Genomic DNA, 111,535 nt, shown 5'->3' with positions numbered 1-111,535 from the left:
AATTTACTTTTTTTTTTCATCCATTTTACACTTACATAATATCTCCATTCTTAGACCTGACAGAGGTGCACTGCTCTTTTGAATTTACTCTACGTCATGAGAAAAGTTTTAGCCTCTCACCCTTTTGCCTTTTACAAGTCACTAACACTAGACAGGGTTTTTGTCTAGTGACTCTGAAGAGCAGGGACTTTCACCCGATTGACTGTTTACAACTAGTTACAACTAAATGAATTTCACCCACTGACAGCCCTTGAATGACTGTTAAGTACATTATAAGAACATAAAAATTTGGGTTCAGTCCAGTTAGGTTTAATACTTTTCACCAGTACCCAATCACCAGGGTTAATTAGGTCTTTCAAAGTTGTGTCAGGTCAGGTCCCCAGGTTCAGGACTTGTTGGAAAAGAACTAGCCTTAAGTTAGTCTGTGTTTTTGTGCTGTTTAATGCCAAAATATTAACACACTTTTGTCATATGTTTGGTATATTTTAGAAATGTGCACCCTTGTCAGATCAAATTGTATGGGGTAAACCATACCTAGGAACAAACTCTTGTCAGCCACTTGATGACTGAATGTCTCTCTCTTCACTGGAGAAACTTCAACCCATCTTGAGAAAGAGTGTACACATACCAGCAGGTATCTCAAACCATCACATGTATTTGAAGGACCCACAATGTGTTTGCATGGGCCGGCAGGAAATAGGAAATTCTCCCTTGACAGCTTGGCACATTCATATACAGTAAGAGATATAATATCTGCCATATATGGATGCCACCACGTTTGCTTAAGCAAAGAAATAGTTTGGTCTTTGAAATATGTCCTGGCTTGTGAGCTTCTGTAGCTAAGATGTTTAACAGACTGCTGGGTGCCACTAAGCATGATAGCGCCAACTGATTGAGCCAGCTGATTAACTGATCTAGTATTTGACTGATTTTCTCTTTGTGTCGCCCTGAGAGTATAAATGCTACAGATTGTAAGTAGGCTGCCACTCCATGCTGTGTATGTATGATTAGAGCAGTGGTTCTCAAATAGTGGGGCGCGCCCCCCTGGGGGGGCGCGTTGAGATGCCGTGGGGGGGCGCGTATGACTCCGCGTATGACACTGTAGTACTGTACGCAGCGCGCGCACAGCAAAGAGCAGGAGAGAGCGAACAGATCGTGACACAGGGCAGTGAACAAGAAACACTTTTGCTAAAGAGACACTATGGAAAACATTTTAACAGGGATGAAAAGAAAGGCGGATATAGACGGAGGTAAAGTCATCCGAAAAATAAGACGAGGAGGAGTCTGATGAAGCGTATTTAGCACTTGGCTTCACCGTGACTCCGGTGGGACACGAGGACAGACCGGTGTCTGCTGTGTCTGAAAATGTTGGCAGCGGACAGTATGAAGCCAAATAAGTTAAGACCCCACCTCATTACACCTCAGTCACGCTGATAAGACGCTGGAGTTTTTTCAGCGTAAACGTGCCAAATATTGCGAAAATTTTTCTTCTTTATAGGGGGGGCATGATAGAAAATAATTGAGAAGCACTGGATTAGAGTGACTCAAGCAATGCAAAGCAAAGCAATTCAAGCAAAGAATTTTGGAAACCTGTCAAGTCTAAAAATGACAACATGTCTTTCACTTATTTAGGTTTTGGGTGGTGGGGAATGGTAGAATGACGTTAGTTTAAAACTGAGGAAGAAGAGCCTGAGATTGATCTGCCAAGAAATACAACCCTCTGTCTTCCACATTGCACTTTTGATTTGATAGCTTTGTAACCTCTCAACCAATCTTGTGAAAGTGGAGTGCATCGCAGTAAGAATGTCATGTTCATTAGGAGAGGCGATGAGAATGTTATCTACACACTGTACATACCTTATGAGAACTGTATCAGAATTGTACTAGTTGGAAATGAAAAGTCAGCAAGGTCTCTTTTTAAAGCCTGATTAAAAAACCCAAGAGAGTGCACAAAACCTTGTGGGACATACTGTATGTATAAGTATACTGTCTTCCCCTGTAGGTGAAAGCAAACATATTAATGCTCTCTGGATGTAGTGGTACACAGAAAAATGTATTAGCCAGATCTATTACTGTAAAAAAAAATGCGGTCAGCTTAGACACTGGCAATGGTAGTGTTTTGACTACTACATTAATATGCCTGAGATCCTGCACCATGCGATAGTCATCATGGTCAGCTATGGAGACCTGGTCTCCAACAGCACACCTGAATTTTTTAGTCCGGTGATAGTATATGGAATACCATCAACTTTTTTCCTGTGACAGCGGCTAGTTGGGTCTCCAGATTGTGAGAGTACCAGGTAATAGGGGAATTTATCTTGGGTCTGTTTGGACCAGACCACCCAGTTGAGCCAGTTGACCATAGGGTTGCTGGGAGAGACCCCATAATTTCAATGGTTTTGGGTCATCTGTGTTTTCCCTCCCATAAAATCTGTCTGCATGTTTGATTGTGGTGTGGTTTGACATGTAGACCTGAGGGAGATTCTTTAAAATTTTGTAGATGGTGAATAGTGTGGTAATTTGTACTGTGTAATCCAATCAGTCACGGATAATGCTTTTTTACCATAGGACCAAGTGATTTAGATTCATGACATGCGCCTATAGCTAAGGTAATATGTGGTGTACACTCAGAAGAGAGTGCATGGACATGTGTTTGTGTAGAAGAGAGTTCAGCAGCAGCAGCTTTGCCCAACAAAAATGTCCCTACACACTAAGACTTGGTGTGGCATATGTTGTGTTCAAATCATCATAAAGTACATCATCATCACAGAGGTCATTGATACAATGTATCAAGTCAGTTGGTGAACAACAGAGTATCCAACTCTGTTAGCAAAGCTGGAGGAACAGAGTGATCATTCAAGAGTAACCAATACACTGTAGCCCAGAATCAGGTTCACGTTGGATCATTAACATTTGTCTGGCAGAAAGTGGGCCATTAGAACAGTTCATTGTGAAGCCACCAGGAAAAGAAACATTCCCTTCATCTGAACACATGGTTTCCCTTCATCTGCACATTTAATCAAAATGTCTCTTTAAAGTAAAGTGGGCTTTGTGGAGAATAAATAAATTGATAATAAGACATTTCCCACATAAATTGGTAGAAGTTATCTTAGATGCCCACTACTGAGGTGGTGTTTGTTGAGAGAGGAACTGGTGTAGCTGTTGATAAGTACCTTGCACCAGGAGCCTGATGGTTATCGTGCCACCCTTTGAGGTTGTTGCATTTGCTGTTGAGGTGGAACAGCCCAATACTGTGTATTCAGGTAGTTGGAATTACTATTGCTAGTTTCGGCATTGTAATTTCTCATATGACAAATAATATTTGATTCCCTCAGAGTCCAACTCTGGCCGACAATTGTCAATCGATCAGGCCTAGGGCCACCTGGTCCAACCAGGACCAGTTTCACACAGGTGAAATAAACAATGAAGCAACAGACTCTATAGGAAGGATAGAATGAGAGCCCTGAGATGTGTATGTTTACAGTTTTTATAGTGTGTGTGAAGAAGGATCTTCTGGTCAGCACAGCATTATTTTTAAGAGTTCTCAAGCAACGGCAGGACCACAGTAACTCACAGTTCTGTCCTTGAGTCTGACGAACAATGTATTCTATTGTATTCTAAATGTAGTTACTTTGTAAAGGTTAGTAACAGAATAGATTAAATATAATCCTACCAAAGACAGGGTATCGACATTGGTCACATAACAAATCTATGGCAACAAATCAGCAACATATTTTGCTGGTTAAAAACACCAAGTTATTTCATCCATAAAACTGTAGACTAAAGAATACCTTTTACCCCACATGGATTAATAGGCCACTACAGTTAGTCATATTTACAGTCATTTTTTTTTCTTTTTCAACAGTTTTTTTGTTTATTTGTTTGTTTGTTTTCAGTATAAACTCAATGCCAAGAGAATAGGTCTGCTAAATTACATGCAAACGCTAGATGCCGCTGTTACACACTGGAAATGACCGTTTTCCTTTGATGAGATAATATTTTGATAGGCTAAGTGACTATTATCTTGCCCTTCATTCCTTGCTCCCGGTCAGTGTTTACAGAACACAAATAACGTGAAGTTCTGATTTTATCTTCAAATAAAACATTCCGAGGCCATGGAAACAAAACAGCATATAAAATGGGCTTGGAGCGCTCTGTCATGTATTCACAAGAATGGCACTACAGCTGAGTGTGTTCAGTGTGGGAGCTCTGTTTTTACTGGTATTTTTTCTGATTGCACTAATTTCTATTTTTAATGAGAGACAAAAACCTAACAATGCCGAACACAAACAGGGTAAGTATTAGTAATGACATTTTACAAGTGTATAGGAGATTCTCTGTATTTCCATCATCTGTTTCCTTGCAGCTAAATCAAGCTTACTTCAATATGTTACCCAGCTAGTGTGTGGTACACCATCCCTTTCTCTCCCTGGACCTCCAAGCTACTTTATTATTGGGAATATGATGGAGTTAGGTAGTGATCACCTGCCTATTCACCTGACCAACCTGGCACAGCGCTATGGAAGCATCTACCGTCTCATATGTGGAAACACCAGTAATAAAAGCTTACAATTTGCCATTTTGAGTATTCATTACTAGATGGAGATAAAGGGCTGTTTCTGTCTCTTGTAGCCATTGTAGTTCTGAGCAGCAGTGAAGTAATCAGAGAGGCACTGGTAAAGAAATGGTCAGATTTTGCAGGAAGACCAGACTCTTTTACAGGTGGGTCATTCTTTATTGCCAGAACCTCAAATAAACATTTTAGATTTACTTGATCTAACATCTGCTTTTTTGAAAATGATTATCAAGTAGATGTAAGATGTAATAATAGCAGTTGCAGTGGTTAGTGTTACTTTAGTTTTATTTACTTACTCAAATAATACACCTTTCGACTTTTGTCAGGGGTTTAAAATTTTGAAAGTCAAGTTTATGTGATGTGCATTGTGAATGATGTTATTGTATATTTGTCACAGGAAGCATAGTGTCTGCAGGGTGCTCCATCTCCCTGGGTGACTACACTGAGGTGTGGAGGGCACATCGGCGCATGGTTCACAGCGCACTGCAGAGATGCTGTCAAAAATCCCTGCACGAAGTGATAGAGAGACATGCACTGCGGATGAGAAGGGTACAATCAAAAAAATATTTCAATTAACAATCAGCAGTACAACAAAACATGCAGTTTATTCATTACTGAAGGTATTAATGGACTATAAAGGCACAGCGGTGGATCTGTCAGAGGATTTCACTGTGGCTGCAAGTAATGTCATCACTACTCTGGCTTTTGGAAAAGAAGTAAGCCACCGAGTATTTTTCTCTGGATGATTTGCATAATAAATTACATATAACACAGTAATCTTCTCAACATGTACTTAGTTTTTAAAGATTATCTGACATCGCCCTTCTGCTTGTGTCCAGTATGATAAAAGTTCCCTCGAGCTGCAGCAGTTGCACAGTTGTCTGAATGAGATTGTGGCTCTATGGGGCTCGTCCTGGATCTCTGCCTTAGATTCCTTCCCACTGCTCAGAGTAAACAGTAATTCTTTCAAATATTCACAGTTGTATATGCTCACAATTCGAGGGAAATTTGTTCTTTGTTGTTTTTGTTGTTTTTTGTTTTTTTTACAGAAACTACCAAATCCTGTGTTTGCACGCCTTTTGAAAGAGGTAGTGCGGAGAGATGACATCATACAAAAACATCTCAGTGATTATAAAGTAGGTATGAAAACAATGATTTTAAAAGTGGTTATGTCAGTGCTTGATCAGTGTAATTTTTGGTCATTTTGTGTAGTCCCTAGAAAATAAAACAGAAGATGCTATAACTGGCTCATTACTGCATGGTCTTGAAGAGAACACGGTAAGCACCATGTTGGAGAGCATTAACAATATTTTGTAAATGAATTATTTTAGTTATTGTTGTAGACATGGGCTTTTGATGCTGTAATGCATGTTTTCGAGGGTTAGCCCAATGCTCTTGCCCATTTCCTCCTATGTTATAGCTTGTTTTTTTGTTCGGAAAAGCAACTTTGCATTTATGCATTGCAAAATTGTCGTATTGTGAGCCATGTATTGTCTAGCCTTTTTTTTTTTTTTTAATGAAATTAGAATCTTTTAAATGTTATAATAACATAGATACACTTTCCATGTTACTGAATAATTATTATGCTTATGATTCAAGTGTTACTTTCTGTGTCCTCAGATGCTCACACACACTCACGTCCACATGGCCACTGTAGACCTTCTTATTGGAGGGACTGAGACCACTGCCGCCTGGCTAAACTGGACCATAGCCTTTCTTTTGCACAGACCAGAGGCACATCCAAACCACAAATGAAATACACTCAGATAGAGACACATCTCAATAAAAGTGTGTTCTTCAGGTGCAGAGCAGAGTGTATGAAGAGCTGTGCACGGTGCTGGATGGACAATATCCCAAATACAGCGACAGACACCGACTGCCCGTCCTCAACGCTCTGATCCACGAGGTGCTCAGGCTGCGGCCAGTCGCTCCTTTAGCAGTGCCTCACAGGGCCATCAGGGACAGCAGGTACTCCACCGCTCACTCATACACGCATCTGGTACAACACATATGTAGAAAGCTAACTGAGGCCAAATGGTGAATATAGTTCAAAGATGAAGTAGACTTGTTGTTTTGGAAATAAGCAAAATTACAATAGAAAGTATGTTGTCACAATGTGAACAATAAAAAAGTATAGACAGTGTAATGTTCCAGGGGCTTGAGGTATTGATTTAGCACTTTAGTGGTTCACGCACAGTCCATTCATGTTTTGTGCACTACTTTAATCTGAACCTCGATATTTAAAGGCATGTAATAACACATTTCTGATAGACTATCAAAAATATTGTCTGAATAGTTTTAAAAAGCTTTACATTTTTGCCAATATTGTCCACCTTCAGTTGAAAGTCTAATGAGCTGATGCATTTTCTAATCCATACACCCATGTTCTCAATGTCTGAAACGCAACCATTAAACCAGTTAAATGAGTGCACCAATAATTGGAAAATACAAGTTTTATAACATGCAATCCCACCTCCCTCTATTGTTTAAAATCTTGACTTGCTACACTAACATATATTCTCTGTTTTAGCATTGCCGGTTATTTCATCCCAAAAAACACAGTGATCATTCCAAACCTTTTTGGTGCTCACCATGACCCTGCAGTTTGGCCTGACCCATACAGCTTCAGACCAGGTAAATCATTCTTTCATAGTCTTAACTGTTCCTAACCTAAACCAAACACTAACCTTAGTCATCTTCCTATCTTTAACCATAATAACCCACCCAAAATTATGACCATGTTCCTACACTTCATCACAGCAGAATGTCTCTCCAAAGCACAGTAGTATCTAGTATCTACCAACAACCAAATATTTTCTGTTTCAGAGCGCTTCCTGGAGGGAGGGGGCTCCACTCGGGCCCTGTTCCCATTTGGAGGGGGGGCTCGTCTCTGCTTGGGGGAATCTGTGGCCAAAATGGAACTGTTCCTCTTTACTGCGTACCTGCTGAGAGACTTTGAGTTTGTTCTTCCTGACAAGGTCCCTGCACCAGACCTGAAGGGTGTGGCTAGTGTTGTGTTAAAAGTCAAACCGTTTAAAGTCATAGCACTGCCAAGACTGGGACATTGCAGCTAAAACTGAATTATTTAGGTCTCCCAAGTGATATGCATGGTGATTAACTATGGAAACTTTTATACATGTTAAAGAGAAGAGGAATGTCTGGAAAAATATAAAATATAAGCTAGCTATATATATTTTTTTAAATACATTTTCTATCAATTGTATGTCCATCTTACTGTGGCCTGCCCTTTGAGATGGCAGTTTGTATCTCCGTCTAGTGTGAATAATGTTGGTCTACCAAGTGATGAGCATGTTGAATAACTACAAAAACCTCTTATACATGTTAAAGAGAAGAGGAATGTCTGGAAAAACATAAAATATAAGCTAGCTATATATCTTTTATACATTTTCTATCAAAAGTATGTCAATCTTACTGTGGCCTGCTCTTTGAGATGGCAGTTTATATCTCCATCTAGTGTGCACATTTTGCATTGCAGAAGTAGGAAGCTTGGTAAAGATGCACTATGTAACATGTCTAGTCAAAGAAATTAACTACTACCCTACTAAAATAAATATCATTTTGCACTTTATTTTTGTTGTCAATTAATCAGAGGTAATAGTTTCAGTTTGCTGTGGTGAGAGAACATACAGTGAGTCCTGGGCTGATTTGTGTCGTTTCCTGAAATAGCCTAAATTTAAACAGTTTATGGTCACTCACTCTTGTCTTTAGCAGGACTGAAACAACTGGTAAGTGTGTTAAGTGCATGTAATAGATTATAAATAAGCAGGGAGCATAGATGATGAGTGTAGATTGTGATATTAACATCCAGAAGCTGGGTCAGAGGTGGGGGGTATATAAAGCTGTATAAGTAGTATTACAGTTACCTCTAATAATAGGCTAATAAACAAAATGGTAAAACATCTGCATTTTATGTGTGTGGTTAAGTGGTCGGTTGGGTAATAATTTTCAACTTGCTTTTTAACTAACTGTAACAAAATATAATTGCTTTACACCACGCCACCAGGGCCTTCACTTGAGACATGCAAATCTGTTGTTGAGTCGACAGAGGCAAGGTTTCAGTTTTTCCATGACAGAATTTATTTAAATAACTTACCTTGAAGTAATTTTTAACAGTTCCATTGTTGTACTTTATTTCTTCTGTTCAGCACCACAGTTAATACAAGTCTGAACTGTATGAACTCAACCCTACACATCCCATCAACCCAGTGTTACGCATCTGTCAACTGGAGGATCTGCATTGTTTGGAGGCAAGACAAACTGTGTAAAATGTGTGTGTAAAATAGACAAATCTTGCTGTCACTGCTTCTTGGTGCGGATGAGCACATAAATCCACATATCTACTTCAGGCAGGACAAAAAGGAAGTCACATAAGAACATATACATTTTATTTTGACGGCGCCCATCTTGAGGCTCTGGGGTCGATGGCTGCACAGATGCCTGGTTGTCTGTCTGCAGAGGCCTAGAGCAAAAGAAATATTCTATTCTGTCAACTGGACAAAAGTTTTAGAGTGAAGACATTTCGCTGCTCATCGGCTTCTTCAGTTCTGGTCAGATTGCTGATGGACATTGATTTTTTCTTTGTTTCTGGAGGATTTTAATGTGTTCCAGTTGGCAACAGTGGGCTTACAATGTAAAGGGTCCTTGCACCGGTGTAAATACATAGCTGCCCTCACCTCTGCCCGACTCAAAAACAAATGTGGGCAGCAGTAGCTACTATAGGTATAAAACAATTGCAACTGGTTTAGGGTAATTGTTTAGGCTGCTGCAATCCAACAAGCCCCGTGTCCAATAAAACCTGATTTTTTTTCAATATAAATGTATGGGGTCTTGGGGGCCCCCTGCTGGCTTTGGGGCCCTAAGCAGTTGCAATCAAAAATGTATACCCTTTGATGTGGCTGAAATAAAATGCAGTTAAACAAAATGAGGTAGAATTATTTGAATTATTACACAAAGCTAAAAGTTGAATTATCATCAAAAATAGGCCTAAAAATTATAAATTAGCAGTTTAAAATTACCCCAAAAAACAAAAATTAAGCTAGCTGAGGCCTCCTGTGGTGAGCAGACTATTGAGGGTGTGCCCAGGGGTGCTGCCACATACTCACCTCAGTGGACACAACAGGCGGCACAAAAACTAAACTTGTGATCCCTAAATCACATGCAAAGGTGGGGGAACCTCACCAACGTGCCTAGCCCAACCACGAGGAGGCACCCACTGTCACTGAAACAAAAAGGTTAATTGCACGACTTGGTTTAAAACCTGCTTACAAATGGACAAAAAAATAAAACAGTAAAAGTTTTGTTTTACTAAACAGCAGGTTTAGCCACCCTTTAGTGACAACCAGGAACTACACAACCTGCCCTCTGTGGCAGGTCTACCCAGGGTTTGACTCTCACAGACCAACAGCGGCACAGAACAGAACCACTTGCAATTAAGCTAAAAAAGTAAAGGCACAGCAGCAAAGAAGCTGCCATACTAGGAGCAGGTGGCTTAAATAGTCTCTAACTAGGAGGGCAGGATCAAGGGTGAAGCCCACAGGGGTGCTTTCAAGGGCAGCAGGGGAAAACTGTCAACCCCACTATAATAACTTATTCAATTAGTTTGGTGACGTTTATCAGCTTAATAAAGCAAATGGACCAATTCATTTAGTTAATTGTTTTAATTTAATACATGTATTTAATGTCACTTATAAAAGTACATATCTGTGAAATCCCTCAGTCGTCCCAGTCTGACCCATAGCAAAAGAAGAAATTTAAATCTGCCAATTTGACAAATCGTTGTAAGAGTGAAGACGTTTCGCTGCTCATCCAAGCCGCTTCTTCAGTTCTGGTCAGGTTGCTGGTGGCCACTCCCCCTAGGCGCTCACCACACTGAAACTGTAAACATCTATTGTCTTCAGCTGAAACTACCCTATTCAATCCTTGACAACCCTGCTATTGTTCTCATTGTTCTGGGTCTGAGGATGGAGTTGTAGATGGGGGAGAGATTATATCTCAGGCCCCCGTACCTGTTTAAGGAAAGATTCTCTTTCCTAACAAAAATAGCTTCCTTAACTCCTCTCTCAAACTATTTCTTTTCTCTGGCTAAGATCTGAACCTCACTATCTTCAAAGGAGTGGTTAGTGGCTTTGAGATGGAGATGCACAGTGACTGGGATCCAGAGGAGCTTTTGCACCATTGTTGGTACATTGTCTTGTGGAGTGGCTGTTTAGTTTCTCCAATGTAACGGTCACTGCACTCTTCACTACACTGAATGGAGTAGACTCCATTACTTGGCTCAGGGTTTTGTCCTTAGGGTGGACCAGTTTTTGTTTTGTGGGTTTACTCTTATCTCTTCACTCTTACAACAAATTGTCCAGTTGACATATAACAGTACAGTTTATGTTACTACATGTGCAAAGTAATGGTGTGTAAAATGATTTTAAGTTTTAAAATAGCATTTAATAAGCTAAAGTACAAGTGTAACAAAAAATAATGTGTCATCATACTCATTCAGTATTAAGTATTACTTAACATCCCATTTTAATATCAAACGTCTAAGTGAATGGTGACATGGTGAATCCTCTTCTGGGAGCCACTGATCATGGCTTTTTTTCCTCAGCTAAACTCAAAGTGAACATGACAGATCAAACAATTTTTCCATTATATGTGATGCTACACCAGATGTCTACAGTTTAGACCAAAATTGTACTGTTACTAAGGTATGGATATGGGTGGAGCCCATGCTGCCAGAAATAAATATTTTCTATATTAATAGAAATATTTAATATAATATTTTCTAAACTTTTTAGCAGCACAGATTGTCAGATACACACTGGAGGCACGATTAGAGGCAGTGCGCCCTGTGGCATTTATCAGATGTCCTCAAAGCTTCAGACATGCTTATGACCTAAAATAACGTCACTAGTGAAGCTAAGGCTCAGGCCCAGTGTTTGAATACCTTCTGTCTTTTAATGCAGTAGTGCTCTTCATATTTTGGGTGAAGGTTTCAGAGTGCATTGAAGAAAGAAATATTACCAGCCAGCCCTCTTCCTTGTCCTTGGACATTCAGAATGCCAGTGTAAAAGAAGTTGAGAAAGAGATGGCATGTATCCGTGTTTCCTGGGACAGGTTGTTGTTAGAGACCACCAGAATTGCCTCTGTAATGGGCTTTAACCCAACACTGATAATAAAACAGAGGAGAAATAAATGTTTCAGTCAGCCAGAAGAAGGAATAGAGGGGGAAAAAACTCACTTCAAAGACTAACTGTTTTAAGTCGCCATAGCCAGTGTATGGCTCAGTTAGGTTAGGATTTAAATCAGTGAAGCAGATTTGTGATTAAAGCATTAGGGATTCATGCAGAAAACTGTCAGAGAAATACAAAGATGATTTCTCTGATTCACTCCAAGTTGAAAAAAATATACACTGCAACATTTAAAAATTAACTTAGTCCATTTGACTCACTGAACACAATAATATGGACTGCAAAGCATTTATGTTCACATGTGTATCCTGCTTCGGATTTTCTTGGCATTGCCTGTTACTGCAGCTGGAGAGGAGTGAGCATATTTTTTCAGTTTGTGAAATGGTAAAATTGTCTTTTTTGCATTGATTCATTCTTTGTAATCTAAGGAAGAATATATGAAAAAGGATTGCTTTATTTCACTGAATGAGTTGGGTGCATGGTGGGTGGTTGGGGTGAGGCTCCATGTGAGATCTTCTTGTCCTGGGTCCCAGCAAGTTTGTCAACTGGCCTGTAAAATGCCACATTCACGCAAAAGCTATCAAAAGATACCTCTGACTCCTTATCTTCCTTCCATGCACTGTAGGCTAACTGTTGTAAATGAACTCCATGTTCATCTTTCTGGAAAAAGACCTTTCAGGCTCTGTGACTGGATGAGCTAAAGTGACTCTCAGTGAGTGTCACTCCAGTTGAAAGAAAGACAACTTTTGCACTGTCTACTACGCTCACCACATTCGGTGTGTAGGGGCCTTCAAAAGTGCTGACCCTGTGGCTGTATAGCTGTATGGGATTCAACATCCTGTTTATAGGCAACATTTAAGAACTTTTGACCATTCACAGACAGCTGCTAGCTGCAGTATCTTACAGATGTGGACACACATGTTGCTTTACAAGGCAGATAGTGTTGTGCTAAATCTCACAATGTTAGAGAGATGTAGTAGATCTTTAAACAAAATACACCTTTTAAATGGGGAAGAAACTCAAAATCTTACATAACTACAGAGTCCCGCAAGGGGCATAAGTGATGAACAAAGTGGTAAGCTGTAGATAGTGAGCAAAGTGAAGCAGATGTGCGTGCACTACGCACTAGGGCTGGTGCTGTGTTAAGAATAGAAAGTTTGTTACAAACTAATAGTGATGTGATGTATAGAATATTAATAGTAACTTATTATTGTCCATTTTGCTGAGGGTCTCACACAGCCCTGTGCAGCTCTCACATGTGATCTCTCACTCTTTATTTAAAAGGCCCATATTACATTATTTTCTGATCTATCTTATAATGTGTTGAATTGTGTTTTGTTTTCACTCACACATGTTTAACACACAGAGTTATTCTCTCAAACTCTCAAACTCTGCCAAATGTCAAATGTCAGTCTTTAGTTGACCTGCTGTGGGAGATGGCAGTTAACCTAATAAATACATAACATTTTGCATTGCATTTTTGTTGAGGATATTGAGGAGCAATAGTTTCAGTTTGCTGTTGTCAGAGGACAGTGAGTGATATGTGTCATTTCCTGATTTGAAAACATATATTTTTTGCCTCTAGTAAAGTGAAGCAGCTAACCACAAGGTTGCCACGATGATTTCATTGTTGTTGATTGGACTTTTATTTGCTACTTTGAAAGGAACACTTCTTCATTCAGGTAAGTACTTTAGCTAGAGTAACTATAGGCAGACAGCACAGATATAGTCTAGGTTATAGTAACTTGTGATATTGATATCCATATATTAAGGAGCTGGGTCAGAAATGGGGGAAATATAAAGCTGCTTGAAAAATTAAAGTAACTTCTTTACATAAAAAGTAAACATATCAGTTTGCATGTCAGATGAATTGTTGTCAACAAACCACAGTTTAACCTGTAAATGTATCTAAAGCTACGTGGCTCATGAATGAATGTGGGATAAGATGAATCTCGTGTGTAGATGCTCCCTCCCCTTTAGTAGTAGCCTATAAAATCAGCTTTCATTTTAGTTACATTGATACATTAAAAGGCTCTTGGATGGAAGTCAAAACTAAAACCTTATTCAGATGAAAGCTTTTAAAACCTGTTTCTTTTGTCCATGCAATTTATCAAATTCACAAAGGTCTGTGTTTGCTTAGGACAGTATTGTGTAGTGAGACAGATTTGTGCCAGGGAGGCATATCCACAGTTTATTTAAAATATGTTAATTTTATATACTTATAGATAACAACTTCAGATCAACTCATAAGTGAATTCTGTTTAAATTATTTATGTGTTTTGACGCAGCAGATTTGGTTGTGTTTGCCACATTGGGAGACAGCATAACTTTACCATGCGGCGTGAGCTCTGGCTCACCATGCTTCACTGTTTCATGGACCAAAGGCTGGTCCTCTAAGGTTGTAAAAGAGGGACAATATGTGGCTCCAAACATGACTTTGCTCGAAGACTGTTCTCTGCACATAAGTTACATGGAGACCTCTAGCGCCTCCATTTACACATGTGATAATGGCAATGACAATTCAAGTGTTGACCTTCAGTACATCCAAAGTAAGTATACAACAGACCAGAATCATTGTACACAAATATATAGTCTTTTCTAATGTCAGTTATTTTGTATCTTGTCAGTTGCTGAAAATAAGCACACAGGAGAGATTGAGCTCCACTGTTACATAAATAATCATATAGGACTTATAAATCCTTGCAACAAGACTGGGCTGGAAGTGTTTTGGCTCGCACAGGGCAACACACCGCTCAGAGGAGAGCGCTTTCAGATTCAGAACAAAGGTAGCTGCTTTTCAATACTTAAAATTCAACCTAAGAAGACTGACCATAACAGACAGTGGAAATGTCAAGTTTCTCTAAACGGCTTAGCTAAAGCCGTAGCATCTTACCAAACAACAGTGATTGGTAAAGTATATTTATGTACATATGTATATGTGCTAATATATGCATATATAGTACTTTATTGCATAACATGTGCTCTATTTTCAACAGACGGCATAGAGGAAGTGTTCTCAGCAGTGAGTGAATCAGTATCTCTCACTTGTACAAACTCTTCCTCTCTCATTTTGACGGACAAAGGTCAAACATCAACCTCTATTTCCAAGACTGTTTCAACTACAATAATAACAAATGTTAGTGCTTCAAATTCAGGGGAGTACCAGTGTGAAGATAAAGGACAAAACAAAACAATTTGGCTCCATACAGTTGACAGTGAGTGCAAAAATATCAGCCACGCTGTAAATAACCTAAATATAAACAGTAGTTTGACACATTTCTGTACAGTCATTTCAGAGATGGACCTGAAAGGTGAAAACGTCACACTGTCATGTGTGCTAACCTGTGCCAGTACCACATGTGATAAAGACTTCAATCTAACCTGGTCTGTAGATGATGCACCATACATGACAAGTGGTTTATTAAAAGGAAACAGAACTCTTATCAACAAACTGTCAGTCCCAGTGGGTCACCTGGGCTCTGGTGTGTGCTCAGTATTTAGAGACGGTGTTCAAGTGGCAACAAAGAAATGGCATTATAGCAACTGTAAGTAAGATGTGATGGTTTGTTTGTTTTTTAAGATTTTAAAGGCAGTGTGTAGCTTTTTGCAGGAGGGTCTGATACCTGCTGGTCTCCATGGAGATGGTGTTGCTTTGACTGGAATAGATAGATTAGACTTAAACGTATCTACTGCAACAAAGACAAGAAAGTGACGCCATCAGTATGTGTTTTCCAATTTATTTTTGAGCATTAAAAACACCTACATACAGACCAGATAGATGGGTTTAATCACACACTTTGGAATATTACAGGCAAACCAACAACTTCATGAGACAAGCAGGTGGTAAACCCTCTACCAAAAATGTTACATAGTGCACCTTTAATGTGCTAATACAAGTTCCAATGCAGCAATCAAATAAGACTCAGCATTATGACCACCAGCCAACTTTGAATTATGATACTACAGGCCTACATGTTCGGGTCTGTCCAACAAAAATTTGTTATTTGGTGTCAAAATATAAATATTAATAATCAGCAATTTAAAAATGCACTTCCAAGCAGTTAAACTAAAATATGCTTTAAAAATTCATTGTAATTTAATCTAATTGATTGCAGTTCTAATTGATTGCAGTCTCAGTGTTTTGTCTCCATTCATGTGTGAAATAATATGATTGCATAAAATGATTTTTTTAAAACGTTCCTACAGCTCTACATGGCCTTGCATGGATAGCTCTTCCTATAGCCTTCTTGTGCGTTGTGGCTATAGTGGTGTTCTACAGAAAGAGGAAGCACAACAAGAATCAAGGTACAGTTGCTTAGTTATATTTACAACTACAAAAAAAAAAAAAAAAAAAAAAGTATTAACTTGGACTTAACTTTTGTTATTTACAGAAAATCAAAAAGTAAATATTGGTTCGGTAAGAATAAAACATGGACAAAAATTCAGAAATCAAGCATTTGACAAAAAATATTTTTTTTACAGACAGAAAAATATTATGAAAATGTACAAGACTATGAACTCGAGTGCAGAAGAGAAGCCGTCACTTCAAATGATAGTTTCTATGATCTGCTACAGGCTGTGGACTAGCTGCAGCCGTGAAAAATCCAAGCTGTTAAACTGCAGCCAAAAAAGAGATGGAAAAATTATAATTGATTTTTTTTTTTTTTCCTTTTTCTTTTCTTTTTTTTTTTTTTTTTTGCCAGATACTCACAAGTGAAGATCTTGTCCTGGCCTTGTTATTGGAAACTGTGGTGGTTGGTAGACTCTAACATGTCAAAATCATGTACAGTTGGATGTAAATAAACATTACGAATGGAATCATCATTTCAGTGTACTTTATACATTTTGATATTTGTACTGTGTAGATAATTTTATAATTCTCTGTCGCTCACACATTACAAAATAATAACAAAGAGAAAAATGCATAATAATAATAATAATAATAATAATAATAATAATAATAATAATAATAATAATAATAATAATAATAATAAATTAAAGGTAAAAAATAGCAGAAGATATGTGTCAAATGTTTAAAAAAAAAATGTAATAAATAATATGCTCACCATCTAAATGAGGAACATCATACGGCACAACAGCATACTCCACAAACTCTGAAGAGACAAAGACATTGTCAGTAACAGCCATTTTGGTTTAAAATGTGCAATTAACAAGTAAAACTGACCGTCATATTCTGGGGGCTCCTCTGGCACTTTTTTGTTATGTTTCCAGTAAAATATTGCTCCAACGACTAATGCAGCACTAATGATAACAACTCCAACTGAGACTCCAACTGTTTGTCCTGCTGAAAAGCTCTTTCCACTGTCACTATGGGCAACCTCAGCTGTCGGGGTGTCGGGTGGAGCTGTGCAGGATAGAGAAAAGTGTATTATATACCAAAAGATTTAATATTAACACTAAGTTATTGTCAAACTGACCTTGAGTCATTTTAGTTGTGACTTTCTCTGGGGGTTCTGAGGGTTAAATATAAAGAGTAGCTACTAAAGAGACAGTCAATTTTTGCAGTTTGTAGGAAGTGCAAAAGTCTCACCTTGCACCTGAATATTGATGTCCACGCAGCGCTGTTGAGTGTCTTCAAGTCTGTACTCACAGCGATACCATCCACTGTCAGAGGCCAATGCCGATCTGACTGTTAATGTTGACCCATTCACAAACTTGCTGGGGAGGAGGACTGGGTTGCCAAACTTCAGCATAAACCAGGAGTAATTATAGATCTTGGCTTTGTTCTCCACTGAACAGTCTAAAGCAACACTTGATCCAAGTAGTACCTTCATAACGGAGCTTTTGCAATCTGGTAAATGTACATGTTAAATGTTTGATGTAGAGAGAAACTGAGATAAAATAATACAAAAGATGCTCTTTGATAAGATTTAACCTACCTTTTATTTTCAAAGTGAAGTTTTTGGTAAATACACACTCCCAACCACTCCAGATTTCACAGCTGAATACACCTTCATCTGATTTTTGTACTTTAGTCAGTAGGAGAACATTTTGTCTGTCTTTGGGGTCCCATTTTATACGTTTAGCATTAGGAAACCCAGGAGTCTCAGGCCAGGCAAGAATCACCTTTGAACTGAGGCCATTTGAAGAATATTTAATCCATTTTATCCTGGAACAGTTCTGTGTATCCAAAAGTTTTGAATGAAAGCAATCAAAAGATACATCCTCATCTACAGATTTGGAAATGATTGTGTTATCTGGCAAAGAAATCAATACATAGAGTTTGTTAGACACTGCTCTTACAATGGATATTTACCATTTATAAATAACTCAAATGTACTTACCTTTACAGTAACACTGGACTACAAAGATAAAGAACATAAATAGATTGTCAAAATAAGTCATTTCTGCAGCGTGTATGTGTAGTAGTAGTAGTAGTAGTAGTAGTAGTAGTAGTAGTAGTAGTAGTAGTAGTAGTAGTCTATAATCAGCTCCTACACAAACGTACTCTGAATTTTTATTAAGCTATTGTTGTCTGCCTCCCTTTTCTCAGTTCTCTCAACTTTACTCTTGAATGGTATTTTACTACTTGTGCATTTGCGCCCCCGTGTGGCAGCATGATGTATGTGTTGATTGCCCTGGTTGATAATTGTTTTTGTTTTTTTTAATTATAATAAAATAAATAAACTAAATTCTGCACTTTTATTGACAAAAATACATGTCATATTGCAAACATGTCAAAGCCCGTGTAAAGCAAAATGAAAAGACTTATGCAAAATAAAGAATAAAGACTAAAACGACAAAAGAATGATGCAGATATATTTATATTTGAAGTGTTTATGCATTTAGTCTGCAATAATAACAACTCTGATTTACAGATGAAAACCAAAATTGTGTATTCTATTTAAAAAGACATGGAATTAAAAAAAAAAAATAAGTTGGGAAATGTTCATTTACTGAGTCCTGTATTTATCACACATTGAGAAACCGTTTTATTTCAGTCTATTCTAATAAACTGTAAGAGCTTGTAGACCTGAATTTATGTAACAATAGACTGCTGTATTTGACCATTTATGTATACATTTTAGTGTGGGTATGTGTTACTGAATGAGAACTGTGAACTGTTGCTGATGTATGTCACAGGGACCACTTTCTTTAACTCACTTCCTCTTCTGCTTAATTTTAACACTCTCTGGGCGGTTCACACTGCACGGCTTTCGCAGCACCACAGCTCAGCATAAAATGGACACACTTCAAGGTCAGTTTCTCCTTTATTTTTATTTTTAATTTTATTTTTTAATTAGATTCTTTTATCTGTCCAGGTGGCAAAGCATATGGACTGCTCAAATCTCAACAAGAAGAAAAACTTAACTCTATCAATGAAGTGAGTGGCATTTGTAATTATGGACAAATATCATGACTTATAAATATTGCACAAATGTAAACAAATCTACGCAGCATTATGTTTATCTCTATGTATTCAAGGCTTTTCTATCTGATGAAAAGTATGCAGAAGAGGAAGAACTCGCTTCAAAACTGGAATTGTTTAAAAGTTTGTCAAATACATCTTTTTGTTAAAAATCGTGATAATATAGAATTTTAATGTATCACTTTTTATATTACAGAGAAATATATGGAGTTTGACCTAAATGACAAAGGCGAAATAGGTAAAACATAGTAAGTAAGTAAAAGAATATTACTTCTCATTGGTGACTAAGTTTCCTTTATTGCCCAATTTTTGCAGACCTAATGGGTTTAAAGCAGATGCTTGAGAAACTTGGATTGGCCAAGACACACTTAGAACTGAAGAAGATGATGTCAGAGGTGGTTGGAGGGTCATCAAAGGACACCATTTGCTACCATGACTTCCTCAACATGATGCTGGGGAAGAGGAATGCTATTTTAAAGTTGTGAGTTAATATCCAAAACATATGTACAACCTACAAGCAATGTATTACTCAAATGAATTTGCTAGTGGTAAATATTAGGCAATGGAATATAATTAAAACCATATTATTTATTTAATTATCATCTTTTGCCTTAGTAGTCAATTAATCTGTTCTGGCCATAGACTGTACTGGCCATAGACTGTATGCTTCTATCTTGATGAGTTGTGTTGTGCAGCCTCTCATAGGCCTATTCACTTAGTTAACCACCTTGAAATCCTTGATACCACAATAATTTCAGCTGTTGTTTGCAGGATCTTGATGTTTGAAGGCATGGGAAAGGAGCAGGAGGCAAAACAATCAGGTCCACCGTGTCGGAAAACCTTCTCAGATTTGCCTTGAAAAAGTCAGCAGTATCATTTAAAATATGGCTCTGTTGCGAAGCTACTACTCAAACATTTACCAACAAACATAACTGAACAAACCAGAGAAATGTTGCAAGTGCTTAGTGTACTCCTTTTCATTATAAAAGTAAGTTAGTAAGTCACTCTGTACTCTTACCCTAAACAACTGTTTGTTTTATTCCAGTGAGCCTTTATGTCTATAGCATTCTGAAATAAATAATAAACTGTATTTATATTGACTGAGTGATGACATTATTGAGTGATGAGTTGGAACAAAATACCCAATAAAATAAAATAAAAAATAAATACATAAATACAGATAAATTATTGTACTTACTGATACAGACTTATTTTCTTTAGGCTACTGATATTTTATATTTTATTTAAACTTTGTTAACTTTAATTTCAGAGGTCTATTCTTCTGCTGGTCGGCTGCATGTCTGTAACGAAAATAATTTCTCCTTGGGCATAAATAAAAATACAATACGGATGAAACATGTGCAAATCTTATTTTGAAACAACCGGAAATGGCCGGAAACGCTGCTGTTCATCGTTTGGTTCAGGAAGCGAAGCTAGTTGAAGTTGATATATGACCTGATTAGAACATTTAAGGTAATAAATTGTCATTGTCGCGCGCTGACATATAGCACAATGTGTTGCGTTTAAGAGGGGGCTTCAGTCAGATAATAAAATTAACTTTTGGCTTATACAATGCGTTAAGATCAAGATCCACTGCTAGCAGCACAGTTAGCATATTAGCCAGCATTTTAGCCTAAAAGGCTTGCCCAACCTGCTAATCCAGTAGTGTGCAGTGAATGTTAACGAACATATATAGCCTTAAAAGGTATCATCTGCATGTAGCTCAAAAACTCTGAATTTACGGCGTTTGCTGTTTTATCAGGATGAGCAGCTCAGAGGAGGTGTCCTGGATCTCCTGGTTCTGTGGACTGAGGGGCAATGAGTTCTTCTGCGAGGTTCGGTCCTTTCTTTTCTATTCAAACACACCATTCCATACACTTTAATAATATGACTGTAATATACATGTAATACAAGTTATTGCCTGTGTTTAACTACATCAGAAATGTGCATGAGCTAGCTAACATCGGAGTCCCAACTAAAGTCATTCACTTATATTGTTTTACCTTTAGGTCGATGAGGACTACATCCAGGACAAGTTTAACCTGACAGGTCTGAATGAGCAGGTGCCACACTATCGACAGGCTCTGGACATGATACTTGACTTAGAACCAGGTGGGAAGTCAGATAGTAACTTGACATATGCTGTTATAATAGTGTTGTTAATTAAACAATGTGTTTATTGTGCAGATGAGGAACTTGAAGACAACCCCAACCAGAGTGATTTGATAGAGCAAGCAGCAGAAATGCTATATGGTCTTATACATGCACGGTACATCCTCACAAATAGAGGCATCGCACAAATGGTAGGTCATAACAGGATTAAACCCTTTATTTATTTATTTATTTATTTGAATTTACCTAACCACTTTTTCCACAGTTAGAAAAGTATCAACAAGGTGATTTTGGACATTGCCCAAGAGTCTATTGTGAAAATCAAACTATGTTACCCATTGGTATGTTTATCTCTCCACAAGCATGAACACTTTCAGGAAATTAGGCCAACAGATTTTTATTTTTTTTTTATCCAGGATTGTCAGACATTCCTGGCGAAGCAATGGTAAAGCTTTACTGTCCAAAATGCATGGATGTGTACACACCCAAGTCCTCCAAACACCACCACACAGACGGAGCCTACTTTGGCACCGGGTTCCCCCACATGCTGTATATGGTGCACCCAGAGTATCGCCCTAAGCGACCAGCCAACCAGTTTGTGCCAAGGTGTGTTTAATTTTGTTCATAGCATAATTATACAGTGTTAGGTGTTCTAAAATGAGCCATTTTAACTGTTCTGTATTTTGCTTTCTTCCAGGCTATATGGTTTCAAAATTCACCCAATGGCCTATCAGCTTCAACTCCAGGCTGCCTCAAGTTTTAAAAGCCCAGTCAAAAGCAACCGCTAGGTGTCAGTGTTGTCAATGGACACTTATGTTGTTTACTTCTTGTTGAAACAAATTATACTGTATTATAATAAAGCCTGTACAGTTTGGTGCTGTGTGTCTACGCCTAAATTTGCTATTGCTCTAACAAAACCAGCAGCTTATACTTGGTTCCATATGTCATTTCCATATATTTTCTGATAAAGAAAATTAATGTTTTTAATCAGTTATATTCATTCAGGTAAATGCAAAACGCACATTTTATTTTATTTTTCTTCATAAAAAGACAGGGATAAATCACAACCCAACAATATTTTTTTCATAGTCTAAAAACATTTTCAAGTGGAAACTACTGATCAAATTTCCAAGTAGCTACAATACCAATGGCTTATTTGAGGAATAAAAATGAGCTAACATTCTATTACAAAGGATTGATATTTTATAAGCGTAAGTTACCTTCTACAGCAGAAGCACAGAAAACAGTGAGTGACATGTGATCTACGTAGACTGTGGTAAAAGGCTTTACAAAGTTGATTGAGAATTAAATACATTTAACATGGTGTCCAGTGACAAGAGCCTTCAAACGTGCTTCTGTTGAAAAATGCATTACATTAAACCACACAGTTCCTGCTAAAATCACATAGTAATGTGTTTCTAGGAAAAAGCCACACACACTGTAAAAATCTTCCTCCACTTTGAATGTGCATGTTGTCAAAGATACACATGTAGAGCATGGATGGCCACACAAACACATTCTTCATACAATCGTGAAGGTCTGTTACAAAACCTGAGATAGAAATTCCAATGACAATAAATTAAACCAGATGTACTTTTGTCAGCAGGAGCCCTCTGCGCCAGGGGCGGTGGTCAGTTGTGGCTGCTCGGGCCAGTCCCGTGGGGTCCTGGTTGAGGGTTGGTGTTTGGGCCTTATGTCTCCCCTGGGCCCTGTATCAGTGCCCTGTTGGCTGCGGGCAGTTCTCTGCTCCTGGCGCAGACAGCTCCTCTGATAATTCTTCCTCAGTTGGTTGTCTATACCCAGCCTCATCTATCTGTACCTAGCCTTATACATTTTAGCCTGTGTGTTTGTGCGCATGTGGGTGAGACTGTATGTGACTGTGAGCTGTATGAGTGTGTGGGGTCGGGCAGTTGTGGGGTAGGGTGGTTGGGTGGTTGGGTGGAAGGGCATGTGGGACTATTTTTTAATGACTGTAAAGCACTTTGTGTTACATAGTTGTATGAAAAGCGCTTTATAAATAAAGTTTAATTTGATACCAATGTAAGATATGTTTACTAAAAGACAGGATATGTATGAGGGTTTACAGAGCAAAGACTAATTCAAATCAAGACAATATTAAAAAATGAATGATGGCAAATAATACTTACACAACACAACAGAAACCCACAGTTTATGAGAAAATGGATACGTATAACTTAAAAACCTTAATTTGTACAAACACTATAAAAGCATTAATTCTATAAAATAGAGAAATATTTCAAAATAGAACAATTTTTAATTTAAACTTTACAATAATGAGTAAGCTACCGGTTCTTGGCTGGTCAGGGAAGAAATCAATTAGATCTGCTTTTGTACCTGAGCTGGAACAAAGCCCACCTTTGGGCACAGAATATATTTGTTCACATTTTGTTTCGAGGTATGTCACTTAAAATGTATTTTTGAAAACCTAAGCTATTACACATGTAAACAACACAAATTCCCTTGAAAGTTTAACAAGGAAATAGATTCTTGTAAAGTGGTCTAAAACTACAAACGAAATGGTTTGTTTTTAAAAAAAAGTATGTAAAAACAACTACATAAAATCCCGTAAAAGCAAAAAAATGACCACTGGAAATGCTCCTGAATTAAGAAAACATTAAATGTTTTCTAGTATAAATGTACCAAAACAAAAACATCTACAACTTGTCTACAACAATAATTATGGGAGATAGTTGATGTGTGGGCACAGCTGGCCACAGTGTTGTGGCATGCACTGAAGAAAACGATGGAAGTAAATATAAGAAATGTGACCCAGTTACAATGCAGAGGCTCCAGATCCTTTTCCCTGAAGAACAATGCATATATTTTAAAATCAGTGCACATTGTGTTTCATTTATACTTTTAAACAATGTGTAAATACCTTTTCTTGATCAATGTCAGAGTCTGCAGTTATGATGATTCTTTTCTCAACACGAGTCTCAGATGAGCCGCTTTTCACCACCTGGGGGGCAGTAAAGTTCATGTTAATACAAAACTTAATTATGACTCAAACCAATGCTGGCATTTTGGGCACATGCCTTTGAGATATGAGTGGTGGTGACTGTGGTGCCGCTGGTTGTTTCTGACGTCACGGTTTTGGAGCTGGACTCAGATGAAACCTCTTTGTCTTCATCTGTCCCATCCACCTGCGAGAAAGGTAACAGTACATTACAATCATTACAATGAGCTTTCCTCTTCCTAACAGTGAACCACGACCTGGATACAATTAACATGAGCAGGTGCCTGCGCTGGTACAGAGCTGGGCTGAGCGGGTGCTGTAGCCCCTACCTTTGAAGACTCATAGGTGATGGAATGGGTTGGGACGATAGGGACCTCTGTGGTGGAGATGTCACTGGAAAAGGAGGACTCTGCTGTGATGGTGACTGTCTGCGTCTGCACCAATGGGGGCTGTGGATGGGAGCAAAGCCCATTGAGTGGCTGTTTAACAGACCTCTCAGCAAATTGGATCACACCATGCAAGCCACTCCCTCTGATCAATATTGTAATGTATCCTTTCACCAGAGCATTTTTCCAAATACAGGCAATTCAAGAGTATTAACAAAGAGGACAGGAAATTATATAGTCTTCAGCATTCAGTGATTTAGAATAGGACAGGAAGGTCAAAGTTAGTGCATCAAAATAGAGGTGCCCATCACCAAATATTTTGCACACACTTGTGCAGCATCTTTTGGGAATACTATCAAAACCATGTGTACTATGTTGTTTGCACTGAAAGAGCTGCTGCAAAGGTGTGTTTAGGAGTGGAATCCATTATTAATGAAGGACAAAGCAGAGACAGAGTCACTCAGAGACTAAAGGCTACCTGGAAGCAGCGCATGACCTTGGGACCAACACTCCTGAAATAGGAGACAGCAGACGATCCAACTATTGTCCCAGAGCTGTCCCCCTCTGCAGGATGTGACTCTTGGAGCTCCTTCGTCTGTGCTGCATCTAACTCTTTACAAGGGGACTCGTGAAGGGGGCTTGACAGCTGGGCCATTTCCACCTCCACAACAGGTACCAGAGATGTCTCAAAAACTACAACCACGTCTTGATCGCAAAACTCGACTGCTGAGTCCTGCGGTCCATCAAGCTCACTAGTGTGGCTTACTGTGGGACTGGATGTGCCCGAAAAGCTCAACGCACTTCTGGTTTCCTCCTGTGTAGTGTTCGTTTTAGACTCATTGCACTCAGGGCTATCACAAACACTCTAAAACAAGACATAATACAGAAACAATGAAAACTGCCTATAATGGCAACACATTCATACACAAAAGGTTTGAAAACATAACAACTCTTCTGATGTGTAGGCCTGATGTATTCAGATTGACGTTAATGTAGGGATGTAATGCAAATGTGAAAGAGAATGATATTTTTGAGCCATGACAATGACCAAAAGAAAGTTGCTGTAAGCATCAGTCTAGTGTATATGGAATGTCTTTTATTATTTGGTCATTGATTGATTGTCATGCAACAGAGTACAAATATTATAAGAAGCTGCCCTAAGATATTAAGACACTTATTACTACACTATCACAATATTTTAAATACAAACCATTCAGTACCACATATGCTACACTTTAGGAATCAGAATTTTAAGAGTTGACAAATTGTGTAAAAAATGACACCAAAATGTAAAAAAAGTCCAGATGAGTTTGATTTTAGTCCCGTACACACTAGAATTTCAGTCCAACAGGTGTTTGTGGTATGAGGAAAAAGTGAAATAGCAGAAGAGAGAGAAACTTAGTGAAAGTCTATCCAGGTAAAGGCAGCTTCTGCAGGTGAGCAGAGGATGAGTGGAGGTGAGGATGCAACAGTGATGCTGAAGCGCGAAGGAGGGACAGAGGAGGAAGAAGCGAGTGGTTGATGGGTAGAAGACAAGGAGAGGAGGTCCACAGCTCACACCTGAGTGGGGTCTCCGCGACTGTCGGCCCCTCAGCTGCGCTTGGAGTAGAAGTCCAGCAGGGGGCCGCGAGGGAGGCGGGTGACAAACTGAGGCGGGGAGAGAGATGACAGGGAGGACTTTTGAAATGGCTGACAGTGAACTACAACTCTTCAACAATAACTGCTTTATAATTAACAGGCTTGAGCATGGACACGATCATATCAATGAGTTACTTGCTGTACAAAGCATGGAAAGGGTTTTAGACATGCATTTTACCATGCAGTCCTTCAGATGACCGTAGCTGTTGTGAGAAGACAGAAGTTCATCCACAGGTGTTAACGATTTGTCCGTTAGACATACTATACATACCGAAAGGAGAGATCAATGCATGAGCTAAACAAAACTTAGGCAATATGATGGGCTTCGAGGTCACCATTTTTAAAATAGTTTTCTTCTTGGGTTAATAACATATTATACCATAGGGCGATTAAGTTATTCTTAGTAGTTAAATTTAAAGCATGTGGACTAACTGCTGCCAAGTAAAATAGCAGTAGGAAATATTTGCTGTGAATGAGGTCTTGTCTCTTTATTGTTATTCCAAAGAGGAAATGCAGAACAGGAAGTATGGAAGGATAAGAGAGAGGAGGAGAAGCAGAGGAGAAGCAGAGAAGTAAGAGGAAGGATGCTCAGTCTGACCATGCAGAGGTCCAAATATCCCTGCGTGTCATGCAGCAGGTGTTCTGGTCTGGTCCAGTCTGGTGCAGTTCAATCAGTCATGCAGTGTGTACAGGGCTCAGAGACATCTGACACATGATGTCCCACACAGACAGCAGTGTGGTCAGTACTGTTTAGGTCCAGATGCATCTTTATTCATGCATGCTTTGCATACCACGACTTTATGCTTTGTACATGCACACACATTATTAATTTGCAACAGCCTAATTATTATAAATACATTTTGGAAACAATACATGTCATTCAAATATGACATGTGTACTGCCAACATAAAAACTAGAATAATTGACAAAAAAATCTAGACAATGATTAAAGAAGCTGTAAAATATCCCAATATTAAGTAGAAACCGCAGACTAAAATATAGTGAAAGCCACTAGTGACACTTACCCCATCAGTTCCAGGCAGAGGCTGTCCGTTAACCCCTAGCGTGCGGAAAGGGGAGTGTGTGGACAGGCGCTTGTCCCATTCACTGGGTCGTGACTCGGGCAGCGCCTCCATGAAGTTCCTCTTGAGCTCACTGATGCTGGCATGGTGTCTGAGCAGGTCCTCCTGGGGTTTGTCAAACTCCTGTGATCCATGTGTGAAGGGGTTAAGAGAGATCAGGATGTGACGAGGGGGAGGCAAAGTAAAAGGGAAAAATAGAGAAGATGAAAATATATTAGTTATGAAAGTGTTCTGGTAATGTTGTCAGATGTTTTAAGCTGAAGCAGGTTATTAGCAACTTTTTAGGAAGTGATGGCAGTGCAGTTCTGATCGTCAGAATCTTTTTCCAGAATGACATTTACAAAGTGACTATTATTGCAGTCTGTAATCATGTATTACATAAAATTATTCCAAAATGATTTGTGCACAGGCTGTAAATTCAAGAGCAGGTAATGATTGCAGAGACAGACAAAGCATATGGCAAAAAATAAACACAATTATATAAAAAACAAAAACAGCAATGTGATATATAAAGAAGAATAGATTTATAAATTACTGAATTAAAATCCTCCATCAATCATCGGTTCATATCAAATCAACCACAGAGCGAAACATTTGCATTTGGGTGAGAGAGCAAAAGCAGAGACAGGAGAATACTGGTGATCTATTAATAACATTCAGTGAACAAGAGAGTGATCAATATTCACCTGATACATCTGTAAAACTTTACTCACTCCAATATGTAAACTCAAACACCTAATTTACCCATGATCCAACAGGAGTCTCCTGACACACAACTGACATGTTATTTACAAAGCAATGGAGTCATACAAGTACAACTGTAGATCATGCAACATGCAAAAGCGTGATATTATAGAGCGGCCAGTGAGCAAGAAGCAAAATTAACTCCAAACAGCTACAGACATTTCCAGAAGAGATACAAACCTCCAACATTAAAATGCTATGTCTGATATAAATTGAGTCACCCTCAATTCTCTTTGCCCTTTTCTGTGAAAATGAAAAGAAAAAAAATGTGTGGGTTTGGTTCACTTAGCATCAAAGTGCCCTAACTTAAACATGCAATCTAAAAACAAGGCTACAATGAACAGTTATGAAGAACATGCAATGAGTAGACAGTTCTAACCAATGTTCTAAGCAAATGATTCAGAGGTGTACTGAACTAGCTAAAATATTTTAAGTCATAATAAGAAAGGAAATGGTGACATGACAGAAACTAGAAACATGCCCAGAGTGAGTCTTGTGTGGTGGATCATGCTTGTACATTCCAGGTTTTACAACAACAGCAAGCAATGAGGAGACACCTTTTGCTTTGTAATAAAAATAAATAAATAAATACTTCTATTACAGCAACTATTCCTGTCATAACTATTCTTGTCAAAACATCATATTTTCTAACAAATATACCGTAGATAGTGTAATTCAAGTTTTAGTCGTATGGAAGCACATTAAAAAAAATAAATAAATAAATAAAAGAGTTACTTAGTTGATCTAAGAGTTTAAAGTGCACTAATGTCTCATTTTTCTGTTGGAGGACAGTTATGTGCTTGTCTCTATGGAGACGTTATTGCTTTTGAATGCTCCACAGCACAGCATTAAGCATGTCAATCTCTATGGTGACAAGAAGATGACTCCTCTAGCATGTTAGATAAGTTTAATACCATACTGTGGAACATTCCCAGCAAAGCAATCCCCCCACCCCACCCACCTGAAAAGTTACAAAGTGGCCTTTTAAAAACTCAAAATGTAAGTGGGATCATGGACCACAAAAGGTGCCACACATCTCAGCCTCTGACCTGTCTCAATCGCACCATCTCCGAGCTCGCCACTTCCCTCTCGTGCTACCGCGGGAGGAGAGAGGGACACGTGTTAGAATCCCCTGCATTTGGCTTTGATATTGTAGTGACACAGCAAAGCCAAAGTCTACACAACCATGCACCAGGCCACACTCAAACTGACCTTCAGGTCCCCATTGATGCTGGTTATCAAGGTTGACTTTACTTCTCTACGGTCCTTCCATATTGGCTACAGAGTACACACACAGTTCACATTCTCGGGTAGAAATGAGATATTTTAAAGCTATATCACAATACTGATTATGCTATATGGATCCATGAGGAAAATTACGTGGGCTTAGTAGGTAAAAAATACAATATTAAGACTATACTAATAGCATAGTCACAATAAACTTGTTTTCAAACAAAAACAGCTCCAAACTGATTTTTTTTCAGTATTGTTCAAATAAAAATGTTCTAATTAACTTTAGTATCAGTAAGTACTTGAGTATGGACTTTCTGACAACCTTAAAACTTAACCATAAACAGCAAACCAAAGCGTAAAAACACAAAAAATGAAAAAGAGTTTTATGCATTGTTTAAATTAACCTGTAAAAATGACGTATAAATATAATTGAGAAAGTTCATACCTTCACCTCAGACAGCGTCTCCATTTTAGTGATCTCCTCTGTCTCCACGGTAACCTCCAGTCGCCTCTCGTCCTGCCGGCTGCCCTTGATAGGGGTGGAGGTTTGGGGCTGGTCCAGAGGGGCCATGGGGATCCCCGCCTCAGCCAGAGCAGCCTGGGAGAACACCGGAGCACTGACGGGACGTGTGCCTCTCTGCGTGCTCACCACTGCAAACAAGACAAATACATTTATACACTGGACTAGGGCAGCAGGACATTACATTCACAGAAACATTTAACACAACCAAGAGCCACACAGTTTTTAAAGAGGACTTCCATACTTACTGCGGGATGGCTGGAATGAATACTGTACCTGATATCGGTCCTTCAGCAGGTTTAATGAACAATCAAGCAGAAATAAGAGCGAGCAATGTGCCACAAATGAGTACCCTAACAACAGGTTTGAGGTAAAAGCAAAACAGTCGGCTGCAAAAAGCAAAAAGATCTCTTAAAAAGCTTTCACAAAAGTACAAATATGATTTTAAGTGTTAAACGTACAAAGCACTAGCCATGATGACTGAAGTTACTGCCATAGCCACAAAGTTGTCACTCCATGTCATGATGTTAGATGTTTTCCACTCTGGCTCAAAGCGTCAAAGTGTTAGAGGCGCAGTTACAAACCCGTTAGTGATCAGATACCTGACTTCTTGAGGCCACGTTCAAACAGAACAAACCAATCGTCACTTCTACGAGAGGAGGGACGTCTTTCCTTAAGAACCCGTTTCTCAAACCGCGGGCGAGACTCAGAAATGGTGACCCTTGTTTTAGTGGCAATTTTACTTTCCTTGGTGGTAAACCGAACACGAGCAGGTGCAGATACTACAGCATACATATTTGAATGAATTAGAAAGAACAGAAATGGACAATATTGTCACTACAGTGTGATAACCGGAAAATACCTGGTGCTTTAGCGATCCTGTCCAGGAGTATGTACCAATTATCATCCACCTTTCGCACTGTAGCAGGAAGTCTTTTCTGTTCCACACCTGCTCTCTGCCACCTCTTCTCAGTTACTGTTACGGTCTGCTGTGCTCTTTGTACTTTGGTCACTACTGTTTTGGTAGTTTTTATTTCAGAAGACGCTCGGACTGGTTTAGCCACAGCTGTAGGCCACATATACAGAAACCTCATCATTTTTTTCTTAGCTAGCTAATCATAACAACTCAATCACAATTATAAACTACCTTTTATTTTAGGTGTAGCATCCAGTTGGACATACCAATCATCATCAATCTTTCGTGGTAGTATTTTTTTTATCCTTGTTACTGTCACAAATGGCTTTGTGTCATCATAAATTCGTTTGGACATTGACAAAACAGTTTCTTCGTCTGTGATGGCAACTAACACAAAGAATACATTTTAACACCAATGATCAAGTATAAATTAACTTTGAGAAAATTAGTAATACCTTTTGTTCCTTGTACTTTGGTCACATCATCATATATTAGCTTGGGTTTTGACACAACAGCAGCACTTTCTCTCAAAACAGCTAACACAAAGAAGCTATTTTAATGACACATGGTAGCTAATAGTCAAGTTAAAACTGACTTTCACAAAATGAGCAATACCTTTTGGCTTGGCGACAGGCTTGTAACGGATGATGTCAAAAAATACAAACCAATCATCTGCTATTTCTCTTTCAGACTTGGCTCTGATTGGACGAGGTCTTCTCTCAAACAAACTTGTTTCATCTCGTCTTTTGTCCACACCAATTATCAACTTCTGTGCTTGGGTCCCTGTGGTTTCTATTTTTGAATCCAAAGTTTTTCTTATACCAAGCAGAGGTTTAACAGGAAGCACTAGCACCCATAGATTGGATATTATCAGTGACACTTGTGCAAGCAGTGAAACCTATACTTGTATTAGAGATGCAACAATACCCCAGACATTGTGAAATGTTAAGTAACGCATTCAATTGAAAGATACCAAAGAACTGTGTTTGCAGCAGCACTCAAAAAAATATTAAGGGGGCTACATAGCATTTAAAAAGATGCACTATGCAATTTTCGTGAGTGTCCTCCACTCTATAGAGATAAGGTTAATATCCATACTGTGAAACATTCCCAACAAAGCAGCATCTCCTTAGAGACAAGCAGGTGAAGCCACCAGGTCAAGTTATCCGTACATGTGGAAGTTGGGATCCTGCTCACAGCAAGAGTGCAACCTTTCCAGTGTATTTCTGTAAGTTTAATGCCATATTGTGTAAGATTCCAGGAAAATCAATGACATACTCATAAAGATAAGCAGAGGGCAGGTCACCTACCAGAAAAGTTATAGTGTACCTTAAAGGCTGAGCAAGGGATTTTAGAATCCAAGTAGGAAAAATACAATTAACCTCTCCACAGCATCAAAATAAATAGTTTTGAGGCGAGTACCATGATCACATTGGACCATGAGGCTTGGGTATCGTTACATCCCTAATGGTAATTGTAATGACCATACACATGTACCTGTTGGGAGGATTAACCTTGATCTGGGCTCAAGCAGAACAAACCAGTCGTCCTCTCTCTGTGGCAGTGGCTGAGAAGGCCTTGGTTTTATCTGCACTGCATCAGCCTTCCTCTCTGTCACTTTAACTTCAACTTTAGGCTCAGATTTTGGAATTATTTGAGCAGCAGGCACCACTAGTGGAACCAAAAATGATTGGTTACACATATGATGAAAATATGGGTAAGTTATCATAAGCATACAGCACTGTGGAAAGTTTTTAAGGCTATAAATGAAACAGAAGGGTGCCAAATTGAACCAAAATAGTTAGACCGCAATGACATGTTAATATTTTTTATAGTGCATACAGCTGCAATCAAATGTACTTAATCCTCTTGGTAAATGTCCTTTCCCATTAGCCACAAATCATTTATATTATTTATCTAATATTATGTAATCTACCAGCAAGGGCTAAATATAGTACAAAATCCCCCCAAAAACGGCATTGGTAATATCCCTTTCTATCCCTTTATAACCTTCACACAGTACTGCATTTGTGCCTGAAAATGGAAGGTGAATAATTATACCTGTAGGCTTAAAGGAAGTTTCTTTGGGTGCAGCAAAGAACAGGACAAACCAATCATCATCAATCTTTCTCAAAGTTGGTGAAATCTTCTCTTTTCTAACTGGGCGAACAATGACCTCTTTCTCCTCAGTCATTTCTTTAACAGAAATCCTTGTCATCTGTTTAACTGTAGTTGTTTCTTCAACATAGGCCTGACCATAAGAAGCCACTGCTACCACTGAGAAACAAAGCAGCATTAGAACCATACTTGCTATGTATAAAGCAAAGAAAATAGTGCCATTCAAAAAGGGCTACCTGGTGGTCTGTGTGGAGTTGTTTTGACAGCCACATCAAACAAGAGAAGTGAGTCATCCCCTCTTTGTTGGGCTGGTTGGGTGATTTTCTGCTCATTTGTTTTAATCTTGGACAACTCCTTTTTTATAATTATACTCGTGTCCATTACAACCTTCTCTGAGGTTGTCTCAGAAGAAATTATCTCTTCTTTGTGGTAGTCATCAACAGCAGGCTTGTCTATTTCAATTACTGGTTAATAATAAATTAATATAATTAGGATAACAAATTAAGATCAAAGGAAAGATTTGTAGAGGAAACTCTGCAATACCTGGTTGCATGTATAGCATGACCTTTGGAGAAGGATCAAACAAAACAAACCAATCATCTTCAACTTTATTCACAGCTGCTGGCAAAACTATGGCTTCGTTTTGAGCTTTCATTTTGCCACTTTCAACCACTACTACTTCTTCAATCATTTTAACTGTTGGCACTTCAGGAAAAACATCTTTCTTTTCAGTCTCCACCTCCACAACAGGCATTAGAGTAGTAGCTAGTGCAAGAAAACATCCAGGCCATTAAAAATAATGCTTTGCCAAAAATGTATGCAAATGCTAATGATTGAAAGCTAAGCAGATGTTTATGAGCAAAGCAAATGTTATAACCCAAGTCTGTACCTGGTTGTTTATGGGGCACAATTCTTGGAACAACATCAAACAAGACAAACCAGTCATCAGCTCTCAGCACAGAGGGCAAAGGAGCCTGAGGGGTCCGCTCAACCCACCCCTCATCTTCAATTTTCAGCTCTTCGGCTAAAACTTCACCTTTTTCCAAAACAAGTGGCTTTGATGAAACAATATCTGCATTGGTTTGCACAGTTTCCACAGAGGCAATCACTACAAAAACAATTTACATGTCGGAAAGATTACCAGAGAATGTGTGGTGTGTGTTATAGCGGATCAACAATGGTATACTGTACCTGGCTTGTATACAGCCTTATATGGAAGACGATCAAAAAGCTTAAACCAGACATCTTTATCTTCAGACTGGCTTGGAATTATAAATCTGCTTGCCCTCTCTTCAAGCAATTCTGTTCTGCTTAATATGGACTTTGTCTCAACTCCCCCTTTTGGTATCCCTTTAATTTCAGTCATTTCATCCACAATTGTTAGTATTTTCTCCATCCTCCTCTCAACCTGGTATGTTACAACACCAGTGGTGCCAACATCTGACAGCCTAAGCTCCTTCTCCACATCCTCTCTCCACTCGTTTTCTATCTGACCAAGTTTTTCTCTCAAACTTTCCATCACAAAACTCTTGTCTGTAGATTCCATTAGATTCTGCTGCAGCCTGGCCTCCTCTTCTTCAGATAGCAAACCTTTGAGAAACACCCTTTTAATTTCATCTTCCAGCTCATCCACTTCCCCCACTGTGGTTTTTGATGCTCGTATACTGGTTTTTACTTGTGTTTCCCTGTCTTCCTCATCCTTGAGCCTAGCCACCTCCTCCTTTCCTAGCTCTTCCTCAATAACTTCCTGAAGTCTCTCCTGAAGCTCATCCACTTGTTGGAGTCGTTCTTCTAAATCCCTCACTTCTTTCAGGCGTCTTTCTAAAACATCCACTTCTTTCAGTGTATCCACCAAAGTGATGAATTCCTGTCTCCGCTCAACCACTTCCTCAGTGGTCATTTCTACAGAGAGCTTTTCCCTCTGCTGGAGCTGGTCTAGAAGAAGCAAAGTTGTAGGTAGAACATTATAATGTGCTGTTTGTAATGAACTAAAATGCAATCCCATACACTTACATGAAATACTGTCCCCTTTTAACACACTACTGCGGTCAAAGTACAAAAACCAGTCATCTGTTTGCTTTGGCACAGGTTGAAACAGCCTTTCTAGAGAGTTCATCTTTGTCAAGTTAAGTTCCCCTGACAAATCAAGGTAAGGGAATGAATAATAAAAAAAATATATCAATGCAATATGGTTGAGATTCCAGAATAGTGACAGAACCAGCTGCCAATGAAAGATACCTGGCTGTTTAACCATAGTAAATGATGGTGTAAGAGGGAAAGGAGGGTGTCGGTGGAGCAGAGTAGTCCACTCGTCTTTTGCTGGTTCTGGCTGCAGCAGCTCAGGCCATGGCCGACTGACTCCGAGGTCAGTCTGGACACTCTGCTCTGTGACTGTGGACAAATCATGTCATTAAGACATTATGTAATCCAGCTGCTGGAGCAGGAAAGCCCAGATGGTGTTTAAAGCGCGTTTACCAGATTTCAATCTAGTAAAAGTCTGTTAAAGCAGTACTTGCAAAATGCATACAATTTTTCAACACACAACACAAGCAGAGCAGTTATAAAAGCATCAAGATAATATTTGAGAGACTCCTGGGCTCACATGAGATAGCTGCATGACAAAAGCATGCAGGTTATGCAAAACACAACTTCATAACCAGCAAAGAGGTTTAAAGTGGCAGTGCAAACACAAAGTTGAAATAATGTCAGGTTTGCACTCAGTCCACAGGACTAGAAGATCAAGTCATGATAATGTTGCCCACAAATAAGGAGCACAAGCATTAAAGACAATGAAGCAGCTCAGTGACAAATGTTATAAGACCAAACAAAGCAGAGGATGGTGGGGTAAGTTTGTTATGCAGCTCCACACAGCCTGAGTACCTGAGAGCCCAGGGAGATATTGGACTCTGGTGGACTGCAGATAATCGGCCCAGTCATCCACCTCACACCTGCCTGATGCACAGAGCAAGCAAATGTGACAGGGTGTACATCACACATGGACCTCTCCGCATTCTAAACATCACAGAAGAGGCACTTGTATCCACACAGGGTACATACCTCCATCCAGGTTGCGGGACAGCCTCTTGCTGGCAGAGCGTGTAAAGCGAGGAGCGGGCCGGTCGATCATGGAGCTGGCCTGACGGGTCTGAGTCTGAGTGCGTCCACTGTAACGAAACTTTGAACCCAAGACGAGGAAGCGCCGAGAGGAAGGAGGCTCCACTGATGGAACTCTGAGAAAATAAAATATAAATATAATGTATTTACTTTAACACACAACTAATGCTACAGTGAACATCAGCAAACCAGTACTCACTACAGTATAGAGTATAGTTAAGCTTTAGGAGCCAATTATTTTAACCTCAGGTCAGATTAGCTGTGGTGTAAGGGTTAGGGTAATGAGCTACAGAAGTGACAGAGAGAGGAGGGCTTTACCTGAAGAAGGTGTGGTGCTCCACACAAACTTTCCACAGTTTCTTTGAGGCTTTGTAGTTTGGCAATTTGAAACCAATGGTGCTCTCGTACTGTTCTTGCTGCAAGAAAACAAACCAAGTGAGGGGGAAAGGGTTAATTGTGCAAAGAAACAAAAGAATATTGGTTCAGGTTGATAACTGATAACTCAATATAAAAAAATATAAGATTAAATATTAAACCAGCAGAAAGTTCATTTACCTCTGATGCCCTGATCTTGATGAAGAAGCTGCTTCGTTTGTAGGAGATCTTGAGCACTTTGGGCCAAGGGAAACGATTGATCCTGAGTTTGTCCTTGTAAACCATGAGTCCGCTGGCACAAACACCTAATGTGATGTCAACACCTTCAAGATCCTGAAACGAGACGAGGAGAATTTACTCTGTTACACAGAATCTATCTACCATCAATACAATAACAGAATATAGCCACCAGGGGGCAGACATTATTCTTTGTATTTGTGTGTGTGTATATATATATATATATATATATATATATATATATATATATATATATTATTATTATTATTATATATTTATTATGTAAATAAATAATCAATCTGCATAATGCACCTAGTCTGCAAAAAACACAACACATTACCCTTAATCAAAGACTAGGTTACCTTAGCTTGGTGAAGGTCCACTCCATACATGGCAAGTTTCTTGGCATTTTCTAGAAACAGCATGTCTGCTTGGGCTGGACTCATTGACCTGCAATAGTTATATTAATTACAACTGTGTCATATATGATAATAATTACACCTTGTATTCAGAGGTCTCACCTGTATGTGCGGTGTAGCTCGATGACCTTCTCTTCCAGCTCTTTGGTCTGTCCAGGAGCCAGGTTCAAATCCTTCACATAGTCTGTACCATGTACTTCGGGGTCATACTCTCCGAGTTCGGACTGAGCTGTGTAGGACCCCAGTAAAGACAGGGTCACAAAGGAGCATGGAAGGACCCCACGCAGGATGTCTTTCCTCAGCTGGAGACACAGACAGTACCTGCACAAAGAACAAAACCCATCAGCATGTATTTAGATAGAAGACTGCAGTGTAGAAACATTTACCTGGTGAGATCCTCAGTGAGCTGGGCTGGGTCTGGGGGGTAAAACTTAACATTGAATGTAAACTCATAAATGCCTCCTGGAGCCTGTTTTCGAAGCTCTTTTGTAAGGTCAACCCACGTCTAAATAAAAACAAGAGAAAGTAGACATAATATACTTGTAATAAAAGATAATTCAACAAATATATTAAAACAAGCACTTTACCTTACTAGATGAGGATTCCCAGTGTGCAAGGCCAAAGTAATCTTTCTCCAATAGATTGAGGTGGTCACACACCTTAGTGAATAGTTCCTGACCTTTAGCATGTTTCTGTACAAACAAGAATAAATGTTAAGTGGACAGACAATAGAATAAACACATATACAGTAATGTCGCAGTTCAATCCTTACATCAAGCTCACACTCAAAGAGAGCGTCATCCAGTAACGTGACTTTGCACTGCATGGTCTTCTGCCTTTGGCCTTTGGAGCCTTTTACCTCCTCGGTTTTCTTCTCTTTACCAGTTTTTTTTGCCTGTGATTTAGACTTTTTCTCTCCCTTCAATGTTTTCTCTTCAGCTTTTGGTGACTCTTTGTTTTCACCGTCCTCCTTAACTTCTTCTATCTCTGCCGCTTCCTTTACTTCAGGATCCTCTTTGTCTTCCCCTGGAGCTTGCTAAAGAAATAGTTAGATCATAGTTTATAAGGTAAAAAAAAAAACATGTCTATTTCACACAAAATCTACAACATTGTTTGTGTTAGTAAAAGTTTAAGATGTTTAATATGTGTTTTAATAACTCTTACCCGAGCCGAGTGTATATAGTACAATGTATACAATGTGTCTCACCTCTGCACTGCCGACGGAGCGCTGGTCCGGAGCCGGTTCGATGTCTGGTTCAGTTTTGAGCTCCGGTTCTGGATCTGCAATGGGCGCTTTGACCTGTTCTACAGACCCCTTTTTACCCTTTTTGCCCTTGTCCTTTTTCTTCCCTTTTTCTTCTTCTTTCTTTGGCTTGTCCGTTTTCTGTTCTTCTTTCTTCACCTCCTCTTTTGACTTCTCCTCTTTTTTTGCTGTCTCTTCTTTTGGTTTTTCCTCTGGCTTCTTTTTCACCTCCTCCTCTTCTTTTTTAGTTTCCTCTTTTGTTTCCTCCTCTTTCTTCTTCTCCTCCTTTATCTTTTCCTCTTTTTTCTCCTCCTTTACTTTTTCCTCTTTCTTCTTTTCCTCTTTTGCTTTTTCCTCTTTCTTTTTGGCCTCCTTTGCCTTCTCCTCCTCCTTTTTTTTGTTTTTCTCCTGTTCTTTCTTTTTAGCCTTCTCTGCCTCCCGTGCCTTCTCTTCCTCTTTTTTCTTCGCCTTCTCCTCTTCCCTCTTCTTTTCTCTTTCCTCCTTTTTTTTCTTTGCTTCTTTTTTGTCAATTTTTACCTCCTTTTTTATCTCACTCTTCTTTGTTTCATCTTTAGCAGGTGCTTCTTCTTTAGCTTCAGCTTTTGGCTCTACCTTTTCTTCTACTTTTTCAGCAACTGTCTCCTCCTTCACTTCTTCCTTCTTCTCCTCCTGTCTCACTTTTACCTCCACTGGTTTTACCTTTTCATCCTCTATTTTCACTTTTTCATCCTCCTTTTTTATTTTTTCATCTCGTTTTACTTTAGCATCTTCTGTTTTTACCTTATCCTCTGCTTTTTTTGTCTTGTCTTCACCTTTTTTCTTGACCTCTTTTTTCTTTTTTTTGCTGCCTTTCTTTTCAGTCTTTTCTTCCTCTTTCTTCTTCTCTTCTGTGGGTTCTACCTTTTCCTCCTTTTTCTCCTCTTTCACCTCAACCACTGCCTCTTGTGTTTTGCTCTCCTTCTCTTCGTTTTTCTCTTCTGTCTCCTCTACTTTTTCGGCTTTTGCCTCTTTGTCAGCCTTGTCATCCTTGGCTTTCTCCACCTCAAAGCCGTCTCCCTCTGAACACTGTGAGCGCCGCTTGAGAAAATTGGAGAATAGTTTGGATAGGCCTTTGCCGGCGGAGGTCCTGGTGCGAGGTTTCAGCTGCTCCTCTTCGGGGGTGACTGCTGCCTCTGCATGCCCAGGATCAGAGGTCTGCTCCTGGGCAGCGGAGGACTGCCCTTCCTCTGGCTCTGGGTTCTGCTTGTTCTCTGGTTCAGGTTCGGTGGGACTGGCCGTCTGCTTACCCTCAGTGTCTGCTTCACTCAGAGCACTCGCCTCTGTCGTCATGGCAGCCACTGGAGGAGACAGAGACAGAGAAAGGTCAAACAAGCTACCACATAAAAACAGGCAACGGTGGTAAGAAATCATAATACAGTGAATTAATTTATTGACCTTTATTTAACAAGGAAATATGTCTATATGTGGTATAACCAGGGCTCACAAAAAAATCAATATACTAGTAATGGAGGTCTACATTCTAAGGTTTCATTTAATTGATAAATTGAGGAGTTAGTCTTTTAAATGACAAATGCTTAGCTTAACGGTTAACCACAGGCTTGACTTCATTGTGCCCAAGCAGTTTTTTTTTTCATTAATAATCATTAATCATCAAAAAGTGGCTTTAACTTCAGACAAATTATAAGCATCTGGGTAAATTTTATTTGCCCTTGTTTCTACATGTTTTCAGATGGTACTTTACATTACAGCATAATAATACATTATATGTAATGTTAGTAGTATTTTTGTGTTATTTATCCAATTATTCATGTTATATTAATGATGAAATAACAGTACATATTGACTTTTGAATTCTGTTAAATTCTCCTAAATATTCTATCAAATAAAAGAGGCATCAAACTTAAAACGGCTCATACACAAACATTGCCAGAGTAATAACAATAGTGACTCTGTCTGCACTGACATATGACAGCAAACCCACCACACTGTCAATGAGAGACTCATTAAAGTCCATGCACACAAAGGGGGTATTCTCCTCCTGAGGTACCCATTAGCACTGCTCAGACCCACATCTCCCAGCATGCCTCGCTGCTCAGCTCACACCCCAACCTTCACAGGTCATCTGAGGCACCCAAAACCTCGAGAGGCAGTACAGGAGAGTGGTGTCAAGTTATTACACTGCTACAACATAAATGCAACTATGGGTTAGGAGGCAATAGTCGAGTAAAGAGATCCTTTGTTGACTAAAGACATGCTTTGTGCATCGATTAACTGACTAAAAGGGGAGTGGTCTTTCCCTGGCAAGAGCTCTCAAATTTGCTAGGATCTCACAAAAAATGACTATGTCTGTAAGTGAAAATGCAGCTTATACTGTTCAGCCACTTCCATACATTCTCCTTTCTTCTGTTGCCCATATAAATCCTTAAAATCATAATATAAATGACTAGTTGACGAGTTCATCAACTAAAGGCCTTTTAAATAACCATTTATCAAAGACACTACTTTAGCTGAATTGATGCAATGCATCAGTTGGACCACTTAAGTAAAGCTTTCTTCTTATATAGTAGCATGCTAATGAATGAGACCTGATTTAATTGGTGATTAATATGGCTGCATTTGCCTTTCCATAAGTAGTTCAAGTCTCCTGGCTGACATAGGGTGGGGGAGGGGCCAGAACCACAGACAGTCCAATCTTCCAGATGTACAGGGCCGTCCCAAAGGGTGAAGCTTGGCCTCCTCACTCCACACTTCCCACTGGTGGTACGGGACAGCAGGAGGAGGGGTGGGGGGTACCCTCACAAACCAAATCCTCTTTAGCCCTCCCATTGTTTGTGTCCAGTGACCAATAACTGTGCGACTCTCTCGACCTAATCCAGCACACCCTTCCCCCCATAGACCCCCCATAGGTCTGTTGCCTGGGTCAGCACACACACAGGCGTATGCCTCAGTGCCCATGGGCTCCTCTGGGCTGTTTAATGCTCCGTCATCTCAATTGTGATTGTCAGAAAACAGACATGCCCCTAATGGACCATCTGAGGTTGGGTCTGCTGCCTCCTCCATTTTGTGTTTCCATGGAACATCTTTGCTATCTGCCAGCTGAGCAGGGTCGGCCCAGATCATTAGTAAATATGGCAGAGAAATTATAACCAAGCAAAATTAACAAATGCATTACAGGCTTATTTTAAAATAAACATTTTATTTAAATAGTTTACTCTCTCTGAGGTTGTGATGCTGCCTTGTTTGAAAGCACTGAGTAATTCCGTTGATGGCAAATAAGACTCTGAGTGATGCTGTTGTGTGGCATCTAAAATGTAGTGATGGAGGAGTGAATGAGCCAGCACAGAACACAGTGAGGAGGTGTGGTATAAAAATAGATCTTGTGCCCAGGATACATGGTCTCATTAGTTAGCATTTACAGCTCACATCTATTTTTGCTCAGAGCACTGCTCATACACGCACATGTGCACAGCCCCATCCCTTCATGTTAAATCCACTCTGCCACAGCTGATGGGGTACATTTGTTTTGGGCCAATTCACAACTTGTTCTTTCAGTCCCAGCGGAGTAACACAACACCTGAAATAGTGTAACCTTGTCGAACACTAAGAGGACATACAGAAACCACAGTTCCTGGATACAGAGAGTAGGATTAAGGAATTAGAAGGAGTTTAGAGTTAATCAGGCCCCAAGTGAGATTATCTTCATGTACCTGCCTGCAGTATCTACCCAGGCTCTCCCTTCACTGCTCTGTTTGAAGCCTGTGCTGATTCATGGGTTTATGGGGTGCTCCGCCCACCTGGCCCCAAATCAACAGAAATGAACTCAGGGCCAATATCAGTCCTTTCCACTATTAACCTCCCTAAATAAACACTAACACACATGCCTCAGCACAGCCCAACATGTGCATGGCTACAGCCCTGCCTAGCAAACTCATCGTGAGCATCTGCAGTTTAAATGATGTGATAAATTTCATATGATTGTTCATTTTTCAGCAAAACGAAAGCAAATTTAACCGTTGGGCCAAACAATGCGTTTATAACTTAAGTGACCAAAGGGTGCAGCTTAGTCTTCTGACAGGTTTGTAAAACTATTCCAAACCAAGATCTGGAGTGATCAATACACGCAGATGGTCTGAGAGCCCAGTGCTGAAACATGAACCGATTGGGGAAAAGAATGAAGTAGCTTCATTGATTTACTGCGGTCGGCCTGAAAGCAATTCAAAACCCATTTCCAATATCCTCACAGCCAAAGCCAATTGATGTAATACAATCGCACTGCTTCAACACACTGCAAAGAAAAGTGAGATATTACTGAATGTTCTCTTAAATTTGATATGTAAAGACGTAAAATAATACGTGAAACTATATGACACTAATATTGAGTATGTAGGATATGATGCTTTGTTTGTCTCGTGCCTCCCTGGAAATGGAAGTGTTGATAGTGAAAAGAGCACAGAGATGTCAAGTAAAAAAAAAACTGTTGTGATGTGTAGCTGCATGAATGCATCATAACTCCCAAAAGAGGATTAGCATCAGCCAGCTCCTCTGGGACCTGGGTGACCTCACTCTCACAGCAACAAACATCCAAAACATCCTTCTTCAGTATATCCAGCTCCACACCTCGAACTGTCAACACAACAATTTAGCCCAACAAGTCTAACCTCAGTGTAATGTTTACTCAACATCCCCCATCTCATTCTTTCTACATCATATCTATGCCCTCCATAAAAGATTATCTTACTATATACAGCAGTATCAATGGAGATGAGGCTTATTGGATGAGATTCTCAGAGATGCACAGTTCCTCTCAGCAAAGTACACAGAAGAGCACACACTCATTCTGCAAAGACATTCTGGAGATTTGAAATCATACATTGCTGCAGACAGTTTGTGTCAAATCTGAATTAGTCTAACACAAATGTAATCAACAGTGTGCACTAATAATTAGACGCTCCCACGGGCCTCATGTCACCTCAGTCATCTCATAGGTTGGGAGAACAGTATGCACACACTGGACACTTTGTTTTAAAGGTATAGGCATCATTCTATAGCCAGTGTTTCTTTTTTATATTATGCTATTTCAAAACTTGTGTAAAGCATGGCCAAGGCCAGAGTAACTTGCAACAATTCGTAAAAAGCAGTAGGCCACCTTCATCCATTCTTTGCACAACCAATCAGAGAACACATATAACGACAACTTGTGATTGATGAGGATGCTAAGCGAGACGGCTTTTGTTAAGCCTGCTCCAATTACGTTATAGATTCAGATAGACTATATTAGGTAGGGCTTACATACTTCTCAAAGGTATGGTCACATATATTTTAACCAAACAGAAAAAAATATATAACTTTTTCAAATAAACCGCAAAACCACAAGAGGCTGGATTGGGCGAGCGAGCGTGCCAGGGTATTTAAACAATCTGTGAATGAAAATGGCGCCGAAAGAGCAGCAAAACAAATAAACATCAACTCCTGCATTGGAGGAATATATGCTACAAATTCATCTTACCTATTCTAAGATTTGCATCAAAGCAGAAAGAAAAAAGCACAAAATCCGACAAAAGCGCGTATTCCGTACGTCGAGGGGAGTCACAGCGTAGCGGAGCTACACATGCTTTGTTGTGCTCAAGAGTCTGACGCTATAAAGGGGCGGAGCCTGTCGCGAGGCTCAGCCCAAGCCACAAACACGCCCCACAACCGCGTGCGCCGCGCTGAGAGGGGCACATCCAAGAGCTGACAGGACCTTTACATAGGCCCAGCACCTATGGGCCCACAAGGCCACAACATCAGCTCTTTATTATGTGGCTGAACATTAAATAAGCAGGTCTTCCATTAAATTGGACAAGCCTACCGCAAGGGTACGGGAAGCAAAGCAGGCATAGGTCTGCAGGCACAGGCCTACAGGCAACACAAGTGCAACATACAATAATTGCATCTGTAATCTGGTGTGAGCAAGACTGCATAGCACCTCCAACATTGTTGTGAATGGACAAATCATGAGGAAAATCTGCCAATTTTGCTTTAAAGGAAAATGCCATATTTTGTAATAAATGTTAATAATATAATAATGTTTTATAAAATGCCATAAAATAGTTACAAGCTTAGGGGATGTTCTGATGAACCCTGATTTGGGGTCCACCCATCTGCCTGACCTCATTACAGCCACATGGATCACAGGAGGGAGAGAAAGGTTCATTAGTCCCTCCACAGCCAAGCGTAAACATGTGCGCGCTGATCATGTTGAGTAGTCAGTCAAAAATGATAAAGGTATTCTTACCCGTTTACAAGATATCTCCAAAAAAAAAAAAAAATACTTGGGCTACTCCAAACTGCCAGGTGCAGTATCCATGGGACTCATGCCCAGTGTACCACTGTAACAGTCGATTCACATTTTTGCTTTTAGACTTTAGACTTTCTGATCACAGAGCACACATTAGGCAAGATACAGGCTACCATGTTACTGTTAAACATTTACCACTGCTCTAGTCAGCACTCAGAAATGAGCTGCATTTGTATCCTTTTTGTCATGATAAAGTACAGGTCCATACTGAGGAAGAGTGAGGAGATAAACAAAGAGGTTAGTGCCAGTTGCCTAGGATCCCCTGCCCCGTGCCTACTGCTGGAGCAGGTGTGAGGCTAGACCCCAGAGGAGAGCTCCAATCCCTGGGGAAAGGGGCAGTCTGAACTCAGACACACCCAACAACTGACGCACATCTCTCCCTCCTCTTCATCACCCATCCTCATTACTCTTCATCATTTGTTCAAAAGCAGATGCAAACACGCACCACAGTGCAGAGCATTACTCCAGCTCAGTGCACAGGGTTATGTTTGTTTGGAACATCTTTATCCCTCTCTGGCTCCATCCGTCGGTGATTATATAACAGCCTTACTGCTGCCACACGATTCATTTCACTTTAGATTTGCAACACAAATTTATACACTGCACCTCTCATTTAAATTCTCTCATGGAAGTTCAGATTTTTTATGTGAATTTAAAGAAAATGCTAGCACTGGCTAGCTGCTGCCTCAAGCACACAGAACAGGACATGCTGCAGAATAGATGGTAACTGCATAAATATTCATAGCCCCCCATTATGTTATGAAGAATTTATGAACCACTCCATGTTCTGTTTTTTCCTCCAACCACAGCCATTGGCAATCATTTTTGTTTTGTTTTTTTCTGTTTTGTATTAGACAAATATATCTGTATGTCCTTATCTATATTTCTTATATCTATACACAATAATAAAATATGAACAATTTAACATAGATCCAGAAACATCACTTATTAATTAATGATTGGTTGATGATGGTTTTATCTGCATGGGCCACACAGAGGATCACTGGAGATGCTTTAAGATCCAGTGCTCTCTCTTGATGCCATTTGTGAAAGAAACACTAAAGCAGACAGTGCCAAGCCTAGAGGCTTTTACAACACTGAACAAATTAACTTGGACATTCTGGGCCACAGAAGCGCATGCTATATTGTGTTTGATCATCCAGTCTAAATAACAAACCTCATTTGGTCTACACTGCCACCTACTGGAGAATAAACACTTGTGTTGTCGGAGAGAGTCAACAGTCAAAAGTGTAAATAGAAAGTCCGTCTCACCACGTGATGCAATAAACAACACATTTGGAGACATATTATAACACATGGAATAAGTGTACTGAAGGTGGAGCAGACAAGAGCAATGCATGCTGGGAGCATGTGTTTAGAGGAGATAACCTTAAGAAGTAGCAGTTCATCAACTCCTCCCAAAAATAGCCACGACTTAAGGGTTACAAAAGTAGCCTTGTAAAATGTATTATTACATTGCAGTTACTGAGTTAAATGATCTCTCTTTTTACCACACAACCTGATAACAAATGTAGTAGCCTAATTTAAAAGTTAGTGTAACAACGCATATGCTCAATGGTGAAGTGCAAAACCTCACCATCCCACATATCCCAAAGTCAGATACTCACAATAATGTTCATGACAGCCACAGCAGCAGCAGCAGGGGCCCCAGATGTGACCAGGGCAAAGGAATACAAAACAAACAGTGGGTCAGTGACAAGACAATTACATTTACATTTATATTTATATTATGTAAACTGAGCACGCAATACGGATTAGTCATTACAACAGTAGAATAAACACATGTTTCCTTAAAACTCCTTTAGAAGCAAAACCGCTTTGCTCTGAGTAGATGAAGGACACAAATGCACACAAGTTAGCCTACTTTTAAGTTACATTACAAATACTTTATGATGGTAATAAACTGGGACAGTAGACAAAAAATGAAACTGGTTATAAACTGTTTGAGCATTGCATGTTGTGAGGTTGTAGCATAAATATCCCTGACACAGCCTACTGCATTTGGAAATAATCCTGCCAAGTGCGCTGTCGTGAACTCAAGAGCAACTAGGCTACATACACCGGGATTTGCCCTTGACATGCACATTTTTTATATAGTTAATAGTTAAGTTGTCTTACCTGTGCCTACTACAACACCTCAGTGATTTTTCTCCTTTAGCTTGATTGTGTTTTCTGGTGTGGCGTTCTCATCCTGAAGTTGCAGGTAATCGGCAGGTTTCCGACTGGCGCAGTGACGCACCACAGTGACGCAGCTCCTCAGTGTTGGGTGGAGACCCGGTTAGTCCCCCGCCCTCCTACACTAAAAAAAAGCCCAAAAAAGAATATCTGGCAGCATCTTGTATCAAATACTGTTACTGTAGGAGTTAATTAAACTTTGCTAAAGCAAAGGCTATATGGACAAATAGTATCTATGACAATATGGTCCCACATACAGTGGACCAATGCTGTTAATGGTTTTGACCTTAATCACCTTTCTTTAAATGCTTAAGCTTGAACAGGTGTTCTCCACCTGTGGCTGCACTTACTACAGTCAAGCAGCACTATGGGATATAGGGCACATCGCGTAATTTAAACCATACCCCATAATTCACCATAAATGAATACGTATTATATGTAGGCCTACCACAGCCCACTGTCTCCACTAGGGTGTGCTATTGAACTTCAGCCACAGTTAAAAGTCCTCGGGATGCTACAGCATATTCTTTTGAGCTTTGAGTCACAGAACATCAATAGACTTTATCACCCTTTAATTAGTCAGATGCACAATTAACTACGACAACCTTTGATTTGATTTGCATAACACAATGCCTTGGAAATCCCAGGGGATTCATTGTGTCAGCTGGGCCCCCTCTGTAATACATAAAATGTCTCATTAGACCCTCCAAATGTCACACATGATGACATGATGACACAGGGCCTGCAAGAGGGAACCCTCTTTATCAAGAAGTGCACCGAGGAAACACCCTTCTGTCTGCACACTTCTGGAGTCTCCTCACACTGAGATAAGGACAACGGTCTGCACCAACACAAAGGAGCACATGTCCTCACTATACTCTCAGAATAATACATAGTTAGCAAGCCAGTTTACACCACTGTGTAGCCTAAGATGTGGACTCAATTATAAACGAATCTGCCCATTAAGTATTAACATTATTATTTCCAATTATGCATTCAGTGGATCTTATGAATGTTATTTACCAGGCTTCTGGCCACGTGATTTTTATTTTACACAAGCAAGCAAGCTTCGTGCTTTTGAGAAAGCATAAACCTGTTTTGACCCCCCCCCCCCCCCCCCCCCCCCCCAAAAAAAAAAAGAAGAAAAAAAAAAGGGGGGCCGCCAAAAAGTTGACTTCTTTGAGTTACCTGAATCTGTAGCCTGAACGCAAACAGAGGGGAATGCTCATGTTTATTTTATGTATACATTCCTGTATGATATGTTCCTAAAAACTTAAACTTCAACAGTTGTTATTCGAAGTTACCACGTAGAAAGTCTACTTCAGCGCTGATCCCAACCCTACCGTGAGTTGGAGACACCCAACCACAACCTTCCACTGTACCAGGAAGCACAGGACGCGTGAGATGACGCCAGCCTGTGTGGGAACATGAGCTCCTCGAACCTAAAGTTATGACTAAAGTTAGACTATGGCCGATAAAGGTCCGTTTTTGACAGCATGTATTATTTTTTATCTATCCATTGGTGCTGCAATTTTTCAAATTCTTGAAGAGCCAAACTGGGAATCAGCCCAAAAGAAGTATAAACTTGACAAGAAACATATCCTCAGAAAATACGAATGTTTGACCAAAGAAGCTCTAGAAGAGATTTTGGAGGTAGGTCTTATCGTTTTCTTATAACGATAAGAAAAGGCGCAGTTGAGTTAATTGTGAGTCAGGCATCTCCTATCAGATTTGAGAGTTTACACTGTAACATTGTAGTGTATAGGTCTACACGAGACCGTCATTAACACACAAATGCAGTATGTAGTGTTTTATGGCTGTAGTGGCTACGATAGCTAATACTTTAATTGTTCGCTACAATTTAGACTTTTAACTTTTGAAAACTTCAAAACCAGTTTACCTGGTATAGAAGTGAAAACAAAGAGCCAGGTCCAGGACCAGCGGATGCACGTGTAATTACTGTGATGTTACATGTTACATACAAAGTGCCCTGAGGTATGAACAAGAGTGCGCATGCCCCTTCACCACTTTGAATGTCTGCATGAGGCGTGTCATGTTGTTGCTCTTGTTTTCAGGACAGAAATTCCTCTACCAAGAAAATGAATATACTGTACTTTGTTGTTTCTTTTGTCTCTTTTTCAGATAGTTGCAGAAGCTGCAGGGCAAGGTGTTGCCATCACTGGGGAGAAGCAGCTGAACTCATGGGACTGGGGAAACTCTGTCATATTTGCTGCTACTATTGTCACCACAATAGGTTAGTGGAATGAACTGCTCCATCTCAGACTACTATTATTTCAATTTATAGACTATTGTCAATACAAATATTTACACTGACAACACGGTTCCTTCTCCATCCTCTTCTGTTGATGCAGGTTATGGAAATGTTGCCCCGAAAACTGAGGGCGGCCGTGTGTTCTGCATACTATACGGTTTGTGTGGGATCCCCCTGTGTTTGGTCTGGATCAGTCAGCTGGGCTCCTTCTTCGGAGATCGGGCCAGACGTTTGTCCCAGGTCCTCATTCGCAGAGGGGTCTCAGTGGTAAATCTTTGTTATATTATGACTGTGGTTATATTCTTATGTATTAATGACTGAAAAAACTCTGAGTGAAAAATATTACAAAATTACTCCAGATTTTCTGTAATTTCCTTTATGACGTTATGCCTTTTTGTAACTTTTCATAATTTTAAAATGTTAAGTACATGCTTGGGATTGTAAAAATGATAGAAAAGAAATTATCAAGTAATAACCATCAGAGACCACTTTTACTTCTTCGGGACTGTAGTATACAACATTGTCCTGTGGATGTGACTGAATAATCTCCACGGTGTTTTTCATAAACAAAATAGTGAAAAGTGGTAGGCCTGTTATAGGATTTTTCATTGATCTATTGTAAATGCATTTTTACACAGCGCATTGTCTCAACATTCATGTTATGATTCTGTGTTGCAGAAAAAGGTTCAGTTAACGTGCACAGTGTGCTTTCTGCTCTGGGGGCTTATTTTGCATTTGTTGATGCCTCCACTTGTGTTCATGTCAATGGAAGGATGGACTTATCTGGAAGGCTTGTACTTCTCTTTCATCACACTCACTACTGTCGGTTTTGGAGACTACGTTGCAGGCGTCAATCCCAACATCCACTACCCACGGTTGTATCGAGTGCTCGCAGAGCTGTGGATCTACATGGGGCTGGCCTGGCTATCCCTCTTCTTCAGCTGGAATGTGCACATGGTTGTAAAGGCCCACAAAGTGTTGAGGAAACGTAGACATCGACATCACGAAGAAGAAAAACAATCAGAAGAAGAAAAACAAGTCCCAGAAATTAGGCCGACTGTCATAGATATCTTCAACTTTCTGTCTGAAACCAATGAGGACGATTACAACACCGTTATGAAACAGATAGCACATCAAGCAAAGAAACCCAAACCTCCGGAGAACATTAACCGCTCCAAAAGTTGCAGTGACATTCTTGACATCCAGACTCTTGAGGAGTCTCCACGACAGAAACGAAGGAAGAGCATTAGTGAGCTGTTTCTTAATGTGCCACAGTCTGCAAAAGTAATAAAAGAGGGTTATAAGAACCTCAATGCAGATGGTGAAAATAAAGAATTGAATGAGAAAGGTAACAACAATGAATCAGATATGGAAAAAGAGGGCATATTTATTACAGTGCCAACCAATGTAGAGCTTGCAAATACACAGAACATACAATTTCCCAGTAGCGCTGAGTCAAGGTTTACAATCAGTAAAGTTGCTGAAACTGAGTTGTTACTTAATAAAGAAGGAAAAGGGTGACAACATGGTATAAAGTAGGTGAATGTGGCAGGCATTAATGATAAATCAAAGCAGTGTAGTATGTTTGGTACCACTTGTATTACGTGCCAACATTTCTTTACCACACATTTCAAATCTTTTGTTTACAGTTTCACCACTATTTTTTCATTTTGCTGAAAATATATCAATTAGAGCTGTATTTTTTTTATTTTGTGCAAATTCTTCAACAGTGCACTAAAATATGTATATCATGTTATCTATTTGTGTATTAAATAAAGGCCAGGCTCCAGACTAACAGTTTGAGTTGGGTGCAACAGTGTGTCCAAGATTTTCATTTGGGTGCACCAGAACATGATTTGGGTGCACCAAAACTCTACGCTTATTGAAGAAACCTTTTTACCTTTTTCTTCCGCTTTATCTGGGGCCTTTTCCACACATACCTCTACCAGCTCTCCTGGGGACATCCTGAGGCGACCATAGGTAAGGGTAGGAATGTTAATTGACTGGTAATGAAGTAACAATAAGTGTTAAGTAAATGATGTGATTAGTTCTTTTGCAATTCATTTTCTTTAATAAGTGTGTGGTATAAACATTCAAAGTTTATACTACACACTTCATTCAAAGTTGTTTTCTTTGATCAAATAAGATTAAGTTATTATGTAAGTTAATGCAGAAGAGTTAGTAGCCTATAAATGAAATTATTATTGCTATTAAATAAATATTAACTTCAGCTTGTCAGAGTGAAAGGTCTGTGCTGTTAAGGATCTTTACAGTTCACTATAGTAAGTGCAGAGTCCTCCTCTTTCAATTTCAACAGTTGATCTTTAATGTCTTTTGCCATCTAGTTTTATTTTCTTCCACAATGCTTCTCAAACTCATTCACAAAATATTGGTCATTGGTGGTGTAGAAGCTTTCCACTCCAACAACAATTGATTGACACTAGTAAGAAATAATCAGATCATATTTCCATTATATAGGCTTGTAGCATGTCACAATAATACATTTCAGTAATATTACAATTACTATGAGACGAAACATAATTTTAATATTCACAAACAAATGAAAAATGCCCAATAGCAAGTGAATTAACTTTTTTAGTTGTCAATTAAACAATAAATTTTAATTTTAATCCAGATTTCTAATGAGGAGAAAAAAATGGGATGTGATGAGGAGGAGCATGGTGCGCATGGTGGCAAAATTTTAGGTGTGCCCAAACTGGTTGCACTTTGGAGCCCATCTTAAAGATGTCATTTATTTTTTGTCAAGTTTCAAGTATGTAAAGTAATTATACACAAAAAAAAACTTAATGGTATCTTTGGCCAATCAGGTCACAATAAATCCACAATTCAGGAATATAGGTAACAGTTTTATGCACTTACAATATGCGGTAAAAGTTTCCCATTCAATTCAATTATTTGTGTGCTAACGCAATCACTAAGCAAGTACTTGTATGATCATTTGTGAATAATGAAAACATGTGTATATTAAGAACAGCCTTTTATTACACCATACATCACACCCATCATCACATCATACAGCATATTTTTAAGAATGAGAATCTAAAATGTGTCAGTTACAAAAGTATCCATCCCAAACATTCTGTAGAGGTGGTAGTAGATCAGACATATCACCAAACCCCACTTAATAACCAGTATTTTTTTTAATACACAAAACACCATAGATCATTATGTGCAATAAACATAAATCCTGTTACATAAACCAAACCCCAAGAAACAAGATTCAATACTCCTCAAATTAATTAGAATTTTGAAAAGCACACCTACTCAACTTCTCTTACAACCTGCATCTGTTTGCTGTTCATGTTATGAAGTGGATGAATTTCAAAATAGAATTCTTCTACCTGAGTAACTTTGATTTAGCTTGAATAACAGGTTCACAGTCAGTTGTACTACTTCAGATCACAGATCAACGCTTTATGAAACACAGTACCAATGAGTAGCTTGTTCCCATAAGGGGTTGCAACAGATGATCCCTGTAGGACTTTACCATCATCAGCATACACCTGTTTCACTACTGGCTCGTCAGAGAGAATGTTTTGGATTTGGATAACCTAAGAGCAAATGAGCAATTCAGTGTTCCTCATGTTATAAAATGTAGGTCAAAGAAAACAAAGTACTATGACTCACCTCTGACCCTGGTGGGTCATTGACATCATAAAGAAACAACTTCCATGCGTTGGGGTGACAACCTGCCCACACATCTCCAGTTTTGGGGTCCACCTCAAGGTTGTCACAAAGAGATCCCACATTTACACTCTGAAGTTACATGGACAGAAATTAGGTTGTACACATCCTTAAATAAAAACAGTGTTACTGGTACTTAAATCTTCAAATGTAGGGAGTAAAACTTTTTTATACTTTATAAATTATAAAAATAAAGAAACTGAGCCTTCAAAATTGCAAACAAGTTGTAGTGAGAGCAGTTGTCACAGTGACTAGTATTGAAGTAAACCTTTATTTATTCTGTTAACAACTTTGTTACACATTACTGCATCCAATACTACACTGCTTGGGTCAATGGGCAACTTCTACAGCTGAAGTTGCCCATTGACTGTGGACTCTTTCCGCTTCCTGGGCACCTGCATCACCCAGGATCTCAAGTGGGAGCCGACCATCAGCTCCCTCATCAAGAAAGCCCAGCAGAGGATGTTCCACCTGCGGCAGCTGAGGAAACGCAAGCTGCCAGTCCAGATGATGGTGCAGTTTTACACGGCCATCATTGAGTCCATCCTCACCTCCTCCATCACTGTGTGGTTCGCTGGGGCCACTGCCAGGGACAGACAGAGACTGCAGCGCATTGTGCGCTCTGCTGAGAAGGTGATTGGCTGCAGCCTTCCATCTATACAGGACCTGTACGTCTCCAGGACTCGGGGGCGAGCAGGCCGTATAGCAGCTGACACCTCTCACCCTGGACATGGACTATTTGAGCCACTTCCCTCTGGCAGGAGGCTACGGTCCATTGGGACCAGAACCTCTCGCCATAAGAACAGTTTCTTCCCCTCTGCTGTTTGTCTCATGAACACTCTATAATATCTGCACTAAACTGGACACTTTATAACACCGGTCACTTTAATAAGCCACTTTGCACTGTTGTTCTGATGCTGCTATTGTACATATTTTTTCCCTTTAAGTATTTCATTTGATTTTTTTAAGCATATCTTTTTAACTTTGTGCATGCTCTTATTTGTATTTGTATTTATTCAGTGTGTTTATGTTGCACTTTTTCACCGTATCAAGTTCCTAGTTTGTGAACTGTGTTCACAGACTATGGCAATAAAAGTCTTCTGATTCTGATTCTGATTCTGAACATGCAATTATCATCCAATTGGATCTTGCTCCCATTAACCTGGATATCCAGGCAGTTTGTTTTCTACAGACATCAACTATACTTTGATTTCGGAGTGGAATAGTACTTACTTTTACAAACACTAATCCATTATCTTCCTTCCTCTCCAAAACATGCACATTATGATCAAGTATATCAGCTACATACACATGTCTGTAATGTGAATAAAACAGATTAGTAATTAATTCTAGCCAATGGGTGTGTTGCTTGTTTTAGCTCAACTTAAAAGGTTCAGTACATACTTTTGGTCTGGAGAAATGTTGATGCCATTTGCAAAGTGAAATCCGTCAGAGACCATTTTCACTTCTTCGGGACTGTAGTATACAACATTGGTCCAGGGCTGTGCCAGAAGAATCTCCACGGTGCTTTTCATAAACTCATTCACAAAATAGTGGTCATTGGTGGCATAGAAGCTTTCCACTCCAACAGCAACAATATCATTGACACTAGTAAAAAACAGATCATATTTACATCATATAGTTGTAGGACATCATTACTATGAGATAAATTATCATAATTTTAATATTCCCTTTCATTTTCATCGTCCAATACATCGCTGTTCTCCATTTTTTATTTTTACTTTGTGACCATGAATAGGCTAATCATCATTAACCAAATAATCTTGACATCCTGACATATGGTGTTCTCATTTACCTGTACAGAAGTTCATGTTTGATTGTTTTCAAGTGTACAAGAGAGTAATCCTCTTCCACAAATTTAAACAGCTCTATTTGGGTTTTGTGCTCCGGGTGATTGACGACAAATAGATAGACTGTGCCATCTGCAAGGACAAATAGTTTACAGCAAGAAAACAAAAATCCACATTGTATTATTTCTGGATGAAAAGTATTTTAACATATTACCATTTGGATCAGTGTATACACTTATGCCGTGAGGGTTAAATGACTGTAAATCAAAGTTCCTTGGCATTCGCAGCTCTGTTGGTTTCAGTCTCGGTTCATTAAGATCCAAGGCATACATTTTTCCCATCACAGTGTCAGCGACAGGCATGCCAGGGTACCTGAGACCCTGGAGAAGAACACAAATGCACGACAGTGTTGATCAAAAAAGTGAGGATCGTCTCAAACATGAATTATCAAGTTAAAACAGCCTAGATATTTAAAGTTGCATTTGTAAATGTTAATAGCTGAATCTTTAGAATTTATACATTTAATAGGCTACAAAATTTGCCCACTTTAGTAATGAGCTCTTTATGTTATATAACTTCACATGTGACTGGTCAGTAGGCTTTCTCAGTAGGCTTTCTCAGCAGGTTCCTCGTGCTATCTGGATAAGTAGACTTCACGGTGGAGCTCAAATTCTTACCAAATAAAAAAGGCAAATAAGCTACCTTCTTGAGATGGAACACACCTACTTAAAAAGTAGCCTACTATTGAATCTTGTCAAGGCCTTAGACTAGAGCTGTGGCTCCTAAACTGGTCAGTGTAGTCAGTGCCAGAATGTTGCAACCAGGCCGTGTCATTTGGTTTGATTACGCCGCTTCAGTAGCTGTTTAAAAACTCTTACCGAGCTGATAAAAGCAAGGCCGTTTCCAAGTATCGTGATGTCCTCGGAGCCATGATCTGATAAGAGTTGAATTCACACGTTTAGTATTCACATTTTAATGAGTGAAGATGTAAAAGTTATAAGCCTACTGACTCAGGTTTGGGAGCAGAGCACAGTTGGGGAGGTGGTTCTGCTCGAGTTCCCGGGTGGCCAGCGACCATTTCCTGCAGTAATAAGGGTGAAGTAAGGACAGGTGACCCAACAGAACTTACTGAAGTTTACTGCTCGTGTCGAAAGAAAGTGTGCACGAGTTTGTGCATTACCTTAGATTGACAATTCTTTCCCCGACAAACACCGCTATGGCAGCAATTAAAAGCGAGATAAAGGCAACTTTGCCCATTTTAAAACTGAAAAACCCACTTGGTGCAGCAGTTGAACTCTTGCTTGCTCACCACCCGCTGCTGCAGCCCTCACCGAGGCGTGCCCACTGTGCCCCGGCAGCAGAACAGCAGGCGCGGCCTCTGGTGCCTTCACTACTGTCGGACTAAACACAATTAGTTTGGTTTTTAGTTTTCTTAAATTAAAAAAAGGTACAATATTAGTGTCAATGGGGTACAGGAACACACAATTTCAGTTAATAAGTTAAGGGGGGGGGGGGGGACCGCAGGTTAATTTAAGAAGTCATGTCTGCAAGTTGTCCAGAAATTCACTTCCACTGAGCCAATGCTCCCAGCAGACAAACGTCTATTTGAATCAGGGCGGTTGCTTCCACATGATGGACTTTGTTTTCACTCTACACGCCTCCATGTGCCAATATGTACCAACTCTGTAAAAAAAAGGATTTTTGTATAATTATGTACAAGTTTCTCTCTCGATCAGGTACAGCTGTAAAAACCAACATTGCAACATTGTCGCAAGTTTACATTCACTCAGAGCCTGGTTAAAAGGTTTGGGCGCCGGAACACAACTTGTTTTTTTTCCACAAACACCAAAGGAGTTTGTCCTATAAACATTAAGTGTTTAATTTCGCCGCGCGCAGACAGAGGGTATGCAATAACATGTCCTTCCTACAAAACCCTGTTTAAATTGTTTATTTTTGAAGTTGCTTTTGAAGTTGATGAGTCTTTCCAACATAAAACAAAAGTTACAAAATTGTCTATGTAATCAAAATCATGTGTAAGAGACTTCATAAAAAACAAACATGAACACATACATACACATACAGAAGTGAAAGAAACATAAAATTGGCAAACTATTGACCCTGTGATACTCAGCATTGGGTGCATGCAACCTGACAGTAACTGTAGAATATCTACAAAATCCAATTAATGAATGATAGCATCTAACAACTTCAAAACACCAACAACTGCTGCATTGTTACATCATGTGCAACCATTGAGCACTGTAGGCAGGGCACACCACACTCCGGACTCAGTTTGTGAAGTTGTGTTTAGGTTCACAGTGTAATACAGCAGGATCCCCATCAAACAGTTTCAAGCAAGACTGTATATTTGGAACATACAAAATAAATTTTATTATCCATTCTCTTCATGTCTACATCTTATTAGAATTTCTCGACAACAGCATTGTCAAATACACACCCAAATTAATTCTAATAATCCTGACAGGCGCAACAATACATTTCTGTCAAGTCCAGGTGTCAAAATAACTGAATGTGAAAAGCAATTGAAATCTTCTTTGTTATTTTCAACATAAAAAGGGGAGCCATGGCCCTAGGCCACAGTGGGGCTAGGCAGGCATGGCCATGAGCACACAGACACAGGGAAAGGCTTCAGGGCTGAGCCCCAGTGGCTGCAGGGACCTGTGTGGCCAGAGTGTTGGGGGCAGAGATGACCGGGGATCCAGCAATGTTAGCCATTGGCTGTGCAGAGGACATTGAGGTGATGCCTGAAAGAGACACAGATGCAGTGTGGATTAGGAAACGTTTAAGTCAACTCTTACAAGTCTAGGTATTTTTTAAGATCTTACCAGCCATCATACTTGAGGAGCTGACTGGCGTGGAACTGGCAGCCATGCCTCCAGGAGTGGCCCCTCTTCCCTGATCTTTGACAATGGGATCTACAAAACAGAACATGCCAGACCTCAAGAAGCTTGCTAATAACCTACTAATAACATATGAAGAATAAGTTGTGTACTGACAAAAGTAGGGATGATCCATGGCCTCTCTGGCTGTGAGGCGGGCTTGATGGTCATAGCGCAGCAGTTTGTCCAGGAAGTCTAGAGCTTCTGTGCTAACCAAATGTTGATTTTCACTGTGCACAAACCTCTCCCACCTTTTACGTGAATGTCTATAAAAAAAATACAAAAAAAAACATGTACGGATGTGATTTTGGAAAACTGATGGGTTGATAATATTACCTTCCCAAAATGTCATTGAACCGTGGATCCAATTCAATGTTGTACTTGTCAATATAGTCGTACAGGTCCTCTGTGCCAAGTACTTTTGCAATTCGCACAAGCTATTAGGAAAAAAAAAAAACATGTTACAACCCAAAACACAGTCTACAGTTGTGATGGTTAAAGGTTTTGATTCTGTACCTGATCATAGTTGTCATGGCCATGAAAGAACGGTTCCTTTCTGAAGATCATGCTGGCCAACATGCATCCCAAACTCCACATGTCCAGGCTGTAGTCGTACATCTGCAAAACAATTATGGGGACTATAACATCTAGTATTTCACACAGCAAGATAAACTGTAGCAACTCATACCTGGTAGTCTACCAACAGCTCAGGTCCTTTGAAGTACCTGGACGCCACTCTCACATTGTACTCTTGATTTGGATGGTAGAATTCTGCCAATCCCCAGTCAATTAGACGGAGCTGGGAGCAATAAGTCTATTTAATTGAATGCCATCACATAGGACAGTTGTGTTTAAATGAAATGGGGGACAGGTACAATCAACATTGTTCAAGTGTGGATATTTGAAGCAGTTGAAGTAGTTAAATTAATCATCAATAAGACATGCATAAATGATAAAATTGATAATCAAGACAATGCAGGACCCCCCCACCCCATCTGAGAGGATGATAACATCACAGTTTACAAACAAGTATTTGTTTAGTTAAAGACAGTACCTTTCTGTGTTCATGATCAATCATTACATTGTGTGGCTTGACATCTCTATGCATAATCCCCATACTGTGACAGTAATCCAAAGCCTTTACCAAAAAAGGGCAAACAGGATTTAGTTCCATAATTATAGAAAACGACACATTTAGAACATTAGTTTCCAACCTTAAGTATTTCATACATGTAGAACCGTATATCGAAGTCAGAAAGGGTTTGATACAATTGCTACAAGAGATAAAGAGATAGGGATTAAATTAGATACACTACAGAAGAAAAAAAAATGTTTGAAAAGGGAATATGCTTACCTTAAAGTCTGTGTTGTTCACATGTTCAAAGACCAGGGCAGGGGTTCGGGACTAAAATAGAAAACATGTTTATTTAAACATTTGAAATAAGTGGGACATAGAAATAGGTCTTAACAAAAGGTTAACATACCACAGGATCCTTGACTATATCTAACAGTGAGATGATATTTGGACCACCCCTTAAATTTTCAAGGATTTTTATTTCTCTCTTGATTTTCTTTTTCTTGACAGGCTACAAAGTAAAATAAAAATAGGTCAGATACACATTGTTACAGGTGAACCCCTATATTTTAATTCACTTACCTTCAGTATTTTAACAACCACTTTTTCATTGTTTGTGATATTTATGGCTTCAAACACTTCACTATATTTGCCTCTACCCAGTTTTCTGACAAGCTGATAGTCATCCTGGTTTCTGCAAAGTGATAATGCAAGTCAGTCAGTTACTCTGACAAGGAAAGAAATAAAAACAAATGTTAAAAATGTTCTTACCCCCACTCAACGACATGGGACTCATAGTCCCAGTATTCCCGAGGCCTCTGTGTGTTTACATCAGGGTAAACTCGAGAGCGGCTTGGAACAGGGCCAGACATATTCTACTCACAAAGGTCTCTAATTCTCCTAAAAGGAAATTGAATTAACAGAGTTACCCTTATTCACAAATAACTTCTACATAAACTATATGAGATTAAATTGAATTACCTGGCAGTTGGCCTCCAGGATGAGATGCTGATGTTTTCGTAAAAGTTGTTGTCAAGAGGCTACATAGGCAAAAATGCTGAAATTACACATTTGACATAATCTATTGGCCCTACTGTATGTAAATAATTTGGTAATTACTATGTTTTGACTCCCAATACAAATACTAATAAGAATGTTCATTTGTTTATTTGTTGACAAGCATGTAGTTCTGAAATATGTGTGAAGCAGTAGTGTCTATACATATGTTTGAGTGTGAAATGGAGAAACCTGAATGATAATGGGGGCATCCAACCAGTTTAATCAGGAGGTACAGGGCTCAATGCAGTCATTACTGGGGGCTACACAACGGCAGTGTTTCCTGTTAAATAAAAGGACAGAATGTAGGTTGATTAAAATCAATAAAGCAGCAATGTGCTAAACTAACTATCCCAGATAGTGTGCCAGCCACTGTAATTACCAAATACATTTCGATCATTTTAGTTTAGTGAAGCAACAGAGATAAAGGCAATTAGCAACATTAAAAAGGGACAATCTAAAAGAAAACACTACGAATAGTACCGACTGGTCCAAGGCCCGTAGCGTTGCATGAGTATGTGAGCTAACAATTGCCACCAGGTAGTTCAACCGGTCACTGGTTAGACTGCTATCTAGTTAGCATTAGCCATTAGCGCTTTCAGTAGAATGAAATGGGCTGTAGAATACTAGCATTAGCATTGGCTAGCATAGAGAAAAGCCGGGTGGAAAGTCAGTTAGTTGTAGGCTACAATATAGTACTTGAAGATCAAATAAGACACCCATGCCCAACACGACAAATAGTTAATCAATTTTATATGCATAGTTTTATCTACCAGCCGATAGTAAAAGACATTGATCTGAAATAATTTTCTGAAATGTGTGCTAGGCTAGTAGCTGCGAGTGTGAATAGCTTGCTACTGGCGAGGCTGACAACGCCTTGAAAAAACATCAAACAAACACTCTGAACAGGCAGCGAGATGCCAATCCAGCTGGGTTACACGTTACTTATTTGCCTACACACGTAAATAGCAAACAAAGGATCAAGAAAAGCGTCGATTTTAGAGTTAATAACACGATTACCTCTCAGCGTTGTTAGGACGTCAAATATGGCGAAGCTTGGGATCAAGAGCTTAGTGCGAAGAAACTCTCCGAAAGATGGCGCTGTGCTTTTCCTATTCATGGGGAGACCTCAAATCTGCAGCAACCAACAGGTCAGTGGAAAAAAGTTCAAAATGGATGTCCAAAGTGCACTCCTTAACAATTTGTATCTGAAATATGTTTGGTTTATATCATAGGCTACACAGAGAGGAAATGGGTTTCACTCCAGAAAATATTTTTATGAGGCCTAGGCTTTTAGTTCTCTCTTTAGAGTGAACTGGTGTGAGCTGCCTGCATGGACAATGCACAAATAGGCTACTTTTCTGGTGGGGGGCAGCACCTCAAACAAAGGTGTTTTAATTGGTAAAAAAAAAAACAAAAAAAAAACATGGGAGTGGGGTTCTCACTCCACAGATCTGACCTGTAACTTGGCGCAGTAGCATCGTCTGCTTGTCTTTATGGAGATTGAAGTTTTATGCCATACTGAGGAACTTTCTGGGCACACAGTTACTGCCATGAAAACAAGAAGATAGCAGACCCTCCACCATACATTAAATAGTTATTAAATCTGTGTTTATAGGCATATTGTAATATTGTTTTTCATTACCTTATTTTGTGTTCTGTGTTCTGCAGTTTTTCAGCACTTTCCCCAAGACAAATTTCCCTTTGGGGCAATAAAGTATATTTTGTTTGATTGATTTGAAGTTGCATAGTGAACCTTTAGCTTCTGCAGGTCTGTAGTCTAAATGACAAACAAATAGTCCATGGATTATATTTTCTAAATCCTCACAAAGAAGAATTGAGTAAGGTAGTCTAATTAAGTTACAACTTGGCTTTTCTCTTGTGTTATTTTTGGATACATCTGAGGAACAGTGTCCAGATTTTAAGGCTCCTGTTTCTCAAAAACCATAGACACCTGTAATTACCAAACAAAGAGACAAAAGTCTATTCAGTATGGTCCAAAAGTGAACAGAAAGCTCAAAAGTGAACAGAAATAGTGACTGGGTCTGTGAGTGTAAACCGAGCAGTCGCTGAAGTCGACCTGTCGCACACATGGTTACACACAACAGTCTTTGACAACAACCAAATCTGATACAACATCACAAACTATAATTAGACCTAATAGAGGTACAAAAGCAGTGCATTCCTGGAGTCTACCTGAAATCACTGCAGTGCTGTCAGACCAAGAGGCCAGCTGCAACAATGAACGTGTAAGTAATTATATTATACCCATACAAGTTTTTATGTGACAATATGTCAATTTATACAACTTTATTTGTTAATTACAGCTTCATCTGTGGTCTGTTATTTGTGGTATTGGAGTGGCACATTTTTGTTGCAACAGTTCCAGTGAAAGGTAACATGCCTATTTCTGTATGTAATATGTAGGCTACGAGCTTCTGTGAAACTAAAATCAATACAATGTTTATTAGACTTACAGCTGTATTTGATGTCCAAGAATATATTGATCATAATGTACAATAAATAAGCAAGTATGCAATTCACTTTTTTTCTAAGTTTTTCTAGATCCTGCAAGCTATGAGATCACAGTGTTTCATGCTGGTTTGGTGAATCAAGCAATAGCAAGTGGTAACAACACAACCTCAGGCACTGGCTCACCCACAATTGTCCATGTCTACAGTGCAGAGCAAACTGTCGGTGGCATCCCAGAAGATCCTCAACATGCCACAAGTCAGGAGGTGGCAGTACGCAGGGCAATGTGGAATACAGCAGCTAGTGAGGAGCAAGTTGGAACCAAGACCTTGCTTAATACAAAACAAACAAGTGAGGAACAAACAAGAGACCGGGTTTCTCCAAAGATTCAGCCAGCAAGCATTGAACAAGCAGACACCGTGGACAACAAAGCAACAAGCAGAGAACTCTCACGACATGATGCCAATGCAAATAATAAACAGGAAAGTGAAGAGCAAATGCTACAGAAAATCTCACCAAATACTCAACCAGAAAGTGGGGAGGAGGTAACAGCAGAGAACAACACACCAAAGAAACAACCAACAAGCATAGAGCAAGCAGATCCCGGAGTTGACCGAGCATCAAGTGGAGAGCAAAATATCCATTATGTCTTATCAAATACCCCACAGGCAAGCGAGGAGACAACATCAACAACAGACAAAATCTCACCAGATGCTCAACAAACAAGCACAGAGCAAGTAAACGCAGAAATGAACCGGGCAGCGAGTGGAGAGCAGAAAGAAACTGGAATTTCAGATAAACAAATTGCAAGTGAAGAACAACAAAAACCTCAAACTAAACCGGCTACTCAACAGACAAGTGAGGAGCAGACAGCAGGGAAAACATCACCAAATACTGAACAGGTAAGCAAAGAGCAACCAGATACAAAGGACGCTACAGATACAATGACTGCAAGTGAAGAGCAGACGGCACAGAGGACTTCACAGCATAAACAACGCCATAACAATTTTAGTGAAGAAGGAACTGATACCAGAAAACGAAAAATAGCTATAGCAAGTAGTGTGGAGTTTGATACGCAGGAGCCAAGCCAAAGCATGTCAGTGGAGGATGACAGTGCAGAGGAAACCTTACCAGAGGCAGCCAGCACCAGCTCAGATCAAAACGATGACACAGATGATGACCTTGAAGATGAAGGTAAAAAAGAACAAAATAATGCCCTATTTTGTAACTCCAATTTAATAAACTGTATTTCCTTAGATACATCAGAAGATATCAGTGATGAAATACCACCAGAGGGTAAGAGTACTGTTCAACATTTTATTAAAGAAATTTCTCCTATTAATTATTTTTAATGTTATATTTTCCAGAAGGCGTACCCTCTGCAGCAGTGACCACCAAGCCAGTATTGTCTAACACACAATCATCGGCAAAACCATAAAATACAGTAATCTCTATTGTAAGTATTAAACCCATGTTTGAACAGGGTAATAAATATGTTGTTATCATTTACTGCAGTTTAAATGTGTGTGTAAAAAGGGCCTGTAAATGTGTATAATTATGTTAAGAAACTGATAGTAACAATTTTTATTTTTTTCCCCTAAGATCTTCCCCGCAATAGCTGACTCACAGGAAGCTGATTCCACATCCACGTGCTTGGGATTTTTTTTTTTTTTTTCTTTTGGGCTTTTTCAGACTTAACAGATCCTTTGTGGCTATTCTAAACATCTTGTCATGTAATTTATATAAAGAGAAATTGCATTAAAAACAAGCCCAAACAAACTGTAAAAAAAATTAAAAAAAATGAAAGTGAGGACACTGAAAATGTTCTATTACAATATTTAATAATATCTGTTTAATTGGTGATATTGATTTTGAAAGTGGTTGTAATTTAATGTTTACAAGTGTAAATTAACAATAAATAAACACATGATTAATGCATTCCTGTGAATATCTTCTTCACCACACACCCAAGTATGTATATGCTGTTAAATACATTGATTAAGCACAACAGTATGAGTAACAAACTAAAGTACATAGCTTAGTATACATAGGTACATATTCCACTGATGATTGAAACTGAGGCCATCTCCATTGTCAAGAGACAATTATGAACAAAAAAGATCAAATGTCCACTTGCATATCTCTTCCACATAATATAGGCCTACTAGTTATTTTATATTTGTGCAATATAGTATTTATCTCGACTCTACTACCTAAAGTGATTAAGTTCACTGTACACATCAGACTGTGTGCCTTGTAACTCCTGTAAAACAAAGGCAAGAATGTATGAATCTATTAGCCCATGCCTATACTAAAGAAGAGAAACAGTTTTACCTGATAAGGCGATTCGGTGACTTCTTTTGATTCAGGAGATGGTACTGTTCTTTCTGTTGATTTAAAACAAAAACAGTTACAACTTATTTCCATCCAACAATTATTGATAATAGTTGCCACACATAAATGAAGAAATACTAACCATCGCGTAACTCTCGTTGTCTATTACTGTATGACTTCACAAAACAAATGACTGATATAATTATGATGATGGTCAATAAAATGTCACATACAACAATGCCTATGACCACAGCCATACTGATGTGGTAACAGGTGCCACAATCTGCAACAAACATGCACTGGATTTGATTATCAGCAGCACATATATTGGCATTATTCAAATGTAGGAGCACGATTAACGAGTGAGTACAAAAGGTTTTGAAGGTAGATGGACAATGTCTTGATTTCAAAAACAGTGTCTAGATAACTTTCTTTAAAACCTTTTCTACAGAAGACATAACTTTTCTGATGGAGGGACCGCCACTGACTTGTCTCCATGGAGATATTATTGCTTTGCCTGGAATGGTCCACAATATAGCATTAAGTTTATTTATGGAGACAAGCAGGTGACTCCACCAAGCCAAGTTGCAGGACAGAGCTGTTGAGTGACAATTACCGTACATTATTATGGTAATAATGTATGTTTTTAAGGATTTTTTAGCAGTAAAAACATTCAGTTCAATTCAAATTATTTTTGTAAAGCTCAAAATCACAACAGTAGTTGCCTCTTAGGCCTGAACATAATAACTGATTTAACCAACACAAAAAGTTAGAAAATCAACAATGAAACAGAAACAGACAAGCAAATAAATTAATTAACAGAAACAAAGCAAATGGATAACTGTCCCAGAACATCCCCTGTCTGTAGACCTTCCTTTTCAGCAAGGAAAAACTCAAAAAGCCATCTAAATGGACTGAGATAGATAAGAATCGAAAGCCATATGAGGAACAAGTCAGGCAAAGCAATAACATCTTGGAAACAAGCATGGGGAAAACAAAAAAGTTACAAAGAACATCTTTAAAGAAAGAATATCTACCTTGCGTTTCCTCTGTGCTTCCTAAAGAGGTAAAATAAGTGGAGATTTTCAAGTTTTCCAAATTGTCAATATACCAGTAAGTAAACAACTTACCAAACATGGAATCAACGCATAAGGTGTCAGGCAGCATCCTAATGCCGTGTATGCAGAGGGAGAAAATGATTAAATGCTTGGTCAAAGTTTTGTTGTCTTCTCTTTTGATGATGTTGATGATTATGATGTAAGCAAGTGAGAACTAACTGCCCACCACAAGCAATGGCAAGAGGTATGAAATCATGTGACCGTTTTAGCAGAAAGGGGAGTTCAGTAAAAAGGAAGTGTCCGTGTTTCATGTGTCATATTCATGTGAGAGATCCAAGTTAGTTTCTCACATCATTGTAACAGAAATGGGAAAATGCATTTAGGAATACATGTGCAGTTTTTTATGTTCAAACTTTTAGCACATTAAAAGGTTTTGTTCGTTCATCACACCTGCATATTCTGTAGCAGTGGCTCACATCTCAGAATAGAGCATTTCCTCATGTTATGCGGTTTACTGCTGACAGATGACCCAGGTCCGCTTTTGATCAGTAAAAGGAAAGTCAACTAGCAAAATCAGAACTATAGCACAAACCTACTCACCGGTTTAAGTTGTTGTTTCATTAATTATTTTTGAGGAACAAAAATGACCACTGCACACAAACACAGACAAATTATTTAGATGTCCAAAAACATCTAAATAAAATGTCCCTGTCCCTAATTATCTTCTACCAAAATGTTATAGGCCTATATTAGTTTAAAAAAATGGAAACATTACAAAAAAATAAGTCTGGGTTTGCAGTGTTTTGTAATGAGTGGTTTTGAGTCGGGCTGGAAATTTTAAATCACTACTTTTTCCACCCCCGGTCTGTGTTTTTTCAGAGCAAAACAACAGGAGTTATTCTATGTTTAAGTTTTTTTTAATATTTTCAAGCATTACTTTAAAACACAACTTAACAAGAAGATTTGTAAAAAAAACATTTAAAGTTTTTAATCACAGAATTAATTAATCAATACAATTCATAATAGAGTCTAACATAAACATTTTAAAGCATGAGGACCTATAGAGACATTGTAACATTAAACTAAAGTAAAGTAGTAAAGTAGTTACATTTGTGGTCGTTTTAGGTCTTGCATTTTGCCCGAACATTCATGTACACTTTCTCAACTGTGGAAAAAAATAAAGGGGTGATTTCTTAATATAACTGTTTTGCTCATTTTAGATATAGAAAAGATTTTACCCTTTGTAGCCCTTTGCTGCTGATTTCGGGCACAATGGTAAGTCACAGCGACTATTAAGAGGGTGAGTATGATGTCCACACTGATGATGCCGGCTACTGTCCCAGGTTCAATCTTATAGCACGACACAGGGCTCTCTGCCATACACATACAGGGAATAAGAGGGTATGTAGTAGTTCTTCATTTAGACAATGTATTCACTTCTTTCACACATACCTGAGAGAGCCAAAACCACGTCTGCTAGAAAACAAAACAGAAAATATCACTGTTCGTGCAGCAGAACACTTGTTTACATCCTGTTTACATTTGACATGACTTAGTTTCCTGTGCGCGACCACCTTCAAAATTGTGAAAAGAAGAAAAGATGAAGACTTACTGCATAGGGACAAAAGAAGAAAGTAGAAATTGTTGGTTGCCATTATAAAAACAATCCAGTGTGTTCACTGAAAGACAGATAAAAGTATTAGGCTACAAAATGTGTCAGTAATAACAAACATTCATTTTCAAGTAAATCCCATATGTTGTCAGATTTGTAGTTTGCTGAAATCACTGGTATAAGTTTTACAATGGAAATGAGTGTTCCATTGAATAAATAAGCCTACAATATCACCCAAACAAATGTATTTACCTTGAGCTACCAAAAGAGTTACTGGTCAAATTAATTAAGGAAGAGAAGTTTGTCATAAAGTGTTCATACCGTGTGGACCCCGCGTGGTCTTCGGAAACAATGAGACAATTTCAGCAAAGGTTTCACTTTAAGCAAAAGCTCATGTGCCGCCTTCAGCTGTAGGTGGTCCCATTTCTTGGAAGAAGTCAATTATTGTTAATAAACATAAACAGGTTATTTAAATATTAATTTAAATATATATTTGCATATTAAAAATGAAAATATTCATGTGTGTGTATTCAAAACTGTGCTTTGGACCTTAACATGATGAGATATGATTGAATCAGAGACTGGTCTGCTCTATTCTGTCATCTGTTGGTGCAGAGCAGTATTATAATATATTATCTGCCGGTGTACCAGCAGAGGGAGCTATAACTCTTCTTGATTTGGCACGATGAGACTCTGCAGACTTGTTAAGCGTTGGGCTGAACTACGTACATCACCCTGTGTTTTTAAATATAAAATATCTCCCTTTATTGTTTTACAGATGATGTGCAGGTTGCCCTTTAAATCCAGCACAGACATCCAAACCCTCTTAAGTTGCCTTAAGGATGTAAAGGACTGGATGGCTCTAAATCTTTTTTTTTTTTTTTTTTTTTTTTTTTTAAAGCTAATCGAATCAAAAACAGAAATTTGTGGTATTTGGGGATTTATCAGATGCCAAAACCTTTCTAGGGTCTTTGAGTTGCTACTGCCATCACTCTGCCAGAAATCTTGGTGTTGTTTTTGATGGTTCTTTTAAGGTGAAGCCATACCTGCCCTGCACTGACCTGGAGCGTGTCATTCATGCCTTCATCACCTGTAGATTAGACTACTGTAAGTCCCTGTACTGTGGGCTGGACCAGGGCTCCATCCACCTCACTGTTAGTCCAAAACGCTGCAGAAAGTACACTCACGGGCACCAGGAAATATAAGCACATTTCGCCTGTGTAGGTCTCTGCACTGGGTCCCTGTCAGCTTCAGGACTGACTTTAAGATACTGATGATGGTTGTTAAATGCCTCCATGGGTTGGCCTCTCACTGTCTCTCTGAGCTTTTGTCTGTCCATGTTCCCAGGAGATTGTTGAGATCAGACCAGATGATTGTGGATGTTCCATGGGACCAGGCTTTCGCTGTAGTTGCTCCCAGACTCGTGTCTTCCTCTGGGTTTTAGAATAGCACATTCTTAATTTTAAATCTTTGTTGAAAACTCATTTGTTTGCTCTGGCTTTTAACACGAGCTGAGCAGGACTCTTGTACTGTATTGTATTTGTTGTGTTCTTTTGTTTTTGTGCATGTTTTGTTTGATTGCACTTTATATTGTACTGCTTTTTGGGCAGTGGTGGCTGTTTTTAAATGTTCTTTAATAAATACTTATAACTTGACTTGATAAAAAAATATATAATTTCATTAAAATGGAAAATATATTTTCTGTCGCCTCACTCACTGATGTAAAGACTCACTGATGTAAAGACTCACCGATGTAAAGTCTCGTTGATGTAAAGATTCGTTGATGTAAAGACTCGATGTAAAAACTCATTGATGTAAAGCTCTTTGAGCGGCTGTTGGAAACAGAAAAGCGCTATTTAAATCTGACCATTTACCACAGTGTTGAGAAGAAATAGTTGAAAAGGGGGATTACATTTAGGCTTTAGTTTATGATAGTCTACTAAACTTATAGGACTATGGCCTAGACCTCATTTTTTAACCAAGAGAACTGTCATAGTTTTAAAGTATTTTGGCAGAAGTACCTCTAAACAGGCTACAGGCCAAGTCTTTATTGCTATACTTAGATTTTTATTTTTTTTAAATTCTGCTTACTAGGCCTAGAATGTAGACAATATGCCTACATAAAATGACCTGGATGTGCAGTAGAGTATTGTTGATGCCATCGCCGGTGTAACGTTAGAAAAGGGGGAAGTCATGCACTTTTAAATGAAAAAAAAATAAAAATAAAAAATTACTGCTCAAAATAAAACAAATGAGGTAATCTCTGTAGGCTATAATAATAACCCTGATGAGTAGACTTGAATTCCTCTAAATATTGAGGTTTTAGCACTATTGTGTCAGAGAGGCTTTCCCTCAAGACGAGGGAGGGCGCAGAGCAGCGGGGCGGGGCCAGAACAACGTGCTCTGTGTGTACAACCCTCTTTATAAACAGTCAACCTGAGCCCGCGTGAGAGCGGCACGAGCCCGGAGCAGTGACACGGACAGCGCGAGGACATCCGGGACATCCACACTGTGGCGAGACAGGTCCAGTGACGATACCAGCGACGATACAAAGCACAACAACTATAGAGCACGACGGGACAACTGATTCTGACATGCACTTTGAGAAACGTGAGTGTCTTACGCAAATACAGCTCCATGTCTAGAGTGTCTGAAGTCTAATCAACTAATTAGACTAGACTAATGAATTAGATCCTGCTCTTTATGCTGTAGATCACAGCACTGATCTGAGGCTATTCTACTTTGAATTGTGCTTTAACTGTATGTCAGTGTTAACTTGTAAGTTAACATTTTAATTATTTGAAATAATTATGAATTTGACAATGAAGTTGATTCATGAACTCATTAATTTGACTCAAATGTTGTTGTTGTTTTATTTAGTTTTATTTTGTTTTGTAGCCTGCCATTTGAAGTTGTACAACACTATGTGATGAATTCATGTAAGGTTATTACTATGGAATGAGGGATCAATAGGACTATTATTCTTTATTTCATTTTCATTTTTGATATAGGGTATAGGCCTAAATCCTTTGTACACAGTATTAACACACTGTAGGTCTAATCATTTGCATGGACTCCTTCTATTGGTGAATCCAAGAGATTATCACTTGGGGAAACCCTCTGTAGCCTCCGCCCATCTTCTGTTGTTTTCACTTCCTTTTACTTAATGCTTAAACATGATGCATTTTGACATCATGATATGCTTTAGTGGTCACACATTGCTTACTTCGCTGTCTCTGTTGAACTCAAAAGAGGAAGCTGGCTGATAGCTAGTGGCACACTAGTTTCTCTCAGGAGAGAGCCAAAAGAGAAAGGTTGTCGGAATCCCCACCCTCCCACGCACATGAGTCAAATCCAGGGCTTTCCACCGGCCAATTTGAATGTAACACAGCAGTGACCCAGCAGACAGTAGAGGAATAACCAATATAGTTTTTCTTAAGAATAAAAGGTTACTCTAAGTCAAATAACTATTAAACTACTTTCAAATACTATGGAAGTATTTATGATATTGATATTTTTTCCCAGCCAATGCTAACAACGTTTACTTTTGTGAAAAAATATATATAACAAAATTTATTCTTTTAGATATTTTAGAATTTGTTTGTACTTTTTTCACCCCCAATATCATGTATACCACCATTATTAGCACCGATATATGATTCATCTATGGCCTTATTACTTATGCATGTGTTGAATTTGAGGTATCATGATGATTCATGGTAAAGACACATGATTTAACTCAAAAGGAACCAGAGAGAGTAGATTACTAAGAGGGGGCACAAAAACACAAAACAGTAAATGAAAATTGTGTAATGAGAAAAAACTTATCAAAATAGTTTAGTTCAAAATATAACATCACAGAAATTGGTCTTTATCTCATCTCTGTATTGACACAAAGTTGTTTATTTGTTTGCCCTACACTATTAAATAATTAAATACAAAAATTATTGAATTTCAAAATAGTTAAATAGGGGCCCAAGAAAAGTATGAGTAAGTTCATAAATATACAGTGACACAAAACAGTGTTGTAATATCCATCAGACATTAGCTCACTTCCACCTTGTTCAGCTGATGAAGAAAAGTGAAACCTACATTACATCATCTGAGTCAAAGGTGACATTTGCTTTCAAAGATCAAAACTGTTAACCTTTTATTTGTAACTTAAGCTTTCTGATTGTGACCTTTGTACATTGGTTGGAGTCGTCACAAGAGGGTATTTTTTGTGTGGTTACTTACTGCAATTTTTTTTTCAAGAAATTATGGTTGTTAGAAAAAATATGGATTGATACTAAAATTTAAATCTAAAACTAATTTGAGCAAATTAGTTAAAAAATGGTAAAAAATATTTTGTGTTGAAAATGGAATATAGCCTATATTATAGTTTACTATAGGCCACATCAATACCACATTTCTGCGTGGTATTGCAAATTGTACTGAGTTTGAGTATCAAGCTTTTTTCCATTGAATCAAAATTTGAAAGTTTGAAATTTTAGTCTGACACAAACCTAAACCTTGCCTCATTTATTTTATTTGCATATGTTTTTGAAAAGTGCATCTGATCTGCCTGTCACTGTGGGTGTGTGCGATAATAGTGAAAGCAGAAATCACCTATAGTAGTAAGTTTACTTCTTTTCGTGTCCCCTTTTATAACAGAAAGCAAAAGACAGCGTCACGTTTCTTTCTGATTCACCAAAGACAGGAAGATGTGGTGTGGTTTGTGTATGAGCGTAATGGAGCTTTGCAGGAAGGTGTCACAGAAAATAAGCAGTGGTACTCCCATGGCACAAGGTTTTTCTAATGTATTTGTAGACTGTGCAGCCACAGATTCTGTCTTCCTAATGGAGGGAGATCTTTGGTGCTGGTTCCATCCTCTCAGTGGAAATAGGTTTTATCTTTGATTTTGACGACGTTATCTGTGGTCATATCTCATTAGATGGAAATACTAGAATTCTGTCTAAGATTATTAAGTTCCTTTTCCTGTTAAATGGAACTGGTTTTGTTATATGTGCTTTATTTAACTTTAACACTTTCCATGCTGGAGTAAGTTTTAAAAGTTATTAAGTTAATCAATTAAAGATACACTATGTAACTAGATACATTGAATGCCATTCTGTGGAACATTCCAGACAAAGCAATAACATCTCCATGGAGACAAGCTGATAACGGACCCTCCACCGGAAACATGTGCAACTGTGCAACTGTGATTGCATGATAAATTATTAAGAACCACTGAAATTCAATTAAACTGTATAAATTTAAATTCTCAAAACTAAAGAAACCTTTTTTTTATTATCATTTTTTAAAGTAATAATTACAATTGTGTGATGTAAACCTGAACTAAAAAAAATTAAAATCTATAGCATGTTTCTCTTCAGCGTCAAAGGAGAAGCCGTGCACTCAGCCCACTGTGAAGAAACTCCTGGAGCAGAAGAGGAAGAGGGAAACATCGTCGGTGCCGCCATCTTGCTCTCACCCCACCCTTGCTCCTCCAACTTATACAGTAAGACATCACATACAGCTCAGATTTAAAATAATAGTAACAGTTGATGACCTTTATGTTTGTTTTTATAGCTGTCTGCAGGAGAATCTTCAGATTATCCAGGTAAATACTTACTACTAATAATATTGCAATGGTTCTTTTGGAAATATTTCATTTAATGAGTATTCATGTTTGTGCAATACCTGAACCTTAACCAAAAACATTGCAGGCACATTTGAGCACATTTGTGATGTGTTGCCAAAATATCGTTTGGATATTGTCATTGGGATGACTAAAAACATAATGAGATATAAATTTTGTCAAAATCTAACTCTAAAAATCTACTGCACAGTTGTCTTCCTAGTCTATACATGGATGTCGGGTTTTACGTATTACAGCCCCAAGTAATTAAGTTAAGTTGGTTAATATTAAAACCAGAATTCCACAATAAATCCTTCATGTGTGGTGATTATGGTTGATAATCTCTTGTACAAAGAAGAAATATTACATAATTCCTTTCTATACAATTGTAATAATTCTCCCTTTTTTGTTCTAGGTGGATCAAATATACATTCAGAAATGGCAGTGAGTTCGCAGATGTGGACCCCAGCACAAGAGATGCTGTTCAGTTATCCCTCGTCACAACCAGGGCCAAGCTACACTTCCTCCTACAATCTGCCATCTGTCACCCCACAATATGGCACACTGTCATATGCCCAAACCTTTGACAACACACAGCCTCAACCATACGTAAAAATATAATCAATATTAATTTTAGCAACACTTTTGTAAATTTTGGTTATTGATAGTGTAATTTTTTTCGCAGGAGCCCTTGATGACAGACCTTAGTTCATCATGGTCCATCCAAGCTGAGGTGGTGCCCAGCCAGAGTTCAATATTAAGTTTTGGGACTCCATTGGATCCAAACAAACTGCAAGAAGCCAGGATGTTCATCAGGGGGATGGACTACAGCAGGACCACTGAGCAGGATGAAGACGGGGACACGTGAGTATAGAACTTTTCTCAACCATTAGAATGAAATTAAACAGCATTAGTAATTATAATTGTAATTTTTGTAAGCTTTTAGGTAAATAGAAAAATAAACTATGTATCTTAATAAGATGACTTAGGTAGTTTGTGTGTAGTTTGTGAGACATTGGCCAAAAAATGACTTGACTGAGGCTGTTGATATGTCGCTGTTATGTTGTACAGAATGACACTATAGAGCGAGGCCCAATTACCCAATGCACTGTCTCTCACTTTAGAGCAAGTTGAGGATAGACATGTCTGTCACAACAACACATTTTGAATAATGATGTACAATATGTCTACAGAAAATATCGCGCTAATATTGAAACTACCATATGCCACTAACACAGTAACTTTAAAGGGAAAATCCCAGAAAGCCCTGTTCTAAATGCACCACAGTCAGCTGAAATAAACAATAATAAAGAAGTGAGTTAGTATCTATTATGAGTCATAGAAGTTACGTATTGAATCTTCTACTGCTCAAATGTTCATGTTCGTCTTACTTAAAAATTAAAGTTCCTCATTGGTGCAAAGAAAAGTTACAGAGGGTAAATGTTGATCCCCAAAAATATTGTTCCAGCTATTATTTTTTGAACAAGTCGGTAAAGTAAAGATTATGACAGGCCTAGATGGGGATGTTTTAAACTTTACAGTAATGTCATCTTATGGCTGTCTTTGTGGTAATCAAATGTCAGGATTGTCCGTTCTTTCTGAGAATATATTAATTATAAATATATGTACAGTATAAATGTGTAACAATTATTTAAACAATGGCATTCATATTCAACAAGATCATTTAGCTAACAGTGTGTTGCTTTTCTTTTAGTATGCTGCATATCTACGCTGCCAAAGGCCTCCGGGAGTGTGCCTATGCTGCTGCAGAAGAACTCAAACCACTGGGAAGACTGGATGCACAAGAACATAAGGGCAAGGTCAGTGTCCAGATAATATTCTACAAACTGTTTATTTAAATTAAGCAATTGTTAATAAACATTTATTTTGCATGCATCTCTAGACAGCTTTACTGGTGGCAGTGGCAGCCAATCATCCAGAGATTGTACATGATCTTCTGTCACTGGGGGCAGATATTAATGCATGTGATATAAATGGACAGACTGCTCTTCATCTGGCCGCTCACTATGGATACAGTGTAGTTCTGCAGGTAAGATGGCATCAGACTGGTGTAACTCATGTAAATAAAATATATTACAATACATATAATATAATAACTATATACTTTTGTTCATTGCAGGCCCTACTTTGTTACAGGCCCTACTGTGAGGCACGCAACTTTGAGGGTAAATTCGGCTTAATTACATGCATAAATTATATGTAAAGACTGGGTAGTTTGGAAACTTATAAAATGTGCCATAAAAAGAATGTGAGTTTGGATTTGAATATTTATACATAATACTATTTGTTTCAGGAATGACACCCTTGCACTGTGCAGCCTTGTCCCACTGCACGGTGATGAAAGAGATATATACTGGACGGTCAGATGCAACAAAAGCTACAGACAAACTGGCTTGTGTTGAAATGCTACTCAATGCTGGGGCGTCTTTGCTCAGCCAGGTTGGTCCTTTCTCATTTTTACAGTACTTAGAGGAAATTACTTCATTATAACGCAATGGCAACCTCCAACAGTACAATAATAACCTGGCCTGGGGTTTTACAGTATTCAAAAATCTCCACACCTACTTGAATGCAAATACCTTTTTGTATACAGTTATATGTTTGTGTTATCTCTTTTCAGGAAATTAAGAGTAATAAGACTGTGTTGCACTTAGCTGTAAAGGAGGGGAACATTCAGTTGGTTCGCTTTTTGCTCAGGAATCCACAGGCCAATATGAAAGTGTTTGTTGATGTGAAAGAGTTTGTCAATATGAAAGTAAGTCCCACGTGAGTCATGATTAAGCATGATGTAATGTCTGTTAAGGCGAGTTGAAACTCATGCTCCCTCTGTGTTGTAGGCCCACGGACACACAGCGTTACACATGGCGGCTGGTCTCCATGGTAACTCTCATCAGAAGGAGATAATGCAGTTGCTTCTGAGCCACGGAGCTGACCCCAGCATCCGTAACCTGGAGAACGTCCAAGCAGCACATCTGTTGCAGAGAGGACCTGAGGGAGAACAGGTGAACTGACCACATCTACATACAATATGAGATTTATATGTAGTCCTATTTATTCAAACGCGGGAGGTTTATCTGTGGAGTCCTGTTTATTTAAACATGTGAGGTTTATCTGTAGGGTCCTGTTTATTCAATGACTTTTGCTCTTCCACAGCTCAAAGTCATGTTGAAGAGACGCAACACTTCTTCACGGCGCCGTGTACAGGACCCACAATGAGGTCCACATTTGAATCTAACACACACTTCCTGTGTTGGGAAGAGATTTTTGGGAGTACTTGGTCTGTTTTGTAAAACTTTAATTCACATTGGATTCAACAAGTAGTGCCTTATAGCATGTAACTCAAAGGTTAGCAATATTTACATATTTATGATTTTTTATTATTATTATTTAAACAGTATATATACAATATATTTGTATGTGTGATTAACCTGATTCACTTTTTTATTTTTTCATCTTATATGAAGAATATGCGCATTAGACTTATAAAGCTTTTATGGAAGAGCTGCTTTTTTGCTGAAAGACCACACTCCCACTAATTGTTGATTTCTGTGAAATCATTAATTTTGGAACTATGTTCCCCAAACTCATTTGTTTTTATCAAAATTCCATCTTTAGTCATATTTTTGACTTGAGTCCAGGTCAGTATGACCAATATGTTTCTGTATGTATCATACTTATAATATCCATTCATTGTCACTGAAAAACATAATTTACAGTGTAAATGAGTCTGTTTTGAGTAAGGCCTGTGACACATGCTATAAAATGTACTTTTCTCTAATGAGTCATCTGAATAAACTCACCTTGAGTTTCACAATGTTTTGATGTTTGGATTATTCTTTTAAACATGATGTCTAACACTGATTGTCCCATTTAAAAGAACTATTTATTTTTCACACATTTTCCCCACCCACACTCTGGACAAACAGTCATAGCATGACTTATATGAACACTGATGTGTCACCTTCTGAATTTATGTTTGATACACTATATTTCCTGCACAATGCATTCTTCACTAGATACACACAAAACATAATTCAACACATATACACAATGATACAATCATAGCTCAATTTAGTAATCCAAATTAAAAAGATAACTTAATTCTAGATTATTGTAATGTATTTACAGTCTACAGTATAGATTAAATTTTGATTAATTTTAATTTAAAAAGAACAAACATGGGTAAATCTGATACTACATGCTTTTTTGTACAATTTATTTTGAAAATGTTTCAAAATAAAAGTCATGCGTTTCATCCATGACTTTAGCATTACATTCAGCACACTAGTCCCTGATACAGAAGTGACTGAGTGAGAGCTGGTGCAGAAAAGCCAGGGAAAATGTGTGTAGACTCCAGTGTGGACCCTGTAGAGACATCTGTGCAATTTTTTGACTTTATACAGTCTGAGATGGAACTGGAAAGAAAAAACAACAACAGTAAAAACAAGTTACAAAAGACATATATACAAGTATGCAGATGCCCACCTTCTGTCTTTGCACTTGGGATGCCAGATGAGCTGAAAATATAAAACAAAACAACAATTATTAAAAGCACATATTAAAATTCTTCTGCATTCTGGGGGAACCATGATGCATTTTTGTGTCTTCAAACAGCAGGTCAGTGTTTTGCCAGACAAGCGGCATGCAGTCAGCTTATTGATACACTACCAACACAAAAAGAACAGATTTATTAATGACGATAGAGTCACTAAGTCCTTTATGTGTTGGAAGTGTGTTTTGGGGGGATTTTTTGTAATACAGTGTAATTTGGGATTTTTATGAAAGTTTATTATAATTATTTGAGTATTTGGGAGGAAATTAAATGCATTTCATTTTCCAAACTTAAATTCTGCATGCAGCCAGTTTATCCACTTTGCTTTGCACATGTCTTACTTGGATGAGGGCCTTACACATTTTGTGATTTTTTTACCTGTTTGGAGAACAATGTAATATATTAACTCTTACAACATTTGCATCATTGTATAAAAGAGAATTTTCAACTTACTTAGAGCTATTAAAATGCCACTAACAAACATCACTATAGCGAGGATGAGACCTGTGGTTCGTAATGTTTCATAATCTGCAAAAAACAATCCTTTAGTATCAATAAACTTGCATCCATATCTTGGAATTGAGCACTGAAGACACTGTATGCAAAATAATGGGTGGAATAAATACAGTTCTATGAATATGTAATAACCTAACAGTTAGTTGTGTGCAATTGATATAGAATTGTTGTGTATCAATAATTACATCCTAACATTTAAATAAATAAAATCTTTCTTTCATGTAACCTTTCTTGTTGAATTAAAGTGTGATTTTTTCCCCCCTTCCAAGCAACATTTTCATTTAATGAGTCAGTTCTCAATAAATGACCAATACAAATATGGCCAAACAAACTTACCATAATCAAAGTCACTGCGGTCTGGGAACATAGATTCTGCAAAGATGAGTGAGGAATGACAGCATTAGACCACATGACTAAGACTAGACTGCAAAAAGCTTTCAATTAGCAGAGTGGCCACTAGGCGTTGCAGCCCCTGTGCTCTGCAGTCTTGGCTCATAACTCCTCTCCTCTCTTTTCCCCAATGAGCAACTCAATGCAGCATCTTGGCTCAGCAGAAAAAGGTGCACTGAGGTAAAGAGGGTTAAAGCTATAGCCACAAGACCAGTATCTGAGCTATATGAAGTAATATAAAATTAAAAGTAAAATTAAAAAGTGGCATTTTGATTGTAAATTATTATCTATATTAGATATACTTTACCTGCAGCCAATTATCAATACTGCAGTGCACATGTTGCTGACTTCGAGTATTGCACTTGCCTGAGGTAGCAATCTGTCTCTAGATTTTGCAAATACACACATATACATATACATATACACAAAACAAACAAACAAAAAATAAAAACTACAGGCTTTGGATGGGCTTTTTTTTTTATAGCTCACACTGTGCAACAAATTTTTACTGCAAAATGTGTTACCTCCAACGCCACTGCCTCCCCTGACCATAGCCCAAACATTTTTGCTTATGTTAAATATTTACTCTAGCAGTTAAGTGAGACGCACCTGTAGTGGCCATAGCTGCACGATGGAGAGGATCAGGACCCTGGTCTTGAGGAAACTTAGCAGGTCGTTGGCCGCACTTGACTTACTGCAGTAAGAATGGAGAAAGACCCAAGCACTTCTGCTGCTGCTGCTGCCAACCCGGAAGGCTCCCTCTGCTGGCTGCTCTGGGATACTACAAACTGTATGAAACATTTAGTGGATTTCTGCATTTTATTGACAGACTGAGTGAGGCTATTTGCTGCTATTGTTTTAGACCCTGACACTGATGTAATATATTAGAGTGTTCCCATATCAATTATTTAAAGATAGTCTACAGGGAAAGGTTGTATATTTAAAGGCATGGTGGCATAGAGCTTACACCTTTCAACGACAATGTCCCAGATTTGACTCCCAGATTGTGTGGGGCCTTTCAGTGTGGAGTTTGCATGTTCTTTCTGTGTCTAGAAGGGTTTCCTTTGCATACTCTTCACATTAACCTAAAATGTGCAGTTGGGTAATCCTCCATCTTGGTACTCGTGATCACAATCCTGCCTAGACATATGGAAATGGACCCCTGGGTGCAGCACTGTAGTTGTCTAACACTTGTCAATCTCAAAGGCACTGGAGCATAGGCCAAACACACAACACATTTTACAATGGGGGCAAATTAGTGTTTACTTTAACTTGTAGTAAATCCATTTAGTGTCATATCTTGGTTGCAGTTTATTTGGATTGGCAAATGCCTACGCAATGTACTGAAATGTTAAAAAAAATATTGTGTCATCTTTTTTAATTTAATTATGTTATGTTTATCCAATGCCTTTATAAGGATCTATTTAAAATAAACATCTTTATATAGAGATGGTGGCAGTATAAATGTTAATGTTACTTTATTAATTTTCTCTTCAAAAGTGCAAACGCAAGTAGCGGGTGCATCATAAAAAGGTAGTCGTTGGGATGCTGGCTGATGCTGGCTTCTTAGCTTCCAGTGAATGAAAATATACAAGCAGCAGACTGTGAGTAAGTGGGCAGTGTGCTGTGTCAGCAGGAGCAGTTGTGCACTATGACAGAAGGCCCAGTGCACTGCAATGAACCAGCTCCACAAACAACAAGAGACAACAAAGAACTGAGGCTTTGGGACATTTTATTTCAATATCACATCATTTTTATCAATCAAACTGCTACATAATACATCTATGTGGCTCTCTATTTAGGTCATACTGATCATATAAAAACATTAACATTACAAACATAAGCAGTGTAATTATGTAATAAAATGTAATAAAATCACATTCATGGAAAGTTCAATTGGCAGCTTCATTGTTCATCTGTTTTGGCTATTCAAAAACTAAAAGGCAAACAAAGATTATTATAAATATAAAGTTCATATATATATATATAATAATGTGATATGATATTTATGATATGATATTAGATTAAAAGCTCACCTCTAGAAAGCACTTCAATGTACTGCATTTAAGCAAGAAAACAAAGTTAGGAAAGTTGATTGAGCTTTATTTAAATTGTTAGTCTTTTTTTAAAGTGAAAACAAAGTTACCTCTTGGGACACCTGATTATGGCTCAGCTGCTCTAGTTCTACACATGAACAAAACAAAATGTGTTATAGCAGAATTCAGTAGTAGTACAACATGTTTTTACTCATTAATATAAGTTACCTGGGCTTGTCACTTTTTGTGCAGGTGCACTTCCGGCCTGTTGAAAACAGAAAAAAATCAGATACTAATCGAGGATAAAAGACATTCACAAGACAGAAATGAATCTTTAGAATGAGAATTGAGCTGTATCAGAACCACAAGTATAAGACCACATACACTAATATACACCAACTATGGAACCTACCTGAGGAATTACACAGCTATAAGGCCACACGGTAATACACAAGAAAGTATAATGATTTAACGTTGAAAATGACATTCTACCGTCTGAAAAAAGAGTGTTTTTATTGCCATTGTGGTATCGGAATTGGTATTGAGAATCAAGTCTATTCTTTAGTATCAAAATCAAGTTTGATATTTTAATATTGTCACAACACTAATTACAATGACCACTCAAGTTACTAAATCCAATTCAGCTTCCTAATCTGGGCTGAATGAGAAGTAGCTAATGGAGTGCCATGCAGAGCTGGTGCCAATAAACCAACCTGAACGACCAGTCAGTCATGAGAAACTCATAATCCTCACTTTCCTGGATTGTGTTCAAACTAACTCAAGAAAGCCAATAGTGACATCAACTCCAAATAATAGCACTCTAAAGCACAAGGGCTATTATTATGAAACATTACTAGGAGAAAAATCAATACCAGAGTAATACTACGGAACATAAACACTACTTCCATGCTGACTGGATATACATCACTAGAGGGCGCCAAATAACATCTATTGCAATATTGTTTACACAAAGATTTAAGGTCAAGAGAGCCATAACACCATACTGAAAAGTGACAACTAATAACTTTTGTACATTTACACTTGACATTTATTAAGGATTATTTCCTGTATAATTACTTATTAATTACTAAAGTTATGTTACTGTAAAATGCATAGGCTCAAGTATGTATATCTATTATACAAGTTTATCACGCAAAATTTTTAGGTATTTATTAACTTCATTTAATAAAATTATGGAATCTGTCACAGACTACAAAATATAATTGCTATGTGTTGTCAGGTGCAAGGACAAGAAGGCATAAGAGTAGAAGTTATAAAGGGCGAATTGCAGCGATGCACAGAGCATGACAGCGTTGAGAACTAAGCCAGAGCAAGAAGCATCAATTTTCCGCCCCTCAAGACATCAGAGGAACACAGGGCCGCGGTTGTTGTGCAGTACTATATGAACCCAGGGCTCTATGAATTTGCTCAGTCACAAGGTTGTATGTAGAGTAACACATAAACACATGCACATGGAGAATCTACTTACTGACAATAAGAGCAATGCCCAAGACAAAGAGCACCACAGCAAAAACCAGGCCTCCAATCCTCAATGATTCATAGTCTGGAAGAAAAACATAAGCAGGAATGTAAAGCTGCTTAATATGAGAAAAAATATGAGATTGACATCATTTTTTAATAAAATATTTCACAAACCATATATACTTAGAAAGGCATTTAGCCAAACTTGGACTAAAAATAATGGTGTCATGGAAATTAATTACCACAGACCTGCCTTTAAGATCTTAATGTTTACTTTGTTTTTGTTAGTCTGGGAAAATTTATGAGAAATTAACAGAACCTGGTGGGTTTCAAGGTGGGCAGGACTCTTAAGCTTCAGGATTAACTGAGTGAATTAAACCCTAGTATAGACGTCAGTAACTTTTTACATCACGATTTGATGATGGTCACATATTACAAAATATTTTACCAAAATTACAATTATTATAAATGAGTGGTAAATTAAAAAGGCCAATAGACCCATCAATAGTAATTAGTATAATCTATAGTGATGTGATGTCTCAATTTTAACTTTAATTGGAAAGTTTTACCACAATGTAGCACATGTTTCTCTATTTGTTATAAAGGGGCCATGTCTGTGCAGCACTTACCATAATTAAATGCACTGTCTGTCAAAAGAGAGAAGAGAGAGAACAAATGAGCAACAGATTCAGCCATTGACACACTTCACAGCCGAATGAGACCAGAGTCATTCATCTAGTCATTAAGCGGTTTGGTGCCAGTGCCAATTTATATGCTAGTTAAAATGCGAACGTAGCTTATCTTAATTGCACTTTTCTACATTTCCATTCTAATAATACGTACCATTGTCCTCGTCAGCTGCCGAAACTGTGGGACAAAAAGAAAACCATTAGTCTGTGCAAAAGTCACCAGGTAATATAGCAGCAAGTCAGCAAATTAGGAATACTCAATTAAAGGTATTTTTTACTGAAGCTACATACAAAGCTGGTTTTAAAAGAACGACTTTCTTAAAAGATGCACCATGTAACTTCTCTGGTGGAGGGTCCATCACCTTCTTGTCTCTGTTTAGATCTTATTGCTTTGCCTGGAATATTCCACAGTTTAGCATTAAACATATCTATCTTGCAATTATACAGTCACAGGTGTAATTTTGTGCACTCTGATGGCATCACTTGCTTGACTCTGTGGCTTTTTTTAAATAACGCTTTAGAAATAATAATGTTAGACAAAGGGAATAAAATAAAATGAATAGCTCGGTTATGGTGTCAATAAACTAAAATTTGACACTGTGAAATGCCTAATCCATAATCTGAATTACTGCGTTATGATAATCTACACACATAGTAGTGGCGTAGCTAAAATAGCCCACTGATGGATGGCCAGATATGTTTAGACTTGGGCGACTGAGACGTGATTGCCTTATGACCTGAACTCATGACTCCTCTTTGACCTCAGACATGTCCCGATGAGCTATGGCCTATGGGTTAGTGTCAGGGTCATTTCTATCCTGATATTACAAACTGCCAACTGAAAGAATATGTGCAAATTTGGCACCTTTTTTAGTGTCCAATTTCTATACGGTTCTTTATGGGTGCACTATGTAAGTTTTCAGATGACAGATCCATCACCGGCTTGTTTCCACTGAGATAAAACTGCTTAGACTGGAATATGAGGGACTATATCTATGTGAAGGGTGGAGGAGTTAGATATAAGGCAGTGTCCACCAGCAACCGGACCAGAACTGAAGAAGCCACTTGGGTGAGCAGCGAAACATCAAGGTGCGAGGTACTTGGAATAAATGTTTTTCATGGTATTTCAAGTAGTGGTTGATTAAATGCAAGATAGATGTAGTAAATGCCATACAGTGGAACATTACTTTAAGATAGCAGTTTTAACTCCATGTAAGAATATGTTAATGAAACTGCATCAAAGTTTAGTGTGACTGGAGTGATAAGAATATTTATAAGTGTTGGACAAAGTTATACATAAGAAAACATCTGCTCTGTAAAGGGCCTGTGAGAGTTCATTTCTGACAGCAGGATACAGTCATGGACTTTACAGAAGCCCCCTTTGACCTGACTGCTTAGTAGATATACAAATGTTATTCTGCTCTCTGTAAGGCCTAACGTGACATGTTTGGCAAAGTAATAGCAAGCGCTGACAAGATTCAGAAAATAATTCTTCATTCTTAGCTAAAAATATCTACTTTGAGAATCTGCTTAACATCACGGATGACCTGCAGAACGCATAAAGTTTAACACTTGAACTAAACAATTTAAACTTGGCAAGTATATGAATAAAGTTTTGAGTGAATCTGAAAATTTTTTGACACTTCACAGCCCAGCCTTCAGATGTTAAAATGCAAATATTAATGCATGATAACTTATGCTTGACATGAGGACCAGGCATGTTCAGTTGCATGCTGGGAAAGAGAGAGCTGGCAGGGAGCCATTTCACGGCGCACAGGAAATTAAGGATTTAAGACAGGAGGTTAAAAACTTCACCACATGGCCATGCTAATGCAGAAGACTTACCAAACATCTCCCTGCCAAACGCCGACCCTGTTATACAAATACCCCATTTAACTAAGAAAGTCTAGAACAACCCAGAGAGACGCTTCATCTACATTATATTATGATATTACTTTTCACCGCTTAATGAAAAGAAATTGATACCTACCAAAAGCAGGAGCAGCCCAAGCGCTTATCATCAACAACACAAGGTCCATTGTACCTGGGAACAGAGGATTCTTTGTTAAAGGCAGACCACAAAGTTAGTGAAGTTTACTTGATTGTATGAGTCAAGGTAAAAAAAAAAGGAATAAGACTGATACAGACAGTATGAACTGAATCTTGCAGAATGTATACATACATAAATGATGCATATTTATTTATTTATTTATTTCTAAAATATCTGGCAAGAACACACTCTTCCATTGAGTTTGTTATATCATTGGTAGCCTAATATGCAGTATGTTCTGCCCAGACTTGGTCTATTTCAAGCACTGCAAAAAGGGGGTTGGCAGTAGTGGGGTTCGCATTCACCCTGGTGTTAAGTTGCAATAACTGGTTAGTGGGTCTCAGTGTTGTTTGCTGCCTCATCTGGTCTACATATGGAACACAGGCGGTGGGACTAGACGTTACCAAATGGAGTTGATGTCTTGGTGGTGGCTCAAGGCATAACCAAAAGTAGCTTGTCCAAATGTCTCTTCCCTTACACTCCTGTTTACAGCTAATGCCTTCACAGTGGCTGTATGACTCAGACAACATAGTCAACAATGTGCAGTCCCAAAAGATCTAAGCTCCTTAAATCTTTTGCATGGGATACATCAAAGGAGGTTTTTGGAGAGCTAAAGATTTCCTGTTTTGCCCAGGGCTGAAACCAAGATTTGTGCATGGGAAGAAGTGAATCAAATTTACATAGAAAGTCCAGGATCAGGATTAACAACAAAGGCCTGTCAATCAGTTTCAGATTAATACATAATGAACGATACAGGAAAAAGAAGCTATCTAATAATAGTGTTTGTTAGACGTTTGACAGATGCTGGCAATAATGATTCAAGACAGGACTAAAGCCAATAAGGGCAGACCAACGTTAGAAAGTGAAGTGAACCCAGAGGCAAAGGTGGAGTGCACTCAAATAAATTATCTCTATGCTACTAGAAAACAGCAGTTTGACAGCTATGCATAAAGAGAAGCACATGACTTGGCTTTAAAATGGGAAACACATCGAACGATTCAGAATTTGAGGAAAAAAAGTATCCGGTAGAAAATGCAAAGTATTGGGATTCTGGGAAGAGAAAGCTCAAGTTTGGAAGTGGAATTTTTCTGGTCGTGGAGAAAATGTGTAGAATAAAGAGCAGCCTTGAGCATAAACACCGTGTAGGTTGTGAACTCGCTAATGCAAAAGCACAAGAAAACAGCAGAAGGTTTGGAAAAGTTCCACTCAGTTGTAGCCATGCGTAAGAGCGCAACTCAACTCTGCTTTCTACACACCAAAAATGGGTTTAATAAAGTCTTTACTATAGGCTAGGTACTTTGCAACTTTTTTTAATTAAATGATCGTCACGGTATAAGATGTTTAAGGAAGGTCTGTACATATGTAAGACTTGCAGGATACTTACAGTGTCAACTTGTTCAATTTACGGAAAGTTCTCACTCCGCCCAGACGCACGAAGCCTCTGCAAAACTTTCTTTCACTTTGGCAAGATAGTGAAAGTTGCCTCCACAATTACTGTACAAAACTCTTATTGTGTTGCGCTGAGTTGGGATTCCTCTGGACTGTGCCACTGACTGCAGTGTGGCTCTTTTTCTTGCAGCTTCTTGAGGACTCTGCGAGGAATGAAGATGGGGGGTGGGGTGTGAGCCTCTGAGGTTACTCCACAAAAATACCAGGGTTAGATGTAAACAACCCAGTATGAACTTATTATTGACGCCAGTGTGCATGAGTACTTGACTTGTTATCACATTACGTGATTTTCTAAATCAGGTTTTTCTTCATCCAAAATTTGACTCAACCGTGCACTATTTTGTACTAATATGTACTAATGTGCAGAAAGGCGAGCTTCATGTTTTTGTGACAAAAGTGTCCTGCGCTGTGAGTGTAACACTTTTCTCCAAAAGAATGCGTCTTTTTTGTTAGTGACAGTTGATAAATGTGTTGGCATAAATGTAAGCATGTGTTCTTCATTTCATAAAACAACACCTACTTTAAATCTAAAAAGACATAAGCTGTTTAATGATATGATCCAAAGGGAGACCTGCAGTGTGACATGAAAAAACACACATTAAAGACTGTAAAGACACAAAAACCAGAAGGAATTCATCTCACATATATGCACCAGGAAGAGCTCTGGGGTTAAGGGTTTGAGATACACGTCAAAAGAAACAATTATCATATTCTCATTTTGTAAAATCCAACTTGACGCCAGCTTGATGTTCTGCAGTGTGACCCTTGTATTTCCTAAGAAAAATACAATTCTAATTGTTAAAAACAAGATGGGGCAGATGGGGCAGATGGGGCAGATGGGGCAGATGGGGCATTTATTAGATTTTTAACATGGCAAATTTGTAGTGATTGTCCAGCGAACTGATATCTAAAACTGATTTGTTTTTGAAAATATGTTCTGTATTTTGCTACAAGACAGAAAAAAAGCTTTACACCCACACCAAGTACGCCTATACAGAGTTATAATGATGCTTAGCCTGTTTACACATCATATCTAAGGAACAATACAGTGAGATTCTTGAGAGCAATGGAAACATAAACACAGTTCTTTAATGGCCAACCTCGTCTCTCTGAGCCACGTTAAAACTACTTCTCAAGGTCTCACCACACTGAAGTGGCAAATTCCTCATTGGCAACCGAGCATGTGGAAAATCCAAGGATACTACTGAAGTTTGGATGATGATGATAATAATAATAATAATAATAATAATAACAATAATAATAATAATAATAATAATAATAATAATAAATTATAAATATTATAAATATTATAAATATTATAAATATTATAAATATTATAAATAATAATAAGTAGACAGGAATGTAGAATGCCTTTTATTTGCCAGTTAATGAAAAATGTAAAACATGCATACAGATAGATATGAGGTCGTATTTGTCCACTCTAAATGTGGATAATACTTCCTCTCACCACAAGATGGAGCTGTTGGTCCAAAATAAGCCAGGAGAAACAGTGATTTTCCCATAACAAAAGTGAGAAGAGAAGACAGTAGGCTGCGTGGATTTAAAGTTTTTTCATAGTTTCCTTATCCTGCTTAAAACAAATAGGATATGTCACAGGACTGGGTAATAATCACTGATGAATATGTGTAAGAATGGTTTTACCTCTTTACCATCATTTGCAAGCACTAGAGGCCACTGTAAAAAAAAATAAATAAATAAAATAAAGAAATAAATTAAATCACGTGACACTCAGCCACAACACAACTACAAAAATAAACCGTTTACTGTGGATAAATATATTTTGTTTAAAGTAGTTTGGGACCAACGTAGAAGAAATGATTTAATTGTTTTCAACAGTGGAAGAAGTCTGAATAAATTTAAGTCAACACTGCATTGATTTTTTCAATGTAAAAGCTATTCTTGGGATTCAGCTTCTCCTTAGGCATTATTTTTGAGTACTTTTGACTATTCAATATTTATATTTATTTAGTTTGATGAAAATGTCAGACTGTTGTCATAGCAATTCACTCTGAAACCCATGGATTACACACAACATATTGTAGACAAACAACATGCTCCCTCCTTTTACTACAATGACCATGTCTTAAAATGGCCAGCTCGGCCCTCAGGGCGGTGGTCGTGTGGCTGAAACACAGAACTAAAGACAGGGGCTCAAATTAATATAGCACCCAGAAGAGTCTTAAGTGTCCTTGGATGACAAGCAGTGATTGGATTGCAAGCTTGGTAGCGTTTGATGGCCATGCTTGTCAGCCTCACCTGCTTTTTAATCAGTAATTACCACGGGGGATTCTTTGGCATTTCTTAATTAAATTGGACCAAATGCAATTAAAAGCCACACTCTCATTCCTGTTTGGTTCCTGCTTTTATAAGAAAACTTGGTTGAATGGTCCAATCACAGGGCTATCTGTTCTTGATTATTTCAGGGGTCACACTAAATCTTGTTGGGGTCAAAAAGTTTATGTCAAAAATTTAACATCAAAAGTTGACAGGATGTACTTTTTATAAAACTTACCAGCTTGAAAAGTCGCCCGCCTGCCAGGAGCCCACGACCGCAGCCACAGACGAAGTGATTTTTCCATCAGCTGTTGTCATGTCATCTTTGGAGTCGTGATTGTAGTTACCACAGGCGCCACACATTTTATAAGCGAGGCCGGTGTCCACAATTACAGTGACCTCCTGCGAGATGGAGTATGTGACCCGAACAGCCGACGCCCTCTCGATAACAACGCTCCGGTCGGAGATGTGCACGGAGATATCACAGCCCACTCTTCCAGGAAGAGACACTTTTCTGCCATTTACCTGAACATCAAAGAGAAAGGGAGAGGAACAATATTAAAGTGAAAAATAACAGACATGTTTTGATATAAGGTAACAATATCCTAATCTCACCATAGGGTATTATTACAATATTACCCAATTACTATTTGCAATTAAACCAGATTATTCATGTTTTGCAACTTGAAATTAATACGGACGTCATTTTCCTTTTGCAAAAAGAGGTCCTAAGTTGGTTATGTGGTTATTTTGGGGAATCTCGCTCAAAAAGTCTTCAGACGTCATGTACTACAAGTCCTTGGAAGTTGTTATAACAATGTTTTCTCACCCAGGCCTCATGTTGACTGTTCACTGCAATAGTGGCATTTGTGAAGAAGACATAAACAGTGTCCACAGAATGAATGCCTTTCCTGCAGCTCCGAATGTCCACCACCACCCTGAACCAGAGCTCCGCCATGACATCACACAGAGAGGCCACCTCGAAGGCCCCCAGAGCATCCATAGGTCCAGTAATGCCGTCAAACGAGGAGAGGTGACCAGTCTGGTCAATGATGCACTGGCCTTGTTTCACATGGCAGTCTCGGACACCATCTCGAACTTCACAAACTTTGTTGCTGCCACAGGTCAGTCTTTCACATCTCACTGTCCCAGAAGTCTGGCACACACATTTGGACTTACATTCTGGATCCACGAGTGTCTCACCAATCTAAAAACAGATATGTGTAAGTTAGAGGCAGACAAGAGGACAGCTACAGTTAGTAAATCAAAAGTATTGTTTTGTAGGTATGAAAAAAGTAAAATGTTTGGAATAAGATCAACATTTAAAAAGCAACAGTAAAAGTAAAGAGTTGATAATAAAAACAGGCTTTGTAATCTTACAAACAAAGGTATAAGATGATTTTTGTTGAAACTTTGGTGTTTAATTATACAGTCAGTTCTCTTCTTGTGTCCTACTTGAACTTTAACCATAACATCTGCAGTTTTAGCACATTTCTGATAGACGGCAAAAACATCATCTGACTATAGTTATTAAAATGAAAAAATACCAAGACCATATGTTTGTCAAATATGCCCATCCGTAGAGTGAATTAATTATTGCTTCATTCCACAGGTAATGTATAATCATGTTACCGTTAGATATCTGCCGTTGTGTTCACATCCACAGTTGTCCATGGAAACGCACTGAATCCCATCGAAAACAAAGCCCTGGTCACACTGGCATCCTTCAAAGCAGGTATTTGAACAGGAGACTGGGTGCATTAGATTAGCACAGGTAACTGAGCAGGTGTCAGCACACAGCTCGTAGTGACTATTCTTTGGGCACAAAGCAGCTGCAAAACATTTAAGCTGTTAAAACATTGTATAAAAAATATCTTCTTATGTATTTTAAGCGTGTACGACAGGTTTTTATGTTTTACAAATGATTAGTTTGGCAGAATAGGACCTGTGGTATATATTTATCATAGCTTTATAAGTGGTACATTGTAGAAAAAATTTAGAAGAAAATTACAAAAATACAGGAAGCAGCAGTGAGTACTTCAGTGGAATCTATGATCAAATTCTTTACAATACCTAGGAAGAATTTATGCTGAACGAAGATATTTTTCTGGCAAACCTTCATCTAGCAAAATAATGATGTTCTAACCATAACAACTGTGAAATTTAGACAGGTTTTGGCCCTTGTTAACATTATGATTACTAGATAACAATTATCTCGTTAATTACCTCTAGGTATGTCACATTGCTGCCCCATCCAACCAGAAAGTAAAATGCTAAACTTCACACAAAACAGGACAAACTAGTAAAGGTTTATAGTTAAAATTTAAAAAGTTAAATGTAATGATATTAACTATGTTTTAATGAAATGAGTGATCCAGTGATCTGACCTGTCGTACGCACTTTATATGTGTGTTAATGTTTCTTACGGCAGAAGGACTCGGTTCTCCATGACTGTATCTGGGCCCCAGCACTCTGACAGGCCAGGGCGTATGCCAGGACACTGTTGCACAGAGTACCCTTGTTGCCATCCATCGCACAGACATCAAAGACACAGTGAGAGACGTAAGCCGCCGGATCAATTTTGCTGTGGCAGGCTTTAAAAGGCCCATTAGGTGCACTTATGATACCACAGGACTCTGGCTTTCCAAATAAAGCTTCTCTGGCCTGGTCACAGACTGGACACTGACTACCACACCCGCCACATACGAATCCAGGAAGATCCACAACCCAAGACTTTCCAAACTCATCGACATTATTGCTCTGCAGGCCACTTGGGAGCCTGAAGTCATCTCTGGAGTTCTTGTTGTAGTTGCCACAAAGCCCACACATCTTTCCCATGTATGTAGATGGTACAATGACTTCAACATAATAGATGGTGTCATAGAGCACTGTCAACCCAAAGTCAGTTCTAACAATAATGTTACAGCCTTCTTGAGTGATTTGGATACGGCCATCATTTAGGGACACAGGCAGGTTGACAAGTTCATCATCCACCTAAATAAGAAGATTATAAACATTATGGATTGTTAAAGGTGCATTATGTAACTTTTCTTGTGGGGGGGGATCCACAGCCTGCCTGTCCCCATGGAACTGTTATTGCAGCATGATAAAGTATATCTGTATTGTATTTATTTCATTATGCATGTTCTTACTACTCAAAAATGCCTTGAAAAACATGCACTCTTATTATGATTGGGGTTGCCTCTCCACAGATCAGACCTGGCGACATCACATTGCTTGCCTTCTTAGAGACAGATAAGGTTAATGTCATACTATGGAACATTCTAGGTAAAGCAATAACATCTCCATGGAGAGTGTTAGGTAGCAAACCCTACAACAGGAAAGTTACATAGTGCACCTTTGAAAACTTCAGTTCTAAACAGAAAAGAAGAACTTACAATAACTTTCCATGAGACTCCCTGTTGAATGTAGATGACAAAACCATAGACTGACACTCCAACAGACTTTGTCACAGCCACTTTTCCATTCCCATATTTCTCATTTCCTTGGGTTACAGTGAATGGCGTCAGCTGGCCTTTGTCGTCATCACAAACCTTGGTTAGAACATAAATGCAGGTGCCCTGAAAATCAAACCTGCCCCCATCAAACGAAATGTAATGTGGGTCACCAGAAGCCACACACTTTGCCTGGCCCTCGGGGTGGCAGCCTTTGACACCATTCACCACTCTACACGTCTCGCCAGGACGGCACTTGGCTTTTTCACATGAAATAGCTCCGTTTTCTCCGCAGGTGCATCTGTCCACACACTCGTTCTCTGGGTAGAAGACATCTCCTCTCCTGTAATAGTGTCCATCATACGTGCAGCCACAGTCTTTAACAGGCACACACAGATCCCCACTCAGCAGGAAGCCCTCATCACATTCACACGTTTCTGTACAGGGTGTGTTGCAGTTCACAGAGGTTAAGCTGGCACAGGTGGCTGGGCAGCCCGTGGCACAGAGGGTGTAATGGCTATTAGCAGGGCACTCCATCGCTATGGGACAAGAACAAAGAAGAAAGTTTGAGCAACAAGCAGAAAACTATATTTCTGAGTTGTAACGTTAAAGCTAAAAGTTGAACAATACTTACGACAGAAAGCCTCTGTTCTCCAGGAGAGGACAGCTACTCCAGCACTTTGACAGGCAGAGACATATGTACTGATAGCATCACAAACTGAGCCATGGTGCCCATTATACTGACAGGCATCAAACACACAGTCCTCCAGATATGGGGCAGGATCAACACGGCTGTGGCACACTTTGAAAGGGCCTGCTTTGTCTGCAATAACGCCGCAGTATTTCTGTGCTCTATACACTTCTCTCTGGGAGTCTGTACAAGCGTGGCACCATGGCCCCTGGCAGACTGATGAACAGCCTAGAACAAGGGCCACCTGCCAGCTCTCACCCAGCTTGACTCCATCAGCAGCAGCCTGGCCATCGCGCATGGTCAGATCATCCTCTCCTCTTCCATTGTAGTTGCCGCACAAACCGCAAACGGCGCCTTGGTAGTTGCTGGGCAGAGTAACAGAGACAGTGCTGTGCCAGTCAAAGGTCAGAGTGATGCCAGCAGCAGTCTTCACCACGGCTGTGCGACCGCTGCGAAACACCACCAGATCATCACTGTACTCCAGGGGCAGAGATTCGAGCTGTCCATTAAGCTGAGGAGAACACAAAGTATGAATATGTTTAGGAGATTATAGATTCAATAATTATGCAGCCTTCGCTAATCCATTCTAATATGCAACAACGTCTCGGTTTAATTAAGTCTGGATGAAAAATTAATATGGAATCTAACATGTGTGCAAATGACAAATTTATACTATTAAATTCTGCTTTTATTCAGGAATTTCAAAGAGTATGTGTCCTGTTTTATCTTTATCCCTTTAACTAATACAGTGTCCTAATTTCTCCTCTTTAAAATGGTTACGTCTGGTTCCAATCTAGAGTCATATTACACATATCTGCACTCACCAGGATTTTGTTAGGGTACTCTCTGCTGATAGTGAGAGTGTTGCCATAGATAGTGAGGGCGACAGTTTTGGTGAAAGACACTGCCTTGTTGTTGCCTCTGTGTTCATTTTGCACAGTCACTTTAAATGGCACAAGACCAGGCTGATCAGAGCACAGAGCTACCAGCTGATACACACATGTGCCCTGGAAGTTAAATCTGTGACCATCAAAAGAGCGGTAGTGGGGGTCTCCTGAGGCTGTGCACGTGGCATAGCTGGTGGGCCGGCAGGCACGGACCCCATCCACTACCGTGCACTTCTCTTTGGCAGAGCAGGACGCCTCCTTGCATATCACCATCCCCAGAGTTGTATCGCACTCACATAGGCGCCCACAAGCCTGGCCCTCCCAAAACCGCTGGCCGGGTTTGTAGTAGCGACCCTGATATGAGCAGCCACAGCTTTTAGCGGGCACACAGACTCCAGCGCTCAGAACAAAGCCCTTATCACACACGCATGTCTCCATACAAGTGCCAGTGCATTTGTCCTGTTGTTCTGGGAAGGGGCATGATGGCTGGCAAGGGCTGGCGCAATCTTCAAAGTGGCTGTGGCGATGACAGTTCATCGCTGCAAGAAAATGATACAAAATACAAATATTTACTAAAATGTGAAACTCAATTTCAATAACAAGGAAAAGGCTCAACACCAAGTAAATGTCATTTTCAACACAAAGTAATAGCTGTTAAATGTTACCAGGCAGTCTTATACTGGCTCTGATCGAGATAAAGACCATAAACTATCCAGGAAGGGAAAATTTTGTCCTACTTATGTGATTATTTTCAGTATCGATACCTGTTAAAATTAGTATCTAGTATTATATTTGTTTTAATATCAATTAGTTTGTGAGTCTATTTTTAAACCATACTGATTCATAAACATAGCATGTTTTAAAACTAAAGTACAAAACCAAAAGATTCATAATTTGATGTCTCAGGTGTGTTTTTGTGTTTGTTGAAATATTTCTCTTTTTATATTATTGACTTCAACTTTCAAGTTTTTTCAGTTAAATGCTTATTAGTTTGGTATGTGCTGTGTAGTGTTATTCCTTTGGTAAAAAAAACCCAATAAAAACTTCAATGACACAACACAAATGTCAGATTCACAGCATGTTAGTTGAAAATACTCACGACAGCCAAACTTCTGCCTCCAGCCTTTGATAATGACTCCCTCCTCACGACAATGCTGACTGTAGGAGGCCAAAGCCTGACAGAGCATCTTCTTGTCTCCTTTGTTCATGCACATGTCATACACACAGCTGTTCATGAAGGCACCTGGGTCCACTTTATCATGGCACTTCTTAAACATATTATCAGCTTTGGAGGTGAGAGCACCACAGAAGGCTTCAGTCTCATACAGCTTACGTTGGTCACCATCACAAGTTGGACAATTTTGGTCGCAAGTGTCCCAGCATGGACTGTCCTTATCCTGATGAGGGGTTTGCCAGCTTTTGCCCCATTCAATGATAGAGGACACAGATTTTCCAGCTGGATTTTGAAGCTCATCGCGACCATTGCCATTGAAGTTGCCGCACAGACCACACACAAGGTTGTAGTATGAACTTGGAAGCCTGATCACAAGCTCCCAGTTCCAGTCATAAGTGACAATGAGGCCAAAGTCTGCCTCGATTCTGGCCAAATGGCCCAGTTGAACAACAGACAGCACTCGGCCTTCTGCATCCAAATGCAAAGGCAGATTTAGGAGCTCTCCATCAACCTATAAAAAGACAATTGAATATATGACAACAGTTCAATAATTTTAATCTTGCTCAGCGTTTAATAGACTTAAATCTTACAGTGATTTTGCCAATTTGGTTCTTGCGGACAATGATACTGTATCCATACACAGACACCTCCACCTCGCGGACATAGGAAACTGCTCGGTTTCCTCTGTTGTCATTTCTCTCTGTGATAGAAAAGGGCACTAGACCGTCCAGGTCCCCACATGTTTTAGAGATGACATATCTGCATGTGCCTTGGAAGTCAAAGTTATAGTTATCAAAGGTGTGGTAGTGTGGGTCGCCCCAGGCCCAGCAGATGCCAGTGTACTCGGGCACACACACAGCTTCACCATTTTCCACTCGACACTTTTCTTTAACACGGCAGTTTGCATCTTTGCAGGGATCTACAACAAAGAGAGGTACTTGTGAGTCCACTTATCCGCTGTTTCTCCGTGTGTAAGTGTAGGCCTTGCCTGTGTTGTAGCATCCCTGAATGCCTTCCTTCACTGTGCATTTGGTGCCTTGAGGACATGAGTGGTTTTCACAAACCAGGCCTGTAGTTGGATTACACATACACTTTGTAGTACAGTCTTCATTGTAGACCAGTTCACCAGGCTAAGAGTGAAGAGAAATGTTGAGCAATAATATTACTGACAGTTTTCTACAAATGTATTTATTTTAAAAAAAAATGTATACTTTGTATGTTTTTCCCCGGTCATAGCAGCCACACTCGCTCTCTTTGACACATGTTTGTCCATTAAACAGAAAACCTGTGTCACATTGACAGCCCTCTGCACAGGTGGTGGGACACTGCACTATTTCTGTGAGGCCAGAGCAGGCCGCAGAGCAGGAGTCTGCGCACACCTCATAGTGGCTGTTAGCCGGGCATTTCATTGCTAAAGGATAAACAATTATAAGCAATTGAAATAGACAACAACAATCCTTTAAGTTAACAACTTTAAGTTAACAAATCTAACTAAACTTACGACAGAAGGAGGGGGACCTCCAGCTTTTCACATCCACTCCTGCCATGTGACAGTTAAAGGCATAGGCCGCTACACTGTCACAGAGCACCTTCCCTTCACCATTAGACACACACACATCAAAGACACAGTCATCAAAGTAAGGCTGCGGGTCCAGTTTACTGTGGCACTCAGCAAAAGGACCTTTCGGGGCGGTGATTATGCCACAGTAGGTGGGCTTGGAGAACACAGCCTTACGAACGCTGTCACAGTTGGGACAGGTGTTTCCTTCACAGCCATTTGAACACACAACATTTGGAATGGTGACTTTCCATGATAGCCCAAAGTTGTTGACATTGTCAGTGACTTGTTTGTTAGGCAGCTGAAAGTCATCTTTGGGATTGCCGTTGAAGTTGCCGCACAGGCCACAGACCTTATTGTGATAATTGCCAGGCACAGTCACAATAACATGGTATATGAGGTCATAGGTGACTCGCAGCCCGAAATCTGTCTCAATCACATAATGAGTCCCCTCCTGGTAAATCAACACTGCACCCTCCTTCATATTTAATGGGAGATAGTGGAAGATTCCATTCACCTAAAAAGAGGAACAAACAATAAAAATACAGTTACATTGCAGAATATGACAAATTATTATTATTTTTTTTGTATAGGTCAGAACATATCACTGGTTACAAGTGACACAATAACAATTCCAGATAAACATTTCCTATGTAAACAACTCATTCATAGGAATCCATTTTAAGCTTTTTGCTAAATGTATGAACTTACCAGAACTCCAAACATGTTTTTTCTCATCATGAATGTGGTGTCATAGACTTTCACAGCCACAAGCTTCGTGACGGACACTCTCTTGTTATTGACCCACTCAACGTTCTCCACTTGAACGGAGAAGGGCGTGAGGTGAGTGCCCTCCACGCCGCAGCTCTGGGACAGGGTGTAGGTGCAGGTTCCTTGGAAGTCAAATTTCCTTCCATCAAAAGAGGAGTAGTGGGGATCACCGGAGGCATGGCACACTCCCTTCCCAACTGGGTGACACTTCTGGACTCCATTCTCAATTGCACACTTTTCATTAGGACCACATGAAAACTTCTTACATTCAACCTGAGGAGAAGGTTAAAATGCATAAAAATGAAAAAAGGGTGGAAGGTTATTTAATTCATCTATTTCCATGCAAGATTGTTTATACTTTATACTTTTACTTTACACAAACTGCTCAAATAAAGGGAAATGAGAAGATTCCAGCTGTACACTCATATATATATCTTGTAATTATGATATTGTTATGACAAGTCTCACTGTAAACTCTTCAAACAGGACAGTACTAACCTTGCGATACAAATTCTAGCTTCTTGGACCAGTACTTTCAGACTGATAATGGCTTCAGTTCCAAATGCTACCCGAAACATCTCAATTTCACAAACATAGTCAAGATGTCAAACTTACCTCTCCATCTTGTCCACATTTGCATTCTTCCTCACACTGTCCATTGGGGTAAAACACTTGGCCAATGTGGTAGTAGCGGTCTTGATAGACACAGCCGCACTGCGAGAAGGGCACACAGGAGTCTCCGCTGAGGATATGCCCCTCATCACAGCTGCAACCCTCCTCACACAGCTCCTGGCAACCCCTGGGAGGGGTCAGGCTTTGGCAGGTAGCAGGACAAGAAACTGCACAGATCTCATAGTGACTGTTGACTGGACATTTTATAGCTGTAAAAAAATCAATATAAAACAAGACAAATTATTACATTTATTCAATAATTAAATTTTCAGGCTCGTAGGCTTTAGTTTATAATAAATTAAAAGTGCACTGCATAATGACTTTGTTGAAGGATACGCCACTTGATTGTCTCCATGGAGATTGTATTGCTTTGTTTCACAGTATCACACATATCTAGCTTTATATCTGTTTATTTAATTGCTCAAAAGCATTGCAAAACATGCATTCTTACTAGGCCTGTCACACAAAATAAATCAACTTATTATTCATTATATTAAAGTTAGAACATTTTTTTTTTTTTGGGGGGGGGGGGGGTAAATATTTATTGTGGATTACATTGGAAATTTTGGGTTATTTTTGGCTATATGATAACATTTAAACTATAAAAGTTTCAATTAACAACTTCAGTGACTCTTTACAGATGCAAACTAAATACTAAAGTGTTTTATTTTAACAATATTGCAGATTTAGAATATTTTTTGTGGGTTAAATCTGCTCTTGGGTTATTGTGTCAGTAGCAAAAATTTGTTTCAATACAATCATTTATCGGACTTCAAAATTTGCTATTGTGACAGGCTTAATTCTAACTGACTTCTCCACAGACCTGACCTATAACATGACTTAATGGTGGCATCACCTGATTGTCTCCATAGGGATAGATTCAATTTATGGTAGAAAATTCCATGCAAACTTAATACATCTCCATGGGGACAATACAGTGGTGGACCCTCGATCTGAAAAGTCCCATAGTGCACTTTTAATAATGAGAAACAAAACAAAAAACAAAAAACAAACATACCACAGAATTGACTGGAGCGCCAGCTGTACACCTTGGCTCCTGCGACTTGACAGGCAGAAGTGTAAGCTGTGATAGACTGACACAGCACATCTTTTCTTCCTTTGTAGAGGCAGACATCATAAGTACAGTCTTCAAAATAGCCAGCAGGGTCTATTTTAGCATGGCAGTCGCGGAAAGGACCCTTGGGATCTCTGATGATGCCGCAAAAATCTTCTTTCTCATATTGGATCATTTCAGTTATGTCACAATCCGGGCAGCTCCCTTTACACCCCTCAACACATCCTGGTATTTCTGCCACTCTCCAGCTCGCACCGAAGTCTGCTGGTTTGACGGGGCTGTTGCCGTTTTTAGGAATAAGGTCGTCTTGTGCTTTACCATTGTAGTTGCCACATAGGCCACACACTGCACCCATGTAGTTACTGGGCAGAGTCACAAAAACAGCACTTTCCCAGTTGAATGTAACTTTTAGTCCAAAGTTTGTGTGAACAACGGCGTACCACCCACTTTTGTACACATTCACTTCTCCATCTTGAAGACTGACAGGGAGGTTTACTAACTCATTATTTACCTGAAAATGCAATGTATTTAATAATTTCAGTAACAATGATGATTATAAAATTGACAAAGCTGTAAACTCACCATGATACGGCCTTTATGTGTTCTTGTAATGACTATGCTGAGGGAGTAGACCTTGACTTCAACTAATTTGGTGTAAGAAACAACTTTACTGCCTCTGTTATCATTCTGCACTATAACTTCAAATGGCACTAACTCTGGATCGTTGGAGCACAGGGCAGCTAACTGGTACACGCAGGTGCCTTGGAAATTGAATCTCTTTCCATCAAAGGTCTTATAATGGGGGTCACCTGTGGCTTGACACGTTTTGACAGAGACGGCGGCACACTTCCTGATGCCATCTACAATGCTACACTGCTCCCCGTTCCTACAGCCTTTGTCTTTGCATTCCACCTTTTGGCTTTTGGGATCACATCTGCACCACTTTCGACAGTCCTGGTCCAACCAAAATGATTCCCCTGTAGGAATGTGTCGCCCATTATAGGTGCAGCCACAACTGTTGGCAGGGACACACTTGTTTGCGCTTAACACGTAGCCCTTGTTGCATGAGCAGGTTTCTATACACGGGCGTTTGCATTTGGAGGGCGCGTCGGGGTCAGAGCAGGTGGGAGGGCAAGCGCTGCCACAGAGCTCATAGTGACTGTTGGCTGGACAGTTAGCAGCTACAAAAGGAAAGAAAAAATTACAAAATAAATACAATAATTAAGAAGTCTAAAACTGTGTTGGAATTTTTACTCAATCGCAAAAGAACAGTTAATTCTGTCAACTTGACAAATGTTTTTAAGAGTGAATATATTACATCACTCATCCAAGTAGCTTCTTCAGTTCTGACAGGGTTCTGAGAAATCACTGCCTTATATCTGTCTGAAGGGACGATATAAGGCATCCATTCAATAGAACTCTGTCAGAAACCTATACCTGGATGATTAAGGGAATTTGATATATAAACGTATTGGCTCATTTTTAAAAAGTACTTACGGCATCTGGCTATTTTCCTCCAATCGTGGACCACAATTCCTGCATTTTGACAAGCATCAGTGTAGGCCTCCAGAGTTTTGCAGAGAAAATGCCTCAGACCTTCTCCCATGCAGATGTCATGTTTGCAGTTTTCAAAGTAGGGTTGTGGGTCAATGACACTATGGCATTCACGGAATGGACCTTTTGAGACCATAGTGATTATCCCACAGAATACTTCTCCCTCCCATCTCTTCAATAGGCTGTGCTCACACCTCTCACACCTGTCCACACACTCATCCGTGCAGAGAGCGCCTTGGTCTAACCCGGGCACCTTCCAACTACTGCCAAACGCAACAACACTCGCTGCCTTGCTGCCTGAGGGAGTGGTAAGGTCATCATTGGGGTTTCCATTAAAGTTTCCACAAAGGCCACGAGTTTTACCACTGTAAGATTCAGACGCTGTGACCACCAGAGTGTTATCCCAGTCATAAGAGACAGTTATACCTAAGTCAGTGTGTATGAGCACAGATCGACCACTCTGAGATATGACCAGCTTGTTGTTGCTCAGGGTGACAGGCAGTGCCCAACGACTGTTATCAATCTAGAAAATAGAAAATACAAAAACTTGTTAGTTTGTATACAATTCCATAATACATTTGTATTTATTCATTCATTTATTTATGTTGCAACATGCAAAAGGCTTACCCTGATATATCCGATCTCTGAGTGGGCCACAGTTATAGTCTTGTCATACACCTTTACTATGACCAGGCCAATGTGTGAAACTATTCCTAGGTTTACATTTTGAGCAAGAACCTCAAATGCTGGAAGACTGTCACTGGGTTCACTGTTTTTACTGAAGACGTATGTGCAAAGGCCCATAAAGTTAAAGAGTAGTCCATCAAATGTGCGGTAATGCGGATCCCCCATTGCCCAGCAGGTGCCAGGATTTTTGGGCTTGGTCACACACGAGGGATAGCCATCATTCATCTTACACGCTTCATGGGAACTACAGGTGACTGTGTTGCAAGAAGGAGAACCCCCACTAGACTCCTCTTCAGAAGTACCTAAATGGAAAAAATACCAATTATGTGAACACAGCATTAAAACATGACATAATCTTTTGCCTACCGGTACTTATAATTTACTGCGGCTAATGTTTTTCAGCTAAAAATTCCACCTGTATTTTTTCCGAGGGATCATCTCTAGTCATTATGTTTTCTTCCTCTGAATGTGCAATAAAAATACCATCTAAATAGGGTGTTTTTGGTTTAATTTCTAAAAGTATTGATTACTTACCATATTATTTATTTATCTGAGTCAAAATAGTCACTTTGAAAACTATTCTCTCCTTCAATATAACCATGTCAGGATAAATACTGTATCGACTATGGCACAATAATTTTTGGAGGAATATTTACTGTGGGCACTTTTTCTTTGAACTAGTGGGATCATTTTTGGTGATTTTCCTGTTCCTGTTTCCATTTATTGCAGGTCATATCTTTTAACAATATTGTACATTTATTATACTTTTTGGGGATATTTCTGCTTTATGTTTTTTGATTTCAGTATTATCATTTATCATCTACAGTATATTTACTTCAGCAATATACCGCACTTCAAAATATGTTATCATGACAAGACTCCTTCAGTAAACAAATACAAAAACTACCTGATTTGATGCATTGTGCTGGTGCACCGTATCCATTCATCTGGCTCAGCCCGATGCTGTACAGACCAAAGGAGAGGCTGCTGCTTAAAACTGTGGGGCTGGCACCATCTCGAGTTGGGTTGTAGGATATCTTAGCCCATGAATAATCTGTCCCTTCAATTTTTCTCCATTGAACATCTTTGGGCACCGATCCATCAACCTTAATGTCTAACATTTGATTTGTTTTAGCCACAATTAATGCCTGGTTATCAAATCCACTCAGACCCTGCAGTGCGTACGAGGAACAGAAGCGATTCGTCGGCACTATGTTTGTCAAAAAGGGGTCGTAGAATTGGTTTCTGCCTAAAGTAACACCATTGAAGAGCAGGAGGACTTGGACAGCATGGTCAGCCTCTATGGCAAGTGTTGTAGGGTCGTGATAGGTGATTTCTTTTGTCTCTCCCTTACTCAAACTAAAAACCTCCTTCCCTTTGTCAGTTTGGACAGTGATGCGAGTACTCTGTGATGCTTGGATAAAGACGCTGTCAAATTTCTTCTGGAAGCTCAGCGGGGGTATGATAAAGTTGGCACCCCATTTGCTAACTGGCAGGAGCTGCTCATACACGTGGTTACATTTGGAGAAGCGCCAGGTGCAAGAGTGACCTGAGAACACTGCGACTGGTTTTTTTGAGACAATTTGGGTACCGGAGAGGACGGCCCTGCTCTGCAGTTGCACACTCTCAAATGGCTGAAGATCTAGCTGTAATCGGCTGCCGCTCATGTACGTGCGCCCCTGGTAGCGAAGAGGACCAGTCGGACTGATTTCTACACTGTTGGGCTCATTTCCATTTGTCACTGCAAACTCTTTAAAGGTGTTATAAGGAGATCCATCTGGAGTAAAGATGAAATATTCAGTGCCCCATTCATTAATAGGCAAAATCACAGAGGTGTCAGTGGTGTAGAGTTTGTTGTTGGAGGAGGTTACAGTGATAAGTGCAGAAGCTTCAATGCGGACAGTATTGGATGACCTCCCAGTGCCGTAGAGCTCTACTTTATTGGGCAGAGGGATGGTGACCCCCTTTCCCGCTGTTAGGTCCCTCTCTTCTCTGAAGTTTAAAGAGGGCACATGCACAGTGACTTTAGTGTCAGTCTGAACAGCAGTGATGTGCAGTTGGAAGCTTGGGGTGTCATAGTTTGGCTGGTAATTCTGCATAAAAGATAGGGCAAACTCCTTCCCTGCCCACATGGCCTTACATGGGCCTGAAAGAAACAAAAAGCAAAATATGTAAAAATTATAACTATATTCCCAACATTATTTAAGGAGCACTATGTAACATCACTATTGAGACAAACGGGTGGCAGACCCTTCACCAGATAAGCTAATTAATGCACTTTGCAGAGTTATTCAAGTAAATAAAAATATCAACAACTAATAAAACAAAAATATGCCACATATCCTGGGAAAAAACACATACTAACTTTGGGTTTAAAGTACAACTAAACAGGGACATGAATGACTGATGCCCTTCCACAGTGAATAGACGCAGAAATGCCAGAGTATTATGGATGGATTGCTTTTTGTGATAACCACTTAGAGAGATTTGGACTGCTCACTCCACTGCTCCACAACACCACTCCATTAGTCATTTGCACAGACAATATAATTGTATAATGGAAATATTATCAATATGTGCCTTTGCTGTGAAAAGAACATTCGGAGTCCTGCCAGAGCCTGAGGGATTTAGATTACACTTCTGTTTGACCCACTCGGTATAATAGCTTGCACTCAATGCCAGCAGAAGGTAAATGCTATTCCCAACAAAAGCTATTTTCAATTTAGATGGCTATCCTTTGTGTCGCTCTCTTGAATTCTTCACCTGTTTAACATTAGGTTCCTTTCACAGAGGCACCTGCTTCAGCCCAACAATGGACTCAGCTGATGGAGGCGACAACTCGGATAAATTACTTCACATTGAACTCTGACTTGGCCACACACAGGGCCTGAAATAAAGAGCTGTGATTTGAGAGACAATACTCTTTTTATACAAAAAAGCTAACTTTTACCATTTAATTTAAAAGGGCTTCTATTATACTTAAAAGGGTCTGTGACATGATTTAAAATGACTGAAGTTTATCTAAATAAAGAATATTACAAATCAGAAAAAAAATTCCCAACACAAACAGCTTAACTTACAGCTGAGGAAAAGCAGCGTGGCACAAAGCAGCAACAGAGAAGCCATGACTGTAAGACAATTTCAGAGTGAGGCATTAGTTAATATAATAAATCATGAATTATCAAACGGTATTTAATGTGAATTAAGCACTTCTTACCTGCTGAGATGCACACTATTAACACATCTAATTTGCAACAATTTATATACTACTACAAAAAGGTCCAACCAATCACAGCACGAGTTAGTTCAGATGGGTTGGACAGACCCATTCCTCTGCCACAATGAGAGCTGACGTTGAGAATGAAGTCCTGCTCTATGTTTTCAATGGAATAAGAAATCAGAGCTCTATAAATTCAGCATGTACTGATGTTTATGATATATGCAGTTGTATTTAACATCTGCATATGCCCATTTAGCCTTGGTTTGAGATTTCTAGAAAAATACATTAAAAATGACATTTAAACATTTTTTGATATCTCCATGGTAATGATCAGGTAACACAAAATATCTCTGGGCAGGTAGTGTTATTTTTTACATTGAGAGGTGTACTTTGGTGTAACCAAATATTGTAATCTAGTTTATATTGGGTGAGGCAAAACTGTGATAAAAGAAAAACACTCTTAGACGTTGCACAATATAGCACAATTCTCATCCTAAGCTTAATTCAAATAAAATTCTTTTGGTTCACCTGTTCAATGGGAGGGATACAGAAGAAGACTGACAAACTAATGCTTATGTACTCATGTTATTTGTAGTGTAGTGCGATATGTCACATAGGAATAACAGGGATCAGCAGAAGATACAAACTATTAACAAATGCAAAGCAAATACGGCTCACCCTGATAAAGTTTGTATTAGCTTTGTCCTTAAACATTCAATGTGTGTCTATTTGGGCGGTGCATTGGCAAGTCCTTTCAATACTAAATTGTGTGGTAGGTTATAGGTGTGTTGATCAGTGACCACTGATTATCTCATAAAATGAACACCAATCATCCAACAGACTTGAGAATAGAGTATGGAAAAGTAATGGGCTAGGGATTGGGTAACAGTAAGCGGTAAATATGCATTGACTCACCAGACTGATAAAAGTAACAAAGGGTAGCCCTGATTGTAAGTTTGGGTTTCCACTAATACCACAGCATAGAGGGACCCTGAATGAGAAGATTAATACAGTATAGACTCATTTAGCACATTCTTCATCTCTTTTATCTTGTGTCAGGATCAAAACCTTTGAGCTCATTAACTTACTGAGAAAAAAACAAACAAAATCATCAACAAAATGGCTTTCTGTACGCACCGCTGGTGGCTGAATTGTTTGTATTGTTTTGTATTGTATGACAATAGTTAAATGTTACTGGTACATTGAAGATAATCACTTATTGATGTTGCAGTGTCCATGGTGCACACCGATTGATTTGATATGGTCTCAGCACTGTCAGGTAAGGTTAACTCTGGATTCACATTCGGAAACAGCCTGATGGTTGTAAAGTGAAGAGACCCATGTTTTTCTTGAGAGACCCATGTTTTTCTTGAATCATATGCCTAAAGTGTGGCACCAACATCTCTTTGTGCAGTTGTCATTCACAGGCCTAGGGCGTAAAACATTCACTTAAGTTTGATTAAGCATATATATACATGTATTAATACGGTCATCACATCAACCACTTGACCTCCATAATTTATAAAAAAAAAGAGCAAACCCACTTTGACTGTAGGCTCCTCATGCAAATACTATTCACTGTTCCAGATAGTGAATCAAACAGGCTGCAGCAAAGCAGCTTAAAACTTGTCAATGTTTTCAGATCATTTACTTTAGATTAAGTAAAAAACTTAAATTAAAATCTTAAAATCATAAACCATTTAGAAAAAAGTATTTTCCATTTTTGGATAATAGTCCTCACTATTTGCTAGTATCCCAAAGCCAAATGACTTTGTTTGAGATGCAAAATTTCTAATTGTCTCACATTTGCAAGCACTGGCACTGTTGAGTGAATGTGTATGTGGTAAAATGTATCCTTCCTCCAAGACCTATCTGCGATTCCTATCATTTGCAGCTAATGTCTCTACTGTCAGACATATTGCTGACATTAGCACTAGCCCAGAACTAATTGAATTAGTACAGTTACTCCAGTCCAGATATGAACCCAGAGTTTTGTTTGAGCAATGGGTAAATTTTGCACTTTGTCTTTACAGGTTGTCACGAGTATTCAGTGCCTATAGGGATTGGAAACGCCAATCTCATCCTTCTTCACAAGTCTTATTGCAGTGGTATCCAGGGGTGACCCAGCTGTCCAGGAATGAGGCAGTGTTATTAGCAAGATGACCATCTTGTAGTTCCATGTCATCAGATTTCTCACCATTCAAGTTTCTGCACAGGCCTGAGGTTGTTGCGGCGCATTGCCAAGGCACAGTTAACCCGAGGTACTGCGTGAAGGACAGCTCAATTTTCACTCCTGATGCTGTGCTAACTGTCAGGCTGATGCCGCTCTGAACACTTCAAATGTGCTGTCAGCAAAGGGCACTCCAGCGCAACAGATTATAAACATGTATTTCAGAGAATGATTTACATAAAGCTTCTAAAATTTATTCAGACACATTTAAGAGTGATATCCTAATGAGGCTTTAACATGTATATTGTATATGTATAATAATGTGTACTTAGGCTTTTAATACATTCAATTTACTTACAGGAAAATGGCAAGATTTTCAAAAACACAATTTTCACAAAAATAAGTAAAAAAAAAAACCCATGAGATTTCAATGTGTACTGATTTGTCAGATTGCCTGTAAAAATACACAAATGTCGCCACAAGCTCAGACAGAAATGTCTGTACCATCCAGTTGTTACATGAAAGATGAAATTAAAAAGTCATTCAAACTAAAAATGTAAACCTTCAACAGAGCAGAAGGCCACTTTGGGTTATAAAAGGGGGTATTATGCAAAATTGATTTCTACTATTTCAACTATTCAAACCCTCCTGATGGTTAGCAGTACGATCCTGCCTCAGACTCCGCCCACAAGCCTTTGTAACCCATGCTCTTGCGCAGCCATTTTTCCATAATTATACAAAAGCATGATATAAAGCAATACATTACACATTACAACTTCAAAAACCTCATACAATGTGCAGTAGTTTCATTTGCAGGCTGCACGCTGATTGGGTTGTGATAACTCTCTGAAGGAGGAGTGATGTAGCACAGGGAGAATGAACTCAATCTATCCATATTCTTCCACTATCCCAAACTTCTCTCACCTCGGGCTCAATATCAATAACAAAACTGAAATGTATTACACATTTAAATTTTAGGTTTTGGTGAATATAGCATTTTGATAATGGTAAAAGGTAACGTTATGTGTTAGAAAATATTACCCCACAGAAGTGTAATACCCCGTCTTTAAGGATAGGCCGCTCAACACCACATAAGCTTTGATCCCGCGTTCTTAGCACAGAAGTACCAGGAGACACTTTGACTGATAATCTCCAGTGGGGCAGTGCAGTTCACATACAGATGCTTCATGTTCACTCTGAGGTGCTCACTTTGGTGAAACAGGCACAGTTTTGTGGACTGGTGCAAAGCAGGCTGCTGTGAATCACCCCAGCCTCACAGAGGCAATGCTGCCTCAAACCTTGAGGAATCTCAATGGTGCCATTATCCACGCTGAGGCAGAGGTGAACTGGGGCTGAACTTAGAATATAAGCCATGGTTGAAGGACAGGGCTGGTCTGTGGAGATACAAATATATCTGTCAGTCAAGGCACAGAGCATTTAAACAGGGCATAAGTTAGGCTTGACCAATGATGCATTAGTACCATCTAGTGGTCCACATCTAGCGGTTGTCAAGTCACCTCCCACTGAGCACAGTCACCTCATACAGTACAATTTAAACAGAAAGGATGAGATGGTACTGTGAAAATAACAACATTGGATTACATTTGGATTTATAAATAAAGTCAGGATAAATATAGAAATGTGACTGGTGTTTTGAAATGTTAGGAGTTGTAATTACAAAATTATTTAAACTCAGTACGTCGTTATCTGAAGAATTCACAAACAGTGTGCATGTGTCACTCACAGCAGGCTGCAATGTCTCACGGGCTTGACCTGAGTGTGGTACACTGGTGCATTCTGGGAGCAGCACAGACTGAAGACCTCTGTGAAAACACAGGTCAGTGATGCAGTGCTGGTAAAAGCTGGACGTCTGCTTCACCATGACAATGTCTGAACGCTCCATTAACTTCCTCCCGTAGGCCTCTGGGTGAGAGCATCCAGATGAATCCTCAGTAAAACATCTCAGACAACTTTGTCCAAAGCAGCCCTCCACACATGGATGCTTTTGTCCACGAATCCAAATCTCTCCCAAATCTGTAGAAAGCTCTGTATAATGCACTGATATCCCCTGATGATGTCCTTAAGAGAAATGACCATAATCACTGGTGAGAATAATGCTGAAGTATTCCTACAGCACTCAAGTTAAATTCAACTCTATATTCTCTCTGATTCCAGAGCTACAGAGGTATAGCTGAAGGCCAAGTCAAAATTCCCATGTTCTGTATAATCTGCATCAATATTTTGTGCTATATTAAGTATGAGTAATTATTCAGTGAAAAAAAACATCAACTTAATAATACATATAAAGTGCAAACATTAAAAACAACATCAACCGTTATTATGAATCACCCTGCGAGACATGTGTTATGCTGTAATGTCATGTGTTTGCAGTCGTCGATAATTCCAAATGAATCATGAAGACAAGCTTGGTTTAACCAGTAAAAAAAACAGCTTAACATTACCTAACATCAGAGATATTATCAGGTCTGCCAAAGTGAAAACGTGTGATGCCCAGTAAACATGCGTGTAGGCTACATCTGCTACAAAAAGCATCTGACTCCATCCTGAACCTCGCAGAATACCTGTCCATTTCCTTGTAGCAGCTTGCCACTGTACTTTTTGTGTACGGGGGTCATAAAAACAGCTTTCAGTGCATCTTTCATTGGCCCGAAAGGTCTGGTTGCTGTGGTAACCGTGGCCTTTGTAGGGGCGGCCACACTGGGAGAGAGGTGCACAGATGTCAGTGTCCAGGACAAACCCTGTATCACGGTGACAGCGCTCCACACGGGAAGGGCGCAGGGTGTGAGCTGGACGGGCGGCACGCGAGGTGGGGCAGGGTGCACCACAAAGCTCATAATGGTTATTCAGGGGGCAGAGCAGAGCTAAAAAGAGAAACAAAGCAAAGTCCTTAATATGCATGGAAATAGATAAAAAGGGGTCAGGATAAAAGTACATGTTCGTTGTTCCTTTTGTTTTTAGTACCCATAATGACCCTCATGTTCATATAACATCTAAATGGCAATCAAACATTCTCAAATGTACATACCAATAAGAAGTTGAAGTGGGGCATAAATAGATCATGCTGACTGCATTTAATGTTTTCCAGACAGGCAAGTAGACTAATATAACCACAGGTACAGAGGATTGTTCCATGCATGGTCTTAGAGGCTTTTAGTTTATTTTGTCAAGTATGAAAGTACTGGAAGTCACTTTTCTCCATCAAATGTGTAAAAATATGGAATACTGTCAGTGTTTTGAACATATGCAAAATCTGAATATCAAGGATACCTTTAATTAATATTAAAATGCTGCAAAGAGAACTGATTAAAAAAATAAATGGAATAAAAACATCTGTTGTATTTTTGAAATTTTCCAAAGGGTACAGTGATTTATCTGCACTTTGCGGTTAATTTTAAAATCCTTTCACAATTCTGTTGTACTTAAACCACAACTAATGCATTTACAGACACATAATATTGGTTAAATTTCATTATTGGGATACTCCAAAAATACACTGAGACATCACACCCACCTTTACTCCAGAGCTGGGCTATACCACCAGTCTCTGCTACAGACTGTTATGAGAATTGCAACCACCGTGTCAAGTAAATTGTGTTATCAAAAGCCGTATTGGTCTGTTATAAATCAGAGTGAAAGTGAAAATGTGGTGGTGCACATTGCTATGCTTGCAGGTTATAATTTCAGCTGAAATGCAGAAAAACAATAGTACTTTACTGAAAGAAAACACTTTCAGCTGTGTCCAGATGCATACAAAACCACTCAGATGAAGTCACATAACGAATGCACAGTCGAAATAAACAACAAGTGAGTAAGCGTCTCAACCCAGCCGAACCAGCTCTCCGTACCTCTCCTTAGGGTGCAGCGCTCACCCTCTGGGCACGGGGCAGGCTCTCACAACACGACTGTGGTGGTGGCAGTTACACAGCTCAGCGCATCCCTGATCCCATGACTTCTTACCAATGTACAAACAATAGTGAATCATTATAGTCAGGAATTAGCTCAATGCTCCCTAAAACAAGTCAACAATAAATCGGTGAGCCTATGATTACTCATGCCACCTGCACCGTTGAGATCTCTACAAGTTCAGCCAAGTCATTAATGACTCATTATTGGCAGTGGAATAAATAAGGCATGTCCTATTAAGTTTTCTTTGGCAGCGTCTCCAAAACATAATGGCGCGTATGCATATTTTTCAAAATCTTACTTAATTCCAAAATCTGCCATATTATGGATTATGATATTATCAAAACAACCAGAAATAATGTAATGTAAAATAATGTAGGATCACCTTTCAGTAGCTGCAAAAAGTCATTAGTAATTGTGGTACATTGATGAAGCAGGAATCGGGACAAGCAGAAGCCACTAGCACATGTGGTAATGGTATTTTTTTTTAGAAAAGTACAATGCAAAGAAAATATACAGCAATTTGTCAGGAAAAAAAAAAAAATGTTTAAATCTAAAGTTTTCAGGTTTTTTTTTTACCATGACAAGTTACAAATATGCAACACAGAAACATAATTAAGATAAAACATTTCACTATACTGTATTCTCTTTTTACTTTTATCACATGTTAAGTCCATTAAAAAAGACGAAACATCTGCACCTATTCATCAGACACACATAAGTCATCTAACCAACTTTAAAATGTCTTTGAGTTCACAGACAGCCACTAAAAGGCCCTGCAGGTTCAAGTACGAAACCACAAAAATCTTCTGTTACATTACTGTGCTCTTTGCTGGTTGGTGCTGGGCTTGTAGACTGGGTCAAAATGACTTACAATAGGAATTGTGAATAATCTGGTAACAAAATTTTCTACACACTCCTGCACCTGTTTTTAATGTTTTATATGGACTTTATATATATATAAAGATATATAAGGATATACTTATTTGTTTTGTTTGATTTTCTGTTTGTATTGTATTTTAACAGTGCACCCATAAAAAAGAGACCCCAAATGCTCTCAGTGGGTTCCCCTGTATAAATAAAGATAAAGGAAGTAAGAAAGAACAGACAGATGACAGATACGAGTATTAAATACACGCTTATTTTTTTGAAGCTTGCCTTTTCTTTTCAAAAAAATTATTTTCCACAATAATGATTTCTGTGAATGACATTAATCAAGCATGTATTTATTATTGGCTGGGCAATAAAGAGCTGTAAGACAGGACAATCATTTAAATGCCTACAATGCATGTGTTTCTATTTCTAATGCTTTCTAGCTGACACAAATGGTTTGTAACTAATTTACATTGTTGCGTTGGTCACTACCAATGACCACATGTGGATCTATAGAGTTGGCAGCTCTGGAATGCTCCATCTTTCAAGTATCTGCTCTAAAATCTTTCCCTCATAAAGACACTTATCTTGTGCATCCTCGGGTGCTCGTTTGT

The 111,535-nt window shown here is 39.0% G+C and overlaps 13 protein-coding genes and 1 long non-coding RNA gene across 33 annotated transcripts; 7 read left to right on the top strand and 7 right to left on the bottom strand.

The window, feature by feature from the left end:
* Positions 1 to 4,173: 4,173 nt before the first annotated feature.
* On the top strand, positions 4,174 to 7,668 carry LOC117383927 (steroid 21-hydroxylase). The gene is made up of 12 exons (XM_055227775.1): positions 4,174 to 4,294; positions 4,367 to 4,555; positions 4,633 to 4,722; positions 4,974 to 5,125; positions 5,197 to 5,292; positions 5,416 to 5,526; positions 5,626 to 5,712; positions 5,789 to 5,854; positions 6,197 to 6,310; positions 6,378 to 6,544; positions 7,107 to 7,210; positions 7,403 to 7,668. The coding sequence occupies exons 1-12, from the start codon at positions 4,174 to 4,176 to the stop codon at positions 7,648 to 7,650; spliced, it is 1,545 nt and encodes a 514-aa protein (XP_055083750.1). The 3' UTR covers positions 7,651 to 7,668.
* A 5,733-nt stretch (positions 7,669 to 13,401) lies between these two features.
* On the top strand, positions 13,402 to 16,097 carry LOC117384069 (uncharacterized). Its single transcript, XM_055228092.1, has 6 exons — positions 13,402 to 13,460; positions 14,067 to 14,327; positions 14,406 to 14,687; positions 14,775 to 14,993; positions 15,066 to 15,323; positions 15,985 to 16,097. Exons 2-6 carry the CDS (start codon positions 14,210 to 14,212, stop codon positions 16,095 to 16,097), a joined length of 990 nt encoding a protein of 329 aa, XP_055084067.1. The 5' UTR covers positions 13,402 to 13,460; positions 14,067 to 14,209.
* Positions 16,098 to 18,888: 2,791 nt separating this feature from the next.
* LOC117383861 (allograft inflammatory factor 1-like) lies at positions 18,889 to 20,195 on the top strand. Its single transcript, XM_033981101.2, has 6 exons — positions 18,889 to 18,997; positions 19,062 to 19,123; positions 19,225 to 19,291; positions 19,365 to 19,406; positions 19,484 to 19,649; positions 19,940 to 20,195. Exons 1-6 carry the CDS (start codon positions 18,982 to 18,984, stop codon positions 20,025 to 20,027), a joined length of 441 nt encoding a protein of 146 aa, XP_033836992.1. The 5' UTR covers positions 18,889 to 18,981; the 3' UTR covers positions 20,028 to 20,195.
* A 356-nt stretch (positions 20,196 to 20,551) lies between these two features.
* Positions 20,552 to 22,155, top strand: LOC117383490 (casein kinase II subunit beta-like). 3 transcript variants are annotated; one of them, XM_033980675.2, is made up of 7 exons: positions 20,552 to 20,641; positions 20,931 to 21,003; positions 21,178 to 21,280; positions 21,356 to 21,471; positions 21,546 to 21,621; positions 21,697 to 21,886; positions 21,978 to 22,155. In XM_033980675.2, exons 2-7 carry the CDS (start codon positions 20,932 to 20,934, stop codon positions 22,066 to 22,068), a joined length of 648 nt encoding a protein of 215 aa, XP_033836566.1. In that variant the 5' UTR covers positions 20,552 to 20,641; position 20,931; the 3' UTR covers positions 22,069 to 22,155. The 3 variants fall into 3 exon arrangements, with proteins under 3 accessions (XP_033836566.1, XP_055084160.1, XP_055084159.1); XM_055228185.1 differs by having other exon boundaries at positions 21,356 to 21,475; positions 21,550 to 21,621; XM_055228184.1 differs by having other exon boundaries at positions 21,178 to 21,471.
* A 1,265-nt stretch (positions 22,156 to 23,420) lies between these two features.
* LOC117383366 (uncharacterized) lies at positions 23,421 to 46,924 on the bottom strand. Of its 16 annotated transcripts, none has more exons than XM_055228183.1 (34): positions 46,759 to 46,924; positions 38,247 to 39,601; positions 37,812 to 38,075; positions 37,627 to 37,731; positions 37,426 to 37,544; positions 37,142 to 37,360; positions 36,983 to 37,070; positions 36,564 to 36,716; positions 36,327 to 36,424; positions 35,952 to 36,124; positions 35,775 to 35,846; positions 35,133 to 35,285; positions 34,908 to 35,030; positions 34,086 to 34,829; positions 33,784 to 34,002; positions 33,438 to 33,659; positions 33,131 to 33,358; positions 32,838 to 33,053; positions 32,274 to 32,447; positions 31,392 to 31,622; positions 31,232 to 31,312; positions 31,008 to 31,163; positions 30,723 to 30,926; positions 30,463 to 30,642; positions 29,786 to 29,991; positions 29,320 to 29,385; positions 29,157 to 29,201; positions 28,288 to 28,350; positions 27,307 to 27,486; positions 25,122 to 25,508; positions 24,587 to 24,706; positions 24,337 to 24,444; positions 24,180 to 24,260; positions 23,421 to 24,104 (listed from the first exon to the last, which is right to left on the bottom strand). In XM_055228183.1, the coding sequence occupies exons 3-34, from the start codon at positions 37,863 to 37,865 to the stop codon at positions 24,075 to 24,077; spliced, it is 5,298 nt and encodes a 1,765-aa protein (XP_055084158.1). In that variant the 5' UTR covers positions 37,866 to 38,075; positions 38,247 to 39,601; positions 46,759 to 46,924; the 3' UTR covers positions 23,421 to 24,074. The 16 variants fall into 16 exon arrangements, 15 of the variants coding, with proteins under 15 accessions (XP_055084158.1, XP_055084144.1, XP_055084143.1 ...); XM_055228169.1 differs by lacking the exon at positions 46,759 to 46,924 and adding an exon at positions 44,557 to 44,971 and having other exon boundaries at positions 38,247 to 39,619; XM_055228168.1 differs by lacking the exon at positions 46,759 to 46,924 and adding an exon at positions 43,789 to 43,916 and having other exon boundaries at positions 38,247 to 39,619.
* Positions 46,925 to 48,190: 1,266 nt separating this feature from the next.
* Positions 48,191 to 50,646, top strand: LOC117383367 (potassium channel subfamily K member 5-like). Its single transcript, XM_033980530.2, has 4 exons — positions 48,191 to 48,468; positions 48,958 to 49,069; positions 49,188 to 49,354; positions 49,766 to 50,646. Exons 1-4 carry the CDS (start codon positions 48,283 to 48,285, stop codon positions 50,606 to 50,608), a joined length of 1,308 nt encoding a protein of 435 aa, XP_033836421.1. The 5' UTR covers positions 48,191 to 48,282; the 3' UTR covers positions 50,609 to 50,646.
* A 223-nt stretch (positions 50,647 to 50,869) lies between these two features.
* Positions 50,870 to 56,215, bottom strand: LOC117383370 (serum paraoxonase/arylesterase 2-like). Its single transcript, XM_033980532.2, has 9 exons — positions 55,784 to 56,215; positions 55,614 to 55,684; positions 55,482 to 55,537; positions 54,818 to 54,983; positions 54,609 to 54,735; positions 54,197 to 54,400; positions 54,026 to 54,107; positions 52,736 to 52,864; positions 50,870 to 52,659 (listed from the first exon to the last, which is right to left on the bottom strand). Exons 1-9 carry the CDS (start codon positions 55,858 to 55,860, stop codon positions 52,498 to 52,500), a joined length of 1,074 nt encoding a protein of 357 aa, XP_033836423.1. The 5' UTR covers positions 55,861 to 56,215; the 3' UTR covers positions 50,870 to 52,497.
* A 320-nt stretch (positions 56,216 to 56,535) lies between these two features.
* LOC117383368 (casein kinase II subunit alpha) lies at positions 56,536 to 60,767 on the bottom strand. Its single transcript, XM_033980531.2, has 15 exons — positions 60,655 to 60,767; positions 59,827 to 59,917; positions 59,560 to 59,618; positions 59,350 to 59,478; positions 59,161 to 59,272; positions 58,988 to 59,089; positions 58,858 to 58,908; positions 58,718 to 58,777; positions 58,558 to 58,641; positions 58,192 to 58,302; positions 58,020 to 58,121; positions 57,840 to 57,940; positions 57,621 to 57,769; positions 57,450 to 57,539; positions 56,536 to 57,368 (listed from the first exon to the last, which is right to left on the bottom strand). Exons 4-15 carry the CDS (start codon positions 59,448 to 59,450, stop codon positions 57,253 to 57,255), a joined length of 1,179 nt encoding a protein of 392 aa, XP_033836422.1. The 5' UTR covers positions 59,451 to 59,478; positions 59,560 to 59,618; positions 59,827 to 59,917; positions 60,655 to 60,767; the 3' UTR covers positions 56,536 to 57,252.
* Positions 60,768 to 63,096: 2,329 nt separating this feature from the next.
* On the top strand, positions 63,097 to 63,556 carry LOC117383371 (uncharacterized). The gene is made up of 3 exons (XR_004542416.2): positions 63,097 to 63,300; positions 63,364 to 63,402; positions 63,474 to 63,556. It is a non-coding gene; the product is annotated as an uncharacterized LOC117383371 (long non-coding RNA).
* A 415-nt stretch (positions 63,557 to 63,971) lies between these two features.
* Positions 63,972 to 65,686, bottom strand: tyrobp (transmembrane immune signaling adaptor TYROBP). Its single transcript, XM_033981364.1, has 5 exons — positions 65,571 to 65,686; positions 65,478 to 65,498; positions 64,583 to 64,723; positions 64,441 to 64,493; positions 63,972 to 64,369 (listed from the first exon to the last, which is right to left on the bottom strand). Exons 1-5 carry the CDS (start codon positions 65,605 to 65,607, stop codon positions 64,316 to 64,318), a joined length of 306 nt encoding a protein of 101 aa, XP_033837255.1. The 5' UTR covers positions 65,608 to 65,686; the 3' UTR covers positions 63,972 to 64,315.
* Positions 65,687 to 66,582: 896 nt separating this feature from the next.
* hcst (hematopoietic cell signal transducer) lies at positions 66,583 to 67,481 on the bottom strand. 2 transcript variants are annotated; one of them, XM_033981381.2, is made up of 5 exons: positions 67,432 to 67,481; positions 67,111 to 67,177; positions 66,951 to 66,974; positions 66,737 to 66,871; positions 66,583 to 66,663 (listed from the first exon to the last, which is right to left on the bottom strand). In XM_033981381.2, the coding sequence occupies exons 2-5, from the start codon at positions 67,151 to 67,153 to the stop codon at positions 66,620 to 66,622; spliced, it is 246 nt and encodes an 81-aa protein (XP_033837272.1). In that variant the 5' UTR covers positions 67,154 to 67,177; positions 67,432 to 67,481; the 3' UTR covers positions 66,583 to 66,619. The 2 variants fall into 2 exon arrangements, with proteins under 2 accessions (XP_033837272.1, XP_033837273.1); XM_033981382.2 differs by having other exon boundaries at positions 66,951 to 66,971.
* Positions 67,482 to 69,618: 2,137 nt separating this feature from the next.
* On the top strand, positions 69,619 to 75,967 carry LOC117384062 (NF-kappa-B inhibitor delta). Its single transcript, XM_055228091.1, has 12 exons — positions 69,619 to 69,720; positions 72,486 to 72,610; positions 72,682 to 72,712; positions 73,146 to 73,339; positions 73,416 to 73,594; positions 74,445 to 74,550; positions 74,634 to 74,780; positions 74,871 to 74,916; positions 75,045 to 75,190; positions 75,372 to 75,506; positions 75,589 to 75,753; positions 75,905 to 75,967. Exons 1-12 carry the CDS (start codon positions 69,705 to 69,707, stop codon positions 75,965 to 75,967), a joined length of 1,353 nt encoding a protein of 450 aa, XP_055084066.1. The 5' UTR covers positions 69,619 to 69,704.
* Positions 75,968 to 79,750: 3,783 nt separating this feature from the next.
* LOC117384227 (FXYD domain-containing ion transport regulator 6-like) lies at positions 79,751 to 86,042 on the bottom strand. 2 transcript variants are annotated; one of them, XM_033981515.2, is made up of 10 exons: positions 85,851 to 86,042; positions 84,407 to 84,460; positions 84,262 to 84,288; positions 82,571 to 82,594; positions 82,357 to 82,374; positions 81,735 to 81,809; positions 80,474 to 80,510; positions 80,356 to 80,393; positions 80,246 to 80,267; positions 79,751 to 80,145 (listed from the first exon to the last, which is right to left on the bottom strand). In XM_033981515.2, the coding sequence occupies exons 2-8, from the start codon at positions 84,453 to 84,455 to the stop codon at positions 80,372 to 80,374; spliced, it is 252 nt and encodes an 83-aa protein (XP_033837406.2). In that variant the 5' UTR covers positions 84,456 to 84,460; positions 85,851 to 86,042; the 3' UTR covers positions 79,751 to 80,145; positions 80,246 to 80,267; positions 80,356 to 80,371. The 2 variants fall into 2 exon arrangements, with proteins under 2 accessions (XP_033837406.2, XP_055083687.1); XM_055227712.1 differs by lacking the exon at positions 84,262 to 84,288 and having other exon boundaries at positions 85,851 to 86,041.
* A 1,241-nt stretch (positions 86,043 to 87,283) lies between these two features.
* Positions 87,284 to 103,860, bottom strand: LOC117383665 (IgGFc-binding protein). Its single transcript, XM_033980862.2, has 22 exons — positions 103,815 to 103,860; positions 101,642 to 102,880; positions 100,675 to 101,036; positions 99,991 to 100,570; positions 99,076 to 99,674; positions 98,437 to 99,004; positions 97,362 to 97,627; positions 96,687 to 97,019; positions 95,919 to 96,492; positions 95,629 to 95,828; positions 95,406 to 95,547; positions 95,008 to 95,336; positions 94,343 to 94,928; positions 93,181 to 93,782; positions 92,300 to 92,867; positions 91,609 to 92,204; positions 90,637 to 91,204; positions 89,843 to 90,042; positions 89,040 to 89,417; positions 88,449 to 88,735; positions 87,578 to 87,610; positions 87,284 to 87,503 (listed from the first exon to the last, which is right to left on the bottom strand). Exons 1-21 carry the CDS (start codon positions 103,858 to 103,860, stop codon positions 87,601 to 87,603), a joined length of 9,033 nt encoding a protein of 3,010 aa, XP_033836753.1. The 3' UTR covers positions 87,284 to 87,503; positions 87,578 to 87,600.
* Positions 103,861 to 111,535: the final 7,675 nt, after the last annotated feature.

Source organism: Periophthalmus magnuspinnatus, chromosome 16 (assembly GCF_009829125.3).
Source record: "Periophthalmus magnuspinnatus isolate fPerMag1 chromosome 16, fPerMag1.2.pri, whole genome shotgun sequence".
Classification (NCBI taxonomy): domain Eukaryota; kingdom Metazoa; phylum Chordata; class Actinopteri; order Gobiiformes; family Gobiidae; genus Periophthalmus; species Periophthalmus magnuspinnatus.
The sequence above is the reverse complement of the archived record's forward strand: the minus strand, read 5'-3'. Positions and strand labels throughout refer to the sequence as shown.

Excerpts from the sequence above, each read along its gene's own strand:
- LOC117383665 (XM_033980862.2), bottom strand. The coding sequence starts at position 103,860 with ATGGCTTCTCTGTTGCTGCTTTGTGCCACGCTGCTTTTCCTCAGCT. Across the intron at positions 97,628-98,436 it reads GCGCTCCAGTCAATTCTGTG|CTATAAAATGTCCAGTCAAC; the intron begins GTATGTTTGTTT and ends ATTTTTTTACAG. Across the intron at positions 95,829-95,918 it reads GAGGTCCCCCTCCTTCTGTC|CAATGAAATGCCCGGCTAAC; the intron begins GTAAGTTTAGTT and ends TTTATCCTTTAG.
- LOC117383490 (XM_055228184.1), top strand. The coding sequence starts at position 20,932 with ATGAGCAGCTCAGAGGAGGTGTCCTGGATCTCCTGGTTCTGTGGACTG. Across the intron at positions 21,004-21,177 it reads GCAATGAGTTCTTCTGCGAG|GTCGATGAGGACTACATCCA; the intron begins GTTCGGTCCTTT and ends TTTTACCTTTAG. Across the intron at positions 21,472-21,545 it reads ATAGAGGCATCGCACAAATG|TTAGAAAAGTATCAACAAGG; the intron begins GTAGGTCATAAC and ends CTTTTTCCACAG.
- LOC117383861 (XM_033981101.2), top strand. Across the intron at positions 19,407-19,483 it reads AAATGACAAAGGCGAAATAG|ACCTAATGGGTTTAAAGCAG; the intron begins GTAAAACATAGT and ends CAATTTTTGCAG. Across the intron at positions 19,650-19,939 it reads AGGAATGCTATTTTAAAGTT|GATCTTGATGTTTGAAGGCA; the intron begins GTGAGTTAATAT and ends TGTTGTTTGCAG.
- LOC117383368 (XM_033980531.2), bottom strand. The coding sequence starts at position 59,450 with ATGTCTGGCCCTGTTCCAAGCCGCTCTCGAGTTTACCCTGATGTAAAC. Across the intron at positions 59,090-59,160 it reads TGGTTGTTAAAATACTGAAG|CCTGTCAAGAAAAAGAAAAT; the intron begins GTAAGTGAATTA and ends TTTACTTTGTAG. Across the intron at positions 58,642-58,717 it reads ACATGTATGAAATACTTAAG|GCTTTGGATTACTGTCACAG; the intron begins GTTGGAAACTAA and ends TTTTTGGTAAAG.
- LOC117383367 (XM_033980530.2), top strand. The coding sequence starts at position 48,283 with ATGGCCGATAAAGGTCCGTTTTTGACAGCATGTATTATTTTTTATCTA. Across the intron at positions 48,469-48,957 it reads CTCTAGAAGAGATTTTGGAG|ATAGTTGCAGAAGCTGCAGG; the intron begins GTAGGTCTTATC and ends TCTCTTTTTCAG. Across the intron at positions 49,355-49,765 it reads TTCGCAGAGGGGTCTCAGTG|AAAAAGGTTCAGTTAACGTG; the intron begins GTAAATCTTTGT and ends TCTGTGTTGCAG.
- LOC117384227 (XM_033981515.2), bottom strand. The coding sequence starts at position 84,455 with ATGGACCTTGTGTTGTTGATGATAAGCGCTTGGGCTGCTCCTGCTTTT. Across the intron at positions 84,289-84,406 it reads TTGGGCTGCTCCTGCTTTTG|GGTCGGCGTTTGGCAGGGAG; the intron begins GTAGGTATCAAT and ends TTTGTATAACAG. Across the intron at positions 82,595-84,261 it reads GTTTGGCAGGGAGATGTTTG|TTTCGGCAGCTGACGAGGAC; the intron begins GTAAGTCTTCTG and ends TTTGTCCCACAG.
- LOC117383370 (XM_033980532.2), bottom strand. The coding sequence starts at position 55,860 with ATGGGCAAAGTTGCCTTTATCTCGCTTTTAATTGCTGCCATAGCGGTG. Across the intron at positions 54,984-55,481 it reads GCCTTGCTTTTATCAGCTCG|GGTCTCAGGTACCCTGGCAT; the intron begins GTAAGAGTTTTT and ends GTTCTTCTCCAG. Across the intron at positions 52,865-54,025 it reads ATGGATTAGTGTTTGTAAAA|AGTGTAAATGTGGGATCTCT; the intron begins GTAAGTACTATT and ends ATGTAACTTCAG.
- LOC117384062 (XM_055228091.1), top strand. Across the intron at positions 72,713-73,145 it reads AGAATCTTCAGATTATCCAG|GTGGATCAAATATACATTCA; the intron begins GTAAATACTTAC and ends TTTTTGTTCTAG. Across the intron at positions 75,507-75,588 it reads AAGAGTTTGTCAATATGAAA|GCCCACGGACACACAGCGTT; the intron begins GTAAGTCCCACG and ends TCTGTGTTGTAG.
- LOC117383927 (XM_055227775.1), top strand. The coding sequence starts at position 4,174 with ATGGCACTACAGCTGAGTGTGTTCAGTGTGGGAGCTCTGTTTTTACTG. Across the intron at positions 4,723-4,973 it reads AAGACCAGACTCTTTTACAG|GAAGCATAGTGTCTGCAGGG; the intron begins GTGGGTCATTCT and ends TATTTGTCACAG. Across the intron at positions 7,211-7,402 it reads CCCATACAGCTTCAGACCAG|AGCGCTTCCTGGAGGGAGGG; the intron begins GTAAATCATTCT and ends TTTCTGTTTCAG.
- tyrobp (XM_033981364.1), bottom strand. The coding sequence starts at position 65,607 with ATGCTGCCTGACACCTTATGCGTTGATTCCATGTTTG. Across the intron at positions 65,499-65,570 it reads ATGCGTTGATTCCATGTTTG|GAAGCACAGAGGAAACGCAA; the intron begins GTAAGTTGTTTA and ends TTACCTCTTTAG. Across the intron at positions 64,494-64,582 it reads ACAACGAGAGTTACGCGATG|AAAGAACAGTACCATCTCCT; the intron begins GTTAGTATTTCT and ends TTAAATCAACAG.
- hcst (XM_033981381.2), bottom strand. The coding sequence starts at position 67,153 with ATGGCAACCAACAATTTCTACTTTCTTCTTTTGTCCCTATGCA. Across the intron at positions 66,975-67,110 it reads TCTTCTTTTGTCCCTATGCA|CAGACGTGGTTTTGGCTCTC; the intron begins GTAAGTCTTCAT and ends TTTGTTTTCTAG. Across the intron at positions 66,872-66,950 it reads CGTGGTTTTGGCTCTCTCAG|AGAGCCCTGTGTCGTGCTAT; the intron begins GTATGTGTGAAA and ends TGTGTATGGCAG.
- LOC117383366 (XM_055228169.1), bottom strand. The coding sequence starts at position 39,611 with ATGACGACAGAGGCGAGTGCTCTGAGTGAAGCAGACACTGAGGGTAAG. Across the intron at positions 33,660-33,783 it reads TGTGCCCCATAAACAACCAG|CTACTACTCTAATGCCTGTT; the intron begins GTACAGACTTGG and ends TTCTTGCACTAG. Across the intron at positions 29,386-29,785 it reads AGACGCTGTCTGAGGTGAAG|CCAATATGGAAGGACCGTAG; the intron begins GTATGAACTTTC and ends TGTACTCTGTAG.
- LOC117384069 (XM_055228092.1), top strand. The coding sequence starts at position 14,210 with ATGACTTTGCTCGAAGACTGTTCTCTGCACATAAGTTACATGGAGACC. Across the intron at positions 14,328-14,405 it reads TGACCTTCAGTACATCCAAA|TTGCTGAAAATAAGCACACA; the intron begins GTAAGTATACAA and ends GTATCTTGTCAG. Across the intron at positions 15,324-15,984 it reads GAAATGGCATTATAGCAACT|CTCTACATGGCCTTGCATGG; the intron begins GTAAGTAAGATG and ends ACGTTCCTACAG.